Genomic DNA, 144,179 nt, shown 5'->3' with positions numbered 1-144,179 from the left:
CTACAGGCAGGAAACAACAGAGCTGTTTGACTGTGAACAGGTGTTATCTTTTTTTAAGAAAAGGAAAGAATGTCCCTACAGGGGCCAGATCCTCTCTAGTTCCAGGGGGCAGGGCCACTTTCTCTGTTCCAGAGCCTGATACCAACGCAGCGGGCCAGGAGGATAGAGAGCATCCACCCCAAAAGGATTATGTTCTCAAGTTGCAAAATCTAATGGACTTCACTTGCTAGGTTTCCTACTTGCTTGGGACCTGGGCCCTTTTTTTTTCTTTCCCACTTTCTCCCTTTTTAAATAATTAAAAAGTATTTTTTATCGTTGAAATTACCAAATATATTCAAAAGAGAATCATATAATGAAGCCCCATGTATCCATCACCTAGCTTCTGCAATTGTCAACACAGGGCCAGTCTTAGGTGGTATTGTTTTGTGTGTATATATTTACGAGTGTGTGTATGTGTGTATGGCAGGAACGGGGGGTAGTGGTAATAGCACTGAATTTCATGATGCTATATCCTTCCAAAGGGATCCAGGAATTAGAAAATAATGAGCATTTGTATGTGGACAACGGGAGAGCCAAACCTAGGATTGAGGGAGCTTGCTATGTAAAATATTTGGTGAGATAGAGGACATGGGTGATATTTTCCAAACATAAATTGAAATATAGGCAAAGATATTGTTAAATATAACTTATCAAATTCTTCTTTTCTGCATGGGTATGTCTATTGTATGTCTGGTTTCCTAGGTTCGCAGAATTGTTTCCAGGAGAATCATACCCTGAGTCTCACCCATACCTGATTTAGATGATATTTTGGACTTAGAGTTGATGCTAGAATGGGTTAAGACTTTGGGAAATGTTGGAATGGAGTGACTGAATTTTGCATGTGAGAAGGACATGAGTTTTGGGAGATCAGGGGGCAAACTGATACAAGTTGGGTTGTATCCACCACCCTCATTCATATACTGAAGTACTAACCTTCCATTACCTCAAAATGTGACCTTATTTGGAAATATGATAAATTAAAGTCAGGTCATGCTGAGAAGGGTGGGCCTCTAATCTGACTAGAATCTTTATAAAAGAATGCAATGTAGAGAAACATAATGTGTACACGGGGAGAACGCCATCTGAACGCGAAGGCAGGAATTGAGATGTGTGTACAAGCCAAGAAACACTGATTTGCAGACACCTCCAGAAGCTAGGGGAGAAGCGTGGGACAGATTCTCCTGTCTGATGGAACTAATTCTGCCAAAATCTTGATCTCAGACTTCTATTCTCCAGAACTATGAGGCGACATATTTGTATTATTTAAACCACCAGGTCGTGGTACTTGGTAACAGCAATCCCAGCAAACTAATATAGTTTAGTAATCATGTACTACTTTTCTCCTATGTAGTTAGGAACCCCATTATTGTAATGTTGGTTTTATCCCCCCATTGCCCACCAGAATAATGTGAGCTGCGATATCCTTTAACAACCGGTCAGCTACCTGCGTCACTCAAAAAGTTTTGGATTGAACCTGTTGCAAAGATTCCGTTGAATTTTTGGTCTTATGAAGTCTTAGGTAGGATATGGAGTGGCCAATATTTCCCATAGTTCTAGATGATTTATGTACGTGAGGTGGCTTTGTTTCTTTCTAAAAGGCCAGTGGCCAGAACAACTTGTAAAAGAGAGCAGTGGAAATGATTAACTCTAACCAACACTCACCTACCTTTGACTCTGTTGATGAGACTGAGCTTAGTTGATTGAAGGCTTGACCCAAGGCAAACCATCTAGGGCCAACCAGAGTGAGGGTCTTTTCAAAGGGGGCCAGCTAGCATGCAGTACCCACTGTGTGCCAGAAGGTGTCGCTCCACCTCAGCCATCAGGATCCTCATCGAATCCATTTAAAACTACAGTCACGTAATTACCAGGCTGTGCCCAAGAGCATATTTTCACCATATTATTGGAGATTGATCAGGTTTTTAGATTTACTTCTTGAAGTACTTTTAAAATTAATTTCTTTTAAAGTCAGGTATTTTAAGATCCTAAGTAAATGATTTGTTATACGCCACTAAGAGCTTTCTCAAAAAAGGAGGAATGTATGCCTTGTTTTCTTTCAGGATAAAGCCATTGTAGGAAATTTAGTCTCAACGAATAATTCCGTCTAAATGCTAAGAATTACTTCCTACGCCTGGCATTAAAGGAACTGTTTTGGAGACTGGAGTCACGTGATCTGACCTCCTTTGCCAGGTGGTCTGAAGTGGTGAAAGCAACAGTACATGGAGGTGGGCGGGAAACAGGTTCTAAAGGCATGTTTGACTACTATCTAGTTGCCTGGGAATATTTTCTTCCCCTGAGAGGAAAAATTTCACAGTGAATGGCCTTCATAAACTACATAGAGGCTGCACACACAGAGGAAAGAATACACCTCTCAACCCAGCCCCTCTTGTGTGCTCTAGACAGAAGGAAAGAATTCTGTAAATTTGTTTACATTGCTCATCCACTAATAGAGGCTAGAGTCCAAGGACTTGGTTTGGTCCTAGGTAAAGACAATCAGTGCTTCTATTTGGACTTTGTACTGCTAAAGGGTAGTCACCAGGGTTATACTCTTGCTGAAAAGACACTATCGAGGGTCTGATTTTTTTAAACATGAAAATATTAATAGGTTCCTTGGCAAGGTCTGGAAGCTGAGAATGCACGAAGAGGAGCCCACCCGGTTGCTCGGCACAGTGAAACCTTGTCCACCTAAGGGAGGGGATTTTCTCATGAGGTCGTATGTAGGGAAATGGTTCTCGCCCTTCATGCGGATTTAGACTCCACTACTTCCGATTTTTTATCCCTGAAGGGTCTGTATGTGGGAGAGGAAAAGAGATCCATTAGGAGCCTGCAGGAAGAGTGAAGAGGTGCAGCCTCATTTCACGCCTGTAAAGAATTCTCAGCGAACAGAAGAAAGTCAAAGCCCACGTGAGGCCAACCTGATAGAGCTTCTCCCCTCACCCTATGTTAAGATTTGGACAATTGTTCTATGGCAAATTGTCTGCAAGATGCTGTTGGGGAGGAGATGGGGAATCAAACTTTAGCTCTGTTGAGGGTTTTTCCTGAAGGATGAAATATGATTTGTATTGCGAAACTCTTAAGGTGTGGACACCAAGACAGGAAAATATTGTGTCCAGGGAAGGGCTTAACTAATTTTTAGAAATCTGTAATAATGTGGGAACAGTTATAATTACATATAATTTTATGTTTTCTCCTACAAGAAATTTTGCTCTAGTCACTCATGGCTCTTCAGTAAAGTCAGTTACAGGAGCGCAGTCTTTTGTCAATTATATTACCTTTGTCTCTAAAATTCAGAACACCTGAGGAATAAAGCACTAGAAAAAAATAAGTGGATATCAACTATCAGCTCTATTACTAAAACTGACCTGAAGATGGGACTGTGCAGAAGATTCTAGTCAAACCACAGAATCATAAGAAATAATGACGTGTTATATTAAGCCACCAGCTGTAGGTTAGTTTGTTATGCAGCAAAAAAGTAACTGAGCAGTTTGGGGTGGAGGGGGTGGGGGAAATGAAGAGCCAGCTCTTAAGCTACATAAGCTAGTTTTGAAAAGAAATGAGCCTGGGCTGAATCCTGCTCCAATTTTTTTTGAACTGTCTCCTTTAACAGGCAGGACAATGAAGACTGGTGGCATTGTTGGTTAGAGTTGGTCCTGGGCCTAGTAAGTCATCCAGTAAGAGGATCATGGGAATTTACAACCTTCCTTGTTATTATTCCCCACAAGACTGGTGACGAATGTCCTTTTTATAAATGAAGTCTCCTTAGTCTTCTGTGCTCATTTGCTTTCACTCTCATTGTATGTGGTCACAAATAAGCTTTGAAGCACAATCCAGAACTTCAGGTTCTAAGTCAGTCTCTGCTGCTTTTAACAGCCAGATATAGATATTGGGAAATGTAGGTTCTCATTGGCTTAGTATGTAGGCAGTCAGCGAGGCAACTGCTGTGCTGATGTTGGTGTGAAATGAATACTGATTCTAATAATTATTCCAACATCTTCAAAAATATACCATGCACATCACTACAACCTACCAGTAAGTATTATCATTTCTAATTCACAGAACAGTGAATTTAAGTAAAGGGCTCCATATTTTCCATAATTCTACACTTTTTTCCACTCATAAGCTCATTTATGAGCTCTTTTAAAATATCACTTCTATAACAGATCCCTATCTCTGGTTTCTGAAAATGCATCAAATTTGGGGTTGAAATATTTTAGAGAAGGTTTTTTACTGGATAACAACCTGGGTTTAAGAAGACAAATTGATAGCTCTCTCCCAACCACAGTATCACTGAAATGACAAATATTTATAATTTTATGTAACCATTTCCTCAATGGGAAGTCCACCTGCTGGCCCTGCTTGCCCAATTGCTTTTCCCAGGGTAAACTCTTCCTCTTGAAGATCACTTTAGGTTCCACCCATCACTGCCACTCCCCAGAAAATAAACATCGCTCCCAACTTCAACTGCTGTTATCACTTATCAGTCTATTGCATAGAAATCACCTGGAGATCTTGTGAAAATGTATATTCTGATTCAGTAGTTTTGGAGTGAGGCCTGAGAGTATACTGAACTTCCAGGTGTCACTAGTGCTACTGGTTTCTGGACCACATTTTGAGTAGTAAGGACTTACACCAGCATTTCCTATAATTCATTCCCTGATACTTTTGAATTAGAAAAAAACAACAGCCAACATACATAAGCTGAAAAACTTATTCCTAAACCCTTCTGCAAAATACACTTAAAATTCGAGGAAGTTTTATGTTAATATCAGTAATTATCTGTGAACACTCCCTTCATGGCTTTCTTATGATTAAAAGTTTTGAACTTCTTATATAAGAGGGTGAATCTAATTACATCCCTTTACTCTTAATACGATGTTTACGATTTATTTCCTAATTTGTCAAGGACTTAGGTCCTTAGGTCCTCCTGGAGTCCTTGGCATGACAAGTTTCATCTTGCACTCTAATTGCCAAAGAGTTACAATAGCTTCAGAACTTGCTCGAAAGGGATTGTATTTGTTCACTGAGGAAAAATCTGAATAATAAGACTCTATTCATTCATCCTGGGCCCCACTAGCGACACAGAGCCTTTCGCAAAGAGTGGGGCACTTTGGAAACTGGTGAGAGAGGTGGGGATTGTTTTGGCTCAGGTAACCTTTTTAGAAGTAGGGGCTGCAAGACTAGGTGGAGAGACACTCATTTAAATCCCTGACTTTCCTTATGCTTCCGCTGAAGCTGGACTAGCTGCCAGAAGCAGCAGCCACTGCCTCTAGGTTTAGTTTCCTGGCAGTTGGGGACAGTAGACAAAGCTATACGTCATGGGATTTGGGGCAAAGCAAACTAGGGAATAATTTTGTTTCTGATGGCTGATTTTGGGCAAGTTACCTCCTTAAGCTTGTACAATGATGATATCTTCTGCCCAGGAGTGTTAAGAGTATTATACAAGATGATAAAGTAAAATATCAGCAATGCAAGGCACAAAGTAGCTGCTGGTTGTATTAGTCTTAATACTATCAGATATTAATGAGTGGCAGCTCCTCTTCCTTTTTGTATTCATACCATCAAACTCTGCTGGGTCTGTCTCAGCAGCCAGCAGCCGGCAAGCCCAGTACTGGGGTCTATAATTTACCCCCCTCTTCCCTCCTCATCAGGAAATGGGTAGAGTGGCCCTCCAGGCATTGAGAGCAGGTGGACAGTGGGCTAGATGTAGGATCTTGGTGTAGACACAGTGACATGTCTGGAAGACATGCAGGTCTTATCAAATTCAAAAAACAAACAAAAACAAAGTTGAGTGTAGACTTGGTCCTTCCAGGGGGAGGAGATTTGTGCTTGCATTGGAGTCAGCCCGATAGGTGCTGGCAGGTAGCCTCCATGGTTAGTGCCCAGCAGCAGCTAGTCCCTCTCCAGGCCTGCAAATTTTACACCCCATCACTTCCCTCTTGGTCTCTCTATATTCCCAAGGAACTCTGTACATACTTATTTTAGGTCCTCAAAGGACAGTGAAAGAGAGGAAGAAGGAAAGGTGACAAGCTAGAAAAAGTATTGTAGAGGAGGTTAAATTTGATCTGGCTTTAAAGCACAAGTAGGACTTTGTCAGACTTAGAAGACAGCACAGAGCATAAGGCAGAGTGGTGGCAGATGAGTGAAAGCAGATAAGGGCTACTATAAAGCCTGAACATTATTTTAGAATCACTAGAGAATCATTTATCTTTCCCCTTCCCTCCAAGGTGATCGGATTTGAGTTTTAGACAGATAGTTCCAACAATGGTTGGACAGAAGTTGTGGTGCAGGGGAGGGATGAGGAAGGGGCACAAAACAGGTGAAGGGCTTGGACCAGGTCCATGGCAGTGAATGGAGAGGAGTGGACATTACAGATGTTGACTAACGGGAATTTGTGAGTGGTTGACTATGAAGATGGAGAGAGAAGGGTCAAGAGTTCTTTAAAATGGCTCTGAAATGAGACTGTTCAATGGGAGAGGAAGAACAGAGGAGAAAGTGGCATCATGGAAGTCCAGGCGGAAAGATTGGAGGAAAGATGGTGAACAGTGTCACATACTGCAGAGGTACAGAAAGATGAAGACTGAGAAGGGAAAGGGGTCACTGAAGTCCACTGACCTTGGCACCTATGATAGAGGTCAGTAGTGGCATTTGCATGGACAGTTTAGAAACAGTGGAGTACGTGGGAGGCACATAGGAGAGAAATGAAGATAGTTTACTCTTTAACAATTTTTTTCAGGTGAAAATAGAAATAACTTGAGAAGTATTTCTCATTTACATTTGTGAAGTCTGCTGAAGCAACCCTTCCGAATAAAATGTAGAATGAAATTTTGCTCTCACATGATTCACCAGGTTACCAATGGTAACTCCTTTAAGTTCTGTTCTAAAACTAAACCATGAAGGCAGCTCAGTTTTGTATTCATGTGAACATTTTCCCTGTTTTTTTAGAATAAAATTTACTTCAAGACTATTTTTTATAGGTTCACCTTAGATTAAATGCTATCGATCGTTTAAGAGTAATCATTAAGTTAGGATTGTCCTTTAGTATATTGGTATACATTTAGGTTTAAAACTCTGTTTCAATAGAAATAGGATTTCTATATTCTTTTAGAAACACCTTTGGAAAAATGGCTTGACTGCACTTTCCCCTCTTTTTTTGTAGCTTGGAATAATTTAGTCTTGTCTCAATGTTCTACAGATTGACGGATTGGATAGGAAATTCTTGTTTAAATTCTAAGAAGTTCAGTCAGACATCAGCTGAGGCTACAGTCATCTGTAGGCTCAATTGGGCTGAATGTCAAGTTGGTTCATTCAAATAACTGGCAGAGGATACTGGCTATTTTCTTATTTGGGGCTGCCAGTTGAAGGGTTTGTATGTGGCCTCTCCCTGTGGACTGACTTTATTTTTAGCTTCTTTTTGGAATGAAAATTTGTTCCAATATGAATTCTAAAGGTTCAGCAAAACTGTTTGTGAATGACCAATTTTATTTATTTATTTCCAACTTTATTGAAATATAATTACATATATTTAGGGTATACCATGTGACAAATAAAAATTATATATAGTTAGGGTGTACAATGTGATGATTCAATATTAGTATACATTGTGAATCATTATCAGAACCAAGTTAATTGAAATATCCATCACCTCACAATTACCTCTTGTGTGTGTGTGTGTGTGTGTCTGTGTCTGTGTCTGTGTCTGTGTCTGTGTGTGTGATAGGGACACTTAAAATCTATCCTCACAGCAAATTTCAAGTTTAAGATACAGTATTATTAACTGAAGTCACCATGCTGTACATGAGGTCCCCCAAAACTTTTTTATCTTATAACTGAAAGTTTGACTGAAAGAAATGAAAGAAGACATAAATAAATGGAAAGGCACCCAATGTTCATGGATTGGGAGGCTTAATATTGTTAAGATGTCAATACTGCCAAAAGTGGTCTATAGTTTTAATGCAATTCCTATCAAAATTCCAATGACATTTTTTCAGAAGTAGAAAAACTCATCCTCAAATTCACATGGAATCTCAAGGGACTCTGGATACCAAAATAGTCAGAAAAAAAAAAAAAACCCAATAAATTTGGAGGACTCACAGTTCCAGATTTCAAAACTTACTACAAAGCTACATTAATGAAAACAGTGTGGTACTAGCATAAAGAGACATATACCAATAGAATAGAATGGAGAACCCAGAAATAAACCAGAAATAAATTTGGACAAGGGGAGCCAAGACTACTCAATGTGGAAAAATAGTCTTTTGGGCAAAACTGAATATTGACAAGAAAAAAAATTAAGTATAACCTTTATCTTACATGATATACAAAAATTAACTCAAAATGGACATCTGGGTCCTGAGATTTTCACACTTACTGTGATTTTCATTTGCCTGAAGAGTAGGAAAGGACTGTCTTGCTAAAGAGGCAGATTCCTGTCTCCAACTCAGAAAGTTTGGGGCAAGGCTGGGAGTCTACATCTTGAACAAGCATCCCAAGTATTCTGATGAAAACTGTAGCCCATCCTTTGAGCAATAGTGAGAGGGTTTAAATGAATGAGCTTCAGGGGTCTGTGAACCTCCAGAAAATTTTTACAACATTTTGTTTCTATATGTGTATTTTCTAAGGAGAGGTTTCATAACCTTTAACATATTACTAAAGGCGCCTGTGATAGATCTGGTCAAGATGGCAGAGTAGATAAACATTGTGTTTGCCTCCTCTCATGACCACATCAACATGACAACTATAGAACAACTGTCATGGAAATCTCCTGAAGTCTAGCTTACCAGAAGTCCTACAACTAAGGACATACAGAAGGGGCATGTCAAGACTGTTAGGAGGGATAGAGATGCGGAATGGGAAGGTCCCACATCCATGTGTGGCAACTGAAAATTGGAAGGGATATCTTGGCTGCAGAGGTCCCCCCAGAAGAACAAGGGGGCCTGACCCCGTGTCGGGCTCCCCAGCCCAGAGTTCCAGTGATGGTAAGAGGAGTCTCCACAAAATTTGGATGTGAAAATAGACAGATATAGTTGCTGACTGGGGCAGAGGGTTATCGGGGTCTGATGTACAGACTTACTTGCTGACAGACTCACTCACTCTGGGCTCTGGCACTTGGGAAGCAGCTCAAAGGATGCCAGAAACATATTGGGAGGAACTGAATTGTTTGGCTTCAGGGCGAGGGCTGGAGGGGCAGCTTTCTCTCAGACAGAAGTACTGGCAGAGGCTACTGTTCCTTTATTGGGCCCCACAGGACATCTACTACATAAGACCACTTTACTAAGACCAGGAGACAGCAGCTCTACCTGATACATAGAAACAAACATAGAGAGGCAATCAAAATGGGAAGACAAAGAAACATGTCCCAAATGAAAGAGCAGAACAAAGCTTCAGAAAAAGAACTAAACGAAATGGAGACAAGCAATCTACCAGATGCAGAGTTCAAAACACTGGGTACAGGGATGATCAATGAACTTAAGGGAAGAGTAGATGAGCTCAGTGAGAACTTTAACGAAGAGCTAAAAATATAAAAATGGAGATAAAAAACCGTAAGAAATCAGTCAGAAATGAAGAATACAATAACTGAAATGAAGAATACCTTAGGAGGAATCAGCAGTAGATTAAATGAAGCAGATGAATCAGTTATTTAGAAAAGTAGCAGAAAACACTCTACAACAGCAACAAGAAAAAAAAAATCTAAAAAATGAGGATACTTTAAGGGGCCTCTGAGACAACGTTAAGTATACCAACATTTGCATTATAGGGATACCAGAAAGAGAAGAGTGAGAGCAAGGAAATGAAAATCTATTGGAAGAAATAATGATGAAAAACTTTAGTAACCCGGTGAAGGAAATAGACGTGCAAGCCTAGGAAGCTCAGAAAGTCCCAAACAAGATGAACCTAAAGAAGCCCACACCAAGACATATCATACTTAAAATATCGAAGCTTAAAGACAAAGAATATATTAAAAGCAGCAAGAGAAAAGCAATTAGTTACCTACAAGGGAGCACCGCTAAGACTGTCAGCTGATTTCTCAACAAAAACTTTGCAGGCCAGAGGGATTGGCATGAAATATTCAAAGTGATGAAAAGCAAGGACCTATAACCAAGATTACTCCACTCAGCAAAGCTATTATTTAGAATCAAAGGACAGACAAGAAAAAGTTAAAGGAGTTCATCACCATCAAACCAGTATTACAAGAAATGTTAAAGGGACTTCTTTAAGAAGAAGAAAAAAAATTAAAATATGAATAATGAAATGGCAATAACTACATACCTAGCAACAATTACTTTAAATGTAAATGGATTAAATGCTCCAGTCAAAAGACATAGGGTGGCTAAGTGGATAAGAAAACAAGACCCTTACATATGCTGCCTACGAGAGACTCACTTCAAAAGACACGCAGAGACTGAAAGTAAAGGGATGGAAAAAGATATTTCATGTAAATGAAAACAAATAAACAAAAATCTGGGGTGGCAATACTTATACCAGACAAAATTGACTTTAAAACAATGGCTATAACAAGAGAAAAAGAAGGACCCAGTAATTCTGGGAATTTGTCAGAAGAAATCCAAAACACTAATTCAGAAAGACATATGCATCCCTATGTTCGCTGCAGCATTATTTACAATAGTCAAGATATGGGTGTCCATCAATGAATGAATGGATAAAGAAGAGGTGGTACATATATACAATGGGATATTACTCCACCATAAAAAAAAAAAAAAATGAAATCTTGCCACCTGCAACAACATGGATGGACCCAAAGGGTATTTTGCTGAGTGGAGTGAGTCAGATAGAGAAAGAGAAATTCCATATGACTTCACTTATATGTGGAATCTAATGAATACAGAAAACATTTTAGTGGTTGCCAGACAGGAGTGGGGTTAAGGGAGTGAAAAAGGGGAAGAAATTAAGAAGTACAAATTGGTTGTTACAAAATAGTCATAGGGATATAAAGTATAACATAAGGAATATAGTCCATAATATGATAACTATGTATGGTGTCAGATGGGTATTAGATTTATCAGGGTGATCACTTTGTAAGTTATATAAATGTTTCATCACTATGTTGTACAGCTGAAACTAATATAATATTATGTCAACCGTAATTGAAAAAATAAAAATTATCAAAAAAAGATGTCTGTGTTAGAAAAAAATTTCAAGCAACAAATTATAATGTTAAATATTTACCATGAATATATATTTATCTTATTTAAATTAAATTTCCTCTCTGAGAAATAAAAAATGAACTCAAGAATATTAATCTCCTTTGTTAAATACAGAAATTAGTTTCAATTAATGGTAAACTATGAAATAGTCATAGGAAATAAGAAAAACACAAAAATGTAAATGAGAAGAAAAACATTAACCTATAATTCAGAGTCAATCATTGTTAATGTTTTGTTCTATTTTTAAAGTATTATTATTGAGTGTTATACATGCATTTTATTGTGTAAGATACTCTTAGATATAAGAAAGACAGACCTTTTCCAATTGATTAAGGACTGTAGACATACACACAAAAACTTGGGTAGCATATTTCTTTTTTAAGTTCTGAAATAACCAGAGATTTAACATAAAGTAAGAAACACACACACACACACACACACACACACGAACACATATACACACATACACACACTGCTGGGGGAAAGCACACTTCCATCTGTCATGTTATTTTAATAGGAAAAATACAAAACTAGTAGTTAGAAAAATCTTAGTTCTGATTCCTCCTGCATCATTTCCTACTTGTATAATTCTAGATTATATTATTTAGTATTAACTTACTATTTCTGGGCTTCTGATGATTGACCTCATATAAGGATAATAGCACATAATCTTTCTGAAGGTAGAATACAGGACTATATGATATCCTGAAGTTCATATATGTATGTGGATATAGATATACACAAAAATACATGTATATGTTTATATGCATATACATGTGTAAACATATATATACATATATTTATATACATATAAAATTACTTATGTTAGGCCATCTGGAAAATGCAGAAGACCGTAAAGAAATAAAAATAATCTAAATTCTCACAATTCAGAGATAACAGCTTTTATCCAGGTTTTTTTTTTTTTTTTTTACACATAAAAATTCAAGCAGCATCCACTTTGGCTTGGCATGGTGTTACAGACATGCAGAGTGTCTAATAAAATGATATATGCCCTATGCTGAATTTTTATTTAAAAGCAAATATTAAGGCAAAGAATAGCACTAAGTCCAGAAGAATTGTATAAGTAATGAAAAGATACAAAATACTTACATTTAGAAAAGCAGAATGTCAAATGCATTTTTTGTATAAGTTACACATTTGGCAGCCTATGATTATTTTTCACAATACACATGCTTCACCATAAAATAAACAAAGAATGCTAGTGAAAACAAAAAACTGGAAAATACAGAACTGACATGTTGATTTGTATCTGTATTGAACATAACACTGGGTATGGAGCAGTGCTTCAATAAATATTTATATAGCCTTTACCTCTTCAGCTAATCACATGTCAATTTTTATGAAACAAGCAAATGAAACAAACTTTATGTACTCTAAAGTTCAAAGTACTTGAAATGCTAACAAGAAAGTTACAGTAGAAGGCCGCCAGTATTAACAAGTGTATCAAATTGCTCAATCACACCAACTGTCCCAGGTAACCAACTTCAGCAGCATAGGCTTTCAGGGTGAAATTGTAGCTGAGAATGGTCTATAGTGATTAAAACAAGAGCAGTGGGAAAGATCTATGAGAAATCAGCCTGGGCTGCTGGTGAAGAGATGAGAACAAGAAGGGGAACACTAAGAAGGGTTTCCTACAGGAGTTTGTGTGTAAGAAAAGAAGGAATAGCAGCCCCAAGAGATGGTGAGATCCATTTTGTTTTGGAAGGAATAATACAAGTTTCATGTGGTGGATTGTATGTAAATCATATACACCATGACCACTCCAACTTCCCATGGGATTTCTGCCCAGCAAGGATCTGGTTACAATGAGCCTTGTTTTGAGACACCTTGCAAAGCTTATTGGAAGTTACTCAGAACTACAAAGTAGGTAGAGACCATGGAGCTCAGAGAGCAACCATTTTATTTCCCAGAGAATCCTGGGGCTTACCTAGGGTTTAAATGATTAGCCTGAGAACATGTCTGTTAGCAGAAGTAGATTTCACAAGTGCTCTGACTATATTGCTTGGCCTCATCCCACATTATCTGATTTGCAATGGTCCTACTATGGAATCCTGAGGTTCTCCAAGGTTATTCTGAAATCTATTTATAAAGGTTCATTGTTTATTCAAGAATATTATAGTCTCATCTGCAAAATTCTATCTGGAAAAATGATATCCCTAAAGTTTCGTGTACCAAGATAAGTCTCAAAACCCAGAAGAGACACAGGAAACACCTCAGGCATTCTCAGTACTTTATATGAAATGTAGTTTCTTCAGCAAAGCAAGAATAAAATGTTAAATAAAAGTTGATACATTTGTAAACATTAATATGATAGCATATCTTTAATCTTAGTGCTTCAAACTATTTTATTTTTATTCACCTGAGAGTAGGTCATTTGAAATTTTGCCATAAAAACTTCAAGTTGTCAAGTTTCTATTTCTCAGCTGAAAAGCTGTCATTGAGGAAGAGCCCTTATTTTCTTCTGGTGCCTGATTAGATTGCATGTTTCTTCAAAAATATTTTGTATCAAGTAGTAACATAAGCATTAAATTCATAGTATTCAAACTCATTCATAAAACTCATTTTCCAAAATGTGAGAAAAGGCATTTTCAGTGTCTTTTATTTTCCTAAAAAGTGGTGAGGATATAGAATTGCATATTCCATACATTGGAAACATTGCTACTTAAGAGAATCTTCTACTAAATATATCGGAGGTTGAGGTTGAGGTTGCTCCCAAGAATACCTTTACTTTACCTTTGTGTAAAACTATATTATTAATATCTAATTTGCCTGACTTCTGAATATGAAGTAATCAAGCAATCGAAACCAGGTCAGGTGAGACAGCTCAAAGGACACAGATGTAGCTGAAATGGAACATTCATAACATTCCTAGAAAGAGCCCAGTCCTGATAAATAGGGACTTCAGTATTTTGACCTTGCCATTTACAATGCAGAAACTATAGCAATAACTTCAGCAGGGTACTCAGAGAGCTTCCTGAGCAGCAAATTCTTTTCTTTTCCTTCAGTAATGAATTCCTGCTTGAAAATTAAAGACTCTTCTTTGGTTCTATCTCTTCACAGCTTATCCTACACTCTGCTACACTTTCTAAAACACTCTCTAGCTTATAAACCTACAATGGCTTTCTCTTGCCAAGAGAAATCTTGGAAGGCAACGTGGTGCAGCCGAAAGAGCCAAGAGTAAGGAAATTTGCCTTCTAGACCCCCCTGGAAGTGGGGGAAATGAACCCCTTGGTTCCTCTGTCTCTTATTTTCAAAATGGGAGGTTCTATTTGATTTCCAGCTTTAAAATTGTGTGTGTGTTCTGCAGCAGTCTGGTATGTTTATGAACTATACAACATTCCCTAGCACTCAATTTTTAAAAGACACATCATATTCTCCAGTTATTTTTGCATGTACATTTGTTTCTGTACTCTTTAATTGCATACACTTTTCTCTACTTCTTGGTTCTGCCTCCTTTCCCACCCTTCCCTCTTATTAGACAGGATTTGAAATTGATTTTGACAACAACAACAACAATAAAATAAATAAATAAAGGTAGGACAAAAGACACTGTTCGTGTGATTAAAATTTCGCGGCAGCTGTAGCTTAAAGGAAATCCAACAAGTCGTTAAGTCTTATTATCAGTAAAGAAGAGCCATTCCCAAACTTTCCCTGAACTTAACTCTAAAAGAAAGTTTTAATGTGGGACATTATAGGAGACATTGTAAGTGATGCAATGAACTAATCCTTAACATTCATACAGCATACTTCAAATTTCATGTGGTTGCTTCCTGAGAGGGCCTCCAATATAAGCTGAAGGCAAAATGTTAATATAAAACTAATGAAGATGATACTTTTAAAAAATCCTCTATAGTTCTTTGCAGAATATTAGAAATTCAGTAGGTGCTAAATATTTGTTAATGATCTCTGTAAGGGAACGTTTACATTATTGATATTTAAAAACTAGTGATGGAAGTCTGCAATGTTTTTCTCTTAGGGGCACCTAAGTTATCAAATAGAGAATGCCACCTAAGTTAATCAAATTTAATCATTTATTAGGTATTTGGTTTGTTTTCTCTGCACAGAACATTATTTGAGTTGGAATTCTCAATAGGAAAAATGAATGGTTTCATAGAATTAGAATAGATTTTTAAGATTATGATCCTGGTCTTTTTTTCTCCTTTTATTATTTATTATTATTTATGCCTACAGCACCTGGTCTTCCTAGGTCATCTCCCATCCAAGTATTAACCAGGCCTGACCCTGCTTAGCTTCTGAGATCAGACATTGGGCTCTTTCAGGGTGGCATGGCCAAAGGCCATGGACCAAAGCTCCACTGGGGGTGAGCCCAGCACCTCTGCATCTAAAGCAGACATGCTAACTGCTACACTATGGAACCACGTCCTGATCCTGGACTCTAATAGAGCTCCAAGTATGTAACAGCACCAAGCAAAATATCTTTGGGCTAGAAGGCCAAAGAGCATGGTTGCACCTCATTCTTCTCACACATCTACTTAGACCAGGGTTTCTCAGCCTCAGCACTATTGACATTTTGGGCAGGATAGTTCTTTTTATAGGGAGCTGTCCTGTGGGGGAAGTTTAGGAGGACCTTTGGTTTCTGCTCAACAAATGTCAATAACATCCCCACTTCCAGCTGTGATCATCAAAAATGCTTCCAGACATTGCCAACTGTCCCATGGTGTGCTAAATCATCTCTTGAGAATTACTGCTTTAGACTGCTGAGACAGGTACCCAACAACACCAGTTAAGCCGATTTATGGCTAGATTTTAGTTGTCAGGATGTTTGTATTCTACATTACCACTTCTACACATTTTGTCTTCAAATTTCTAATTTTTTTTTTCTTTTGAAAATTTAAGTTTGTCCCAGTTAAACTAAAAGAAAAAGGAATTTTCCTCGCCTTAGTTTATGTGAAGAATTCAAGACTCCAGGAGACAGAAATGAGTTACTGTGGGGAAGAACCCAAGAACCAGGTAGGGAGATGCAGGGAGAGCTGTGGATACTGGCGTTCTCTAAAAAACTCATTACTCTTTATTCCCTGGAATTTCATTGGATAACTGTATATTCTTTTGCAGCCTCATATAAACTTTGTGTTGGGATCCAGATTTGTAAACACAAAATATTTATGGAACATGTCCGCTGAATGCTTCAAGACCACTCAACGTCAACTTAGTGTTTCTGAGACATGTTAGAAGAGCCTCGCTGCACCCCAATGTGTATCCTAAGTGCTTTAGGCTCCCGTGAGTTGATATGCCCAGAAGTAAACAAAACAAAGAAATAAAAACCAACCAACCAAACAACAACAACAAAAAAATCCACAGACGGTTTTAGAGGTCCTGTGAATTAAGAAAGAGAGAAAGCTTAAAAGACACTACAAACATGCTAGACGAGATGAGACGTTTTAAATATATAACTAAAGTAAAGCTAGGCAGGGAATATTGATTTAGGGGAAATCAATGGTTGTTAAGTTTCAACAAGGAATAAATGGTTCCACCAGGCTGTAATAAAAAAAAAAAAATACCTCTTCAAAGAAGCATAGTAACGTTATGAGTTTGTGTTAGAAAAGTAAATAGTGACTGAAAGGAGAATGAAAGGGATTTGTGTTTAATTAACTTCACTACAATTGAGATCTTACTGCAATGTGTATCCCAAATCCCTTATATTTTAATTATATGTTTAGAGGAACTTGATATGGTAGAAAAAGTATGCTATTATAAGGGAGAAAAAGACAAGTGTAGTCTTTGGAGCTGAAATGAAAATCCTCCTTCAGCGTCTTGATATTAAGGATGGCAGTACAAACAACAAACCATCCTTTGTGTGCTGCTGCTTTATAAGGATTGTCAAGAATAAAACCACGATAAGTGATGCTTGATTCTAAGACTACGTAGAACATAATTTTGTATTTCTACATTATAGAGGGTATTCAGACCATGTGACTTTTCAGATCTTTATAATTATCAATTCTCTTGGTATATACTAAAGGTAAATTCGAATTATTTGTGCTTCCCGTTTTTTTAAGTTCCATAATCACAAGAATGTGTGACATAAGGGGTGACTTCATCTGATCTCATGGCAGATATAAAAACCCTTAAAAAGTACTTGGAAATTTTAAGTGTTAGAATTTAATTTAAGCCACAAGCATGATAGGCAAAAACCAAAACAAAACAAAAACCTGGAGCTCAGAAGAGTTGCAAATTGTTAAATGCACCATGATGAAATAACACTGAATAACATAACACTTTCCCTTTTGTATAAACCCATAATATTTTCTGTTTGATTTGTGATATCTTTTCTGATATCTAAAGATTAAAAAAAAAGCAGAATAATGTTTAAGTACTCAGAAATATTTTAAATAATGAACACCGATATACTTAAAACGTACATGTATTTTTAATAGGTAAAGTACATTATAAGATGTGTATCAGAATATGAGGCATAAACTAATATGAAATGTAAATTTTAAAAAGACAAAATATTCAGTGTGTTACAAAGGTAACAAATTATAAGTCACCTTCAAAATCTAATATTTTTCCCTTAGCACAGAATGCTGATGGATAAATTGAAAATTTTTATATTGTTAATGGTACATTTCATTGTTAATTATCTAACACAATTAAAAATTGAAAAATATTCCTAAAATTAAAAAGGTCAGGTTAAATGCCAGGTTGATCACCCAGAACTCCTTGGTTGACTATTTTCTCTGATGATTTTTCAAAGTTAGATTTTTGATAATTTGCCTAGGAACATATGGCCTGTTGATTAGCTCCCACTGATGTTTCACCAGAAACATCATAGCTTTTTTGTAAACTATAGAGTAGTTATTTTAAATAAAACTGAATAATACTGGTTTCCTTTTGAGGCTACATGTACATCATTTATTTTCTTGGATGCCACATTTTGGAAAAATCTCCAGATACACATTCACTTAAGTATTATGCAATGTGAAGATTATAAACCTAATGTTATTAATAAATATTCATATTGAACTTTACATTTGTAAATACTTTTTTTCCTCGTCATAACTGTGTAATTGAAGATGTAGCTTCATGATAATGAAAAGACCTAAGAACATATACTTCCAGTTCACTAACTAGATTAGGTTGGTTTCTCAGAATCATGTGTATGAAAAGTCAATATTTATGAACTAAATGAAACACTGTACTCTGCTGTTTCTAGCTATGTTGCAAAGTGTTGTGTTCTTTGAAATGCAAGAGATCCAAAATAACCAAAAGGATCTTGAAAAAGTAAAACACAGTTGGAGGACTCAGACGTCCAGATGGCAAAAAACAAAAACAAAACAAAAACCAAACAGTAATCAAGACCGCATGGAACTGGCTAGGACAGACATAAGGATGAATCAAATAGAATTGAGAGTGCAGAAATAAGCCTTTTCATTTACAGTCCACTGACTTTTAACAAAGGGGCCCAGTCAGTTCAAGGGGGAAAGAATAGTCTTTTCAACAAATGGCACTTGCAACACTGGATTTCCACAAGCAAAAGAATGAATTTGGACCTCCGACTTCACGCCACATATAAAATATAAGTTAAAGTGGCTCATAGGCATAAGTATAAGAGCAAAAACTATAAAACTCTTAGAGGAAAACACAAGAGTAAGTCTTTATGATCTTAGCTTAGGAAATGATTTTAGGCACATCAAAATCACATGATAGAAGACAAGATTGATTAGTAGGCCATCATTAAAATGAAAAACATTAGTACTTCGAAGGATATTATCAAGAAAGTGAAAAGACAACTCATAGGAAGGGAAAAAAATATTTGCAAAGCATATATTTGATAAGGAATTTGTATGCAGAATATATAAAGAACTCCTACAACTCAATAACAAAAAGAAAATTAACCCAATTAGAAAAGGTGTAAAGAATCTGAACAGACATTTCTCCAAAGAAGATATACAAGTGGCCAATTAGCATAGGAAAGATGCTCAACGTCATTGTCTTCACAGTTATGCAAGTAAGACCACAATGAGCTAACATTTCCTATCTATTAGGATGGCTATAATAAAAAAGATGGACAAAAATAACAAGTGTTATTGTTATATTGTTATCGCTATTAGGCTGTGAAGAAATCGGAACCCTATGAAGGTTTCGAATGTATAACATTGCTGGTGGGAATATAAAATGGGAAGCCACTTGGGAAGTAGTTCGGCAGTTTTTAAAAATGTTAAACGTAGAGTTACCGTATATCCCAACAATTCTATTCTTAGGTATATACCCAAGATAATTAAAAACATGTTCACACAAAAACTTGTACATGAATGTTTATAGCAGTGTAATTTATAAAAAATAGAAACAGTCCAAATGTCCATCAACTCATGAATAAACAAAATGTATATCCATATAATGTGATAATATTCAGCCATAAAAAGGAATAAAATACTGATATATGCTACAACATGGGTGAATCTTAAAAATATTATGCTAAGTGAAAGAAGCCAGTCACAAAAGACCACATATTGAATAATTCTATTGTATGAAGTGTCCAGAATTGGCAAATCTACAGACAAAAAGTAGATTAATGACTGCATAGGTCTGGGAGGTAGGGGTAGGGGTGGGTGAGGAGTGATTGCTAATGGGTATGGTGTTTCTTTTGGGGATGATTAAAATATTCTAAAATTATGTTATGGTGACTGTATAACCCTGTGAATACAGTAAAAGCCATTGATACTTTAAATGGGTCAACCTGATGGCAGGTAAGTTGTATCTCGATAACGCTGTTAAATTTTTTAAAAAATGCTTTGTTCTGTGTAGTAATAAAATATTTTTCTGAAATATAAAAACATAGTTGTCTTAATTCTTCCCTAGGATATCGGGGATAAATTTTTATGTATTGTATATATCATCGAAGGCAAATAAATGATTAGTGCTGAAAAGTCACCCTTTGTATATTCATCTGCTGTTGGTAGTGGAGCTCATTTTTAATGTCAGGTTGTACCTGGCATACTTTAATTTGCTTTGGCTGCTTCCTAAAATGACCACCCCTCTACTGCCCACTTTCTGCCATTAAAAATAAGAGATCACATAATTATTTCTTCAGTATGTTCATTTTACACATCAGAATGAAAGTAGGTTAAAGATCTGTCCCGTAGATTATATTCCACCTCCTTATTTCTTAGTTACAAGTCTTAGTCGTAAACTAGCTATGCAAATCAAAATGTAAACCTCTAGTATTTTTATATTGTTCATGGTGGAACTTGTCCAGATCCACCTACAAGAGCTTTTTCTATTCGTGGTATACTGAGAAAGAGCTACATTGGACTAAAAATGAAAGAGCTTTTATGGCAACTTAAAAAAACTTACTATCACTTGCAGTACTTACAACTTATTCTCAAGAAAAATATTTTGACTCACAATTTTTAATCTTGGGACTTCTTGTTATCAATATACCTTATGTGCCTGAAACATCTTCACTAGCCAGAATCTCACACCTCACTCTAAGAAATGCAGACTAGTTCAAATTTAACCTGAAAAGAACATAATTTGGAATCTGCCATTAAAAAATATATTATGCATTTTGAATAAAAACAAATCACTGATAAATATGTTTCTTGGGATTATTGGTACATTTCTGTATTAGTATATTTTAAAAGATTATCTTTTCTCCCCTCAAGTCTCTGTTCCACTCATTTTCATTCAGTTCCACAATTTTTTCTTTTTCCAAGAAACCAGAAATCTTTACAAAAATATCTTACTTCCCTTTAAATATCAAGACAAGGAGAAAGGGAAGCTCAGTGACCCTAAATTATATGCTACCAACAGGCATTAAACATGCATAAACTTTTTAAGGGGTGCCAGAATTCACCAGGATGGAGAAAAAAGAACAATGAAGGTTTCTGAGTAGCTCTTCATTATTCTGTTTAAGAATACTAAGCAATTTTAACATTATCCACAACACATCGCTTATATACTGAGAGAAAAGTTCTTTATCACTTCAGATGTTACTAATCCAAGTTTACAATCCCTTATCTGAAACACTTTTGGCCTGATATTTTTAAGAATTCAGAACTTTTACTAGAAAGGTGTGTTTGCCATATATTATGCAACACCTCCAGCAAGGGCTGGAGCTGCACTGTAATCAAAATATTAATATTTCTGTAGAAAACTTATGAATGTTCATGTCAGGTGACTATTCAGTTATATATAGCCTCAGTTCCATTCAGGTCAAATTTTACTACTAAGGAAGTTAGGAAAAGACAGATAAAGGATTAGGACCTATAATGACAAGTTAATTTGAAATCCAGTTCTTTATATTTGACATCTAATTCAGAGCCACTGTAAATTATCGGTATTTTCTTTCACACACACAAAAATAGTGCATTTACAGTGAAACAGTACATTTAATTTCAGGAGGTAAATGTAAAATAGATTAACCTGTGAAACTAAATTAACTACATTATGATCTACCTCTAGAACTTGCCTAGCTCCACTCTGGTTAAAAACTCCATTTCTTGGCGTTGTAGTAAAACATCAGAACAACCCCAAACTGGCAGTGCGAACATCCCGACAGGCTTCAAGGACCTTGTACAGCTTGAAGACTTGTAGAAGGGTAGTAAGGCCTGGGATGGTGCAGAATGAATGCCGCAGCATGTATACGCTGGGCAAACCTCAGCCTCTGGATGAAGTAAAAGAGAGGTCAAGTCGGTGTCAGTGTGATCAGTTTTATTGCCAGGACATAGGGTGAACAAGATTTCTTTAAAAGCCATTGGAATAACTCCTTGATTCCGGGCTGCGAAAAAGATCGCACCGGGAGGGGAGGAGCGGCTGGTAAACCAGAAGTGGGGCTAGAAGAGGAAGGGAAATAGGGCGTCCAGGCTTGCATAAGTTGGGTGAAAATGGGTCTGTGCCATCGTTCCTGCAACCATCCGGGAGGGTTAGTACCCGAGTGTGCGGAGGGCAGCCGCGTCCCGGGCCTGGGCGCTGTGCCTACCTGCAGCAAATACTTAACTGCTGCCCTGCACATTTCCGACCTTTGATCTGGCGTCCCGCGAGCCTTTTCCAGGCCCGCAGCCTGTGCGAGGCGGGGCCAGGTCCGAACAGCGCGCAGGCCCAGCGCGCCCCCGACTTCGAGTACGGGGCGGGACCCTCGTGGCTTTCCGTCCAATTCTCGGCTCCTCGGCCGCCTTAAGAGAGTGGGCCCGCAGAACTGTCGGCTGCGGCGGTGTGGGCGCAGCGTGGGGTGAGGACCAGCTGCCGCGGAGGCTGCGCGCTCTTCTTCCCGTAACCCGCCGCGGGTGGGGGAGAGTTTAGTCTTGTAGAAAGGCGGAGACGCCAGAACTTGGGAAGGATGTCAGGTTAACAGACGTCTTGCCTACTGGGGTCGGAGAGGTACCCCTGTCGTTGGGCCGCTTGGCTGGCGGGTCGTGATGCTTGGTTGGGTTTCTTTCACTTATTGGTCTCTCGAGTGTGCAGAGCTGCCCTTGGACTGGTGCGAGGAGCCTCCGAGCTCTAGACGCCCTCGGCGCCGCCTGTTCTAGACCAAGATTTAGAACTTCTTGTTTCCCTGCGACAGGGCACCGGTATCAGATATCCGGCCACCGGGAGATTCGTTGTATCCCGTGGACTTGTCTAATGGAAGGGAGTGCGGTTGTCCGAAACTAGGATTAACTAGTTTCGGACAACCGAAATTTGTATACAGCTTTCTAGCAGATGGAGTTTTTGCACGTATTTGCTGTGATTTCCCAGAAGTTTGAGTCTTGGGGCTTCCCAACCTGTAGATTGTCCTCCACCTTTCACCAGTTTTTGTTAATCCCGCCCCGCCCCCGCCCCCGCCCCCGCCCCCAGGCAATTTTTAAGCTTGTTTCTTCCTTTCCACAGTCAGCAGCCTAGTTCAGACCCCTGTGATCTCAAAACAAATTGTTGCAACAGGCTCCCGGGAGTCCTAAACAATTCATCTTGGGACTGGTATGTTAACAATCATTTTTTTTTTTTAATTTACTGTTCCTGATTCTCTTTTGCACTCTGAGTTTACTGCTTCCAGGAAACCCACTATAATTAAACCTGGCGTCGTCATTTTCTTAACGCATATATGTATTCTTTTGGAATTGTACTTCATTTAATCTTTATGATTGAGAATTCAAAACAAATAATTCTTCATGAAAGAATTTGATAATTTCTATTTTTAATATGTAACTCTTAGTTAAGACTACAGTAGATATTGAATTGGTAAACCTGGCTTCAGTTTTCTAGAGTCTGTTAAACGGCAGGGAGGTACAACGATAATAACTTCTCTTTCCTATATATGTGTATCAGTTTCCTCTTGCTGCCATAACAATTTATCACAAACTTAACAGGTAAAAACCCACAAATTTATCACTTCACAGATCAGTAGTCCGGGTAGGTTTACCTGGGTACTCTGATTAGCATCTCAAAAAGCTGAAATAAAGGTTTCTGTAGTTCTGGGCTGTTTTCTGGAGACTCTAGGGAAGATTCTACCTCCAGGCTTATTGACGTTGTTGGCACAATTCATTTCCATGCCGTGGTAGGATGGAGGGCCCCATTTCCTTACTGGCTGTCAGTTGGGGTCTTTCTCAGTTCCATAGGACCACCTGCTCTTCAGAGCCAGACAGCACCTCCATTCTCTTTTATGCATTTAATGTCCCTGACTGTTCTGTCACCAGCTGGAGAAGGCTCAAGTGATTAGATTATGCCCACCTGGATAATCTCACTATTTTAAGGTCAGTTGTGCTGTGTATAATAACACAAAACACAATCATGGAAGTAATCTCATATCAGGTTCTGGGGATTAGAGGAGGTGGAGTCATGGGGGCTGTTCATAGAAATTGTGGTTGTCTCAACTAGATTTTTTTTTTTATAATGTGCTTTTGCAGGCATTTTTAAAAATCCTATCTGATTATATGATTATCTTCTCTACAGATGAGGAAATTCAGTTAAAGTTAGTTGCCCAGGGGCACATGGCTAGAAAGTGGTGAAGTTGGCATTTGAACCCAGATCTACAGTTCAGTTAGGTTTAAAGTGAAGTGCAGCCAAAGCGAAGTGCAGCCAAAGTCATTAGATGAGAAGAAGCTGAGGAACTATGAGCTCTTTGTTGCACCTTATTTTTCGATTATGTCTTTATATTAATAGTGTAGGCTAAGCTCTTCTACCCTGACAAAGAAAACCCAAAATACAATGATGTGATAAGATGAAAGGTTTTCTCCCCCTATATGTAGAGGGAGCAGTCTAGGGCTAATAGGGAGATTCTGACAACCTGAATACAGGCATCCCTCATTTTATTGCACTTTATTACGCTTTACAGATTTTGCATTTTTTACAAATTGAAGGTCAGACCCTCCACTGGCAAAAAGGTTACGATTCAGTTTATTGTGATACTTGCTTCATTGTGGTGGTCTGGAACCAAACCAGCAATATCTCCAAAGTAGGCTTGTACATGGCTTCCATAAATGGGTCCAGGGTGCTCATCTAGTTGGCACTACCTGCTAGGAAGTGAGAGGGAAAGAAAGCACAGGGAGAACATAATGTGATCTTTCATAGAGGCACGACGAGGAAGTAACACATACATCACAGCTGTACTGAGCTCCAAGGGAAGGTAAGAAAGATATAGCTGTATACCCCGCTAAAACTCAGGATTCTGTCAAGAGAGAAGAAGGAAAATAATATTGGCTGAAAACAGTGTCTGTCACACCCTTGTTTTTGATGATGCTTTATTCTGTAACCTATGAGTGGAATATTTTGACTGCTATTCGTTTTAAAAGGTAGTATTTGAAAGGATAGGAAATTCTTATACAATATCAATGTTCCTTGATTTCTTAATTGTTATTTTAATATAATTTATAAAGGGTTTTTTTTGAGAAATCATTTTTCATTTAGCACTTGTACACCTTATTCACATTTTGGGTTAATTTGAGTTCTCTGATGAAAATTAATACATTGTGGAAAGTGTTCAAGATTGCTTTGGGATATTTCAAACCATTCTGTGTGGGCTTCACACCATCACAGTTAGGTTACAGCAACTTGTCATGTGATTTTATGTGTTTTGTAATATATTGTATCTGCAGTTGAATGTCTCCATACCTTCAAACTTTCCTCTTCAAGGTTCTCTTTCTCAACCCATCATTCTTTTCTACACATCTGAATTCTGCCTACCCATTTAGACCTACTGCAGGTTCCCTCCCTCAGTATCACATAGCCTTGGTATAGAGGGAAGATTGTGTCAGACAGATCTGGGTTTGAGTTGTTGGTTCGATCTTACACAAAACTAAATCTCACTGAGTATTGGTTTCTTCATATGTAAAACGATGACGAATGCCACCTTTATGAAATAATAAGAAGATTAGGCAGATAACACATTTTCTTAATACCTACTGCAGTACTTGGCAAATAATAGGTGCTCAATAAATGTTAATTATACTGGCAACTGATCACTCCTTGACTTCTAGTACTTTGAGTTGCGGGGGAGGAAAAATTTTCCTTCTGCTCTTCTAAATTCTGGTTGGTCTAATAATCAAATTGACATGAGACAGATTAACAGGAGAAAATAACCAAATTTATTACATTTGTACATACAGAGGTTTTGTAAGAATATGAGATCTGAGGACAAATCTGGCAGGTAAGGTTTATATGCCATCTTGAACAAAGGAGAAGTGGGGGTTGTAGTTTGGGACTTTAGAAGGAAAGAAGGCAATTCACATGGAGATGGAAAAGCAAATGTTTGGTAAATATTTGCTGGGCCATCTTTAATAAGACATGGAGAGGTCTTTGATCAAATGCCTTACTAGATTCCTTCCTGTCTGTCACACTCAGTTCATGTTAAATTATAGTTATCTATGATAACTTCCTGGTACAGGTCCTTTATCTAAATTATTTTAGGCAGTTAAAGGGAAGGTCACAGGTTTTTCCTGAATCTTTTGTTTCTTAAAAAATAACTAGTTTAAAATAATATCACAAAAGCATATTTTGGGGTGGCAAACCCTGCTTCTCCTCAGAGTCTACAGGTTTTAAATTGGTTTTCTTTCTGACAAGTTTAGAAATTTATTAAGGACCCGGACTAAGTCCTGGATATACTGTAGCCCCTAAATATTGATTTAATGAATTGTAACTAGCATATATAAGAATATGAGATTGAAGTTGTGAGGGCTGTCTTTTTTCTTTAGTTTTTCCTATTGTGATTACATCATGGAGAATCAATTGGCTAAGTCAGTAGAAGAACGAACATTTCAGTACCAGGACTCTCTTCCATCACTGCCTGTTCCTTCACTTGAAGAATCATTAAAGAAATACCTTGAATCAGGTACATTTGTAATCTTTTAGTATAACTATTGTTATCAATTTAGAAAACTATGAAATTATTAGAAGTTGATGAGAATTTAATTCCTTTTTTCCTCTAGGCTCATGATTAAGTATCCTTAAAATATCTAAAAATTTCTTTCTCTCGTGTTAATTTTTCCATAGTTTAAAAAACCAGATATTACTGTTAGGCTTATTGTAAAAAGTAGTAGTTCTCTGCCTCTTCCCCCTACCCCTGCAAATCTCACTCACCCAAGCAAGCATTTTCAAATATTTTATCAGTTTCTTATGTTGTTTATCTCCAGGTTTAAAGTATTTAAACTTCTTGTGCTATTATTTCTTAGATTTTTTTTTTTTTTTTAGTTATTGATATTATAAATTAGTTCCTAAATATTTGTGGATTTAGCTCACTTACACCCCCCCTAACCTCCCTGCCAACATATATGCAATCCAACATACCCATATTTTCCCTCTCATTCTATAAATATAGTTGTACAAATCACCATTTGGAATTAAATTAGTATTTACTTGATTTAATTTAGAGTTTCCCCTGATTTAAATCAGTTTTTATCTGAATTAATTTACCTTACCATTAGGGTTTATGGTTTTGCAGTTGTTCACAAGAGAACCATTCAGCATTTTATTTACCTTTTTGATGCGTTTTTTTCCCTTCATTTTTCATTTGCTTAGTTTGCCTTGAATTCATAACTAATTCACTCTCAAACACTTCAATACACTGAAAATTCCTGACGGTATTTAAATATATAAGATATTCACTCAGTTTCATTTCTTTTTGGAGGCATCCCTCTGGGGGCTCTCTACTCTCTTGCTCCAGTCAGCATTCATTTTTCTCGAACCAACAGGACAGCTCTTACCCTGGGGTTTTCCTTTAGCCATCATCCTGACAATTCCCTTCACATCTCTCTTCTATGTTGGATTCCCTGGTTCCTGGATTCTCTCTTCCTCTTTTTTCCTCTTCCTCTTTCCATATTTGGGAATAAATCTTCAGTAGCCACTTGAGAAAGGGTATCCAGAAAGAAAAGAATGTAAGACCTAAAAATGTATTTATTCTGCCTTCATACTTGATTGTTTGGCTGAGTATAGAATTATGGGTTGGAAATGATATTTCTTAAGAGTTTTGAAGGCACTATTTGTTCTTCTTGAGAAGTCTGATGCTGTTCTGATGTTTAGTCCTTTACATGTGACCTGTTGTTTTTTACTCTATGGATGTGTTTGGCAACATTTTTCTTTATCCGGACCATTGTGAATTTCTCCATGATGTCTCTTAGTGTGTAGCTATTTTCATTTATTCCTCTGAACACCCAGTGAGTTCTTTTAGTTTAAAATGTCGTATTCTTCAGTTCTACGAAAATTTAAAAATACTGGTTCTTTGATACTTTTTTCCTCCCTTCTTTGTTCTGTCTTTTTGGAACTCCTATTACTTAGATCCAGGTCCTTCTGAGATAAGCTTTTAGTTTACAAATGTTTCCCTTTCTTTATTAGTGTGTTAATTTCTGTTGAGTTGGCTCTGACTCCTGGCAACACTATGAATGAGTGAGGTCAACAACGTCCTGTCCTCAACAGCCCTGCTCAGCTCCTGTAGACTCATGCTTTTGGCTTCTTTTGTGGAGTCAGTCCACCTCATGCTTGGTCTTCCTTTTTTCCTGCTGTCTTCTATTCTACTTAACATTATTGTCTTTTCCAAAGAACGCTGCCTTCTCATGATATGCCTGAGGTAGGACACCTTCAATTTTGTCCTTTTTGCCTCCAGTGATATTTTGGGCTTAACTTGCTGTAGGACCCACTTGTTAGTCTTTCTGGTGGTCCAGGGTATCCATAGAGCTCTCCTCCAACACCATGTTTCAGTTTCTTTCCTATCAGCCTTTTTCACTGCACAGCTTTTGCCATTGTACATAGTTATTGTAAGTATGAGAATGTAGATAATCTTGGCCTTGGTCTCTAATAACACATCTTTGCTCTTGGTAATCTTTCCTAATTCTTCCCTTGCTGCCTTTCTAAGTCTCAGACTTTTCTTGATTTTCTGGCTGCAGTCTATTTGAATTGATGACTGAATCAAAGTAAGCAAAATCTTCAACACTTTTGATGTCTTCATTATGTGTTAAAATTGTGTATTCTTTAGTAGTTATGATTTTTGTCTTTTTAATGTTCAGATGCAGTCCTGCTATGGCACATTCTTCTTTCACTTTCATTAGAAGTTGTGAGAGATCATTGCAACTTTCTGCCAGTAAGAAGATGTCACTCTGCATATCATAAGTTATTGATATTTCTTCCACCAGTTTTTAATCCTCCTTCCTCTGTGTGTAGCCCAGTTTTTCATATGATAAGTTCTGTGTACAGGTTAAATAAATAGGGAGATAAAATGTATCCTTGTCTGACACCTTTGTCTATAGGATACCATCTTGTCTCTCCATATTCTGTCCTGACAGTGGCTTCCTGTCCACAAAGCAGGTTACACATCAGGACAGTCAAATGCTGAGGCATGCCCATTTATTTCGGAGAAACCAGTAGCTTTTCATGAATGATGTAGTCAAAGGCTTTACTGTCGTCTATAAAACATAGACTAACCTTCCTTTGAAATTCTTTGGAGCACTGCAGTATCTAATGAATGCTTGTAATTAGGTTTCAAGTACTTCTTCCTTTTCTGACTTCAGCTTCAACACCTGACGTTTCTTGCTCCACATAATGTAGAAATCTTTGTTGCATCACCTTGAGCATCCCTTTCCTTGTGTGGAAAATTAGAATGATGGTCTTATAGTTACTACATTCCTTGGTATCTCCTTTCTTGAAGATTGGGCTGTATATTCATTATTAGTGCCTTTCTCTTTTCGGTCTTATTTACTGTTTGATATCACCAATCCTTTGTTCTGCTCTCTGGCTCTCATGTGACAGGCCGTCCTTAAAAATTTGGCACTCCTTGGACATTCGTATTTGAGTCAGATCCTAAAAAGCTGATTGAGAGCCCTGTGTGCGCGGGCAGAGCTTGGCGACTAGTGGGCCTTACAATGAGCCTTGTAGGGTAATTGGGCAGAGAACTAGCAGTCTAGTTAGAGCATGCCCAAATACCAGTACTCTTTTTCTCTTGGACTGATCAGTTTCCCTAAAGAAGAATCCTCTCATTATTTGTTTAGAAGACATAAGCCTGACCGCTAGTCTTTTGGGAACTTAGTTAGGGGAAGGAGACTGGAAGAGGCATTGTTTTAGGTGTACACTTTCATTGTAATCTCTCTTTTTTTAATATGGGCTAGAATCCAAATATTCTGCCTGTAAAGTTCATCTCCTGAGAGTAAACCTTCACTTTCTACTGGCATCGGGTGGAAGTTGTCTGGCTTTATGGAGTGGGAAAGGAGATCTAAGGGGCAAGTGTGGATGGGGTAGTTGTCTGTTGCTTCTAAAGACTTTCAAGCACTCCTCCTGTTTTTAGCCTCTTTCTGCTGCCTTTGGAAGTCCATGTGTCTTGGATTCTTGAATATTTCTGGGATTATACCGCAGGAATTGACTTGCTTCTTGGTTTGCAGCTAACTATCTCTTACTACCTTCTGATCTCCAGGCTTTAGATAGTTTCTCCATTTTACAAAGTCAATTGCCATTTTCTCATGTGTTTTCTAATTTGTAAAATGTTAGCTTAAGTTGTCTGCTGTCCCCTCTTTTTTCATTTTCTTTGTCTTTAAGGATTATGCATTTTTAATTACTTTCATTTTAGTGAGTTTCTAGAAGTAGTAGAGGTAAATGTATGTATTTCGTTTACTTTTTTAAATGGAAACACTCCAATTTTTGAAATTCTTTTTCTCTTTCCTCATCTACTTTCATCTGGGAGTTCTGGTATCTTTAAAAAAATTCACTGATTATGCACTCTTTTTAATTATTCACTTGCACTCTTTATGAATACAGATATTTAAATTGACTTTAATATAATACTTTGAAGAGGGAAAATAAAAAAGGAAAATGTAAATGTCCCTAGATTTCTAAAATTTACTTCCATTGGTAGCTTAATTTTCAGAGCACTGGCTTTGATAGACTAGGAATCCTGTATCCTTTTTCCTTATTTTATTTATTTATTTATTTACTTACTTATTTATTTATATTTTTATTTTTTCCTGAAGGAAACCATTGTTTACCACAAGACACCCAAAACTGCTGTGAGCAAACTTTACATTTACATTTACATACATATTGCATTTATATACAGAATGTTCAAGCCTCTGCTTGAACATTAGTGGAAAGAAGTTTTAATTTCTCTTATTCATAGCTAAATGGGACTTTTCTATTGCACTAATAGCTACACAGTAGTCCTGTCTTTGTCATTTTAACTCTCATCATCAAGAATGATTTTAAAAGAATTTTTAAGAATATGGTTATTTGATTGCATAATTTCAGTTTTATTTTTTACAGTATTTTGTATTGTTGCTTTTTAGCTCTTTTTATGTTGTAAATTCTAATTTATTGGACTGCTGTGAGAATTGATACATATTGCTTTATATAACTGGGTTAAGAGTTGTGTAATAATTGAGGTGAATTTGTAGTACTTCATGTCTAAGTACTTTAATGCATATTTTTTCTTTATAGTAAAGCCATTTGCAAATGAAGAAGAATATAAGAAAACTGAAGAAATTGTCCAAAAATTTCAAAATGGAATTGGAAAAAAATTGCACCAGAAATTACTTGAAAGGGCAAAAGGAAAAAGAAATTGGGTATTTATGTTATTATACTTAGAAAATTGATGATGCTTAAAGAATAAAAAAACAAAAATGTATATAGCTTTCATTTTTAAACTATTTCTGTAAAAATCCTTGCAGTCATTGTTGTCATAATCATCATCCAAAAGAATTAATGAATCACTTAACTCTGGGAGTTTTGAGTGTTGTGGGTGGGCTTCTTTTTTTATCATATGGGAAACATTAAAACGCAGATTTCCTGGGAACAGTGATTCTGATTCATCATCTCTGGAATGATTCAGTATCACATTGAATTTCCATGAGGTTCTGCTGCCGGTTCTCATGCTTGAGAAAAACATTTTGTCCATGTAATCATAGCCTAAAAAACCCTAAAATACTACTAAAATAAACATGTCACATCGGTGGCCAACAAATATTTGAACAGTGCGTAGGGAAAAAAAAAAACAGTACCTACGAGAAAGAGGGCTTTTACAAAATTGGAGTGGAGAATGGTTATGAGTATTCTGTGTTTCAGTTATATTGAGGAAATGTTGGTATAATAATTATTAAGGATTCAGTATCCACAAAGAATCTTCTTTGGCTTCTTCAGCTAAATTTCTTCTGTAGTATGAACCAGAGGATGGGTTTTTATAATTAAAAATCATTACTTTAGTCTAGAAATAATGATTGTAACTATCTTTTAGTTTTAGAAATAAAAAGCAAGCTGATCTTTTCATCAGCCATTGATACCTATATGGAATAATAAAGTTTTATGCTAACAAATTTCTTCTCAGTCTTGAGTCTTGAGTGATTTTAACTAAATTAGAGTAAAGGTAAAGAAGTTGTTCTGCCTCTATCCTTATCATTTATATCTTTTTCTGAACGACTGATTATAATGTCAGTTTCTTCAAAAAGAACTCCAGGTAATTTGATGAGATCTGCTTATGTATGAAATTCAAGTGCACGTTGTGAAAGAGGAACATAGAAAGCAGTGTCTTTGAAAAACCCATAGTTTTAAGCCTACTGAAAAATTTTTACATTCCTGATTTAGTATTTTAGTTTTGCCTGGAAAAGGAAAATTGTAAATCCCTTAATAATTGTTTTAATTAAGTGAGGATTTATTGTATATCTGTTGTATCTCGGGCACTTTGAGAAAACACACCTGAGTACTTTATTGGATACTTGTGACTTCAGTGTGATCTGTCTGAAGGTGCTTTCCTGTTTTATGTTTCTGATAATGCAGTTAAACTGAATAGTATTTAAGATTCTATAGTTACAAAGGAAAGAAAAGAGAGAATAAAAAAGAATATCCAGTAGCTTTTTTGTTGTCGTTGTTAGCTGTTACACATTCATGTATTATCAGTACCTTTAGACTGATGTTCTTTATTTTAGCTGGAAGAGTGGTGGCTGAATGTTGCCTACCTGGATGTTCGTATACCATCACAACTGAATGTCAACTTTGCGGGTCCTGCGTCCCACATGGAACACTACTGGCCTCCAAAGGAAGGCACTCAATTGGAAAGAGGAAGTATAAGTCTTTGGTATAACTTGAGCTTCTGGCAGCTGTTAAGAAAGTAAGAATACTTATGTGAATTTAGTAATAAGAGATTTTATTACTAAGTCTCAGGTGGCAAAAAATTGAGAAGCTTAATTATTTGGGGATGAATACTACAGTTGTGACTGTAGTTTATGTTATAAAATTACTTCTTGATCAGAATACTTTTTTGTTTGTCTTTTTATTAATAGAGAAAAATTGCCTGTTGATAAAGTTGGGAATATTCCTCTAGATATGAATCAATTCCGAATGCTGTTTTCCACCTGCAAGGTTCCAGGGATTACTAGAGATTCAGTTGTGAGTTATTTTAGGACTGGTAAGTAGAAAATGCAGATACTTTCTTTGGTAAAGTCACTGGGATTTGGGTAGTTTTGCTGTAGTTTCTACTCAGACTGTGGAACAGACTATTTTGAAGATATTTCTTATTGGATTTTGACTAATCAAAAGCTTTCTATGAACCTGTCTTTCAGGCATTCTGATTAATTGGATTTGATTTAGGGGAATGGATTTTCTAAACTGCATCTTATATGGTTTTATACAAACCTAATGTTTATGTCGCATCATTTGAAAATTTGAATTTTAGTTAAAGAATAGGATTATGAATCAGAGTATCAGGAAATCTAGAGCATATGATTGGAGCCTTCTATTTTCTACTTTCATTCCTTCTTATTTGAATTCTCTTTTTGAGTGTTTGCTTATATATGCTTTTTCCCCCGCTTATATGAGGTGAGAGCCTAATATCAATCTTCTTGAAGGCACTTGAGTTCAGAATGACCCATCAAAGTTTTGTTTTTCATGTCAGTTTAATGGCATTTTCTGGTAGGCATCCTTGCATATCTTGAAATGGAAAATTATTTTGTAGTAACTGCTCGTTTCATTACTTCAGAAATTTTACCTTTCTGTAAATTTAATAAATCATAATTACTATAGAATATAATTACGAATGCTTTTTACTTAAAATTTTATTTAAAAGTAAAATTTCTATAGCTAACTTTGCTTGTAGTGAGGGGTATGAGATTGTTGTCATGTAGCACCCAACTCCTCTTTGTAAACCTTTTCAGATGCTTGAAATAAATAATGTTCTCAAGCCCACACATGTTTACTTTGATACTGAAAGTGAAAGAATTAAAAGAAAGGATTAAGGAACCTGGTAATTTATAGCATAGAGTGTAATGCTCATATATGAGTGGAAAAGATGAACAGGAGAAAAGTGGTATGTGAATAGCAGTAGCAAAGAGGGACTATATGCACATCAATTAAGAACTAATATCTAGACCTGATTTCGAATTCAGTATTTATCATGTAGTTGGCATGTCCTTAGATGAGGTAACTCCTTTAAATTACAGTATGTAGATGGGGATTTATTAATTTAATAATGTATCTCTTGATTTAAGCTTTCATGGTTAGTGAATTCTTGAACTTACGGCTGTGTAATAGGTATAGATAGGAATAATGCTGAGGTAATGAGTAAACATGAAAAAATATCAAAGTTAGTGACAAATACAATATAGAGAATTCAAATAACATGAGTAACTGGGTGGCTGTTTTAGATTAGATAGTCAAGGAAAGGCCTCTCTGAGGATCTAAATGGTAAAATGATCCAGCACAGTTTTTTGGCTTTTTATTTTTGCTTTTGTTTGGTTTGGTTTGTTGTTTTGTTTTAGTGTCCAATTGAGCCATAATAATGACTTGTATTAGGGTGGTAGCATGGAGGTGGTGAAAAGTTATTAGATTTTGGATATATTTGGATTTGGGCTTAGCAGAATTAGCTTTTTGTTGTTGTTGTTAGCTGTTATACATTCGTGTATTATGAATTACTCATAGATTGGTTGTGAGCTTTAAGAGAAAAATGAATTAGAGATGGCTTCAAGATATTTGGCATGCATAGCTAACAGGGTAGACAATTGTGTTGTTGGTTCATGAGGTGGGAAAAATTAGGAGGAGATATTTAGGGAGGAAAATCAAGAGGTCTCTTAGACTATGTTAAGTTTAAGAAGCCTTTTAGACATTTAAATGAGAATGATAAGTAGGTACAAAATTTGGAGTTTGGGAAGAATTCGGGACTGCAGGTAAAGATTTAGGAGTCATTGTTAGCAGGCCTAGAAATTGTTTTTAAAGCTGTAAGAATAGTTAAGGTTACTTTTGGAACACATATAGATGAGGATGATTTGGGAACCAGTACTGATTTTTATTACCATCAAATACAGTATTTGGTGATTAGAGGAGGAGGAACCAGCAAAAGAGACCAAGGTAGGACGAAAACAAGGGCGCTGACCCCCTAGAAGCCAAGAGAACGTAGTATGTTATGTAATGCTTCAGAGAGGTCAAATAAGTAAAAAGTTAAAAGTGACCACTGGATTTGTCAACATGCTGTAGATAGAGGCTGCCCTTGACAAGAGCAGCCTTAGTGGAAGTTGGGGAAAGGAGCTCTACTGGAGGAGATAAAAGCAAACAGAAGTGGTTACAACATCTGGGAATAATACTTGTGAAAAACTTTTGTTCTGCAGTAGATTTAAAAAAAAAATTTTTTTAAAAAAAGGATGGATTATATTATATCATAGGAATGACAGGAGAAAAGGAAAAGTAGTCTTGAAGGAGAATGGGTAAGGAACTAAAGTCATTGAGAAGATAAGAGCTGAGAGGGTCAAGAGCAGACATGGTGGAGGGATTGGTCTTTGACAGGAGCAAGGATGAGAAGGAATGCAAAAGGTGTGTGTCTGGTTGCCGACAGATTGGCCAATTTTGTTGTAGGAAGTTAAGGAGGTCCTGTGTATTCTTTGTATTTTTCTTGGTGAAATAAGAACCGAGGTCATTAGCTATGGTGAAAGAGTTAAGGAGAAAGGAGAAGGTTTGAAATAGTCATTTTGGAAAGTGGGAAAAGCAAACATGCTGTGGAAATGTAGGGTGGCCGAACAGTGTTGAGTACCCATTTGGAATGTGTGTTTATGAATTTAAAGTTAGGCTAGATGAGATGTTATGGTTTTTTCTTCAGCAACAGTCAGGAGCAGGTGCAGAGGAAGAGGGTGTGAATGATTTAAGGGTTTTTTGCAAAGGGAAATTATAATGCTGGACCCTGGAATCTATCCTGAATAAGGAGAAAGTTGAAGAAATTATGTGTGTCGAGGATGGGGAACTGCATGTAAGTTGCTGTGGCTAAGAAACTAGTCTCAATAAGGAGACAATAGTGAGAACGAGGTGTTTTTTTTTTTTTTTTTAACTTATCACCTCAAAAGCATTAAGACTAATTTAGTCATGCCTTTCATCTGTTTACCTCATTTTTCCCAAGAAGTTCGGACTTCCCATGTCATCTCTTGTCATCTGGATTCATGGATTTGTGCATAGGCTGATTTGATCTGGGTTCCCTACTACTGTGACTCACTCCCAACCCTTTCTTCAAACCCCTTTGCTGTACTTTCTGGAGCTCATGGTCGGCAAAATTTATTATTTTCTCAACCTTTTCTCTGAAAGTTCCTGTTTTCTTCTGAAAGATATTGTTACTGAAACCTCATTATCCTTTGAGCTTACTACTTTCCCAATAACCACCTCAAGTGGGGATTTTTTTTTCTCTTACACTTTGTTACTAGAAGGCACGTAGGAGATCTTGATGTCCTTTTTATTTCCCACTGCCCTTTCCAATTTTCCTTCTTCCTTACAGTTTGAGCTCTTGGGGAAAAAATGCTACCAAGTTATATCACCACTGCTTGTTATTGTTCCAGTGTCTTTCCTTTTGATCATTCTTCTTCATTGTTTTAACACCAGTTTCACTGTCTTTCCATCATACTTTAGCCACATCATTCTCAATGACTTGAACTTCCAGTCATAGATGATCCATGGCCTCTTCTTTTCTTCACTTTCTTCCTCTGAGAATCTTTATCTCCATTCTCTCACTCAAAGCCACCCACTATCATGGTCATGCCTTAAACCTTGTCATTATAAAAAACTTCATCACCTCTAACATTGCGGATATAAACATCTCAGTTTAATATCCATCTTCTCTTCACAACTCGCTTAGTAGTCCACCTCAGCTGTTTCTCTGACCACTTTGTGACTTACAGTTCAGTTACCCTACAGTTCTTCATGGTTTTATCCCTCCCTCCCCCACCCCCCAATCGTCACTTCTTTCTGTGGTCCTTCACTGTAACCACTCCCTTGCATATATATTGTATTTTCTGCCCATCTGCTTCCTCCCCACCACACCCCCACCTTAACATTATTTAAATTTCAGTCTTCTGTTCTGCCTCCACATAAAAAGATACCTATTCCAGTAACTTACTTGGCCAGGGAAAACCACAAAACCTCACTTATTTTTCTCAGTTAAAACTCAAGTGGACCCATAGCACTGTCTTGCCATATTCTTTTGACAGGTTATTCTCATTTCCAGAAAAGACCGTTTCGTGTTTTTTTTTTTCTTATTCTCAGCTCAAGAACTTTTTTCTGTTCTCAACAAATACAAAGCAGTCTTTCCATCCCCAAATTTATGTCTATCTCGTAGGCAGAATATGTCCCTTCCCTCTACCCCCAGGATGTCTGTTCTAATCCTTGGAATCTGCTGAATGTGTTAGGTTACATGGTAAAGGGGAATTAAGGTTGCAGATGAAATTACAGTTGCTAATACATTGACCTTGAGATGAGGAAATTATCCTGGATTATTCAGGTAGGCCTAAAGTAATCAAAAGAGTTCTTATAAGTGGAAGAAAGAGGCAGAAGAGAGAACCAAAGAGATGGCAGCATGAAAAAGTCGTGATTCCCCTTTGATGGCTTCAAATATGGAGGAAGGGGGCCGTGAGCCCAGGAATGTGGGCAGCCTCTAGAAGCTAGAAAATCGAAGAAGACAAATTTTCCCCTAGAGCCTCCAGAATGAACACAGATCTGCTGACACCTTCATTTTTGCCCAGTAAGACACATTTTGGACTTCTGATCCACAGACCTATAAGATTATAAATTTGTGTTGTTAGTGGTAATTTACCACTGAATTAGTGGGAATTTGTTACAGAAGTCATAGAAAACCTGCTCATTTAAGTATTTGCCCATTCTCCAACCCCCTTGCAATACGTTATTCCACTGTCATATATTTTGCCTTCCCCTTTTAAAAATGGATGAACTGTTCTGACTCCTTAGGACAACCCTTCTGTGTGGTGCACTGGGCCCTTCCTCCTCTTGCCAATTCAAAGACCTTGCTTCTGGATTATCCTCTCTCACTGTGCTGCATTACCAGTTTTTCCTCTTTTACCAGTTTGTTCCAATACGTAATATCTCCCTCTTAAAGAAAAAAAAAAATGACCTCTTGTTGCCTTCAAGCGTCACACCCCAGTCAAAGCCACCTCTTAGATCATTCTCACCTGGATCACTTCAGATAATTCCTAACTGATCTTGCTGTATATTCTCTCTTATAATCTCTTCTTCATATAGCAGCTGGAATGACCTTTTTAAAGTATTAGATTGCATTATTACTCTTCTGCTTAAAATGCTCCACTGGCTTTCTTCCCATTACACTTAAAACTGAAAGCCTTTTCTAAGGCCAATATGCCTGACTCCTACCATTCTACTTTTTTGTCTGTCTGCTGCATCTGCACTGCCTTGTTTTCCTTTAAGCAAACCAGCTCTTTTTTGTCCGAATGCTTTTGTGCTTGCTGTTTCCTCTTCCTGCAGGTATTTCCATGGTTCGCTCTTTCACTTCACTGAGTCCTCTGCTCACATATCCCCTCTTGGGCTCATTTGGAGGTTTCACCCTTCTCCCAATCATTTATTATTTTGGCATCAGACTTACTTTCTTTTTTCTTTTCCAGCCTTAGATTTTGGATAGGGTGTGGTCAGTAGATGACATCGGTAAAAGGTAGTAATGGTAAATGTAAAAGGATATGGAAGTTTTTGAAGGGGAAATGGGTTGGGAGTAGCCATGAGGTACAAATAAAATACATACCTCAACTCCTAGGACTTGAGGAAATGGGATGTAAGGGAAAAAATAGTGCTATCAGGGGACGGCCCTTCATAGTTGATGAATAGATTTCATGAGATGATGTGTGTAAAGCATTTAGCACAGTTTCTTGTACATAATATCAAACAGTAAATTTATTTCCAGTGGCAATATATGTCTTCTCTAATTTTTCTTTTTCTTCTTTTTTTTCTTAGAGGGAAAGAGCAGGAGCAGGGGTCATATAGAAAGACCTTTGTCAAAGGGACTGGTATTGAAAAATAGGTCTGAATCAGAATAGTCTAAGGCTTACCATAAACAACTAGTTCTTGGGGAGTTAAGGTCTGCCAGAGGAGACAATCAACTATCAGGGGCTTACCAGGTGTTATCAGAGCCTTAAGTAAAACTAACAGATTGGGCAAAATTCTTTGTCCTTGCCACTCAGGCATACAGTGCCCTTATTCTACTGAAAACTGTTTTATTAAGAAATCAGAGCTAGATAGTACTGCAATTAAATTATCCAATGAGCAATCAAATTAAAATAATCCCAAAGAGAAACTTGTTAAATCAAATAGCTCTCCTGTAGGATTTCTCTGCTACCGTTTTCCCCTTCCCATTTCTCTCCATAAATAAAACTAGAAAGCCCTTTAGTAGTTGTATTATATGGTTCTGAAGGTGTACAAATATTTGAAACTCCCATGGATTTCTAGATGTTTCACAAGGACAGGTTTCAAGAGCATATGTTTATATCATAACTGAAATTCTATCACCTTATTAAAGTGTTTTTGTTCATATGATATATTTGAGGAATATATGATAAGTAAAATACTTTTTTTTCTATTGGTCGTAAGTATGCAGCTTTACTCTTATTTCACTTCTAGAGGTGTGAGTCTTGTGTTTTCTGTTTCTTTTTTCAGAAAGTGAAGGAAGTTCCCCAAGTCACATTGCAGTATTGTGCCGAGGCCGAGTTTTTGTCTTTGATGTAATACATGAAGGATCTTTGATCACCCCACCAGAGATTCTCAGGTTTTCAGACTACTTTCTTGAATCTCACTAGGTCTTAAGCTTTTACTTGAGTTAAAAATAAATGTTCAGAGTTGCCTATTTATATGGTGACAGAAAAATAAGAATTTTATATATGCTGATTTTTAAAAAGTATTTCTATTTTATTTTTAATTTAAATTAATTTTGAATTTTACTAGACATATATGAATATATTCTATTTGGAGAAAAGGAAAACATTACAAATACCACCAGTCTCATTCCCTGCCTCAGAATTAATCACTGTTACTAGTTTGGTGTATTCTAGCCTTCCAGATCTACTTATATACACATATAGATTTAAAAAATATGTATCTGTATATTTTATATGTAATATGTATTACACATATAATAGATTGTACACATAGTAGTATATAGTATGTATATATGGTATTATTTTGTATGTGTATATTTTTATAGTGTATAATGGAAAATTGCAAAACTTGGAGGGAATTATATAATGAAGCTCTTCCATGTACTCATCCCTTAGCTTCAAGTTATCAACTCTTAGCTTTAACAATGATAAATTCATAGTCTTGTTTCAGCTATTCCTCCATGCTGCCCCTTACTCCTCCATGGTTATTTTAAAGAAAATCTCAGACATAATATCCTTGCACAATAAGTATTTTAGTATCTCTAAATATATATCTCTAAATATTAAATATCTCTAAAATATAAGGACTCTTAAAAATATACATGCACAGTACTGTACCATCATCACACCTAATGACTTGCTGCTTCGAAAAATTAACAATAATTCTTTCATATTATTAATATATAAGCAATTATTCAAATTTCCTTGATTGTCTTATAAATGTTGAGTTGTAGGTACCTATATTTATTTTAAATTTTTTTATTAAATGTTCCAGACATGTGCAAAAACTCACACAGAAGTATACAGCTAAATACTCATGCAACCACTACCCAGGTCAAGATGGAGAACATTTCCAGCACTTCAGAAACACCCCTGGTAGCACTTCCTAGTTACATGCTTTCCCTCCTTCCCAAGAGTAATCAGTTAGGTTGCTTCCAGTTTTTATTAGCACAAAAAATGCTGCTGTGAAAATTCTTGTACAAGTCTTTTGATGCACATGTATCTGCAGTTCTGAGGAGAAGATGTGCTGAGTCATAGGATATGTGGACCTTTGGTAGGTAATGCCAGTTTTCCAGAATAGCTGTACTGATAATAAGCACTTCCACTAGTGTATGAGTGTTGTAGGAGTTCTTCATTTTCATTGGTTTAACGTGTTGAAATCTACAGAGCAGATTTTATAAATGTCCTTTCGTTCTATTAAAGGCATCTTTTCAATCAACAGAAGTTCTTAATTTGAATTTAGTCCAATTTATTAAATCTTTTATGGATTGTGCTTTTTGTGTCCTTTTTAAAAAAAATTTTCCCTAACCCTATGTTTTCTAAAATTTTATTGTTTTATCTTTTACATTTTCATTAACAGTCTGCCTAGATTTAGTTTCTGTATGTGACATGAGGAAGGGATAGTTGCACATATTTTAAAAAGTGCCATTTTAGCTATTTTCTGCAGTTTGTTTCTTTTAGTCAGTAAGTAGTAAGACTGATATTTTCATTTTGGAATAGATATATCTACCTTACTTTTTAAACTGTTGCATAGAATTCCATCACATGGACATATAGTTTGGTCATTTCTCCATTAACACATTGAGGTAGTTTCTATTTATTGCTATAACAAACACTGAACATTTTCAAGCGTGTCACTTTGCGTATTTGGAAGAAAATATCTGTGGTTTGATATTAGAAGTGAAATTTTTGGATCGCAGGATATATATATATATTAAATTAACTCAAATTGTCATCCAAAGAAGCATTGTGTTCCCTGTCAGTATTTTATGAGGCTACCCACTTCACATCATTGCTGAAATGGTGTAATTAAACTTAAAACATTTAAAGAACTGACACATGAAAAATGGTTTTTATTGTTGCTTGAATTGGCACATCATTAGTGAGGTTGAATATTTTTATATATGCTTATAGGCCATTTGTATTGTCTCTTAGTTACTTTTGCCCATTTTGTTTCTGGCTATTTTTTTTTTTTAATTCCTATTGATTTGTACCAGTTGTTTATATGTCTAGACACTAATCCTTTATAAATTATATGGGTTGCAAACATTTTCTTCCAGTTAGCTTAAAAAAAAGTTTTGGTGATTGCACAGGCATTATTAATTTTGATGTAGGCAACTTTATATATCTTTCAGGTATTTTGCTTTTGTGTCTTGGATAATATTTATGTATGTTCCAGTTATATTTTTTAATTTGGTCCAAATTTAATGTATGATTATTAGATCAGGCTTATTTTTAAAAATTTATTATTTTAATTATTTTTTAATTACAGTTGGCATACAGTATTATATTAGCTTCAGGTGTACAATGTAATGATGAGACAGTTATATAACTTACAAAGTGATCACCCTGATAAATCTAGTACCCATCTGACAGCAGACATAGTTATTACAATATTATTGACTACATTCCTTATGCTGTATTTTACATCCTCGTGATAAAGCTACTCAGTTTGTTTTGTGGGACACTATAATGATAACTTTCAGAAAAGCAGTTTCAAGATAATCACGAGGACAACACCAGATTACAAGAAATTAAAGAGTGAGTGGAAAGTAAGGAAGGCAGAAACCAGATTGTGAGGAAATATCAAGTGTAGAGTATTTTTAAAGATACATGATTCTGAAATGTAAATGTTATTATAAATCTTTGTGCTTTTAAATATGAAAAATTGCATGTATAGCTGAAAAACAGGTGCATAAATAGCCAAATTAAAGGAAAAGAAGGGTTATCCTGGTCACCAAATCTGTACCTCTTTTTTTATTTGAACAGAGAATTATTTATTTTTTTAAACCACTTTATTGATGTACGATTGACATACAAAAAACTGTACATGTTTATTGTGTAGAAGTTGTTGAGTTTGGAGATAAATATACACCTATGAAACCATCACCATAATCTATGCCGTAAACATATCCATCATCTCCAACAGTTTCCCAACTTCTTTATTGTTAATAATTTTTTTGATAAGAAACCTAAAATCTACCCTCTTAGCAAATTTTAAGTATACAATAAATACAATATTATTTATTCTAGACACTATGCTGTACAATAGATCTCTAGGATTTACTTATCTTGTATAACTGAAACTTTGTACCCTTTGACTATACCTCTCAGTTTCCTCCTTACCCCAGCCCCGGGCAACCACCATTACATTATGCTTCTAGGAGTTCGACCGCTTTGACACCTCATATAAGTGGAGTCATGTAGTATTTGTCCTTCTGTGTCTGGCTTATTTCACTTTGCGAAATGTCCCCCAAGTTCATCCATGTTGTTGAAAATGGCAGGATTTTTTTCCTTTTTTAAGTTGAATAATATTCTATTATATGTACATATATTTATTTATCCATTCATCCATCGATGGATATTTAAGTTGCTTCTCCTCCTTCGCTATTGTGAATAATGCTGCAATGAACATGGGAGTGCAGATGTCTCTTAAAGATCCTGATTTCAATTCTTTTGCATAAATACTCAGAATTTGGATTGCTAGATCATATAGTAGTCCTATTTTCAATTTCTTGATGAACCTCCATACAGTTTTTCATAGTGGCTGCACCAATTGACATTCCCACCAACAGTCCACAAGGATTCCTTTTTCTCCACTTCCTTACCAACACTTTTAAGCTCTTTCCTTTTGATAATAAAGCATCCTAACAGATGTGAGGTGATATATTATGAGGTTGGTTTACATTTCTTGATGATTGGTGATATTGAGCACCTTTTCACATACCTATTGGCTATTTGTATATCTTCTTTGGAGAAGTGTCTATTCAGTTCCTTTGACATTTTTAAAATCTGATTTTTGGGGGTATTTTACTGTTGAGTTGTAGGGGTTCCTTATATATTTCGGATATTAACCTTTTCAGATATATGGTTTGCAGATATTTTCTCATATTGTGTAGGTTGCCTTTTCATTTTGTTTCCTTTATTGTGCAGAAGCATTTAGTTTGGTATAATTCCGCTCATTTATTTTTACTTTTGTTGCTTGTGCTTTTGGTGTCATATCTAATAAATACTTGCCAAGGCCAATGTAGGAAGCTTTTCCCCCATGTTCTCTTTTAGGAGTTTTATTGTTTGAGGTCTTACATTTAAGCCTTTAATTAATTTTGAGTTGATTTTTGTCTGTGGTATAAGATAGAGGTCCAGTTTCATTCTTTTTTATGTGGCAATCCAGTTTTCTCAATACCATTTTTAAAGAGACTATCCTTTTCCCATTGTGTATTCTTGGTACCCTTAGCACCCTCAGTTGACCGTATATAAGTGGATTTATTTTGGTGTTCTCTATTCCATTGGTCTGTGTGTCCATTTTTATGCCAATACTATACTGTTTTGATTACTGTAGCTTTGTAATATATTTATTTTGAAATTAGGAAGTGTGATGCCTCCAGTTTTGTTCTTTGTACTCAAATTGCTTTGGCTATTCAGATTTTTTTGTGAATTTTATTATTTATTTTCTATTTCTGTGAAAAAAAAATGCCATTGGAATTTATAGGGATTGCATTGAATCTGTAGATTGCTTTGGGTAGTATGGACTTCTTAATGATTAAGATTTGGGCAATTATTATCTAATCTTTTATTATCAAATTTAAAATGTCATTTCAGATTTAACACATTTTCCTAAGTAATTTCTCTCTGAAGATGACTACCTTTTTTGAAGTGGTCGTTACCCACTGTATGTGAAAATGGTCATATCAGAGAACAGCAAAATATTTCACAGCCAAAGCTGGTGCTTTGAGATGGTAAAGGAAAAGCAGCAACTGGAGATAGAGTGAGGTAGATTTTGTTACTTTAGCATTCAGAATTTATGCTAGTTACTATGCCCACCATATAACCATAAGCCCACCATATAACCATAAACTGTAGAAACTTTATTTGTAATCGAAGCATAATCAGAGTTAGCAAAGATAAGTAAGCAGGAAGAGGCAAGGCAAGTTGCTCCCACCATAGATGCAGATTGTTTGGTGAAGAAGCTGTCATGTGCTCCACAGGACACCATTATTGTTCAAATAAAGAGAGAGGAATTTTGCAGCAAGGACTTTATTTCTTCATCAGTATTATAGAAGTAGTTAAGGAACAAAAGAAATTATGCATATCAACCATTGTATTTTCCAGTTTTGAATGAAAAAGCCACAAATGAGTATGGCTGCCAGTGGTACCTTTAGACCATTTGTGAAACTATTTTAGTTCACTTTCTAAGAAACCCTTGGAAGCTTTTAATTGAAGTAATATCCTAGCATGTGCCATGAGGAAGTAAGGCTGAAACTAAGCCTCTGTGGATTTTTAACTGATGAAAATTTCTTTATGGAAGAACCCTGTTAAGTACTTGCCATATTTTTAAAGATATATGAAACTCATCGGACTGGGAGTATAATGCGATGGGAAATAATTTATCCTTAGCTAACAGAGTCTTTAAAATATAATGGTTATAAATATCAACAGCACATGTGAAAACATTTAAAACTGACTCTGCGATACTTATGTTTGTTGGGTTGAACACAAACATTAATTGGATAGAGAGTAAATCCTCTATTAAATATATATGCATATAGGTTTTAGTTAGATAAGATGTGCATGATATTTGTGAGATTATTTACCAGAATATATTCAAGTTCTCCATTGTTTAAGGGGTATTTACTTGGAGCCCAGAAGTGCATGTAAATTTTGAAAGTATATATTATATCAACCAAACACCAAATTTATTTACTTAAGTTATTTTCAAATACACTTTTAATGTTAATAGGCCACATAATCACGTTAAAAAAAATGTGGTGTGGAAAATAATTGCTATCGAGATCATAATCCTTTTCTTTGGATAATATATAAAAACATTGGAAAACATTATGACCTATTAAAGGCCAAAGTAGCTAGTGATTTTGCCTTGCTCTTTTTGAATCCTCTTTCTTTATCTCCCTTAAGACAATTGACATACATCTACAAGAAGTGCCATAATGAACCTGATGGAACTGGAATAGCAGCATTAACTAGTGAGGAGCGAACTCGATGGGCTAAGGTTATAATTTACACTTTGATTTTTTTTTACTGAGGTATAATTGACATATAACATTATAATGTTTTCAGGTATACAATGTAACAATTCATTATTTCTATACATTGTAAAATCATTACCACAATAAGTCTAGCTAACTCTGTCACCATGGTTACAGATTTTTTTCTTGTGATGAGAACTTTTAAGATCTATTCTCAGCAGCTTTCAAATATCCAGTACATTATTATTAACTGTAATTTACATTTTTCTAATGAAGTTTTCTCTATTTTGAGATTTTCTTGGATATTTTATATTTAATTTATAACATTTAAGCATTATGCTTTTGTCCTTTAGGCACGAGAATATTTGATTAGTCTTGATCCAGAGAACTTGACTCTGCTAGAAAAAATTCAGAACAGTTTACTGGTATATTCTATAGAGGATGGCAGTCCACATGTAACACCAGAAGATTATTCTCAGGTACTTAACTATCTTGTTATGTTATTTCTTCCTACCAAATTTTCTGGAGGACTCTTGTATATATTGAACATGAGAAAATTTTTTTATTATATGCAGGCTCTTGAAACTTTTCATACCTGTGATATATACATGTACCAAATTGAAGCTTACACATAGATAAATTATGCTTGGTAAATTCTTTCCACATTGTTTCCACATTTAGATATACCTTGTATGTTGTATAAAGAAGTGTTACTATTGTTTGTGTATGACATGTCAATGTTTTACACCCTTTTTATTGAATGCATATACAGAAAATTTGCACAGGTCACTGGGCTAAATGAGCTTCTCGTGCCAAAGGTGACATGAGAACCTACCTATAACTCACACTAGTGTGCCTTGACACCTTAGCTGGTGAGATCTAAGAATTATATTACTCTACAATTATAAGTAATTTTATTATTTGGTTTTATTGAACACACTGTAGTGAGTTTAAGGATGAATGTTACCTTACTTTGTTTTTGTTTTTTTTTACCGTCTGTGATAATATTATCATTTCCTGGGAAATAATAAGAGATAGTAGTCATACTTGTAGAAGTCTCGTAGTCTTTTGAAAACACTTAAATTATTTTAGAATGCAATGTTAAATGACAGGAATAAAATAATATAGGACTGAAAAACCTTGTAGCTAAAACTAACTTTTCTTCTTCTTTAGCTGTATTTTTTTAATACAAGTATCACCAAACTTCTTGAGGAAAAATATGTTTTAATGCGGTGTTCAAACTTTTTTTACTGCAGTCTACAGTTAAACATACATTTAGATTGTATCCCGGTACACACACATATGTAATAGAAGTTTCACAAAACTAATTACTTTTACTATCTGTGACATACTCTGATATTTATTTTATTCTTTCTTTTTGTAAAGAATGTTTACTGTGATGCATTAAATAATTTCATGACTCACTATTGGGCCACAACCTACCGTTTGATAAATAGGTTTAGTGGGATATGAATTCTCAAAATATTTTCCTCAAAACTAGACTTTAATAACTAAACTTATCAAGGCCTCTTACACTGTTCAACTTGCAACATGCTGTCTTTTCAATTGTATCTTCTCTAAACATCCATGAATATTCTACCAGCATTCTCTTTTATGGTAGTGTTTTCTGAGATTTTAAGAAATATCTAAAGTCAGGGCCAGAATTATTTTTACCTCTTGAGTATAACTATTATCATTTATTAAATTTGGCTAACCTGAAGAGGAAAAATGAGACTATACACACACACACACACACACACACACACACATACATATGTATACACACATATATATATACACATATGTGTTTAAGATGTAAATACTTATAAACCAATATTAAAATCTTTTAATTTGGAAATATTAAATTTATTTTAGTTAACTGCAATGACCCTTACTGGAGATCCAACAGTACGCTGGGGTGACAAATCCTATAACTTGATATCCTTTTCTAATGGAGTATTTGGCTGTAATTGTGATGTAAGTAAACTACTGAAATTATTTTTGCCTTTCAATCTTTTAGGTTAATTTAATGACTGTAAACTACAATACTTATGCGGTGCTGTGGTAGTATGAATAAATACTTCTTTTGTTTTATGGCATTATAATAAAAGGTTTAGTTATGAATTCTCAGTGAAAGTATTGGACAAATTATTTTCATCTGTAGTAAGGCTAATAGGTGTGTATCTGCAAAGTGGAATTTGCATATATTTTTATGTAGTATAAGCTCTTTAAAATCTACTGTTATCTGTTGGTTGAGAGTTACACCCTATTTTAAAAGAGATTGGATAACATATGTTCTATGCACAGAGACATGTATTTGGACATATTTCTAGATTTACCTAGTAATTTTATAACTATTTTCCTAAAATGACACATGATATTTGGAACATTATTTATTTACACCATGGATACTAAAATGTTTGATACTTAATACCTTCTTTTACCTTCATTAAAAAAAAACTTGTTTCTATTCTGTTCTCCTGTGGTCTTCCTCATTAGCTCTACCCTGCCATTTTCTGGTGGACATTCAGGAGGTCTATGAACCAAGAAAATTTAAAAATCAACCTAAGTGAGAGTTGCAATACATACTTGTAATCTTGTTGTAACACTTTTCATAAAGTATATAATTGGCGTAAAGCAGTATCAGGTAGATTTTTTGTTTGTTTTTGGTAGCTTTTCTCTAAAAGCATTTAGTGACTAAAATACTAAAAAGACCTGTTACATTGATCTGGGTTCAATAGTTGTATTAATTAGTATTATTCAGTTTTAGGTAATAGAAATCCAAGTCAAACTGCCATTAGCTTAAAAAGGTATTTGTTGGTATAGGGGTGCAACTAACTTTGAGTAAGGCTGACTTCTGGTATCCAAATGCTTTTCATTAGAAATTACTCTTTCCATTTTGGGGTACTACCTTTTTATGTTTGGCTTTATCTTTAGGTAGACTACCCCATAGATTAGCGTTCTCCATGGAAATAACCAGCTTCCTTCCCACATCACCCACTGCTACACACAGACAGGGTTCCAGCAAAAGTCCTGGGAATAATGCTCATTGGTTGTGATTGGCATATGTGAATCATGTGCCCATTCCAGGGTATCAGGTGCTCTGATTCACCTGGTCTGGGTTACATGCCAAACCTTGGGATCTATGGGGTAGAATCACTCTTTCAAACCACCACAGAGATATGTGGTAGTTTCCATAGTTATTATCACAGAAGAAGCCAGAGTGAAAGGCTCCCATGAGTCATTTTGAAGATTTGTTGTCTTTGCTCTTCCTTAGAGTGCACTGTTGACAAAATATTTCTTGTTAATTACTTCAGTTTTCTTCAGTGCCTTATTTGATTTATTTTACTTCCTCAAACTGGTTTATGTCCTCACTGTTCCTTAGAAACTATCTTTTGCAAAGTAGCTGACTGCCTTTTGGCTTTTGCCCTCACTTTTTCTTTGACCTGTCAGCTGCAGTTCATTACCCTCTTACTAATCTGACACTGTCTCTATCCTCTTAACAGTCTTTCCCTAGCTAAACTGACCTTAATATTCATCATACTTTCCCCCGTGCCTACTCTCTTTCCTGGTTTAGTAGTTTCATTGGCCATTTTTATATAGGTAGTTTGCAGTTATACTTTTCTATTTTTTACCTATTATTCTCATTTTGAGAGTTTTGTTTCACTATTTATTAAATTGTTCAAACTGGATATTATATTGTTACATGAGGGTAAGTTGCTCTCATTGAGAACTCATCGTCTTGCTTTTCTTCCTCACTCCTAACCCCCCAAAAACCTCACACTACTTTGATTTTTACTAATACCACTAACATCCTGCTGTTTGCTCAAATTCAAGATGAAAATAACTAATGATCTTTTCTATCTCTGAATAAAGAATATAGGTCCCATAATAAGCATATATCTCAAGCACAGCTGAGTTGCTTTTCTGTAGTAAGTGTATGGACATACTTTATGTGCATGCATTAACACCTATATATTTTAAAAATCAATTTGATTATCTCTACTTGATATTTGATTATCTCCCCGTGATATGCTTTTAATTCAATGTAGGTTTCCCTTGTAACCTAAGATGATTACAGAAAATGCAATTTAACCTATAAAACATCATTAGTAAAGTATATATACTATAAAGCTGTTCTTAATTCAGTGCCATGTTGCTACTCTCTTCCATTGGTGCTTGAATATTTACTTTTGTGATTATATTAACTGCATTTCCCTCTTGGGATTTAAAATCCTGGAGTCAACTAGTTTGCTGTATATAGGCCTTACTATAGAGCTTCATGAAGGGAAGCATAATAAACAGCTGTTAGTAGTAACAGCAGTTACTAATTATTGCTGTGTGCCAGGTTCTTTAGCAAGCACTTATAAGCATTGTTAAAATCATTTTTCACAGCAACTGTATGAGAATAGGTATTATTATCCATACTAACAGATGAGGTAGTTTACTTGAATTAAGTAACTTTCTCATAGTTGCACAGTTGGTAAGTGGTGGGTTTGGACTCAGAACCCAAAGTCCACATTTTAAAACAGTATGTTACACATATTATCTCCATATAAATGAAAAAGAAACATAAAAATTATGTGAACAAATAAAGCATCAGGAAGCATTTGAAATTTTTATATTTCCTAACTTTTTTTTTGAAACTGATTATTAGCTTTCCACCAGGAGATGGGTGGGAGAAGAGACATATTCTTCAGTCTTGCTCCTTCTTAGTGGTTCCAGTAAAATAGTTCAAGATTAATACTGTTGTCTTAAATGAAATAATGTATGTGATATCTGAAAATTCTTTGTAAAGCTAAAATGTACTATATAGTTGTGAGATGCAGTTAGAAAAGGGGTTTGTTAGTGACCTGTGAGTCGTGTTATGTTGTGCCGTTCCTGACAAGTGGGATGAGCTGCTCATGCCTCTTGTACTGACCCCTCTCATGAGCCTTTCCTGATGTTGTGGCTACCACCTACTTGATAACAGTATACACTGTGCTTCTAGGCTCTATTGGGCCATGATATAGAGCAGCAGAGCTGTGTAATGTTAGGGTGATATTTAAGACACCTAATTATTCCCTCTGAACCAGGTGGGCTGGGTTTATATCTTAACTCTCTCTTCTTTCTCCCCAAAGCTAGCAGTGTCATATTCAGTTCATAAATGGTAACTGTGTTTAATGTAAAGTGGTAGCAGTAACAGGAGAAAACCATCTGATGTAATTATCATCAAAGGAACATGGAGAAAATACGGCAAAAAGTTTGTCCTTCAAAATAAATGATGGAAAAATGTACTAGCTGCACTTCCTTTCTCTAAATATAGCTGTCAAACCTATAACACCCTGTATCTCAGCCTGTCTTTCCCACATTCCTTAAGCATTGAGAATTATTTTTGCCACATCTGCACACTTGTAGATACATACACAAAATCGTTATGCTTTTTAATACTCATCTAGTGGCCTATTGTCTTTATCTAAAGAAGTTCATACTCATCCTCAGTTTAGCCTTCAGATAGTCTGCCCTCCCTGTCCACTTTTCCACAATTCCAGAACATCTTAGCACTGCATACATACATATCCCTGTTTTGACTACCAGTACAAATAGCAATTATTTTCTCCAGATGGTACATGGTTTATTTTACACCTCTCCTCATTTACCTCAAGAGCCCTAATTAGGTGCTTCCAACTTTAAATATTTGTTTTTTTCTCAGAAAATAAAATATAGCAGTTACTTACTGTTCTGTAGAATATCCATATCTTTATCATTAGGAGGTAAGGCATTTGAGAATGCTGCACTTTATTACACATTGAGACTGGCGGAAAAGTGAAAATAAAATATTAGATAAAGTTCAAATTTGATAAAAAGTATTCAGAATCTTGTGTATTTTCATTTTAGCACGCTCCTTTCGATGCAATGGTTATGGTAAAAATCAGCTATTATGTTGATGAGAAGATTTTTGAGAATGAAGGAAGGTGGAAGGTATGTTAAAACAAATATTTTATCCCTTTTCTCCTCATGTTTTTATAGATATAATATTTTAAATTCTTCCCTACTTTTAGGGTTCAGAGAAAGTACGAGATATACCACTTCCTGAGGAGCTTGTTTTCACTGTGGATGAGAAAATATTAAACAACGTCAACCAAGCTAAAGCCCAGTATCTCAAGCAGGTAGATTTTCACTTTTCTCTTAGATAGTAATGCTTTCTCTTAACTACTATACATAAAAATTTGGCTATCATCTAAGCATGACAGCATGAAACATTTTAAAATTATAGCTTTAATACCTTTATTTATGTCTGATAATTACTTTAATGCAAATGATAATTGGTTACCTTTAGAGTATTCTCCTTAGGTCATATTTCACTGTTCCCATTTAATTCTTTTTGTTAGGCATCTGATCTACAGATTGTGGTGCATCCCTTTACATCTTTTGGCAAAAAGCTAACCAAGAAGATGAAGCTTCACCCTGATACATTTATTCAGCTTGCACTTCAGCTGGCCTATTACAGACTTCATGGACGGTGAGGACCATTTAATTTCCACTTTCAGAATCTTGAACTCCAAGGATATATCTTTATCATAGCTATTTCATCCTAACTCACAGTGTTTTTCCCTACTTTTTTTCCCAATTGGCACCATGTCCGAATTTGTACTTCCATCAACAATAATTCCAAAGAATGGCAGATTTCAATTTGTGACACTTTCATAGTCATTCTTTGTTTTTCATTACCTTAATACTTTTGAAGTGTCTGCTATCTTCTAAGAGGGGTTTTCACATTCTTTGGAATTCAGATCACTTGGTTTTCTTGCAGCTTAGTTTTCAGATGGAGTCATGAAAAGGTATGATTTTGTAGATTATCTAGTCTTTACTCATTTTTAGGATAGATAGTATATTGTGACTTTCTACATCCTAAGCAGAAATGGAAGCTTCATGATCTTGCTTGTTTTAATACAATCTGAGACTATCTGTCTTTAAATGGGATGTTTAAATCATTTACATTTAATATAATTATTAGTAAGTTGTGTGTAAGTCTACCATCTTGCTGTTTATTTTCTCTTTATCTTATCTGTTTTTGTTCCTTTTTACCTTCTTTTGAATTCATAATTTTTTAATTGTTCCATTTTATCTTTATTAGCAGCTATGTGGGGTTTTTTCTTAAATAAAACTTGCCATTTTAACCATTTTTAAGTATATAATCCAGTGGCATTCACTAATATTCACAGCGTTGTACAAACATCACCACTATCTTTTTCTAAATTTTTTTCATCATCCCAAACAGAAACTATATGCATTAAGCAATAACTTCCCATTCCGCTTCTGCCCCAGCCCCTGGTAACCTCTAATCTACTTTTGTCTATCTGAATTTGCCTGTTCTAGATTTTTCCTATAAATAGAATTATATAATATTTGTCCTTTTGTGTCTGACTTATTTCACTTAAGTATGTTTTGAAATCTGGAAGTCGGAGTCCTTCACCTTTGGTCTTTTCAAGATTGTTTTGGCTATTCTGAGTCCCTTGAAATTTCATATGAATTTTAGGATGGGTTTTTCATTTTTACAAAAACATCATTAGGACTTTGATAGAGATTACATTGATTCTGTAGATCACTTTGTGTACTATTGTCATCTTAACAATACTGCCAGTTAGGATTCCAATCCATGAACATGGGGTCCCTTTCCATTTATTTATGTCTTTTAAATGTTCTTTTAGCAATGTTTTGTAGTTTTCGGTATATGAGTCTTTTCACCTCCTTGGTTAAATTTAATCCTGAGTATTCTTTTTGATACTATTGGAAATGGAAATGTTTTCTTAATTTTCTTTTCAGATTGTTCATTGCTAATGTATAGAAATTGATTTTTATGTATCGATTTTGTATTTTGATACTTTACCCAATTTATTAGTTCTCACAATTTTTTTGTAGACTCTTCAGGGTTCTTTAAAGATCAAGTGTCGGTGAATAGAGGTAGTTTTGCTTTTTCTTTTCCAATTTGGATGTCTTTTATTTTTTTGCCCCCTGGCTAGAACTAGTACCATGTTGAACAGAAGTGGCAAAAGCAGGCATCCTTTCTTCTTCTTCATTTAGGTGGAAAATTTTCAGTGTTTTGTGTTAGCTATGGGTTTTTCATAAATGCCCTTTATCATGTTGAGGAAATTCCCTTTTCTTTGTAGTTTGAGTGTTTTTATTGTAGAACAGTGTTGGATTTTGTGAAATGCCTTTTCTGTATCAGTTGAGATTATCATGTAGGTCTTTTTCTGCATTCTATTAGTGTGATTGATTTGTTGAACTACTCTTGCATTGCTGGGATAAATCCCGCTTGATGATGCTGTATCCTTTAAACTGCTGAATTCAGTTTGCTGGTAATTTGTAGAGGATTTTTACATCTGTTTCATAAGGGATATTGGTCTATAGCATCTTTTGTTGTAGTATCTTTGACTGGTTTTGATATCAGGGTTATGCTGACATCATTATGAGTGAGGAAGTGTTCCCTCTTCGTTTTTTTTTTTTTGGAAGAGTTTGAGAAGATTTGGTGTTAATTCATCAATGAAGCCATCTGGTCCAGGACTTTTCTTTATTGGGAGGTTTTTGAATACTGATTAATCTCCTTGTTATTGGCCCAGTCAGATTTCTGTTCTTGAGTCATATTTGATAGTTTGTATTTCTCAGAGTATGTCCATTTCATCTACGGTATCCAATTTATTAGTATACAGTTGTTCATAGTATTATAATACTTTGTATTTCTGTAAAGTCAGGAATAATGCTCTCTTTCATAGCTAATTTTAGTCATTGGAGTCTTATCCTTTTTTTTCTTAATGTAGCTAAAAGTTTGTCAGTTTTGTTGATCTTTTCAAAGAACCAACTTTTGGTTCAGTTAACTTTCTCTATTTTTTATTTCTGTATTTTGTTTATCTCCACTCTATTTTCTTCCCTTTGCTAGCTTGGGGTCTAATTTGTCCTTTTTTCTAATTCTTTAAGGTGTGTAGTTAGTTTATTGATTTGATATCTTTCTCCTTTTTAATGTAGGTGTTTACAACTATAAATTTTCCTCTGAACATTGCTTTCGCTTAATCCAATAAGTTTTGGTGTGTTGTGTTTTCCTTTTCATTCATCTCAAACTATTTTCTAATTTCCCTTGTGATTTCTCCCTGACCAATTAGTTTTTTAAGAATATGTTTTAATTTCTTTATATTTGTGAATTTTCCAGTTTTCCTTCTATTATTGACTTCTGGCTTTATTCCATTGTCATTGAAGAAGATACTTTGTATGATTTCAGTCTTTTAAAATTTATTGAGGCTTATGTGGCCTAATATATATTGACTTTTCCATGTGCATTTGAGAACTTTTATTTTGCTATTATTGAGTGGCATATTCTATATATGTCTCTTTGATCTGGTTATTTATAGTGTTCAGGTCCTGTTTCCTTATTGATCTTCTGTCTACATGTTCTATCCATTATCGAAAATTGGGTATTGAAGTCTCTAGCTAGTATAGTAGAACTGTCTAGTTCTCTTTTCAATTTTGTCAATGTTTGCTTCATATATTTTAGGGTTCTGTTGTTTGGTGCATATATTTTTATAATTGTTATATCTTCTTAATTAAACCTTTTCAATATATACTGTCTTGTTTTCCTCTTTTAATCTTTTAACTTAAAATCTACTTTGTCTGATAATAATATAGCCACTCCAACTCTTTTCATTACTATTTTCATGAAATATCTTTTCATCCTTTTACTTCTAACCTCTTAATATCTTTGTATCTAAAGTTAATTTCTTGTAGACAGCATATAGATAGACCATGCTTTTATAATCCATTCTGCTAACCTCTGCCTTTGATTAAAGAGTTCAGTCTATTTATATTTAAAATAATTATTGCTAAGGAGAGATTTGCTTCTGCCTTATAGTTATATTTTCTGTAGGTCTTACATGTTTGTTTCTTCCTCAATTTCTCCATTACTGCCCTTTTTTGTACTTAGTTGATTTTTTGCACTGTATCATTTTGATTCCCTTCTTTATCTCTATATTCTTTAGCTATTTTCTTTGTGGTTACCTTGGAGATTACAGTTAACATCTTAAATTTATAACAACTTGGTTCGAATAATACCAGCTTAGTTTCAATAGTATACACTCTGCTTCTATACAATATGAACTACCCTCTTTATTTTGTTATTGTCACAGGTCATATCTTTTTACATTATGTCCCCATTAACATAAATTTATGTCAGTGTTTTGTTCACTTGCTTTTAAGTTAAAAAATACTGTTAAATATGTTGCTGTCTCCTGTTTTCCTTATAAACTGGTGTTTAGGTCTAGAGACTTGAGAACAATAATCAGTTATTTTTATTATTTTTTACAACAAAAAATCAAATAGTCAATGTTACTAATTTTCTGTTTTATCCTTTAAGAATGAGATTGGGTTCAGTTGTTAGCCAACATCCATTATAAAGTTTACTCTCTGAGTTTTTTACCTAATATCTTAGTAACCATTGAGGATTATTATCAAGATCTGTTATTTCGTTAGAGGTTGCAGAGTAGTGATATTTTGTCATTCATTTTTATTGCTTTTATTTTTAATGTTTTTTAAAGAATGTTATTTTAGCTCTGTTTTATGTTTTTATTTGCACTTTCTTCTTCACATTTTAAAAGGATACTATTTTATTTCAGGAAGAAAGCCTTATAGAAACATGGAACAGAAGAGGCTCAATTACTCTGTTAGAGTCCTCTTAGATCCCACATTCCAACCTTTTACTCTCACTCCATTTAATCTCTTTAACTCAATTCCAACTACCAAGAAAGTAAGAGAGCTTTGTATCTAAAATTGTTATGTCATTCTCCAGCCCAGGAAAACAGTTATCACTCTAGGGAACTTCTTAAATCATGCTTTTATTTAGTTCTACAGTCATTCATGTTTTATATAAAGGAACGAAAGGCTAAGGACTCTGTATTACCTATTGCTGTGTGACAGTTTACCCCAAAACTTAGTGGCTTAAAACAATAAACATTTAGCATCTCACATTTTCTGTTGGTCAGGAATCCATTTGCAACTTAGTTGGGTGCCTCTAACTTCAGGACTTTTGTAAGGTTGTTGTCAGGGTGTCAGCCAGGACTATGTTCTCATCTGAAGGTACTGCTCAGAGAGGAACCACTTCCATCCTCACTCTCTAATAGTTATTAGTAGGATTCAGTTCCTCTCAAGCTATTGTCCAGAAGCCTCCTTCAGTTTCTTGCCATCTGAGCCTCTCCATAGGGCAGCTTTCATCATGGCAGCTGGCTTTCCTCAGAGTATCAGGGTAAGAAAGTGAGAGCAAGACAGAGTTCTCTTTGTAACCTAATTTCAGAAGTGACATCCCATCACTTTGGTCATATTCTTTTTATTAGAAGTTAGTCACTAAGTTCATCTCCAACTCAAAAGTGAGGGATTATACCAGGGCATAAAATAGCAGGAGGTAGAGATCACTGGGGGAGATTTTAGAGACCATCTACCACAGACTACAGTTTACTATATAAACTGACAGCAGCTAAGCCTTTGAAATGTTCCATATTATACCAGGCCCTGTGCACCAGAGTAATTTTTGCTCCTTGATTTTGAAAATGGCCTCTTTGTTATTGAAAGTCTCAACTGTAGTTAATATTGTAGAACTTAGTCTCTGACCCAACCAGCTTTATTAAGCAGACTCTCTTTGTAATAACATTAGAGCATTTTCTTTCTTATGATAAATTCTCTTATTCTGTAGCCCTGGTTGCTGCTATGAAACAGCTATGACAAGATATTTTTATCATGGTCGTACAGAGACTGTGCGATCATGTACAGTAGAAGCAGTCAGGTGGTGCCAGTCCATGCAAGATCCTTCTACCAGTGTGAGTATTTGAAAAGAAAAAATTTACAGCATTTTTTTAATTGTTCTAAAGAACCTTGGCCCTTGAATAACTAATTCTTTATCTCAATTCCCCTGGATCAGTAAAATACTTTCAGACATTCTTCCTTAAGTTTTCAAAAAATTTGTTCATTTTCCAGTTGACTATATAGTTGGAAGGATAGGAAATTAGAAGCCCATTTGTATCATTTTCTAGGCAAAATATCTTCTTCAATACCTTGAGAATTTTGCTACTATTGATCTATATTTAGAATAACACCAGTAAAATACAGACTCTCCCAAAATTCCTTTTAAAGAAATCTTTTCTTAATGTGGTTGAACATTTTTGAAATCACAGATTCTTGTTTTCATGTATTAGTATCAGAACAGTTTTATATGTTTTATTTGTTTTATTTATATGTTTTATTTATTATATTTGTTTATATGTTTTATTTACTGTTCTTTCGGAAGCATTTAGAAAACAGGGTAGTTCTTTCCCAGTGCTATTTTGGCATTGCATTTATTTCTTTAGTTTTGATAGACATAGTTAGGTACATGTCAATTTGTTTTCGTTTCATGGAACTGCTTCAGTATCATTTTTGTACAACTGTTCTCTAGTTTGAAATCATAGTTGCTTCTTTCTTTACACTTGTTAATGTCACTTCAGTGCTGCCCACAAGTTTATGTTTTCTTGTACCGGGAAAGAAATAATCAAGGTACAGGGCATATAGGGAAAAAAAAGGTAGTGGAAGCAGTGAGGAAAAGACACAGAAGTATGTGTCTCAGAGGTCTTCCTAAAAACTTTTTCATTCCCAAATTACCCAAGTCCTAATTACTTTGAGATCAGGTTTTTTATTTATTTGGTTTCTGTACAGCTTGTTATTGAAGCATCTCTTGATTTTTAACAGCTTTTTGAGCGGCAGCAAAAGATGTTGCAAGCTTTTGCAAAACATAATAAAATGATGAAAGATTGTTCAACTGGAAAAGGTACTTGTATTGGAATTATTTTGACTTAAAAAAATTCTCAGGTTGAAAAATTTTTTCTAACTGCAGATTTGGGGTTTCATTGCAGGATTTGACCGTCATCTTTTAGGTCTTTCACTCATAGCAAAAGAGGAAGGTCTTCCTGTTCCAGAACTCTTTACAGATCCACTTTTCTCCAGAAGGTAATATATTGTAGTGCTTTATAACTTTACCAGTTTCTTTCTACCTGAATGTTAAAAGCTCTTCAGAAACAATGTAAACATCTGTAAGCCTGGTATAATATCTTTTATTTGTGTTACACAGTGGAGGAGGTGGAAACTTTGTTCTCTCAACAAGTCTGATTGGTTATTTAAGAGTCCAAGGAATGGTGGTTCCCATGGTACACAATGGCTATGGATTCTTCTATCATATCAGAGAGGACAGGTGAGGCTGCTCTTTTTATTCTTAGTGTGCTACAGAGTAAGAAAGCTATCACTTTTGTTGTTCGAATATTTCCTACACTGTGATTCTGATTGTATTGTTAGCTGTCACTTGCTAATGGGTAATTATTTTTACCACTAGATGTTTAATGTGTATTTGTTTCTCTGTCCTGCTTTTGAGACATTTGTCAAATCAGTCCTTTAGGTGTTTTGTGCAGAACACCATTTAAGGTTGAATCAGCGATCATATCATCATCCTCCTCAAAAAACCAGTGTACATATTAGCATATTTGTTCTATCCAAGGTATTTTATGGTAAGTTCAGGTGAAGTTAGCGTGCAAATATGTAATGGTTCATGGAGTTATAGACAACGCTAATGAGACCAAGACAAGAGACTGGTTGTATGTTTTTTAAAAGGTTTTACCAATTCAGATGCTTTTCATTTGGGTTGTATGAAGTTTGATTTAAGTTTGTGGCAAGAGTAAGAAAGAAAATATTAACCTGGTAGGGGAAAAAGAGAGTACAAGGTAATGTGGGATTGATAGGCATGAAAAAAGGTCCTTGTTCACGCAGTCTGGCAGTGTCTTCAGGGGTCTTTCAAAGCATGGAAGGTTTTATTATAAGAAAATAATAAAAAAAATAATAAAATGTTAAAAAATAAATAAATTTTAAAAATGTGGCTACATTGAGCACTGAATAAGAAGAGTGCAGGATTAGAAGCACTTCCAAAGGAATGTGAAAAATTGGAATGATAATATATGTATGAAGTATTTCAGTTTCTAATATATTGTTTTTATACTTTTCCCTTTTTAAAGAGTTTATAGTGTTATTTTTTCAAAATTTTATCATCTGCTTTCATGTCAAGTGTGACAGTCTGTTATACCAGTGATGCGTGAATTTGTTGGCATCTAAATCCTTGGATTATATATTCCCATGATATTCAGTTTGTGTATATTAATATACAAATTAAAGGTTGAATGATAAAGATTAAACATTGATCTTATTAATATTTCTCATAATAAAGGGTCAGAGGTCTAAAATTATTACCAAATACAGAGAATAAGTAAGCATTCTAATAGAGTCCCTGACAAGTAGTCATAATAAAGGGTCAGAGGTCTAAAATTATTACCAAATACAGAGAATAAGTAAGCATTCTAATAGAGTCCCTGACAAGTAGTGGATCCCATATTGCATGCAATGATAAATACCTTGGCTCTGATTTTTTTAAAAATACATTTTTAATGATCCTGGGGCAGAAGTTACATTCACTCATTCAGAAAGTATTTAATGAGAATATATAGTGTGCCAAGGATTTAGGTACTAAGGACATAAGACAGATAAGATCCCCCCCTCTTATGGAGTTTTATATTCTTTTTGAGAAAAAGGGACAAAAGCAAACACATAAGCAGGATAATTTCAAATACTGATGAATGCTGTGAAGGAAATAAGCAAGTTGATGTGGTAATAGAGACTAACTGGTGGGGAGATGGAACACTGCTTTATATAGTGTGGTCAGGGAAGGTGTCTTAGGAGTGACAAGGAAGATAAGATGTTAAGGATGAGAAGGACTTAGTCAAATGAATATCCAAGAAAACAGCTCTCCAGAATCTGATCACTGCTTACTATGCCCAATGCTGCCACCCAAGCTGAGCCACTGTCTTCTCCCACTTAGGTTATTGCAACAGGTTCCTATGTGATCTTTTTCCACCTTTCCTTCCCTACAGTCTATTCTCTACACAACAGTCCTAATGATCCTTTTAAAAATGTAACTCAAGTTATATCATTCTTCTAGTCAAAACCCTCCAAGGACTTTTTTTTTTCACTCACAGTAAAATTCAGAGTTCTCCTGTGAGATCCCACATGCTCTAGCTCTCACCTCACTGACCTTATCTCCTACAGTTCTCCTATTTCACTTTACCCCAGCCACACTGGACTTCTTGTACCTTGAACAGACCAAGCAAGTTCTCTCCTCAAGGCATTCACAGTCATGATTTTCTTGGCCTACTATTCTCTTCCTTGAGACATATGTAAGAATCACTCCCTTCATTACAGATGTTTGCTGTCACCTGACCGTTTAAAATAGCACATACCTGCGAGGAAGGGGGAAGTGCTATTTTAACACTTGAAACTACCCACTGCATCTGTGTGTGTGTGTGTGTGTACATTGTGTGTCATTTATCTCCCTCCCTAGATTATAAGCCCACAAGCTCTGTAACTCCCTCATAAATGCGGTACACTCAGTAAATGTTTTCACAGTGATATTGTTGTGGGACATAAGTTTACAAGTCCTGGTGGAGGGAGGAGCTTGGCATTAGCAATTGAGTAGGAGGGTGGTAGAAGCAGTTGAAGAGAGATAGACAAGAACTAAATCCCGTAGGGCAGTGTTTTCAACTCGAGTGCCCATTAGAATCATCTGGAGAGCTTTAAAAGTAACGCTCCTTGAGATACTGATTTGTTGGGGTGGTCAGTTGTTGTAGGACCTTGTAACATGATAGGGAGTTTGGATTTTCTCCTAAGAATAATAGGAAACTTTTAACAGTTTTAAGCATGAATGTTACCTGTTTTATTTACATGTAAAAAGGACCATAGGCTGCTATACAGAATATAAATTAGGTGGACAGTAATATGGGCAAGAATGAGATGAGAGAAATCAGGAAGCGCGGATGATAAGTCGAACAAGGCAGTTGTAATAAAGCGGAGATAAGTGGAGGGATTTGAAATATATTTTGGAGGTAGAACCAATAGTACTTACTGACAGCTTGCTAATTTTGTTGGTGGCATTTACTGGGATGGAGAAAATTAGGGAAGAAATTGGTTTGGAGACACGGTAGGGTGTAACTAAGAATTCTGTTTTGTACATGTTGACTTAGAGATTTCTGCTAATTCAGGAATTTATTATTTATATTTATATATAAGATGATTTGTCAGTAGGCAGTTGTATATATGAGCATGGAGCTCAGAAAAGAGGTCAGGGCTAGAGGTGTACATTTACGAGTCATTACTGTGAATATACCCAAAATAATTTTCCAATGAAATGCACAGAAATGGTTTGGAAGGGATTTTTTCATTCATTGTTAATTGTGAAAGTTGTATAACTTAAGAGATATTGGTTTATTTTTGAAATAGCATTTTATTTTAAACATACTACATGCTCATAAAAATTTTGTAAAATATTGAAAAAATTTAGATCATATTATAAATATTTTAGTGTTCTTTTTGTGAATTCATTCTCATTTATTATTTCAAGCAATTCCCAGTGCTATTAAATACGCTTTGAGATATCTTAATGGTTGAATAATGTCTAAAGGATTTGCATAATTTAACTTCTTACCTACTATTTCCAGTTTTTCATTATTACAAATAATGATAATATATACTTTTTTATTTCATCACATCATTTCCAACTCTAAACATTATAAAACATTCTTTACCAATTTATAGGCAAAAATAACAATTTCTTATGAAATAAAACTTTTGTTACTGGCATCTGTGTATATTCTTTTGTGAAAGTACTTATTTCCTTCTATAATTTAGAAAGATAACTGATTTTTTTAAATTAACACTTAAATAGCAATTGTTCATCTTTGCAAAGAAGTATATTTAGATGTTGCTAAGTATTTGATACTTATATGCATAGTGTAGCTAGAAAATAACTAGTGACATGAATCACTAAGTGTAAAGAAGGCAGGACTTTTGTAGGTCCCTGTATATCTTTCAGCACATATGATCGACTCAAACATTAGTTTCATCATTGTATAATGAGACAGAGCATGGTCATCTACAAGCTTTATATCACACAACATTTTGGTTTTAACTTGAGCTTAATGCATGTTTTGCTATAGAAAATTTGAATGTCTGGAAAGGAGAAGGCTAGGGCCCAGTTTCTGCTCTGAGCCCACTGGAAGCCAGGTTTCTTTCCTATTTCCTTCAGTTTCCGGGGCCACTTTTATCACCCGCCAGACAGGGGATTTCTTCATCAGGACCTAGAAGGAGATAGTTCCAAGAGAGTTTCTCTCTGGATTTCTAGAAATAGCTTTTTCTCCACATATACTTCTCTATTTTATTATTATTTTTTACTCTTCAATTACCATATTCTTCTTTAACCCATTTCTCATTTAGAAGAAGAAAGTACAGCTTGCTGCCAGCGTTAATTTTACATAAACACACTCTTTGAGGCTGACCCAAATCTGTCTGGTTTTCAATGTGAAAATAAAATATAAAAACTATTCTTAGAGTTATTTCTAAACAGAACCTGTCTCTAATCCTAATGTAATAGAAATGTATACATAAATTGGATTCATCAAATGAATATTTGGCTAACAACTGTTTGAAAACAAAGTTAACATCACGTGTAGGAATGCTGCCTTTTCTAGGATTTGACATCTTCAGCGATCGAGAATTACTATATTTTGTAAATGGAAATACCACTACTAAAATCAGAATGCTATAATAGAATGATGTCATTTATTTCCAAAGACTATAGATATACTAGAGCGAATTGAAAATAATAAAAGTGAGAGAGTTCATGGCAAATTTGGGGAGTAAGGTTAGGACTGTAATCTGTGAGTTATCTTGGGGTAAATGCTGCAGCCACAAGCGCCACCAGCGAGTATACTCGGCAAATGGGAAATGGGTTAAAAGTAGTTCCAATTTTCATTGCAAACAGTGACATGAATTTATATTCCACCTCATTCCATTCAGAGCACCTTAGGAAGGTGTTTTTTAGAAAGAGGTGGGTTTAATACAATAAAACCTTATTCCAAAGCACTCTTGAGCTCTGGCTAGTTTTTATTGTTCTCTTTTGTCCTTAGTCTCTAGTCATAGTAAATTAGGTGTTCCTAGCATTATGTATAAATATGGCTTTACTTTCCATTGTGTCAGGTTACATTTATCTAATGTCAGCAAGAATTCATATTTCATATATGAACAGCCAAATAGAATAAAAGTCTTGGCTGTAGTCACCATCACCATCTGGAGTCTTTTTGCGTTGTGATTTTTGCATAGTACTTAATCACTTATTATTTGTGCTTCACAGGTTTGTCGTATCCTGTTCAGCCTGGAAATCGTGTCCGGAGACTGATGCAAAAAAGCTAGTTCAGCTGACTTTCCATGCTTTCCATGACATGATGCAGCTGATGAACACCTCTTATCTTTAGAGATTATACATTAAGCACTTAACCAAAATATATCATTTAAACTGGGTGCTGGGAGTAGGGTGGTGAGGTGAGATAGGAAGGAGTATTGACTTGAAGGAAACATGTTAAATGTAGAGATTAGTAGAATCATGCTCTAAATTTACTGTGACATAGAAAGTAGAAATATTTTTAAGCTTCCTTTGATGCAGCAGCAATGCAAATTATGACATAGTGAATATAAAACAGTGCAAAGTTTAAGATAAGCCTCAACAATGCAGATCCACAACTTTTAACAACACAGGTCTTACTCTAACTTTTCAATACAGGTTGGTACCTGTATAGTTTATAAATTCTCTCTCAACACCATTGTAGAGTCTATCTTTCAAGCACTTTAACATTTTCTAGTTGCCAAAGGGTATGAAGTACATGATTGGATATGAATTACATGATTGGATGCTAATTTCCCTGAAATTAATGTCTTCCACTTTCTCTACAGGCATACAAGCCTACTATGTTTAGAAAAGACTACTACAATTTAATAGTTATCTTAAAAAAAAAAAAAAAAAAAAAATAGAGCCTATCAGAAGAATTAGATTGTAGTAGAGAGGTTTATACCGGTACTTTGACACATGGGAAAAAAAAACCCCTAACAAAATGCATCATAGTATATTGTAATTAGTTTTGTGAACATAAAATGAAAGCACTTATATTTAAAATTAGTTGTCGATGACTTCGAAATGATTAAATATTGACTATCAGATTCTCAGGGTTTTACAGTTCTTTTTCTTCTCTGTTCGATTTTGTAGTTTTCTACTACAACTCAAAATCATATAGTTTATCGTGTTTAAATAAGTGATTCATTCCTGTTTGACCTTATACTTTCTGATCTAACTTATGTATTGTTATATAATAAACTGCCCCAAACTTACTGTCTTTGAACAATTTATTTTTTCTCATGATTGTGTCTGTCGACTTCCCATTTGGATGGTTCCACTGCTGTCTTGCTTGAGTTGTTTAAGCAGCTAGACTGAGACTGGTAAGTTCAGGTGGCTTCACATACTGCCTGGGGACTTGGTGGCTGGGACTCTCCACGTGTATCTGATCATTCGGTATTTTAGCCTGGACTTCTTCTGTACTTGGCAGAGGGAGTGTTCTAAGAGGGAAAGGTACACATAGCAAGGCCCCTTGAGGCCGAGGCTCTGAAGTCACATTGAAGTCACATGATGTCACTTTTGCTTTCTGTTGGTTAAAACAAGTTACAAGGGCAGTGCAGATTTAAGAGATGTTGGGGGGGGGAAGTCATCTTTTGATAAGAGCAGCAGAGTCATTTTGTAAATAACTGTAAATGTAAATGAGTGGGCATAAGAGGGAAAATGAATAACTGGGGGCCATTTTTGTAGCAATCTACCACATAAAGATTACAATATATTTAGTGTGCTGGTTATAGATGTTCTTTCTGTTGTTCTACATTTTCATATGTTCTGAATTTGATAAGACTGGTTTTTTTTTTGGTGAAAAGAGTTGGCTTTTGATATGTCCTTAACAGTTACTATAGAATAGGAAGATGAAATCTGAACTACGGACCCTTTTCCTCACTAGTACAATTTTGTAGAGTAAATTGCTAGGCCCTTTGGAATCATTTAGTTGTTTTTAAATAATATCTAAAGACTTGGGTATTTTTGGAAACTGATCACCTCCTACAGAAAAGCATCTTTTTGCTCATGCTTTAACACGCTTCCTTGCATTGCCTAAAGTTAAAAAATCACCTGCAAAGCTTTTTACAGAGAAATAGCTGGGCCTCAGTCCAGACCTACTGAGTCAGACTTTCCAGGGGCAGATGCCTCACGATCCTCATCAGGTAAGTTTGGGAATAACTACAGAAGAGTAAGGTGAACTCACCTTTGGTCACTGTGCTAATGTACCCCTTGCCCCATTCTCTTGGTTAATCTGAAATTTAGTCTGATAGACCTGGTCACATTTGAAACATTTTTTGGTAATACAATATGTGGTTTATTATAGATTGAAGAACTTGGTTTGAATAGTTTACTGACCTAAACAAGATGTCACTGCAATGAGAATTGATATTGCTGCAGTAAATTATGGAAAAAATGCTTCAGTGTGATTAGTTTCCAAGTGTTGCTTAGAATATTTTTTTTTCTTCATCTAAACATATTTCTTCCTTGTTAGAAGTGGACTCATATTCTGAAAACAATTGGAATTATTTGTTAAAAAAAAAATGCAGTTGCTATGTAAATAGCATTTTATTGTTGATATTTCCAACATTACAAATTGCACTGAGATAATATGTGTAATTTTTGTGTTTTAAACATTTTTTAAAGAAATATGTCTCTTGCTTTTTGGAACGAATGTATGCCTGCAAAGTTGCCTTGTATAAGGAAAATTTCATTTTCTCTTGGACTTTGATGATAAAGCTGGGGATAGTCACTTTTAAAAACCTTAATTCCCCCCAATAGAATAATTTGGAAACCTACCAAGGGAGACAATAGACTTTTTAACAATTTATTTTCCCTTTGTACTTGGGAAAATTGTTCCCAAAATATCCTGTCATCTACAACTATTCAGGACCATAAGAATTTTCCCTATGTCTGTAACTTCTGTACTACAGCTTTATATACTTGAACTTTGCTCTTCTTTCTCTGGATATTTCTGATAACTCAGGAAGAGCTAGGTTATTTTCATATTTCATCAAGAAAGATGTCATTTTTAACTCTGAAATTTTAAATGCTGTAGTATCAAACCCCAAACTGGATGTTCTAAATTGGTCTGGTGTAAGATGTACTTTTATTTTTCGATGTCTTAAACATTTTTTTTTTTTACAAGTCTGCAAAAGCTGTAGAATGATTTGAGTTTCTTTTTAAGGCATACTATAACAAGAGTTCATAAGTTCTGTGTGCCAGCCTGGACAGTGACCATGGAAAAATAGATGCCTTTCTGCGCCAGCAGCTGTTGATGTGTGCCGTGCTCCTTGATTTTGCCATTCTGAAACACCACTATTAAGTCTGCATTCTGGATGGTGGACAGGCGGTGAGCGATCACAATGCAGGTGCGGCCTTCTCTGGCTTTGTCCAGGGCTTCTTGGACAATCTGTTGATAAATCAGAACAGAAGCCTTATCTTAAAAAATTGTACATATAAGTTTTAACATGAAGGGAAATTAAGCATTTTTATCATCTAAGCAAGAAAATTTATTTTTTGTTTATCTCTGAATCTTTGGCTCTATGCATATGTATTTATATAATTTGACATGTAGTTTTGTTTTTATAATAAAAATGGATTCTCACTGTAAATAATCACAAATATTTAAAATTTCTAAAAGTAATAGGTGATCATTTTAGAAAAGTTGAAAAATACTGAAAGAGATAAAATATTCTACCTCAAAATAACCACTGTCTAAATTTCTATTTACTTTTTTCTATGCTTACATTTTTTTTTTCATGGTTAACAGCACAAAAACTTCTATTTTACAAATTAAATGGAACATGAGATGGGAGGCCATACTTTTTCGCTTTCAGTATCCAGAGCTGATGTAGCTTCATCCAAGAGCAGGATTCGAGGTTGTCTGATGAGGGCTCGGGCAATAGCAATCCTCTGTTTCTGACCTCCTGAGAGCTGAGTTCCTTTATCTCCCACTCTTGTTTCATATTTCTGCAAGTTGCCATTAATAAAATTAATAAAGTTCTAACTCTGAATACTAATGCTATATCAAATAAACTTGTACTTCTTAACATTTGATAGTTCTATGTATAAGGAAAAAATATTTGGAATCAGAAAGTTCTATAACACCTACATAGGTGTCCATTTAACGTGTTTTCCATTTAACAGAATGTTCATTTTCAAAATCAAAATAGAAAACTAGTGATTTCAGATCTCAGTGTTATTCTGCAACAAAGTCTCAAATTCCTACCATTACCATGTCAGTTGATCTAATGTCACTGGAGTACTAAAAAGGTTAAATGTTAGTTTAAGCTTTAAATTTTTTTTTTTTAAATTTGCTATATACATATGACCCAATAGAGCCTAGTTTATTCTCTTAAATGCATTTATTCACCTAAATATTACTGAGTATCTGCTATGCTCAGAACTATGGGCTGTACAAAAATGAATTCAACTTTGTTCCTACCCTGAAGGAATTTATAATTTAAGATAAAAAACACATAGAGAGCATTCACTATAAGGTCAAGAAAGTACCAAATCAGTAGTATACACAACATTCTATGAAAGATAAGAGGGAAATAGAAATTGTGGAGATAAGGTGGGAGAAAGAAGAAAGAGGAGATAAATTAGATACCTTTGTAGAGAAGTTGGGAAGCTGGATATTGAGAGAACATTCTAAGCCAAAACATGGAATGTATAAAAGTACAAATTGAGTCAGTTCAGTTTAGAGTGAACTGAATTCAGTGTATATCATGTGAATTAACGTCCTAAAGTCCAATGTCAAAGCTTCAGTTCAAGCTGAAGCTTTAAAGTTTTTTCCATTCACAGTTAAGTCCAATACTTGACTGAAGTCAATAACTATATGTTAATGATCGATAAGGCTAACCAAAATGGAGGGTTTTAAATTTTGTGAATGTGATTTCTAATCATAGCACAATATATCAGTAAAAATTCAAGCTGTATTTCAGTTTAATCCAGTGGAACTGTAGATACTAGATAAGTGCCACAAAATGAATGATCTCTACCCTCAGTTTTAGGGATCTCAAGTCATTGTTCCAGGACCACTCATATGTACCAGTTACTGAAGAAAATTGTTTCATTGAACCCTTACCTTAGATATTTTTCAAATCCATATTGACTTCACGGCACTTTGGCTACAGGCATAGCAGCTACAATGAGGTGATAGGGAGTGTTGGGGACCATGGAAAGGAGAGTACGTGTCCTCTCCAAAGGAATACAATGAATCATTCAAGAAAAACAACCTTATACCAAAATTAACTCAAAATGGAGCACGGACATACATATAAAGTGTAAAACCATAAAACTTTTAGCAAAAAAAAAAAAAAAAGAAATCTTAAGACCTGGCACTAGACAAGAAATTCCTAGACTTGACACCAAAAGCCAATCTATAAAAAGAAAATTGATGAATTGTACTTCATCAAAATTAAAAATTTTGGCTCTGCAAAACACCCTGTTAAAGGATGAAAAAAGGCAACAGACTAGGAGAAAATATTTGCAAACTATATATCTGACAGAGGACTAGTAACTAGAGTATATAGAAATCTGTCAAAACAACAGCAAAAACAATTCAAACAGAAAATTGGCACAAGACATGAAGAGACATCTAACCAAAGAGGAAATATAGATGGCAAATAAATATATAAAAAGATGTTCAACATCACTTATCAATTGGAAGTGCAAATTAAAACTACAATGAGATATTAATATATGCCTATCACAATGGCAAAAAAAAAAAAAAAAAAGACACTGGAAAAACTGGCAAAGATACAGAGAGACTATCACTCATACTTGCTGGTGAAAATGTAAAATGGCACAGCCACTCTAGAAAACAGTTAAGCAGCTTCTTACATGAAATTAAACATGCAATCACCATATAGCCCAACAACTGCACCCTGGGCATGTATCCCAGAGAAATAAAAACTTAGGTTCACACTAAAACTGGTACATAAAAATTTATAGCAGTTTTATTCTTAGTAGCCCAAAACTGGAAACAACCTAGGTATACTTCAACAGGTCAATGGTTAAAACAAACTGGCACATTTATACTATGGAATACTTACTACTCAGCAATAAAAAGGAATCAACTATAGATACAATAACTTCAGGGGATTAGTTAGGAAAGCTAATTTCAAAAAGTCATGTACTGTATGTTTATATAACGTTTTTAAAATAGAAAATTACAGAAATGGAGAATAGTGGTTGCCTGAGGTTGGGGGGCGTGAAGGCAGGGAGGGGCGTGTGGCTTTAAAAGGGCAACATGAGGGATCTTTGTGCGGACAGAAATGTTTTGTACCTTGACTGCAATAGTGAATACATGACTCTACACATGCAATAAAATCGCATAGCACTAAATACACTCATATACAAATGCATACAAGTAAAACAGGAAATCTGACATCAGTGGATTGTGTCCACGTCAATATCATGGCGGTAGTTTTGCAAGATGTCATTGGAGGAAACCAGGTAAATGGTACATAAAATTTCTATTCTTTACAACTGCATGTGAATCTATAATTATCTCAAAATAAAGTGTTTAATTAAAAAGTACCATAAACCAAACATGGCCACAGTCTGAATGCAACCCCAAAATCACCAGTTTGCAACCTGAGATACGCTGCATTGACTTAGTATCACCTTATTTGCTTCTCACTACATTTGTATGAGATAGGACATAAGAAAAGTTGGTATCATGGAGTTCAGGGTCTTATCCAAGGTCACAGTGCTAGTAAATAGACACATTCCATTACAAGACTTTGTTGGAGTATAACTTCAGGAACTGCTTTGGGGAGAAAAAGTGTATAGTTGATTCTGATTTCATCCTAAAAAATTATCAGTTAACTTACATGGGGTAAGGTCTCGATGAAAGGATCTATGTTGGCTGCTTTGGCTGCATTCACAATTTCATCCTGTGATACAAACCGGCTATTGTCTCCATAAGCAATATTCTCAGCAATGCTGCAGTCAAACAGGACAGGCTCCTGGGACACAATTCCGAGCTGGGCTCTGAGCCACTGGACGTTGAGTTTCTTTGCTTCTTGACCATCTAAGAGCTGAAAACCAAAGTCCACAAACTATAAGAAGGGCTTAAGAAGAAAACAAAAAAGAAAAACTAAGCAGTAAGTTACTAGATTAACCATTTGGAGGATTTTGTTGCATTTGGGCATCAGTAGTTGGTGAAATAGCAAGCCTCACAGCCTGTAAGCACTTACACTGTTGGAGGGCAAAAAAGCCAATAAAATGATTTTTATGTTGATTAGGCTATCCCCTTCTTGGTCTAACTGGCACAAAATGGTAGCATATTTGGCACTGTCTTTCCACATTCCTTTCTGTCCTTACCTGCCCCTTGCCAGGCAAGTATACCACCTCTGCCTTTCTGCAATTAGTTATCCTACTCACATCTGCTGTCCTCGGAACTAATTTTTCATCTTGACTTTATCCCCCTCCTCCAGGCACATCAGAACAAAAGGCAGATCGGTAGCACAGCCCAGATTTTGAAAGTTGGTTATTTCATATCCACCTCTACCTCTTCCCTGAGAACTACCAGCCTAAACTTTTCTCTTTTTCACAGCACTAAGGACAAAAATTCAATGGAAAGTTAACACGCTCAAAGGGCAGTGTCTTTGGGAGAATGGTTTTGTTGGTGATAGTTTTATTTTTTATTTGCTATGTGCAGGAGGCATGATGCTTCTACAGGAGCCTTGTGATGTGGTGACTGAGAATGCAGCTTCCTGAAAGGTTAAGTTCACCAATTAAGGACTAGACATAAGTCTAACTAGTCTTGACCTCTCAATTAAGGAAGAAATTCCCACTGTAGTGTTAGCACAGCATACCTACAGACTGTTGAGCTGGTTTGCCTGCATTTATACCTGCAGAGCAATTGTAACAGTGGAAGCATAAGATTTCCCGAGAAGAAACAACTAAACAAGATTTAACACTTTGGTGACTCTCTAACTGGGGGTGGGCTCCCAGAGCTAGGTCAGTGGTAATTATCAATAAGAGCCAAGCCTTCACTTATGGAAGAGAGCCAGGGGCTAGATACTAGAAAATCATTGATGAAAGCCAAATATGAAAGGGCTGGAGGTGAGGATAAGAGTCAAAGCCAGAGAGCCTGGAGTTCAAGGTTAGAGAGAGAAGGCGAAGCAGAAGGAGGTGAGGAGGGAATAGCAGGCCTTTCCTGGGAGCCTGCTTAGAAATCTGGCAGGAGTTTGTGGCTTACCTTTATAAAACAAGAATTGAGAGTTCACTTAGGAGAATCAGGCTGGCTCAAAAGGCCCGTGACAGGGTAGAGGTCAACTTTATATTCAGCATTTTCTGAGCTACAATAAATTCCAGATGTTCTACCCGATTATCTCCATATATTTGTCTGACTATGGGAGACAGTTCAGGGTTTCTACAGTGTGGTCACTGTATCAAGGAGGATTACGATCTTTACTTGTCCAAAGTTTTCCATTATGGGAATATTGGTTTAGCCACTTAATTACTAATTTAAGAAAGTGTGCTCACCACTGTTCCAGCCAAGGGGTCGTAGAACCGCTCGAGGAGCTGGACCACCGTGCTCTTCCCACAGCCGCTGCTGCCCACCAGGGCCAGCGTCTGGCCCTTCTTCACCTGCAGGCTCAGCCCCTGAAGCACTGGCACGTTTGGCCGGGTGGGATAGTTGAACATGACTTCATTAAATGTCACATTTCCTTCAAACTTATCCTAAAAAAATTTTTTAATGTTGCTATTATGATGGATCTAATAATTATTGTAATAAAAACGATTATTTCAAGGAAACCTTACCAAAAACTAGGAGAGAAACATAAAACTCATAGTCATTACAAATGCTGGTACCAGTTTTAGTGATAGGAAGTTGTTATAGAAAATGGAAGATGGGAGATACAGATAGGGGTTAGTTTAGGTAGTCATATTACAGAGAGTTGTTATCTAACCTCAGTTTCTGGGTCATTTAAGATAAATATTTAGCTTTCTTAAAAGATGATTTTGAGGCTGGAGCCAAATCAGTGGCCAAAGGCTCAGAAGCTTGGGAAATTAGAACAGTTGCTACCTGCAGTCTCAGTGGACAGCCCTTGTCTCAAGCCCTGGCAGACTCTTTCTGTCTCCTTCACTGGGCATAGCAATTTTCTTATATGAAATACCTGGCAAAGTCCCGGAAAGATTGTGTAAGCCCCCATCTCTTCACCCACAGTGGTTTTTTTGGTGCATTAAAATGTGCCGCAGCTTGTGTCATGCTAAGAACACTTAGATCTAAGTTTGGGTTAACTTTGGAGATAGTAGAGTATAGGATTAGTACTCTTACTGTGAATAAAGTGGCCTCCTTACTAATTATAACCCAGTCACTATAAAATGTGATTAAAGCCAAATTGCTAGTTGCATTTGCATACAGAATTATATACACAGAGCTTCATGCAGAAATGACTAACAGTTTTCATGAAAATTATCCAGTTCCACTATATCTGGATTTTTTTTTTACTTTTGATGTGCTGAACTTCAAAATCCTTGAAACATCCTATAAAATTTTAAAATGCCAGGAAAGTTGGTCAAATATTAGCCCTATAAATATCATAAAGACAAATCAATGTCAGTGGAATCTCTTCATATTTATCCTGTGGTTACAATCTAGCAGATAGCAAACCTTTAGGAAAAAATTAACCGAGTACTACTCAGGCAGCAGAGAACTCACAGGCCGCAGACCTTCTTCACTATAGCTGTCAATCAAAGGCTGTCTTTCAAACAGCATGAATAAGTGGGCTGCAGAGAGTTTGGCTTTAGCATAGTCTGGAGCAAAGGAACTAGCATGTCCAAGAGCCACTGCACCAAACACAATTGCTGAAAACACCCTAGACCGGAAGAAGAAGAATTAAAAAATTAGCTTAGATAATCAGCTCCATGACGTTTGAAAGTCTAAAGGCATACCGCTAACCAGTATTGATTTTTTTTACCCCCACCCCACACAACACTCCCATGGAATTCTAGTAACAAAGGAAAGTTAGAGGAGAGGCAGATCATTGCTGAGAGTTGCTGTTTTCCTCTATGGGCTTCTGGCTTCCCTTATGAGCCTCTAATTTCCTAGAGTTAATGTAACTTTGGAAAGTTCTTCTCATTTATAAAGTGGCTTATGAGTGAATCTGACTTGTGATCTCGAGTAATTTTAATAGCTAGTTGTACCCTTTTGAGAGCTGAGGGAACTAAAGCACAGAGTGCCCCAGGGCCTTGATCAGCACCAGACAAGGAATGATATTTCCTTTTGATTTGTGGCCTTGACTTCCAGTTCGTGGTTTCCACAATCCTACACAAATGACAATTATCAATGTAGTAAAGAATTTTTGTTAGGGAAAATGAGCATTTACTAGAAATAGCTTTTCTCTTACAATTAAAATAATTATTGACACTGCCCTGAAAAAACAATTGTCCTAAGCTATTTTCAGTTATATATTCTTTAAAGAATGAATATAGGTTATAACAGCTTTTAGGAAGGGTTAAAGATTCTGAGGATATACATTTCCACAAAGTTATTTACTTCTGACATCAGAGCTCCCCCAGAGAAAGGGGAGGGGAGGAAAATTTCTATCTAATAATAATGGAGAACTTAAATATTTTATCTCCCAAACTTCTAAATCTAAGGTATTAACATGTGTTTTAAATACATGGGGACAAGAATGGTAGGTATAGTAAGTCTCTCCTCTAAGTACTTGGTAAAGTTGGTTACCAAAAATTAAATTTTAAAATAGTGATGAACAACTGACATACAGCTGCCTAGCTTTTCTGTACAGCCTGTCATCGAGCTTTAGCATGGAAGATTAAAAACACTGTCGTCCAATTATCCAGAATTTAATATTTTAATGGTAAAAACAAAACAACAAAAAAGCAGGACCAATTTTCTCAGTGATATTTTTCTAGACAATAAAAAAAGACTCCAACGTGTAATTCCCAGAGCCGGATATTTCTGTTTGACCCTCCAAAACCACTTTCTACTCTCTACCCATCTCTATTTTGTACCATCACAGTCTGTCAAGAAGCTGACCTTCATGGAATGCATCAAAAGATTTTCTTGTCCTCTGGCTTCTGATGGGGTTTGGCAATGCAAGGCACCAGCAGAGGATGGGAAGGCTAGAGGAGGGTGAGTCCAGGGTATTTGGTCGGCTTCTTTCTTGTCAGATTGTTGTGTTGTTGGTGTCCCTCCACTGTAGACCACAGAAGGCCTCTACACTGAGTTATGAAAACCTTTCTCTTCTCTTGCCCTTTAGGTTTAGGATCTTAGCAGTTCCTAGCTGGGAACCAATGAGGTGTTAACAGCCCCGCTGGGTGCTTCTGTCCTTAACACTTCTCACACCTTTGTAAATACATCCTCTAATAAACTTTCCCCTGTTATCCCATTTGCAGTGCCATTTGTTTCCTTTTGAGATCCTGACTGATACAAAGATTTTATGTAACTTTTTCATGGTTATTTTAATTTTGGATGCAAATAAAAGCCCTTAAACATTTTTACTTTCTTTGTCTTGACCCTGTTCAAAAAAGTTCACTAGTGCTTTAAAATCATCCCATTGGAATAGAAATATGCCAAGTGATCTTAAAAAGAATGGCTTTCCTTTCTCAAGACTAGACTGCAAGCTAATTGAATGTATTTAGCATATTTTGAAAGGAGGAATGCATCATTTCGTAAAGACCAGAGGTTAGTCTTGAGAACCAATAAAATAAGAAAGGCTGATAGCAAATGTTGGCAGAGTCATCCCAAGCCTGGTTACCAGAGAGACTTTGCCAGACTTCGGTCAAGCATTCCCATCCCATTGTCAAGGCCAGCTGTGGGTGCAGATAAATAGCAAGCGATTTAACCCTCAGTTTTGAGTCTATGGTCACCAGCAACTTTCTAATTATGATTTATTTCTGCCCACATTCTACAATAAGAAAATTTGGTGTCCTCTTGACTAGAGTTCTATGTACTACTAAAATTCTGGTTTATGATAGTTTTCATAAGCTGAGTTAATTTTAGCCCACTCAAATGATTAAACTGTACTTGGAGAATTGACAATATCAGATTTCTGTGGTTGATTCAACTCTGACCTCATCTTAGAACAAAAGAGGTTTTTTGCTGCTCTAAACTTTTGCATAGACCTATTGAAACCCTATTATAGAATAATCTTAATATTTTTAAAGTTACTTACAGAATAACATCTCTGAAGAGCATATGTCCATTCACAATGAGATAGGCACCAAATCGAAAACAACCAGCATAGGAAAAATACATAAATGCTTGTGAAATACTAAAAGTAATTCCATAGATGTGTGCCTTTCGCACAGAATTCCTGAAAAGCAAATTAGTGTATTCATTAACCATTTCTTCGACCACTCTTAGCACTGTGGTGTGGAAAGAGCACAGCTTTTAAGTCTAGTTGACCTGGGCTTAAATTCTGCCTCCAGTTATAGTTGAGTAAGTGACTTAACCTTTCTATATATCTCTTCTTATTTGTACAATTGTGATAACCAGTATGATGTGGAATTGTTTTGAGAACTAAATAAACAATATAAATGTCTAGCATAGTACCTAGCTCATAGTGGTTATTCAACTGATAGTTGCTATTATGACATGTTGATATCTGATAACCCAGAAATTCAAACTCTATGATGTAAACATGATTATTGTGTCAAAAATATCAAGGATGTCAAAGTTAGGATTAAAGTTTGAATTGTCTGAATGTGATTTCTTTAATATTACCTTGTCTTCTGTGACTAGTTATAGTCTCTTACGTCAAAATTCATGTTTCAGATTCAGAAAAGTAGGGTGACTGAGGTTTCAACAGACACATATCAGAAGTTCTTCCCTGAGCTAGATCCGACCAGGTCCAATATAAATTTTTTGTACCATTTATAATTAGACCTTATGCTCTACTCTATTAGTATAGCTACTTTATTATTATAAATCCTCGAAAATAACAATTTATTTACTCTCAGATTAGAAGGAAGGCATTTGCCAAGAGGGAAAATTCAAAGTATTACTGATTTAGATGGTTTAATTTATGTGCTGTAAGCGTGGCATTAAAATATTTAATATTACTGAAAATTTACACTGCTACTGAATCTTTAAATTATAATCAAATTAGAAACTAGTTCCAGCTTTCTATTATCCCCTAATTCTCATTAAGTTTAAAACAAACCATAAGGTCACAGATAATAATACATATATATTTATATGTCAAACATCAAATGGACAGAAAAATATAGCTGCATGAAGTATATACATACATAAGGAGATGAAATAAATTGAGAATTTCAACTATCCTTTTACAAATTTGTAAATGCTCAAACTATTGTACTAGTCTACAGGGTTATAATCTAACTTGTATTTAATTTTGTTGGTGTTAAAATATATTCATTTATAAAAACAGGCCCTGGTTGGAAACAAGTGGCAAATAGTACCACTGGAAGTTTCTTGAATTGCTCAAGTATAAACCAGTAAAATAGGCTATGTGTCTTTGCTTTCAGAGCAGGTTGGATCTGGTCCTCATCCAGAGAACAAATGGAATACAGTAGTCCCCCTTATTCATGGAGTTATGTTCCAAGACTTCTAGTGGATGCCTGAAATCACAGACAGTACTGAACCCTACATATTTTATGTTTTTTCCCTATACATACATATTTATGATAAAGTTTAATTTATAAATTAGGCATTGTAAGATATTAACAACTAATAATAAAATAGAACAATTATAAAATATACTGTAAGAAAAATTATGTAAATGTGGTCTCTCTCTCAATATATCTTATTGTGCTGTATTTCTCCTTCTTATAATGTTGTGATGTGATAAAAATGCCTCTTTAAGAAACTGGACCACCTTCTTATACCATATACAAGAATAGACTCGAAATGGATTAAAGACTTAAATGTAAGACCTGAAATCATAAAACTTCTAGAAGGAAACATAGACAGTAAACTCTCTGATATTGCTAACAGTAATTTATTTTCGGACATATCTCCTCAGACAAGGGAAACAAAAGAAAAAATAAACAAATGGGACTACATGAAACCAAAAAGGTTTTGTACAGTAAAGGAAACTATCAACAAAACAAGAAGACAATTGACTGAATGAAAGATAATCACTTATGATACATCTGATAAGAGATGAATATCCAAAATATATAAAGAACTCATACAACTCAACAACAAAACAAACAATCCAATTAAAAAATGGGCAGAAGAGCTGAACAGATATTTCTCCAACGAGTAAATACAGATGGCCAATAGACATATGAAAAGATGCTCAAGATCACTAATCATCAGAGAAATGCAAATTAAAACCACAATGAGATATCACCTGACACCTATCATCAATAAATCAAAGAACAAGTATTGGCGAGGATGTGGAGAAAAGAGAACTCTCATACACTGTTGGTGGGATTGCAAATTGGTACAGCCACTATAGAAAGCAGTCTGGAGGTTTATCAAAAAATTAAAAATGGATATACCTTTTGACCCACCAATTGCACTTCTGGGTATTTATCCAAAGAAAACCAAAACAATAATTCATAAAGATCTATGCACCTGTATGTTCATGGTGGCACAATTTACAATAGCTAAGGTATGGAAGCAACCTAAATACTCATTAACAGACAATTGGATAAAGAAGTTATGGTTCATATATACAATGAATATTACTGAATTATTAAAAAAAAATGAAATCCTACCATTTACAACAACATGGATGGACCTAGAGTTTATTATGCTGAATGAAATAAATCAGACAGAGAAAGATAAATACCATATGATTTCACTAATATGTGGAATCTATGAAACGAAAAGAACAAACTACTCAAAAAACAGACTCACAAATATAGAGGACAATCCGATGATGGCCAGGGGGGTTGAGGGGCTGGAGGCTGGGAGAATGGGGTGAAGGGTTAAAAAAGTACAAATTAGTAGTTGACAGATGGTCACAGGCATGGGGAGCATGATATAGGGAATGCAGTTAGCATTAATGTAATGGCTAGGTGGAGAGCCAGAGGAGAGACAGAGCAGAGCAATTAGGGAGTTCGTTTTATAAACTATATGAACATCTAACCAATGTACTGTATACTTGAAACTAAAAATAAAATTAAATCTAAAAAAATTTTAGCAGCTTCTAAATGCAAAAAAAAAAAATGCCTCATTAAGTCAAAAACTTTTACCTTTCCACTTAAAGTAAGCACTTTCCAGCTTCTCTTTGGCATATTAAAATTGCCAGCATCATTACTCTTGAGCTGTGTGGCTACTATTAAATAAAATAAGAGTTACATGAACACAAGCACTGCAATAGCACAACAGTCTATCTGATAACCAAGACGGCTACTAAGTGATAATGGGTAGGTAGTGTATACAGCATGGATATTCTAGAAAAGGGATGATTCATGTTCTGGATTCCTGGGTGGGGCAGAGCAGGATGGTGTGAGATTTCATCACACTACCCAGAATGGAGCTCAATTTAAAACTTATGAAATAGGTGAAGTCCGAGATGGTGGCACAGGAAGATTCTGAACTCACTTCCTACCACAGATAACACACCAAACTTACAACTACACATGGACCATTTCCCTTGGAAAATTATCTGAAAACTAGTTAAACTGCTGCTTTCCACAACAAAGGATAAAAGGACCACATCGAGACAGAAGAGGCAGAGACACGCTCTCACAAAAACCCACCCCTGGTGTGGTAGCAATAGGGAGCAACCTCACCAGACAGATACTTCTAGAAGAACAAAGAGTTGGTGCTCCACATCTGGCATACTAACCCTAAGAGGTCCACTGGAGAAATGAGCCCTTAAAACATCTGGCTTAGAAAACCAATGGAGCCAATGTTGACATCAAGGGGACCTGACATGCTATGGGAAACAGACTCCCCTCTTAAAGGGCTCACACCTAGACAAAAAACAAAAAAACAAAACAAAAAAAAAACAACAACTAACAAAAAATTATCAGTTGAAAAAGTGTCCAGACTACATGAAAAAGAGTCACTTGTAAACCTAAAACCATTGGCTGGAAAGGAGGGGTACAGTTGAAAAGCTCCCCAGAGACAGAGGAGCTGGTGGATGCCATTATTGCACTCTCTACCTAACCTGCTAACTCAGGTGGATGAGCAGTGGAGACACTATCCCACTGCCTTGTTGAAACCAGAGAAGAGTACAAGTGGTTACAACACCTTCCCACTCTCTGGAAGCGGTAGGTGACTGGGAACACTGGGCATTCTCCCACGCCTTAGCTAAAGTCTGCCAGTGCCAGTGGTTGCAAACTTCCCATCCCCACCTGCTGGGGCTGGGAAACAGTTGTGGCATTCTCCCATCCCCAGCCTAAAGCCTGAATGCACACAAACAAAGCACTCTCTAGCTGCACTGCTGAAGCCCATGGACATAGGCAGTGGAGATGTTTACCCAAGGTCTTCCTGAAAGCAGCAAGTGAGTCCCACCCCCTACACTATACAGCTACCTTGCTAAAGCCAGAGGGTGGGTGCAATCCACACAAGCGATACCCAGTGATGCCTGACACTGGTGGCTAAGAGGGCTGGCATAACTGAGCTCCACTGGACTGTAAAAATCCAAAAGACAGTTGTTGGCTGGTTGCCACCCCCAGGGCACTGCATAAACAGCAAACTAAAACCCAAATCCAGTCTTCCTGTGAAAAGGCCTATTAGCCTGGAGCTTCAGCTTGAAAAATAGGCTTCAGGTTTCCCACATACCCAGAAGCTAAGGGAGGTGCTTTCAGGGAATGAAAACAAGACACCCTCTTGACCTCATTACAGCTCAATGAGACTTCTGAAAGCTTAACACTTGTCTGGGGTCCCAATTTGGGCAACTGTCACCCAGGGGACACCTCCAGGTCTCCTGATCTGAAGGCCAGCAGAGACAAAGATTGTAGCCCAACAGGACTATGTAAGTTTCTATACTATAAAAGCTGCTGCCTGAGGGTCTGGCTTCCAATCAGCATGAAACAAGGTGCAAAATGAGATTTCTTTTCTTGGAACACTGACAGATCTTGGTACACTCTCAACATTGGAGGCGTATAAAGAATAACTCAGGAAGACTAGATAATCACAAAGGTTCGAGAGACAACCAAGAGCTAGGGCAAAGGTGAATGAGAAAGATCATTGCTCACACAAAGCCACTTCGTCAACACTGAGAAAGGTAGCTATTTTACCTAATACATAGAAACAAACACAGAGAGTCAAGCAAAATGAGAAAACAGAGGAATGTGTTACAAATTAGAGAACAAAACAAAAACCTAGAAAAAGACTTTAAGGATATGTAGAAAAGTTATCTACCTGATAAAGAATTCAAAGTAATAGTCATAAAGATGCTCACTGATGTTAGACAAAGAACAGATGAACACAGAAAAAACTTCAATGAAGAGATAGAAATGTAATCAAGTACCAAACAGAATTTATAACTAAACTGAAGAATACATTAGAGAGATTCGAAAGCAGAATGGGTGAAATAGAAACATGAATCAGAGAACAGGAAAATAAAGCATTGAAAATCACTCAGAGTAAACAGTAAAATGAAAAAAATAATTTTAAAATGTGAAAATCATTAAGGGATCTCTAGGACAACATTGAGCAGAATAATAGCATTATTGGGGTTGAAGAAGAAGAAGAAAGAAGAAAGAGAGGAAGAAGAAAGAGAGGAAGAAGAAGAAGAAGAGGAGGAGGAGGAGGAGGAGGAGAAGAAGGAGGAGAGGAGGAAGGAGGAGGAGGAAGGAGGAGGAGGGAGGGGGTAAAAATGTAAAGTGTTGGAATGTGCTTAAATTTGAGTTACTATCAACTTAAAAGATCCTGTTATATACATAAGATGTTATATGTAAACCTCACAGTAACCATGAAGAAAAAAACTTATAGTAAATACACAAAACAAGAAAAGTATCTAAACACAAGTTAAAGAAAGCCATCAAGCCACAAAGAGAGATAAAGAGAAGATGGAAGGAACTGAGAGGAACTCCCAAAATGGCTAGATAACAATTACAAAATGGCAATGAGCATATGCCTATCAATAATTACTTTAACTGTAAATGTACTAAATTCTCCAATCAGAAGATATAGGGTGGATGAATGGATAAAAAAACAAGACCTATCTACATGCTGCTGAGAGAGACTTACCTCAAAACCAAAAACACACACAGACTGAAAGTGGAGAAATGGAAAAAGATATTCCTTGCTAATGGAAATGAAAAGGAAGCTGGGGTAGCAATAGTTATATCAGACAAAATAGACTTTAAAACAAAGAATGTAACAAAGACAAAAAAGAGCATTATATAATGAATGGTAAAGGAGTTGATCCAATAAGAAGATATAACATCTGTAAATATTTATGTACCAACATAGAAACATCTAAATATGTAAAGCAAATATTAACAGAAATAAAAGGAGAAATTGACAACAACACAATAATAGTAGGGAACTTTAATATCTCACTTATGTCAATAGATAGATTTTCCAGACAGATAATCATTAACAGAAAATCATGAAACATTGGCCTTAAAGAACACAGTAGAGCAGGTGAATTTAATTGACATATACAGACCATTCCATCCAAAAGCCACAGAATACACACTCTTCAAGTACACATGGAACATTCTTCAGGATAGATCACATTAGGCCACAAATAAGTCTCAATAAATTTAAGAAGATGAAATCATATCAAGCATCTTTTCCAACCATAACAAATGGTTGTGAAATTAGAAATCAATTACAAGAAGGAAACTAGAAGAAACACAAACATGTGGAAACTAAACCACATGCTATTAAACAACCAATGGTTCAATGAAGAAATTAGAGAAAATTTAAAAAGTACCTTGAGACAAATAAAAGTGTAAATACAATTTTCCAAAATCTTCGGGATGCAGCAAAAGCAGTTCTAAGAGGGTAGGTAATAGTGATACAGGTTTATTTCAAGAAACAAGAGAAATCTCAGTTTAAAGTTACATCTAAAGGAACTAGAAAAAGAAGAACAAACAAAGCCCAAAGTCAGTAGAAAGAAGGAAATTGTAAAGATCAGAGCAGAAGTAAATGAAATAGAGACTAAAAAAATAAGAAAAAATCAATAAAACTAGGAGCCGATTCTTTGAAAAAACATTTTATAAACCCTTAGACAGTCTCATCAAGAAAAACGAGAAAGGGCCCAAATAAATAATTCAGAAATGAAAGAGGAGAAGTTACAACTGGCACAGAAATAGAACGGATCATAAGAAAATATTATCAACAATTATATGGCAACAAATTGGACAAATAGATAAATTCCTAGATACATATAATCTTCTAAGACTGAATCATGAAGAAATAGTAAATCTGAATAGACCAATTACCAGTAATAAAATCGAATCAGTAATCAAAACCTCTCAACAAACAAAAGTTCAGGTCCACATGGCTTTACATGTGAATTCTACCAAACATTTAAAGAAGAGTTAAGACCTAGCCTTCTCAAATTATTCCCAAATATTGAAGAGAAACGAAATTTTCCAAACTCATTTTAAGAGGCCAGCATTACCCTGATACCAAAACCAAACAAAGACACTACTAAATAAATAAATAAATATATTAACTAATTAAATTACAGGCCAATATCTTTGATGAACATAGATGCAAAAATCGTCACAAAATATTAGCAAATCTAATTCAAAAATACATGAAAAGTATCATTTGCCATGATCAAGTAGGATTTATTCCAGGGATGTAAGGATGGTTTAACATCTTCAAATCAATCAATGTGATACATCGTGTTAACAAAATGAAGGATAAAAATTATATGATTATTTTAATAGATGCAGAAAAAGCGTTTGACAAAATTCAACATCCATTAGTGATAAAACTCTCAACAAAGTGTGTACTGAGGAAACACACCTCAACATAGTAAAGGCTATATATGATAAACCCACAGCTTTAATCATACTCAATGGTGAAAAGCTGAAGTCTTTTTCCCCTAAGATCAAGGATAAGATAAGTATGTCCACTCTTTCCACTTTTATTCAACATAGTATTTGAAGTCTTAGCCACAGAAATTAGGCAAGAAGAAGAAATAAAAAGCATTCGAAGTGGAAAGGAAGAAGTGAAACTGTCATTATTTGCAGATGACATGATACTATATAGAAAACCTTAATGACTTCACTGAAATATCACTAGAACTAATAAATGAATTCAGTAAAGTTACAGGATACAAAATTAATATGCATTTTTAAAGAAATTTGTTGCATTTCTATATGATAATAACAAACGATCAGAAAGAGAAATTAAGAAAACAATCCCATTTACAATTGCATCAAAAAGAATAAAATGCCTAGGAATAAATTTAACTAAGGATGTGAAAGACCTATACTCTGATAAAACATTAAAGAAAAAAATTGAAAATGACACAAATAAATGCAAGGATATTCTATGCTTATAGATTGTAAGAATTAATATTGTCAAAGTGACTATACTCCCCAAAGTAAGTTCAATGCAATCCCTATCAAAACACCAATGGCATTTTTTTTTTTTTTTACAGAACTGGAACAAATAATTCTAAAATTTGTAGGACCCACAAAAGATCCCGAATAGCAAAGTGATATTAAGAAAGAACAAAGCTGGAGTTATCATATCCCCTTAACTTCAAAATATACTACAAAGCCATAGTAATCTAAACAGTATGATACTGGCAAAAAAGCAGACACATATATCAATGGAACAGAATAGAAAGTCCAGAAATAAAACCACCTACATATGGTGATTTAATCTACTACAAAGAAGGAAAGATTACACCATGGGGAAAAGATAGTCTCTTCACAAATGATGTTGTGAAATTTAGACATGCAAAAGAATAAAACTGGACCACTATCTTACATCATATAGAAAAATAAACCCAAAATGCATCAAAGACTTAAATACAAGACCCGAAACCATAAGAAAACGCAGAAAGTAAACTTCTGGCATCAGTCTTAGCAATATTATTTTGGATGTCTCTTCAGGCAAGGGCAAGAAAAGCAAAAATAAACAAATGGGACTACATCAAACTAAAGAAGCTTTTGCACAGCAAAGAAAACCACCAACAAAATGAAAAGGTAACCTACCAAATGATTTATCCAATATATGGTTAGTATCCAAATATAAAAGAATTCATACAACTAAATATCAGGAAGACAAACAATCCTATTTAAAAGTGGACAGATGACCTGAATAGACATTTTTCCAAAGGAAACATACAGATGGCCAACAGGCTCATGAAAAGATGCTCAACATCACTAATCATCAGGGAAATGCAAATCAAAACCACAACGAGGTAGTCAAATCTCTCAGAATGGCTGTTGTTAAAAAGACACCTCCCCTCAAAACAAAAATAAAAACAAAAAAACAAACAAAAAACAAATGCTGGTGAGGATATGGAGAAAAAGGAACCCATCCATACACTGATGGTAGGAATATAAACTGGTGCAGTCACTATGGAAAACAGTATATTTTTGAGGCGGTTCCACTTCTGGTTATTTATCCAAAGAAAATGAAAACATTAATTCAAAAAGACAGATGCACCCCTATGTTAACTGAAGCATTATTTACCAAGATATAGAAGCATCTAGATGTCCATTAATAGATGAATGGATAAGGAAGGTGTATATACACATACAACATGGAATATTACTGAGCTATGAAAAGTATAAAATATTGACATTTATAACAACATAGACGGACTTTGAGGTTATTATGTTAAGTGAAATAAGTCTGACAGAGAAAAAAATACCATATGATTTCACTTCTATGTGGAATCTAAAAAACAAAACAAATAAAACAGAAACAAATTCATAGATACAGAGAACAAAGTGGTAGTTGCCAGAGGGACATGGAGGTGGGTGGGGAGCTGGGTGAAGGGCATTAAGGGCATTGCTGTTATAAAATAAAAAGTCCTAGGGATATAACAAACAGCATATGGAATAGAAGGTAACTAGACTTCATAATATAAATAAATATCGAATCACTATGTTGTACACCTGAAACTAATATAATATTGTAAGTCAATTATACTTCAATGAAAAATACAATAAAATTTGTGAATTGTTTATTTCTTTAATTTGCCATTTACTATTTCAGACCATGGTTGACTGTGGGTAACTGAAATTGTGGAAGGCAAAACTGTGGATAAGAGGGGACTACTGTACTTTAATTAACCAAATAACAAGTCTCATCTTTGGTTCAGTCTATACAATCCAAAGAAAATAAAGATTTGAGCTATTCCCTAAAACAATGTTTATCCTGAATCATCCAGATGGTTTTTTTTTTTATATTGCCTGCACTGATGAACAAACACTTGCATAGAACTGTACCTTTCAGTTCTTGGAGACCCAATCTCTTGTTTTCACAGGATATGTAATAATCCAATCTTATGGCCTAGTCACATCAAAAAGCTACTATTTTCAATGAGACAATTATTGAAAAATGTCCTCCTCATAGTCATATCATTGGAACAGCAGAGTTTCGTTATCTTTTGGGGACAGTAATTCAGCCTCAGGAAAGCACTAGGTACTTAATAACAATCATATGCCCATTACCTGTAAGCTCCATACAATTTTTCAACATACATTGATTCAAATTTTCTTTCTTGGGTCAAGGACACAACTGTCCTAATATTTTCTATTGCCTCTGTTGCAATCTGTAATGTAAAGTAGATCTGGATTAGAAATGGGGATTTTATTTCTGAAATAATGAAAAATATAAACCTTAGGGCTCTGTCAAATCCTGAAAGTTATGTTGATGGTTTTAAAAATTCCTCCAATTTTTAAAGTAAAGGTATAATGCATTCTTTAAGATCAACTCTGACAAAACTGTCAATCTTAAAAGCACCTCTGGTGGTGCCGAGTGTGGTGGGCAAGTTCTTGTAGCCCCAAGGAGACTGACCAGCTTAGGGCAAGAATGGCTGGAGCACCAGAAACCTGATTCTATTCCCAGCCCTGTCACCAAGCGGTTACTTAATATAAGTATTAAGTATAATATAACTTAACTGGCTTTAGTCACATCCCTATGTGGCTTTGCTTTCTTCATAGAGTAGGTTCCTAGAGAATTAGACTAAGTGATTTCTAAGGGTACGCTGGAGGTGTCAATCATTTCCTTTGTGAGTATATCCCTCCCTAGAGAAATTGTTTGCCCATAATTAGAAAGATGATTCAAATTGTAAATAACATGACCCTGCCTTAAATCCCTGATTGAACCAGGGACAGACACCTGACTGATCTAGGCCAATCAGATTCTGTTTCCTGGACTTAAGGCAACTGCTTGGACAAAGAAGTCCTGTAGATTCAAAGGGTAAGGTCACCAGAGTACATTTGAATATATAGCAAGACAGAGCTACTATGGAAAACAGTATGGAGGTCCCTCAAAATTTAAAATAGAACTACCATATGACCCAGCAATCTGTGTAGAGAGCCCCAGAGACAATAGAGCTTATAGCTCTAAAATAGGAGATGCTATTGACTTTCCGGTAACATAAACAAACCATGGATATTCCCTGTACTTCTATGTGTCCTTACATCATATCCCTTTTATCCAAACCAGCCAGAGCAGTTTTCTGATTCAGACAGCCAAACCAACCTGGAGTAATGTTAATTGTCTGTGACAGCTAGTTAGTCTAAATCATAGACTGACAGTTGTCATCTAAACCATTAGCACAAGAAACTTAAGATTTTAATTTTAGGTTTTTGTTTTATTAACTTTACAACTTTTACCTCACTTCTCAGCTTCTGTAACTAGATGAAAGCAAGATATTTGCTACTTTAGATATTTGGCTGAATAATCTTATATCTTTATTATAAATGAAAAATCTGACAGTAATAATAGAGAATACTTATTGAGCTTTTACTATATGTCCAGTATTACCTCATTTAACCCAGATGATCTCATTTAGTCTCACAACAACCTTGTGAAGTAAATATTATCATTCCTGTTCCCACGGATAAGGAGCAGATACACAGAAAAGTTAAATGACTTGACTAAAGCTCTTGAGTTAATAAGTAGGCAAGCGAGGATTCTTTATCAGTTTATCTGATGCCAAGTACATGCTCTTAACCCATTATTTTTTGCTACTCTCCCTGCTTTGTAATTTTACACGAGGAAAAACTAGTTATTAATGACTTTACACTCAACTCTTGATTAACTGTTTTAAGGGTTAGTTCTGGTTCTGCAGGTCCCTAAACGCAGTAATCAGGCAGGGCCTGTGTCAAGAAGGTTGCTATGCAGCCTACCCCGCCCCCTTCCCAGGCTAGCCAACAACACCCTCGTTACACAGCCCTTTTTGAAAAATGAAAATGGAGAGACACCCCACATCCTAATGTACTTAACCATGATTACTCTGCACTCACATAAATGACAACTTTTCATTTTGAAAAAACAGTGATGTAGAGAGTTTTCCAAGACTTCTTTCTAACCATTATTCTGTGTTAATCAAGAGTTGACTAAGTAAACAATATTGAACTATGATTAAATTGCTGATAATGAACATTTACTGGATTTCGTTAACCAATGTCACAATAATAATAATAATAATAATAATAAATATATATAATTAAAAAATATTTAAAATTTCCAACTGCTCATATATATTTTTTAAAAAACACCTTATTAGGTTCAAGTAGCTACTAAAAATAATTTCAGGCTGACCAATCTGAGTTAGTCATTCTCTGATCCCTGGAATGACAAAGTATTCATTAGCTGAAAAGAACTTGGGACATTACCTGGTACAATTTCTTATTTCATAAAAGTGGAAAGTGAGGACTAGAGAAATTGGGGCCTTCTTCAATATCACACATGGTGAGTAGCAAGGCCAAGACTAATAACCCAACGTGTTTTTTATTTGATATATTGCTCAATTCTAACTGCCCTACTCCTGCTAAAATGCTGGCAACTTTTAGTGTTATTAGCCATTTTTAATAGCATTAAGACTCTTTTATCTCAACTAGATTCAATATGCTTTCTTTCATGTAACTAGTCTAACAAAAATTTATCTTCATTCTAACTACTGACAATTTTCCCTTCTGAAAAGTGAAAAGAAGCAGGGTTCAGAAGGAGAAAGGAAACCAAATGAAAGGCTGTTTTTCGGCAGTTGTGACAAACGGAAGCCAAGGAAATAACGCCCTAAAATACCCACAGCCAGTAGCCAGCAGGATCTTCAAGAACTTTGGACATCCAAGACTTCTTAAGTCTGGGAACCATACACTGTCCTGGAGATCTCTGCCTCCAGGAGAGGATACAGGGTGAACACGAGAAGGAAGCATTCTGATGGAAACCGAGGTTGAGACTGACACAGCATTGAACTCAGCTGATGCTGGTTAAGAGAGAAGGGGCAAGGATTTCATCGGATATAATTGGTTTGGTGGAAATACGCATGGTTGGAATCCTAATCTCACCCCTTACATGCCACATACCTAGAGCAGTCACTCAACCTATGAATTCTTTCTTCTCTGTGAGGTGGAGATGTTATCTGTCCCATTTACATAACTATAGCAAAGGCCAGTTGCAGAAATGTTTGTGAAAGGGCTTTGTAAAGTGTTGTGCTATAGAAACTATATCACAATTTATATTCATTAACTGCTTAACTTCCTAATATTTCAATAAAGGATAATATTTACATAAATAAGAGTTAAATTTTCCTGGCTGTAATATACATTTAAACATTTAAATGCATGTACATGTAAATAAAATGTTTACATATAGATTTATACACATCTTAACATATATAAAGGGGCTGTATAATAAAGAGCTTTGAACCTCAACCATGCCTTTAATTTGTTTCTCAAGTTCCACATTTCTAAAATTGGGGTAACATTAGTACCTGTTTTACAGGAATAATGCGAAGACGTAATGAGTTGGAGCATATAAATACTTAGAATAATTGGCACATAGTAAGGCCCAAGTGTTCGCCCAACTGCCATTATAGTTAGGACTACAAATCGAAGCATTACTACCAACTGGTGGCTGCCCACCTCAATTAGAGAAACCATAGCCAAGAAGAACACTGTCTCTTAAGTACCAGTAAATATCATCCCTTGAACAATTCACTTGCATTCTCTGCCTTAAAGACTCCTTCTGTTAAATAGGGGTAACATTTGTCCTAATGATGGCATCAGAATATAAAGTAAAAGGTAAAATGAAATTTGGAAATTCAGAAATTCTTTGTGATAACCATATGTTCAGTGCTAAAAGCTTTATATCAGGGACCCGCAACCCCTGGGTCATGGACCAATATTGGGCAGTGGCTTGTTAAGACCTGGGCCACACAGCAGGAGATGAGCGGCAGGCCAACAATTAAAGCTTCATCTGTATTTGCAGCTGCTCCCCATCAATAGCATCAGCACCCCAGCTCCACCTCAGATCATTAGGTATTAGATTCTCATAGGAGTGCAAACCCTATTGTGAACTGCGCATTCGAGGGATCTAGGTTGCATGCTCCCTATGTAAATCTAGTGCCTGACGATCTGAGATGGAGCTGAGGAGGTGATGCTAGCTGGGGAGTGGCTGCAAATACAGATTAACATTAGCAGAAAGATCTGACTGCACAGCGACCTAACAAATCAATTGCTTGCAGACTCATATCAAAATCCTATCAGTGAGTGGCAAAAGATAATCTGCATCTGGTGGCAGGCTTTATAGTGGCAAGTGAGTTAATGTACTTCGATTGTAGAGCTGCATCTGGTGGCATCTGATTCTGCATTATGGTGAGTTGTATAATTATTCCATTATATATTACAGTGTAATAATGATAGAAATAAAGTGCATAATAAATGTAATGCTCTTGAATCATCCCGAAACCATCCCCGCCCTCTAACCCCACCACAGGTCTGTGGAAAAATTGTCTTCTATGAAACCGGTCCCTGGTGCCAAAAAAGTTGGAGAATGATGCTTTACATTAGTCTATGTTCAAGTTCTAGGCATTATTAATACAGTAAACTATTTCACGCAGCGTTGACGATTATTAATTGTAGTAAGCACATTTAACTATTAAAACATGCATGTTGCAATAAACAATTCAAATGAAACACATGTCTAAAAATACTTATACTTACTGAAGCCTTATTTGACCCACCTTTCCAGCAGTTTCCAGTTCTTTTTTATCTCTTTTGGCATTTCCAGCCAACATTTTCATTTCAACAATTCCTGATACAGCCATAATTGGAACAACCGATAACAGCAAAAGGGTTAATTGCCAACCATAGATAAATGATATGATAATACCAGTTCCAAGGTTGGCTGTGTTCTGTGCAATTAAAGCCAACCTGGTCCCAGTGGCCTGGAAGAAAGAGAGGCAGTTGTGTTTTAAGTTGCAAATCCATGAGCTGCAGGCTTAGGCTTCCTGGTTAGAATGATGAGAGGGTTTTGAGCCTCCAGCTAACCTTGCTCCTTTTCATTACAATAAGTCCAAAATTCTTGTACTTAACTCATGAGGCTCTGCAGATTTTTCTTTGTTCATGCCTTTCACTTCTCATTCCTCCCCTGCCCACAGGAATTCAGCATTACAGAATTGAGTAATCAGATGCTCTGTTTTGAGGATAGGCTATAGGGTACACACGCTTTTTCATGAAGGCAAAGTTTACAGAGGAAACTAACCCCAGTGTACTCTGGTCATTTTAAAGACCATTGGCTTCAAATGTATAAGAGAGAAATTTAAATACTCCGAGACCATATGTTACAAAGTGTACATATCCTAAGAAACCATTCACTGTAAAGCATACATAAAGATGAATTACTACTTATACCTTTCAGAAAACAAGGCTGTTGTAGTGAACACTGCAGCTGACTCTCCCTGTAACAGACCACAGCTCCAGGCATAGAGGGGGCAAGCCAGGGAGAGCATGGCATTACCCAGAGAGAGCTATTGGTTCAGGGTCAGGCATATGACCCAAATTAGCCCAAAACAGCTATGGGAAGGGTGTTCGGTGGTTGAGGTACAGGTGTGTACTCTCTTTTACTGGATAGGAAATGAGGAAGCTTGGGATGCTGGTTTCTATTGGCAGCTATCCTAGGGCCATGAGGGAACAAGCCCTAGGATGAAGCCAGTGCTGAGGACTAAAAGCCACTCAGAGCAACAGAGGCAAAAGGAACCTGGGTCTTTTGTGACATATTTGAGCCAGTGGATCAATCAACCCTGAAGTCTAATCTTCCTCTTTATTGTTTAGGCAAGTTTGAGTTTTCTGTAATTTCTAGCTGAAAGCAACTTAATGGATGCAGCTATACCATACGTTTATTTAAAACCATGTTAAAGAAAAACAGTAGTAGAGTCTACCTACTCCTTGTACTTGGGAGGCATCAGTTGCAAGCCTTGTAGAAAGTGCACCAGTACTGTTTTTATAATCGTCAAACCAGCTGATGTCCTACGGTACAAAATACACCTTTAAATTAGTTCAAAATTCAAACAAGCAAAGAAAATCATGAAATTTCTCAAACCTTCAATGCTGAGGAAAAATCCACATTTAACTTGGGTACAGGCATTAGGGGAGCCCTCCCAGGCAGCATAGAGCCCTGGTCCCTGCTCTGAGCACACACCCTTGGAGTCTATTAGGATCCAAGCCCCGAGGCTGCTCCATTGTGATAGGGACAGTACCACTGATGGGGTCTGGGTAGGGCTTACCCAGACTGCAGCTGAGCTCCCTGCCAGTTTCACCTGAGGCTGTGGGTACATGTGGGCATTCTGTCACCCAATTGCCACAGCTAGGACTAGAAACATTTCCTCCCTGATATGAGGTGTCTCTTATAGAGGGTGGTGGTGCTGTGCTGGATGTGGCTCTTTCTTATAAATTCTAGGCATAAGAAAATCAGCCTTGGTTTTTCAGCAGGTTTTTGTTTTGTTTTAAACAAAATTAAGAGTGTATCTTAGATATGATTTTATTATAAGCTACTCACCTGCAGTCTTTTAGTTTCATATAAAATAATTTTCTCTACATAGCAACGGTTTAAAAGATACTAGTAAAACTTTTGTAAACTCCGATTTGCTAAACAATGATATCTGCTATGTGCCATTTTACAAATAGGAATGTAATCAATTCCTGTCAATTGGATGAATAATGTTCTGGCTCTCTCTTAAGCCTTTTCTATAAAAATAGAGAATTTGTATTTGTACATTTTCCCACATCCTGCACTAGAGGGCAGATAATGCGTTTTATAGTCCCAGCTACCAGCATACTGTCTGGGACAGAGTAGGTAACAATTATGTGAATTAACAAGTGAATTAATGTGAAAACAGAGCTTAACAAAGACAGAAACAAAACTCAGTTACCACCATTTGGGAAAACCTATAGTTAGTATGGTTGCTTGTGGTACATGAATACTACCAACCACCTTTTCCTATGTTTAAAGGTCTTCTGGAGTCTCAAATTACTCACCAGGGCCTGCATAGAATCCAGAGAAGAGATACAGGTCCTTGAAATGGTAGTACCCACGTGGATATAGTCACAAAATAAGCCAAAATGCTACCTAAATTAAGTCTATTCCCATGAGAACTCTGAGAGGTCTTTGGATATTGAAGGACCAGGACAAGTTGGAGGGCCCCGACCAGTCCATGCATGAACACTCTGGGGTGGGGGTGTGGGAAACAACAGGAACTACAGCACACGAACAAAAACGGAGAGGCACACACCTACCTGTCTTAGCATTGCTTTAAAAGCCATTGACCGAAGCCTTGTGGTGAGGATCTCGCCAGCTTTCCCAAACGTGAAGCCCTAGTTGAAAAAAAAACTCTTGTCCTTTTTGATCACCACTAGTATTCTGACACAGTGAGTATATTCACACTGACGTTGCATTACTTATGTATTAATCAACTATTCAAATAACAAAAGTCTATGACCAAATACTAATTAAAAGACCCCATTTAAAATTCATATACTGCAAAATCATTAGTATATAATCAAATCGTAAGACCAAAACCCTTAAAAGTGTCCAGTTCTGGCTTCTGAACCATTCTAAATAGGTTTCCTTTTCAAAACTTTCAGTGACAACATCTCAGTGAGAACAATCCTGTATTTAATTACAACTTTCAGTGTGTTCCTGATATTTTAAACAAAACAGTCAAAATAGAAGTTAATATTCTATGCAGGAATATATTTTGGTTCATGTAATGTGGCAGGAGAGAGGAAGTCTGTAGTAAGAAGCTTCAAATGAGTTGGCTGGTTCTCTGCCACAGCTTCACCTGCTCTCAGATTGGAGAACAATTAGGCCACTCTTCCTCCCCAATTTCCCACTTTCTAATTTTATCACGTTCATACTGGAGAGTAGCCCAGATGTCCACAGCTGGGTTTTCTTTCAGGGCACCTGGGATGGATGGGAGGACACACCAGAAGTGTTTACTAAGCCAGGAAGATGCGTGATCAGTGCCCAGGGTGAGTGAGCCCCTGGTGTCCAGGACTAGATTGGCCCAGTCTTCTACTTCCTTCGCCGGCAGATTGCTCAAGGCCAGTGTGGGTACCACAGTTCTCTCCATCAGCCCCCTGTTCATGCAGTCTCCAAAATATATTTGTGTAACTAGCTCCATTTCCAAACACACTGGGACTTGGGGTTGGATGGGATCATTGAGTTGCTACTAGCAAGGCAATGATTTCTAAATAAAAAAGCTTGGCTTACTTTTACCATTGGTTCAGTAATGGTAACAGAGAAGCATGCTGGGCCTGACTATGAAAAATTTTGCTGACTTAATGAATTGCATTGGAAATGCCTGTGCAGTGCTCACTGAGATAGACAAAAGATATTCGGTAAAAATCTAGGTAGAAAAGTACAATCAGAGCAAGGTTTGCTAGTTCATTTTGGCCAGTTCAGTGGCCATCAGCACATGAAAACCTCCACCAGGAGAGGCCATGAATGTGACCAACGCCTAAGAGCCAGGCTCCTGTGCCACCTGCCAGCCTCATAGAGGACGTGTCAGGCTGCTGAAGGGCAGGCAGAGAGAGCCCAGAGCAGAGTTTTCAGCCACCTGCCAGGCCACCAATAAGTCACGCTCAAGGCAGATAAATAAATTAAATAAATAAATAAGTGCAAAATAATGTATGTTCTTTCGAAGAGTTTTTCAATTAAGGGGGAAAAAATCAGAGAAGTTACTTGATATTGTGTTAAGAGTTAACAACAAAAAAGAGCATGCTACTGCACTGATATTTTTCCAGTTTACAACTAGTTGCGTTTAACTGGTTCTTACATTCTCCCATGAACTCCAATCTATTTCCTTGGTAATAAATGTTTGCTGAGGGCAAACCTATAACGTGATATAATTTAGCTCACAGAGAAGTTACAATTCCTTTTGCTCTGGATTCTGCCCTCTCAAAATGCCCTGTGCCAATTGTTTCTGCAAGTCATTTCAGTCTAAGATTTAAAAACTCCACTAGGTCTTGATTAATCGATAATTAATTAATCTATATTAAAAATAGCTAAATCTAATTAATAGATAATTAATTTATATTCTCTAATTGAATGTAGACTTGAGAAGACCAAATCATAGGTACCTACCTGAAGGAAGAAAGTAAAAAATGAAGTAATTCCTAGACCTAAAAACAGCAATGAGATCATGTTGCACTTCTGCTGCTTCACTTCATCATCCCTCAGTCCAAAAATCTACAAAAGAACATTTCAAATACTCAGATTATAGGGTCCTTGTTTATTCCTCCCATAAACGGTGGCTTGAGCATCATGTTTTAAAAACTAGGCTTTGAAATATGTGGTTTATTTTATTGTGATAAAATATACATAACATAAAATTATCATTTTAACCATTTTTAATTATACAAGTCAGCGGCATTAAGTACATTCACAGTTTTGTGCAACCTTCACCACAATCTGTCTCCAGAACTTTTCACCATCTCAAATGGGAACTCGTTGAACAGCAACTCACCATCACCCCTCTCCAGCCCCATCGGAACCACTATCCTATTTCTGTTTCTGTGACTTTGAGGAATACGTGTATTTAACATGGGTTGAAACCGTGCACATGGATTGTCTGTGGCTGTACATTTTGGTGTTTGTTCCTCTTTCTCTGCACTCACTGTTCCCTCAACTTGAACTCCTCCCTGCCCTGGGCCCAGGCCTCCACCCTTCATTCCGCAGGGCCTCTGCCCAGGGAGGCGTCTCCTGACCAATCTACATGAAACAGCAGCCCCATCTCCAGTCCCTCCATTGCCAGATCCTGCTTTTAAAACACTCATTATTCCTTGACACGTTATATATTTTCTTTTGTTCTCTGTGTTGTATGTCCATCCCAATAGAAAGTAAACTGAGAACAGGAATTGGTTATTTTATTTCCTGCTATGTCTCCAGGGTTTGGAGCAGTGTTTTGCACATAGTAGATACCCCAAAATATAGATATAGTCCACATAGCTCTTGAATTGCAAGAGAGCCATGAATTGCTTTATTTTTTAAATTTAAAAACATTTGAAGGATCTTTTCTAATTTATTTATTTTTGGGCTTGAGGTCTTAATTGTAGACCAATATCCAATGTCACAAGCATAACAAATTCTTAACATGATGGAAAAGAATTCATCTTTAACAAAAAAGTCTCTCCAAATAATGTTAAAGGTTGACTAAGGTTATACAATACAAATGCTGGGTTTTATGGAACCTTAGATATTTCTGACAACGTCCTATAAATATCCCCCAAAGAAATTAACAGTTGGATAATATGAGTTTTCTTTCTCAGTCTCGGACCCTCCCCGTTCCAAGCCTCGGAAAGATTGCTAAAATAATGATGAGGTGTCTATCGCTTTTTGAATATTTACTATGAGGCAGACATTCTTAAATGCTTTCCGTACGGTTATCTATATAATCTCTTTTGATCCTCAGTCATCCTATGCAGTGAGTTTATTTTATAGATGAAGAAATTGAGGTACAGTTTGACCAAGTCTGCATAGCTATTAAGTGATGAGGCTGCTCTGTGCCCAGACCCTGGCCTCTTAAACGTGTGACTTGAACTCTTCCCTCCTCCACCCCATCCCAGCCTTCCTGTGAGACGTGCATCTTCTCTCCACAAATGGGATGGAGATCACTGCCTGATACCAGTTTCACCCAAATGAACAGCTCATTAGAATGACTACACTGATTTTACAGTTTATAATTTCATTAATACCATAACTTTGAATGGTTCAAAGGCTATTTATTCTTTCACCTCACAGTTTTCCTCAAAAGAAAATTTAAAACATTGGCTTAGTTTAATTTGAGGCTACTTTACTCCCAAATGGACCCAGTAGTGAAGCTGTCATGAGGACTGATTTAAAAATGAAGTGAATTAATGCAAGCTGTTAAGTGATGTTTTCAAACTTACCTCTATCATCTCTGAGAATATGACTGAAAATGCTGGCTGAAGCGCCCCGTTGGCAATGGCACATACTGTTCCCACCACAAAGTAGGGCCACTCTGTTTTATTCAGTTTCAAGACCTTCAGAAAAGATACTGGTGGCACATTTTCATCCTAGAATATATCAGGATAGACTGGTGATAACACAACAACAGCTCCAGAGTTTGTCGACATAGAAAAGGAGCCCATCTCAATGGCATCCCCCTAAAGAAACTTGCAAACTAGGTGCAGAGAATGACCGGGCTACAGCAAACTTCATGCTAGAGAGTAGGACAGTATATTATAAAATGTCAACAATGTTCACTGATTACACAGCATATGAGCACAGAGTATGAATTGTTCACCCAAGAAGCACTCTTTATGGTGTGATCAGTCTAGTTCTATTCCAGCCTCAGCAGAGTGAGGAGAAGCAAGATCTGGTTACAAAATCTACTGGAATTCAAGTCCCAACTCAATACAGGCATGATGTTGGGGTCAAAAGAGGCGATACCCATGAATAGACAGGTAAGTGTCCTTACAATGTAGATTATGAATCTGAGGACATGGACCTAGTCTCTTCACCCCCAGAACCCTGCTCAGTGCTGCCTTTTCTGTGACATGTTCAACTCACAAAACCAAATTAATTATGCCGCTTTTCTCTTACCACTGTTCCTTGTACAGACTTATCTTGTAGCTTAGCTCGTTTTTTTTCTTTTGTTTATTTACATGTCTCCTTTTCTAATGTGTGAGCTTTTTAAAGGTGAGGGCAACGTCTTTATATCCCTAGAAACCAGTCCAATGCCTAGCACATCTCAGATTCTCAGGAAATGTTGAACTCAATGTCTGGTCAGACATGAAAGAAATAGGTTACATAAAGGAGAATATCCTGACTATAGAGGTAGTTTAACATTAAACTGGATACAAAAGCTGCCTAAGAAATCTCATAGCCATATGGTCATTTAAATAGGTCGTTTTTGTGTCTCTGTGAAAAAGAACATAGTAGTAGGTTGTACTTAGCCCTCTTTTTTCAAATCACCAATTTTCTCAGTATTTTGATGTGCTTTTCTCTTCCCAGTTAACAATGTCTTTAAGTCCTGGTCTCCAGCCTGATAAATGAGCCTTTTCCTCAGGCTGCTGTTCACCACACACGAACAGGTTTCCCCAGGTCCCTCTAATCAGACTTAATTTCTCCCTCCCCTTAGCACATTGTTTATCCCACTGTGATGGTACTTAAGACAGCCTTAATTGATTGTGGCATTTTCTGTCTCTGCCTCTTCTCTCTGCTTTTAGCCAAGAGAAGTGCTCATCTGAAATACCAGACTAATGATTTCGCAGCATAACTCTCAAGATAAATGAGGAATTGAAAAGTGGATACTTTCATAGCCAAAAAAGGAGGAAAGTGTTTATCTTCTTGTGATAATTCAGCTCCACAATAGTACAATTGTTGTTCTTCTTTCTATAAATATATCAAGATTAAAACCTCTAAGAGAGCCCTTATAATATTTGCAGTAAATAATATTATAGTCAGAGCAAACCAGATTAGATGAATTCTCAGTAGGATTAGTTTCTTCAGGCTAACACAAAAGTAAAAATAAACTCAGCCTTTATTAATAAATAACATCAAAACATATTTTCAAACCATTTCTTGAAATAAGAAAATATCTTTTCTAGGAATTGATTCCTCTCTATTATAAAAGTTTCTATTAATTTGAATTACTATCTCAAGTCTTCAGGTGAGAAATGTTAAAGAATGCACAATTTTGTTATTTCTGGCCATTCTCCTCTCCCTTTTTTTTAGTAAGAGAAATCCAATCTAATTCAGAGGGGCAATACATATAGCAAAAGGTTTGATTTTCTACCCTCCCCTGTAGCTAGGTATGGCCATGTAATTGAGTTATTGCCAATCACATGTATATAAATGTATGGTGTGGGGCTTTAAGAAACTCTCTTTGTTTCTTTTGTTTGTTTACATGTCTCCTTTTCTAATGTGTGAGCTTTTGGGGTGGGGGGCTTTGTATATATTTATATTTTTACGGTGTCAGTAAAAAGGTGAAGACTACATCTTCATATCTTTAGAAACTAGTCCAATGCCCGGCACATATCAGATTCTCAGCATGTGTTGAACTCAATGTCTGATCAGGCATAGAAGATTTAGGTCACATAACGGAGACCTTGGAATATGAATGTGATGACTGGAGCTTCAGGAGCCATTTTATATCACTGAAGATGGAAGCCACATGCCAGATAGTGAGGACAAAGATGAAAGGAGCCCACATCCTTGGTAACAGCAGAGCTACCATTCTAGTCCTGGGTTTCTCACCCCTAAGATTTTTTTCATGTGAAAGAGAAATAAAAACTTTTAATTTCTTAAATTGGTGTTATTCTGGGTTTCCTAGCATAGGCAATCAAATGTAATTCTACCTGATAGAGTATGCCAATACAAGGGCATCTTACTTTAGACTAGCCTTACAGTCATACCTCATTTCATTGCACTTTGCTTTATTGTGCTTCATAGATGTTGTATTGTTCACAAATTGAAGGCAGGACCTCTACCCTAAAAGGATTACAACTCACTTTATTGCAGTGGTATGGAATCAAATCTACAATATCTCAGAAGTATGTCTGTGTTTATCTCTAGATCTCAAAGATGAATGGAATATCTAATTTTAATTTTAAACATCTAACACAAAGACTAAGTTTTTGGATTTTTTTTATTGGAAATCCATTTTAATTGGAATTGATTTCAATTCATTGTCAAATACATTTAAAATTTGAAATTTCCTTTTTTCAAGAAGAGTATGGCTCACAATAGGAATCACCTATGCCTGCAACATATTTGTAAGGCTAAAAATTTCAGCAGTAAAACTACACAATAAAAGATTTAATCTATGTGAAAACAACTTACAAGTTCGTTGGTTTCCACATCATGGCCATTCTGATACCTTCGTGAATTCCTAAGGCTTTTATGAGTAGAATTCCTAAATAGGCGAGATTTCCAGCCATTTGGGGCCATACCCATGGCAGCCTTTTCATCATTTAGTCCAACTTCAAATTCTTCCGACTGGATCTGGTTTCCTGATGTCTGAAAGAAGAAAATGTTAAAGTGTGTGTGTGTGTGTGTGTGTGTGTGTGTGTGTGTGTGTGTGTTTCCAAATCTGTCTAACTTCCAAGCTTAGAACCATAAAGTTATTTCCAATATTACTTGTGTCAAGACTTTTAGATTCCATAACACCATCTTAATCAAGATTAGCTGAAAAACTGTAAAGAAGTGTATCAACACATGGAAGTTTAAAAAAGTTAAAAACGATAGAAAAGTTAAATTCAATTTGAATAATATAAAAATTAGAGTATAAAAGTGTTTTCTAAAACTAAAAGGCAAATTTTCATCATCCAGTAGGTATGTAGGAATTTCCTCAATATGTAAGAATCCAGAGAACAAGGCATGACCACCAGGAAAGGGAGAAAGAATAAGGAGAAATATTATCAAAGGCTCACTTTTGAAGCTACAAATAAGAAAAATCTAGTCACTCCCAATAGGAGGCAATTAAACTGATTTCCTTGATTGGCTGAGTGCAATCATCATCTCTCTTCCTCATAGTCCTTCTCAGAACCACACTTCGACCTGTAGGCTCAGTCTCAATGCCGGCTTTGGAATCAATTCTCTTCTTAAAGGAGAGGAAAGGGGGAATTTAAGGACCCCTAGCTAGTTTAATGCCAGGCGAGAACATCAAGCCAACCTTGGTAGAGTCTAATTTTGAGTCTGGTTCCCTGTTTGCTCTTCCATGTCCAAGTACACATCTTAATGGGTTGTCCAGGACCTCAGTCCTTGTAGTACTGTCTTGTTCTTGCTCCTCCCCTTCAGATCATGTCATCCAACTCAATCAGCAGCCTATCTTGATCTCTGCATATTATCTGATCCTAGCTTTCCATTTGCACTTTCAACACCTAACAGAATGTTGCCTGTGTACCTTGAACCACACTACAAGGATATGTTCTGTTTGGTGGACTTCTTTACTTGCTTATGACTGAAACTGTTTTATATCATATCCCAACCAAACCCAACCTAGACTAAAGACTTAATCTTGTAACGGATCCCTGCAACCTCACTTCCATCCACTACCACACTGCTACCAGTGATCATTTCTGTTTAGAAACAAAAACAAGACAAGGTTGTATTAATACTAGTTTGGTCTCTGTAGTTTGAAAAAAAGGAAGCAGCATTAGCTTGAGCATTTGTAAACAATCGAGATCGCTACAGCCCTTTCCTTCATCTCCACCAACAAGTACAAGTTAAGGAAAACCCCAAACGAGAAGTGGGAAAGGTGTGGGCATCAAAGTGGAGAGGTTCAAAGGGCCTAAGAATCATAGAATACCAGAGCTGGTAGAAACATCAGTGATCAGTGCAGTCTCTGCTCATTTAACAAGTGAGGACAACAAAACCCAATGATTTGCCCAAAGCCATTGCTTAATTGGTGGCAGGCCTTTTCTATCACATCAGGCTACTTGTTCAGTCTCTAATTGTACAATTTTTCCTCGGGAAGAAAGCTTAGGGAATATGATATAGAAAGGTCAGAGCTGTCCTTTTACCCTTTGGCAGTCCCCCAGCCTAAGTCCCGAGGGGAGTGGAAGGTCACTTTTTTCAGGGGCACAGAAATAGGCCAGCTAGGGGCGAAAGTGGTTACTTCATTTGAAGACCCAACATATCATCACAGGCAAAACCACAGATACATATATATAGTGTAACTAGTGAAATGATAGAGACCATGTGATAGCTAGGCCATATAAAAGCAATTAGCAAAGACATTGTGATTAATCTCTTCCTGCTGGAGAACATTCTCTGGAAAGTTGAAGCAAGAATTATAAAACTTTCTACCATTTCATTTGATATTTTCACTTTGGAGACTTTGCAAATTTCAATAATAATCATTTCTCATGCATCTATTTTTGTTCAGGTGCTTTTTAAAAATGAAACAGTCTTTTAAGACATAACTCTCATACCATAAAATTCACCCTTTTAAAGTATGTGTGTTTTTTTTGTTGTTGCTTTTTTAGTATATTCAGTGCTTATTTTTTAATCTTATAACACGGTAGGTTATAAGAAATTGTGGAAATTGAGGCTCAGAGGAGTTATTTGTCAGAAAATGAAGCAAATTTTTGTCAACTTTTTTTTTTTTTACCTATGTGTGCTCCAAAATCACACATATTTACAGTAGAGAAATACTGATAACAAACTAAGTATTCAACTTTAGAGAAATGATTAAGCAATTTATTACACATTAATTTAATGGACTGCTAAGAACTCATTAAAATGATCATTTTAAATGATGTATATCTAAAAGGTTAAGGAAAAAGAACAACAAAAAAGTATGTGTATACTAGTTACAGTTATATATCAAAGCAAATATATATATTTTTATAAATATAAGAATCATGTTTATAAGATAAAATGTATTCGGTGTATTTGTTTTGAAAAGTTGCTCAAGCAAATAAGCACAATAAAATGTCTTTTTCAGTAAGACAAATCAATTATTACCAATATCACCTTTTTTAGGAATTAGAGTGAATAACTGTTCTCTTTTTTTTTTTTTTTTAAGGAAAACAAACTATGGGCATATCTTGCATATCTTGTTTTATCACATTTCACTTTATTGTGCTTCACAGATAGTACATTTTTACAAATTGAAGGAAAGACCCTCCACCAGCAAAAAGATTATGACTTGTTTCACTGGGATACTTGCTTTATTGTGGTCTGGAATTGAACCCACAATATCTCTGAGGTGTGCTTGTATTCATTTCCTATAGCCATGAATCTTGCTATTGGTTTTATTAGGATCATCATGGGAAGCATTTTAAAATCACACAGAATGTCCCCCAACCACTAGAGATCCTGGCATTGCCCTCTTCCCCCTACCACTGCCCCAATCCACCCTAATCCTACAGTGGAAAGGACTTGTTTGAACACATTCCCCGGACAATTAAGAATCTCTGTCCTAAGGAATAAGTTCAAAATGTTTTTGACATTTTCCTTTATTTTCCTCCTCCCTCACCTTCCTCTCAGGATTCTTACACTGATTCTGAATTAAAGTCCCAAATGTATACTTTTAGGCATCTTCCTGAATATTTCTTATTCCTCAGTATGACATTAGCTGCATAATATTTTAATTATGTAAAGAATACTACATTGAGGATCAAACAGCAGAAACCATTCCTGGGAAGCAGATACCTACCTGCATGTTGACAAGCTTGAAGTACAGCCCTTCCTTCTTCATCAGTTCACTGTGGCTTCCTTGTTCCACAATGACACCATCCTCATACCCGGCGATGACATCTGCATTTCTGATTGTAGACAATCGGTGTGCGATCACAATGGTGGTCCTGCCTTCTCTAGCCTAAAGGGGAAAAGGACAAATGTGGAGCAGCGGGTTTACAGTGTCAACGCACTGCCGATTAACATGCACACACAATCAAGCACTTGGATGGGAGTGTTTGTGGTTGATGAGACAGTAGCCAACTCTCCCCATGCGATTAGAGCACAAAAGCATCATTCAACTATGGAAGGTTAAAGCGAGATGAGCTCTGGACCAGACAAGAGGCCAATCCCTTCAATATGAGAATTAATAACTCTGGAAGCTTAAGTAGTGTCAGTCTTTACTCAAGAAACACAAGAAAAGATTTGACCCTTTTCAAGTGTTTTCATACTAGTTCTGAGTTATATGGCATACTAGTGACTTTAGCAGAACCATGTTAGAGGAGCTGTTGATACATACAGCACTTCTGTAGGTTTCTTTTGAAGTGCCTGATTATACCTGTAATTCTAATAGATAATATGAAAGCAATTTAGGTAAAAATGTACCTTGGGATCTGGAATGGTTCGAAATGTGCTTCAAAGACCATCTGAATAACAATCTCTGGAGTGGGGCCAGTAACTCCGATTTTTAAAAAGTGCCCCAGGTGATTTTTCTATGCATGCTAAAATCTACAAATCACCCCTCTACATAGTTCAGTGAACTCACATGTTGGCTTGGTAGGTTCCTGAACTAGCATTTAAACACTGGAAAATGCTCATCAAATTATTCATGTTATGTCATTAATTATGGTTACTGTTCTTGATAGTTATTAGCCCTATTAGGCCAATAGCTTCTTAAGACTATTTCTACTTTGAGGCAATAAAACCTCATTGTTAAGATAGTTATTAGAGTAAAACCTAATTCACCTAAGTAGTTAAACATATAAATTAAAAACAAGAGGCTAGATTCAAAATCAGCAAAAAGTGGGAACAATTCAAATGTTCATCAGTTGATCAAAGGATGAACAAAATGTGTAAATTTACAATGGAATATTATTGCACCATAAAAATGAATTCTGATGCATGTTTCAGCATGGATAACCTTAATAATATCATCCTAAGTGAAAAAAGCCAATCACAAAAGACTACATATTGTATGATTCGATTTATATGAAATGTCCAGAATAGGCCACAGCCATCATCAACTGCCAGGCACTTGAGTGAGGCCATCTTAAATGTTCCAGCCCAGCTAACCCTGAGCTGAAAGTAGCTCTCTGAGGGGGACCAGGTGAAACCAACAGAGGAACCGCAGCAGCCAACGCACTTAGTTCTGGCTTAAAGAAACTGATATGGAAATTGGTAATTAGATTGGGATGCCTCTGTAACAAAAACCTAAAACATGTAACATTGGCTTTAGGATTGAGATCTGAGTCAGTGGCTGAAGGGAGGTGTTGATATTGTTAGTGGAAACTGGAAGAAAAGTAAGGAAATTGCTATTCGGAGGCTAGAAAGAGGGTGACCTTGGAATAACTGGAAAAATTACGTAACCTTGGAATAACTGGAAAAATGTTTTCCTGCAGTAACTTGGTAGAAAGATATTTTATCTAATGAACTTGTACATTTAGTTAAGGAGATTCCAGATAGCTCTAAATAGAATGTTGGAAATGCCAATTGGATTCCAATGGCTATATATGATAAGGTATGGTATGAGAAGATCTAAAGAAGAAGCTATTTGTTTTTCAAGGTAAATTTAGAGGCAACACAGAAGATCAGTACTTGCTGGGTTGGAAAATGAAGTCTTAGTCATCCAGTGAAACGAGGCCAAAGATCAAATCAGGATATGAGTATAAGATTTTTTTTGGTTAAAATCTCTGTAAGATTTAAGCAGATTCTAGTACACGCACTCAGCTACATAAAAAGGCTTCTAAGATTCTTAAGTAAGGGTTTTCTCATGGCAGTTTCACATGCAGCCCAAAGTAGAGGTTTGTCTTAAAAAAAAATAATGGGTGTAGCTTTGGAGACTTGAATAAACCACAGTCAGATTCCAAGCAAACAAAGTCTTTAAGAGAGCCCATTAGCTTTGACTAAAAGAGATTGAGAAGAAAAAGAAAAAAATTTTAAAAAAGAGAGATTGAAAAATTCAAAATGTAAAGTGGCCTCTGGGTCCCAAATTCCTATGGGCACAAAGCATGCTGAGAAAGCTAGTTAGCTGCAGACGCAAGCCATTTCTTTTGTAAAAGGAAAGACCTCTCAGAAGGCGGATCCAGGAGCCCAGAGGATAGAGCCCAAAACCAAGGAGAACAATAGACTTAGAGAACCCACTATTAGGGGGCAAAATTGGGCCTCGATCAGGGAACATTACCTTTTCCCGGAGCAGTGGGTAATTGGCAACATGTATCTGACTGCATTTTAGAATTGCTATGAACCAGTAACTGCTGTGTGCTTCCCATTCTTCTCTTTTTTGAACAAGAGTGTCTATTACTATTATCCTGTCCCTGAATCACCATTATGTGTTGGGTGTATGTGTGGAAGATAACTTGTCTCTTTAGTTCATAGTCTCTGGATCAAAATGAGCTTAATGTGAAGAATCTCATCCATATCTGGACCACATACAGATCTTCAAAAATGGGACTTTGATTTTGATGTCATAATTGTGAGCCTGAGGTCAAAATATATGAAGCTTTTGAGGGTCATGGGAAGAGGTGAATTTATTTTGCATGTGGGAGAAATGTAAACAATTGTGGCAGAGGGTGTGCTGTGGAAGATTAAATATGGTCACAGATACTTTACAGCTCACTCATCAAGAGGTGGAATCTATTTCCTCTCTCCTTCTATCTGGGCTAGCCTTGTGACTTGCTGTGACCAACAGAATGTGGTGAAAGTGACATGGTATAAATTCTGGAGTCTAAGCCTCTAGATATCTTATAGCTCCTGCCTCTGGGTACACTGGTCTGAGACTTCCACATAAAGAAACCGGGTTAGCTTATTACATAAGTATGATCATGAGAAGCCACATGAGATGCCCAGCCAACAACCAATATGTGAATGAGACCATCTTGGACCATTCTAGCTAAATCAACCCTCCAGGTAAATGTAGCCATATGCTCAGGTGAAAATAGTAGCAGATCTACCCAGCCAAGCTACAGAATTATTGTTTTACATCTGAATTTGGGAAAGTTTGTTATGCAGCAACAGGTAACTGATTCGTCAGTCAATTAAGTCAATAGTAATCATAGTAATGGTAATCAACATAATAATAGTAATAGCTAACAATATCAAGTGTTTCCCATGTGCAAGGCATGTACTAATAATTTTACATGCAATATCTCATTTAATCTTTTCAATATCCTATAACGTTATATTTCCCTCTCTCCCCAATTACTTCTGCAGTACCTCAGGCTTAGAGGGGCTAGTTAATATGCCCAAGGTCACACCGCTAGAGAGAGACAGAGCCAGGACTCCAACCTCAGCTGGTCTAGCACCAAAGCCTATGCTTTTAACCATGACCTCAAGCTTCTAATGGCTTTTCTTGGGGATTCTAAAAAATTATGAGAGATTTATCAGCTATTTTAAAAGCCATTATGTGTTGGGTGTATGTGTGGAAGATTATCAACTGATTGCTGGGCCATAATTCTACAGAACACAAATTGCTAAAACTGAGTGGTGTAACTTGTGCAAATAAGAATTAAAACTTCCAAGGCCACATGCAGGATCCATATCATGAAAAACAATATCTCTAATAATCCTGTTCTTTTAGCACAGTAAGGGCTAATATATCGAATATTTGTATCCTAGAAAGTATTGGGCCCTGGGCCCTAGGATTGAATGGGACTTTTTGCCCCCATAACTAGCTCTCTTATCCTACTGACTTTATACTAAAAAGTCTATGTTGACACATGAATACCCATTTATAAGTTTTAAGTTAAAACTAATTGTTTAATTTATAAAATTTTTATGATTTATTGCTTTAAGTCACTTCTAATTAACCAACCAAATACCTGTCTCCTATATTTTATACATGTGGTTACTTAATATTGAGACTTTAAATACACAAAAGCAATATAATTCAGTACAAGAATTTTTGAGAAATAATTATTATCTCATTAATCATCATAAAATGATTTAAGATAAGCCAAAATAGCAATCTGATAAACCAGGAAGCATTCATTAACTATAGTTTACAGCACACAAGCAGTTGTAATTATTTAAGATTCAGGTATAAATTTTCCTGAGAAAATAAGATTTATACAGCTTGTTCCTAAAATTGCAACAGGTAGTTTGGATAGAACCTGTTAAGGAATTTGCACATTTTATTACTAAACTTTCTCAAATCAAATATATTTTATATTTATGTATTTGAAATCCATTTATATGGTGTCATTTGACTCTAGTTTTTATACTGTGTTATTACAGATGACATCATCACTAACTGCAGAAGTGTCCCAAGATTAAAGGACTTCTTGTGAAGCTTCAGCTTGAAGAGATAGTGAGAGATTTAGAAACACTTGACCCAGGTACATGAGGTCAGCATCCTTAAAAGGTGTTGCTTATGTATATGTTTAGACAAACACACAAGTTTAAACTTTATTTCCAGAAAGGCATCCATTCACCTTTGTGAATAGATAAAAATGATGTTACTGCCTACAAAATAAGGCAAGTATTTTAACTGTTTTTCAGTTGGACCAGTATTTAAGTAACTAGGTTTTATAAAAAATATTTTTACACAACTATTTTGGATCAAAGCAATAGCCTATGTGCAAGAAAAAATCAAAGATAGGTGGCTCATTGCACAGGCCTGGATTTGAGCTCTCTTCACCTTAGTCAAAGCAAGCCAGTTAATGGGTCATCCACCTCTCTGCAATATGACCAGAAAGGAGAAATCAATAAAGTCTAATGAGAGAGTTTTATTTGCTCTTATGTTTATGCTTTTCAATGTAGACTCGCAGAACACTGGCAAGAATTTTCAAAAAGTTTCAATCCGCTGGTCCTTCAGGTGTTTAGCATCTACTGACCTTATCCAGAGCTGCCTGTACTTCAGCTTCACTTTCAGTGTCCAAGGCTGAAGTGGCCTCGTCTAGCAGGAGGATCTTGGGGTTGCGAACCAGGGCCCTAGCAATGGCGATTCTCTGTTTCTGTCCGCCACTCAGCTGAGCCCCTCTTTCTCCAACCAGGGTGTCAAATTTCTACAGCAGAAAACATGGAGGAGCTCTTGAAATATTTTAAATAGAAAAGAATATGGAGTCTAGAAATCCAGTAAGACAACATGGAGCTTCATTTTTACTGACACAATGAGTCAGAAATTATAATAAAATAAATGAATACTGAATTCTAATAAACTACTAACACATACTCTGCATAAAATTTTATATGATTTATGTACCAGGCTATACTCTTTAAATCTCCGACTGAATAATTAATTCAAGGGACTTACGTAGCAAAGTTGTGCAATCTTGCATCTCCAACATTATTAGCTTAACCTTTGCAGAAAGAACTTGATCGCATGAGGCAAAATTCTAATTTTGAGGGTAACTACATTCACAAAGTGTGTACCTGTGGTAATTTCATGATAAACTCATAGGCATTGGCTTCTTTGACAGCTTTCTTTATCTCATCCATGGTTACATTTCCACGGCCATAACGAATATTTTCAGCAATTGTGGTAGAAAATAGCACCGGCTCCTGACTCACCACTCCAATTATTTCTCTCAGATACCTTACATTAAAGGTCCTAATATCCTGCCCATCAATGTTAATCTGAAAAAAAAATTGTTTTCATTAAATATTTTAAACCATTTGATGTCTAAAGCATCAAGACCCTTTCATTTGTTTTGAAAAAGTCTTAGCTAATATTTAACTTATTTCAGTGGTTAGAAATGAGAATTAGAAATAAATGGCAATGTACAAGAATAAAAACAAAAAAGTATATGCTCTCTTTTGATATTTATCGCCATACATATACGGTTTTTTCATGGATGGATCATTCTCCATAAACGATATTGAGTTATATATTTTTAGCATGCTATTATTTTTGCTTACCATTATTAAGGTTGAATAAAAATGTCCATTTACCTACCTAGTCTACTTATCGCTTCGATGGCATTATGATGTTTTACTATATGTATTACATCACAATTTACTTTCGCATTTCCCACCTGCTGGACATTTGGCTTCCTTTAAGCAACACTGAAGGACAATCATTGTAGAAGGAGAGAATTACCACGTTGGAGAGTACCATTTCTTTTTCCTTTTCTAATAACAATTGCTTACCTATACAATGACTGGTGTATGTTGGGCATTTATTATTTGCTGAATAAAGGTTGAAAAAGCAACCTTCTAAAAAGATTTTAATAATTTACATTATCAGTAGGAATATATAAATACATCTGCTTCACTATAATTTACCAGCTCTGGGTTTTATCATTTAAAATTTTTTTTAATTAGTAGGTATGAGGCGGTAGCTTTGTTTTAATTTGTATATGTTTATATGTGAGGCCGAACATTTCTTGAAACTTTTTACAAATCTATATTTATTCTAGAAAGATTTGCATATTCATATGCTATTTCAGATTCTTATTACAATTGACCCTTGAACAACTTGGGGATTAGGGGTACCAAACCCCAACGCAGTCAAAAATCCACCAATAACTTTTGACTCCCGTAAACCTTAACTACTAATAGCCTACTGTTAACCAGAAGTTTTGCCAATAAGATAAACGGTCTATTAACACATATTTTGAATGCTACGTGTATTATATATTGTATTTGTACAATAAAGTAAGCTACAGAAAAGAAAATATTAGGAAAATCATAAGGAAGAGAAAACACATTTACAGTATTTATTGAAAAAGTCTATATACATAGTTCAAACCTATGTTGTTCAAGGGTAAGCTGTAATTTCTCAAATATTAAATATAATAGTTTTCCCATATATATCATAAATCATTTGTTCCAATTTACTGCTTTCTTTTATTGTAGTTTTACCATTTTTTATTGGATAGAACTTTAAGGAAAAATTGAATTAATCAACCATACCACTGGCATTTCTTCTATTGTTTTAGTAGTAGAAAATTGTTAAATCATGATGTGAACCCTGAATATCTCCAAGTTAAAGAATTTCTAAAGGTTTTTTTTCCTACTGACATGTATATTTTTTAAAAAATATGTATTGCTCCAGTAATAATTTTAAAAATAAGATATTTTTAAATGCGTATCTTCAATGGTTAGTATTTTGCTAAGTTTTATAGAAAAAAATGTTCACACTTTAACCAACTTAGAGTTTACTTTAGTAAATGAGAATGGGCCTATGTTCCTCCTTAGTAATATTAGATTTTTCCAAGAACGGTTATTAATTTTATTAAATAAATAAATAATTCATGTACCCAAAAGACTTTGTATTTATTCCTGTAATCTCTGTTATAGCTCAATGCCTTTTTATGTTTTTTTGTTTTGTTTTGTTTTTCTTTGTAACTTGTGATCTTCTGATTTCATAACAATACATTTTAATGTCAGGTAAACTCAATGTCTCAAAATTGGTACAGGTGAGAAAATTTGAATATGTACTGTGGGCTAGTATTGTATCAATATTAAATTACTGACTTCGATAATTGTTTTGTAGCTATATAAAAGAATATCATTCTTAGAAAACATATTTTTAAGTATTAGGATTCAAAAAATCATGTCTTTAACTTACTCTCAAAGGTTCAGAAAAAAAATTCGTGTATGTATGTGTGTGTGTGTTCCCTGCACATACACATGAGGAGACAGAGATAAGACGATAAAGCATGTGGGTCAAAATATAAATAATTAGTAAATCTAGATGAAGGGTATATGTGAGTTCCCTGCTTGCAACCTCTCTGTAAGTCTGAATTTATAACAAAATTTTTAAGCGGCAAAAATATATACCCTCCTAGGCTATTACTTTCCCCATGTCCCCAGAAGTTCCTTAAGAAACTATCCCACTTTCCCCTTCAGCTATTCTAACATTTAAGAAAACTGAACTAATCTTTGATGAATTTAATTACTGTCCTAAGGTTTCTTGTGACCCTGATGACCAGGTTGTCAACAATTTCCACAGGGACTATTTTTGACCAAACAAAATATCTCATTGCAAATAATCCTCTCAGTGGTTTGGATGACTGTTTTCCAGTCATTTAGTGATTATGAAAAGCTTAGTTGGAACACAAAAAAATGTTGTCTAGTTTCTTTGGCTTTTATCATCTTGTATGCTTTTGTTAAATTAGCCCAAGGGTTTGAATGCATTATCCAAAGGCATTGCAATTCCACAGCCCTTTTACCAAAATTGCATTCAGATACAAATTTGTTACTAAAAAACAATTTCAAAGGGCTAATTGGTACTTCCGCTTTGGAGAACTTGGTTCTTCCCACTTACCATACCCTCAGCAGGGTCATAGAGCCTCTGTATCAGCTGAACTGTTGTACTTTTCCCACAGCCGCTGTTCCCAACCAGGGCTACTGTCTGCCCACTCTGAATCTGCAGGTTGAGGCCCTTCAAGATCTGTGAGAGCAAAGAGAGAAAAATAACAGACTTTACAACGAAACCCTAAAAGGGGAATAATTTAATTCAATTTTAAATTTGAAAAAAGTATCAAATAAGGGAATATAACCCAGAAAGGAAAAAGCACATAAATATCAAAAGATCAGAGACTTCGGATTCTTTAAGATGATAAACAATCAGTCTGAGTTAGGAATCCCTATAAATACTGCTGACAGTACCTTGACATTAGGTCGAGCTGGGTAAGAAAAATGGACATCACTGAACTCCAAATTCCCTTTGATGTTGTCTGGTTTATGTCCTCTCTCTGAAAAACTGTCAATTTTAGGATTCTAAATAAAACAAAATTCAATAACTATTCCATCATAGAACAAATAATTGCAATTTTAAGGAATACGATTCGGCAAATTCCAAAAATAAGACTTGGAATGGCACAATCTCCCTCATATGAGACAGAACCCAAAGTAAACATTGTGTGTGTGTATGTGTGTGTTTAAGGAAATATTCATTCTCAGAAAACAGGTATCTCCTCAAAAAACCATAAGGGATATACTCATTTCATTTTATACAATATTTTGCTTTAAGGTTTTGGCACAGCCTTATAAATTTTCTAACTGGTCAGAAATGCATGTTTATACAACTGTAATAACAAAAACATGCCATGATTGATATAGCTGGTATTTCGGCATTCAGTGAAAATTAGCTTATTCCTAAATAATAAATGTAATGGATTGGGTTGAGAAGGCTGAATGAACAATTCGTTAGAGCCAAGTTATTTAGGAATAATGTAAACTTTCAGCATATTGGGAAGCTGAGCAATTTTCCCATGACTCAGATCAATGAAACAGGAGGAACTGTTTGGATTAAATGATCAAACTTAGTTTATATGTCAAAACTATTTATTTCACTGCAGTCAATACAACTTATTTAATATAGTTGATTCAAAATCATATCGAACATGCAATGATCACTTTTTTTTTGAGGAAGGCAACCCACAGCAAAACATACTGTCAATTTTGGTCCCACCAATAATTTTCCATCCACTCATCCTATATAGAAATCATAATTGTCTCAGTCTGGCTACAACATGAAAGAGAAAGGGGGGAAAACTAAGAAGATAAACATCTTTGCTCTGAACTCTAATAATAACACTAGTGCAGATGTACTTTTCCAAAATGAGATCAATGTTATTATATTACTTAAAAGTAAACTTTTAGAAATATTAATGAAGCATTTTGTTTCATTCATTACTAAGAAGAGGTTGTTGATTTCACATAATTAATTTCCACATGATATTTAACCTAAAGCCAGATTTAATTATCCAAGCCTCAAAGAATTTTTCAGCATTAAAATAATAAAGAACTCACGTTATCTATAATATCAAAGATCACATATGCTGCTCCTCTTGCATTGGCAAAAGCGTCAATACATGGAGCAGCCTGTCCAACGTTGAAAGCTCCGATCAGGATTGAAAAAAAGACCTGAGCAAAAGAATATGAGAAAAAATTATAAGTCCCATTCTGGCATCCATTATTATCTCAAATATGATTCGTTTGAGAACACATTATACAAAGGGTTGAGTTTAGGTTTATCTGGGGTTTTTTTGGGGTTTTTTTTTTTTTGGTTTTTTTTTTTTTTTTTAGCAAAAGAGCAAAATTTACAAGGTTACTATAGCATTTCATTTCACAAATTTGTTTCTTCAACCTCAAAAATATTTTTTTTGTCTAGCCTGCCAAACTATCTGTTGCTCTTCTCCTGAACTTAGAACAGAGTTAGAAAGGTTTTCAAACCTATACTCTTGACTCTGAAGCTAATGCCACTAGAAGGAAGCATTTTCCATCAGTATTATTATTCAGTTCTATATGATTTTCTTTAACGATTTATTGAATTACACAGAATGTTCAAGATGAAATGTGATAGATTTTGACCCCATGGAATTGTCCTTAAAAAGTACCATTTTACATACATATTTTGATAAAATTTTTAATATAAAGACTAACAATTCACACTATAAAACCTTAAATCACTCCTGTGTGCACTGATTAATAATTCTTTTACACAATTATTCTGTATTATAGCACAAAAAGCTTAACACATTTCCCTTCATATACTTTTTCACTAGGAAAATAAGTTGATATAGAAAAGCCAAGACTATAGCTTCAAGAATCTAGATTATTGTGTAACTCAACTGAAGAAAACAAAAATGAATTGTAACTACTCCTTCCTCTCCAGGCATGGTGAAACTCTACACATAGTCTGGCTTTTCTCAGAAGATAGTAACAACAACATTTCATGTACCCAGAACTCAAATATCCCTCATGTATCTATTCACTATCTGCAATACAGGTAAGAACCAGTAAGAAAGCAAGAAAGTCTCTATCCAAATATATGTTATAAAGTTAATGCACTAGAGTACTTGATGCAGAGGGCGTTGATGGGCTCCCTATGCACCACAGGAATCACTCTCCAGCCCCACTGGGGAGATGTCACTGTCCACACACCACAAGTGAGGAGACTATGCCACAGGGGACACACTCATCACAAAAAGTGAATGGCAAAGTCAGGATTCAATGTCCTTTCTTCATAAAATTTAGCAAGTAAGGAAGTGAAGAAAGGTAGAGAGTTTCCAAGTTGATAACCAGAGTAGACCAAAATAAGAGGGGGAAAAAACAACACAGCAATTGTTAAAGTTCATCCAGCCAGACAGCTCTCAACTCCTCAATGGAGTATGCAGATACCACTCTAGAAAATATTTTGAAGTCATTCATTTTCTCAATGGCCCTAAGTCATCAGCAAAGGGCCAAATTGTTTCAACATCTTCTGTTTAGAAAGATACTTCTGTTCAGAAAGATAGGGAAGAACAGGTTTTAAAAGACTGCTATTTGAATGGTTACATGTTGTTCTGACAGTCACTGATATGGGCAGACAGTCACAAAATATTGCTAGTTTATAAAAATGGTTACAAAATAGAATCCATAATACAATTCCAGTTTTGAAATAAAAAAAATGGGTGTATATATAGAAAATGATCTTGAAGATAGATATACCAAAAGTTATCACTAAATATAAGTCAATTATTAGATTATAAGTAATTCTAAGTAACTCCTAATTTTTAAATGATGTATTCTAAATCTTTTTATAACTAGTATACATTATTTTTATAATTACAAAATAAAACTATCTTCATTTTCAAAAAGAAAAACAAACTAAAATAACTTCATCTTGTATTTTAGATAGGTGATGTTCTATAGTTTGTAAATTTAACAATTTCTTACACTATGACTTATCTATAATAATGTTTACTTTCTTATATAATGAAACTCAAGGGCAGAATGATGAGTCCAATCTATATTTCTTCATTCATAAATTCATTCAATTTTCATTTTCTTTCATTTATTGTATATGTTTCTTAATTGGTCTTACTACATGCTATTTTCTTGGCCCCACTCATAATTACGCCTTGTGTATTCTAGAAGGCCAGCTCTGCCCACAGGACAGAGCAAAGATTCACCAAAAGAAAAAAATCCTATAATCATGGCTCATCCTTCAAAAAAGAAGGAATATGAACGTAAAGAAAAGTTAGATGAATAAACAATATTTATAGGTTCTTCATAAATATTAGGAAAAGTACTCACAGTCATTGCATTTCCAAGAGTATATTCTTTTGATATAATTAGAGTGGATCCATACCAGAAGGCCAGAGCATATGATGCATATATTAATAGGAAGGCAATGCCCATGGAAATGTTTGCTGAAATAGCTTTTTTAATTCCAATCTCTTTGGCATTTTCTAGATGTTTCTGATACCTACCAGAAAAAGAGGGGAGAAACGTTATCATAAGAAATCAATCCGTAATCTGAGCCATATTTACCTCCTATGTAGTTGGATGTTTAAGGAACAAAGTCATCAAAGTAAGAAACCCCTGGTGAGACCCAGCTTCCTGGGAACTGAACCAATTCAGGATCGGCCCCGACTGGAGCCAATCTGAGCCTTCTTTTACTGGCCTGGACCCATCTCCCTCGGTCATCACCAGTACAACCACTGTCCCTGTAGCTGTTCCAAAACTGAACTCTCACTCCTGGGATAGGGAAGAACATCATTATCACCTTCCTGGTCAGCATCACAAATCAAAGTTAAGGTGGGAGAGAAAACCAAGGCAACCAAGAATGGCACCAAAATGTAAATACTATTCAGGACTCTTAAAATAGATTTCTTAATACAACTCAATTTCTCTTCTCTAGAGAAAATAAAATACTTCCTCTATTGCCCTATTGGGTGAGGGACAGAAATTTTACATGTCCTTGTACTTAAACTTGGGCCTTTGCTATTTTGTTTTGTTTTGCTTTATAGTGTTTTGTTTTGTTTTTGATCAGGTTGACCTTCAACTGTCAAGCCAAGATACAAGGTTATAAAGTAGTCACTACTTGTGGGATATGGGTTCTTACTCAATGTTTGTAGATTTTAGTTTCATCATTTGTAAAATGAAGTGAATAATGCCTCCCTTGCAAGATAATTGTGAGGCTGACAGATTCTTAAAAGTAGTTAGTACAGTGCTGGCATATAGTTGGCAAAACCTGATAATTCCTATTTCTATTATCATTACTATTATTGTTTTAGAATTGATCTCTTTCTGAACATTGCTCATTCTGTTATTAAATTTTTGAATAGAATTAAAATTAATGTTACTAGCATTTAATACAAAGGCACAAATGTCTAGAATGGTTCTGTTAAATTACAATTCTGTTAAATTACAAATGTCTAGAATGGTTTGGTTAAATTACAATGTTTTTTACATCAATTTAAATTAAATCTGCCTTTCCACACTAGACACAGAGAGGGTGTAATATTTAATTTGGCTCCCTAAATTTGGGGAAAAATCCAATGATATACAATGAGACTTTGGAAAAATATCATATAAAATAAGGTATTTCTGTTTATAACAAAAAACAAACAACATATTTTTTAGTTTAACCAAAAGAGATGTTGAGAATTTATTAATTTGTAAAGAATGTACGCAGCCACCAAAAGTATGTCTTTTTAATTACTGAAGCACCCAACTCTTCAGTGTAGTTTCCTCAGTGTTGGGTATTGCACTCACTTAGCAGAGCTGCGTCCCTGGGGAGACAAACAGCATGCCAGGCCCAACACTAGGATGAGTCCTGGGCTGGGCCTCAAGGCCTGTGCAGGGAGATTTACATTGTCCCCAATGTGACGCAAAGCTCCATGACAGTGGTGGACATGCTGTAATTACCTTCACTTAGGCGGCTTGCTTATTGCAGCTAATGGAGCGGCACTGATTACACTCACATCCTGAGGTCCAACTGAGGGTTAGTGTGGTCTGTGTGGACTATTGTGTACAGGAAGCAGCGGTAAGAGAGAAAAAGGGAGAGGTTAGAGAACCAAGAACACGGTGGTTTTGAAGAGGGCTTGAGGAATAGAAAATAGAAAATGAAATGGTGGAAATTAGAGAAACTTTGCTTTTAATGCTGGAGAATTTTCAAGAATTTCTATGTTAAAGAGTTCTGGGTACCAGGAGCCCCATAGAATGGCAAAAGAAAATACACAGAATTATACTTTGACCATATATTAGGAGATTTAAAGAAAACTGGTTGGGGACATTTAAGTAAAGTGCAGGGAGGAGCCTTTGGCAGTGGGCGTTGTTCTGGCATTTAGGTTTTTGTATATCAAGTTCCTTTAGAGCAGGAGTACTTGACCTGGGATCCAAGATCAAGGAACTTGAATAGAGGGAAAATTACTTATTTATTTTCATTAACTTCTAATTGAAATTTAGCATTTTCTTTCATTATCAATACAGGCAACAAACTGCTTTATTAGCAGTAATTGTGACTTTATTGCCAGTAGAAATCCCAGATCATTTTTATGTCATATTACGATTGATGCAATTATCTTGAAATATCTTTTACCCACATCTCTACTTTGGAATTATAGTAGCTGTGAGACCTATAGTTAGCTCTTATCATTTACTGTGTTAACAAAAAATATACATATTTGCTCTATCACGATTTAAAAGTATTTCGATAACTGAACTTCAATATAATTGGTTTCCTTTGTAATCCTATGTATTTTGTTTTATGCATTTAAAATAATTATTCTAAGAAGGGAGTCCACAGGCCTCATCAGACTGCCAAAGGAGTCCATGGAACATAAAGGGTAAGAACTCTGCTTTAGAGTCTGACATCAAACACTAGCCATCGATAAAGGGTGCCTATATTTTGTGGGGCAGATAGTAATATTAGGAAAAGGAAAGTAGTGAACGTATACCACAAAAGAATGAGCAACAAAATGTAAAAGTGGGTTTTTTGAACCACTGGACAAAGAACTTTCCTGACCTTTCCTGCTCTTTGTTCTGGCCCCCAAAAGCTATCACGGTCCGGATGGCCCCCAGAGCCTCTTCTGCCACAGCACCTGCTTTCGCATATGCAGCTAGTTCTTTGTCACTATATGCCGAGAGTATCTGTGCAGAAGAGAAACATTCATAATTTTGTATGGGGAGAAAAGTTAAAAGACAGTCTGACCAACTCTTAAAGTTACTTTTTCTTCCCAAATCCTATCTTTTACCAAACATTGAAATCATGAAGCTAACAACACTCAGTATACCAGGTCCAAAGGCTTCTTCCACCCCTACACAGGCCAGATCTGATCTACCCTTGTGATATACTCCTCCAGGAGTAGTCAGGAAAAGGAAATAAACACATAACTCTCTACAAAAAGTTTTTGGGAACAGTTCAAGTTCCACAACTACTGTTTTTTCCTTTGCTAATTGCAAAATAACCTAAAATAAAATCATATTGTTTTGAAAGGATTCCCCATCTTTTCCTTCACTGCGTCACAATTTTTAATTACTATGAAAACAATACTTTCAGATCTACTCACGAACATTCTACTGAATAATAAGATGGCTATGCACGATGTTGCAAGAGAAAGGTAAAAAAAGGAATCCAAACAAAAGAGATCCAATAGTTTATAAAGTAAAAACATCAACTCCGGAATGAGCAAAAATTGCCAGTAAAATTTCTCAACTTTCCATATTGGCTGAAGCAGAACAGGTTATGTGTATTTTATTGTAAGGCAAAATTGGCAGAGTGCCACTTAACTATCCATTAAAAATAAATCAAACAAATCCAAACTTTATTTAAATTGTTTATATTCACACAGGAGTTTGAAGAAATGTATATTTTAAAATTGTTTTTCCTTAAATAAGGATATAACCATAGATGTAATTTAAACTACTACACCAGAGGATTTACTCGAAGAAATAATAGCAGTGCAAAAAAAAAAAAAAATTATAATTGAGGTAATAACTGTAACATTTTGAATCACATTAAAAATAAATTTAATGTGATTCAAAACTGCAACTTAAAAATAACTTTGCGTGTATGTGTGGGTCAACACACACAAAAATGCCCAAGTTTCACATACCTTTGCCCAGACAGCTGCAGACAGTCCCAGGACAGGGCTGATGGCCATTATCACAAGGGTGAGCTTCCATCCTCTGATGAACCCCACTATGAATCCTGCAAAAAACGTGGCTACTGCTTGAAAGAACATTCCAACCTTGTCACCAATTCCTTCACTGATTTTGGAGATGTCACTAAAAAAGATCACACTTAAGTGGTTACAGGCAGGAGGTCTTTAGTTAGAAAGGTGAAGCAGACATCTAACAAATAAACAGATAAAACTTATTCACACTACTGCAAGCCTCTTTCAGAGTCTTAGCCTCTTGAATGATATTTTTTTCCCACCTAATTACTGTACAAAGGGAGAGATCCTGGATTAGTTCCTTAATTTCTAAGAAATCAATGTAATTAAAGTTGATACTATTAAATTCGTTAATCCTATTAGAGGAGCATTAACATTTTGAACAGGAGTCAATTTGTTTAAAAGCGGAAGTTAGAAAGAGCTCCTTGCTTTTATCCTTAGCCATATTCTCAACACTGTCTATTCTCAATACAGCAGCTAGTGTGATCCTTTGAAAACTGAAGTCTGCACAGGTTACTCTTCAATCAAAAATGTGCAGTGGCTGCTCATTTCACTGAGTCAATGCTGAAGGCCAACCAGGTCCTAAATTCCTTGATCTTCCCTCCTTTTTGAACTCACTACACTCTTACCAGGACCTCCAATAAGAAAAAGTTTATTATCTACCTCCCTCTGCTGGAAAGTAAGCAACTTGAGGACAAAATCTTTGTCTTACTGGTATATCACAAACATCCAAAACAGTGCTCAACACATAATGGGCCCTCAATATTTGTTGAATAAGGGAAGAGTCAATAATTACTAAGACAAGTCTCTTTGTGAAGTCATTCAATCATTCATTTATTCAATCATCTTAATTGAGTACATAACATCTGTAAGGCCTTGTGGTAAGCTCCATGAGAGAAAAACAAATATTTAAGGTGAGCTCAGCTCTCAAATAAACCTACTAACTGAGGAGAAAAACTAACAGAAAAGGAAAATACACTGTGGCATAGGCTGTAAGTGCTATAAACAGCCGTCACATGTTCTACTTCCAGTAAATAGCAAACACCTAATCTATTAACTTTTTTTTTTTCATTTAAAACCTTCACACAATTAGTGGTTAATTTCTTTATGAAAGTATGACATTAGTAATATACTTACTCTGTTAGCCGTGTATTGAGTTCAGTGATGTCATTGGTGTCAAACCAACCTATTTCTTGTCGCAGAATAGCATGAAAAAATTCTTTCCTAATTTTCCTAATCTGTCGGTTAGCTGCCAAAGTCCAGAATGACACTTGTATATAGGCGGCAATGAAAACTCCAGCACCTAATCCTGAGTAATAATATGCATATCTGGAAAATAATTAGAAAGTTGCTTTTAAGTATTGTCCTTTACTCATTTCTTTCAGGAGTAATCTTCAGAATTGGGAATTAATAAGTTTACTGAACTGACCACAAGGATTATGTAGGACATTATAACAAATACACATTAAATTTTTTACTTTTCTTAAATTATAAGAGGAGAATAGCACATTTATTTGAATTATCAGCTAAAGAAAAATAAATTTCTGCGGTTATACAAGAAAAAAATAGCAGTGTTAGCGAAACACTTTTAAACCGATATTGACAATTTGTACATACAATTTGATATTTCTTTCATAATTAATGTTCTAGACTTGCGTATCTCATACTAAACATTTTCACTACTATTCACATATTGCAAATGTAGGAATAAACAGATTGAGCATAGGTAATGGTTCTTAGTCTAAGGTTTCTCATATTGTTTACACATAGAACCCAAAAACACCTCTTCCTATTTGGCAGAATTTGAAAAAAATTTTTAAATAGTATGCTAAAATGTCATGAATTCAAACATGACATTTGGAGTGAAGGCTTAACTATAGTAGAGGAAAGTTAGTATCTCCAAAAATAATAAATTTTGTTTCCGTACTTTCAAATATATTTTTAATATAATTTAAAAAACTTTTTCCGGACGGAATCCTTTCAGGCCTGCTATAGCATACAGATAGTACTCATTTATATCAGCAACATTAACTGATATGTAAACATACAAACATTATGTTCCAAGCTTAATAGACATTAGCCTGTCTATTAAGAAGGCTAATGATGGGGGTGGGGAATGCCATAAATGACATTATTGGATCAGCTGACAAAATTGGAATACAGATGATAGATCAGATCAAAGTATTGTTATCGATATTAAATTTACTGAAGTTGTCAACTTTACTGTGGTTATGAAGGGCATATCCTGTTCTTAGGAACCACACTGAAGTACTTATTAGTAAAGGGCCATGATATATTCGACTTACTTTAAATGGCAGGGTCAGGAGTGGTGTAAATGATAAAAATAGGTTAAAGAGTATAACAAAAAGTAAAGAGTATATATTAGCCAATTACCTAGTCATTTCTTCTTCCAGAATTCTGCCTGGATTTAACATTGACAATGAAAAATTCACTAAATAAAAACAAAATGAAACAAAAATAAGACATTTTTGAAAGGTTAAACTATTAATAGATATTGCCAGGTTTAAAAAAATCTTTTCACTTTTCTCTTTTCATTTTCAAATGCATTCTTTTCACTTTACAAATAAAAAGCCCAAGGGTTTAGGCGCAGGACATCTAAGGTCTAGATGGGGGAAGATAAGACCTCTCAGGTTCTTCCCTCATCTTGGTGGTTTGGGGCCTTCAGCAAAGCCGCTTCCTAAGGAGCCACAAAAGGCAGAGGAGGAAAAAATAAATGGTCCAAATAGAAAATACAGGATTTAAGCGGCACTCTTTTTCTTAGTGGTTCAAGTACTTTACAGATACTTGTGAGTGTAAATTTATTTTAATATGTGCTTCCTTATGACCTAAGTAATAGAAAGATTGAATTACATCCATTGTAAAGGAAGAAAAATTAAAGACAAGGAAGATAACTGAGTTGCTCAGAGACAAATCAGTGGATCAAATAGTCATCATTGTCACGTATTCCATGTCTTGTTTACTAGCAAAACTGTATTCTGGTATTTTTAAAGCATTATTAATTAGAAAGAAATACATTGTCCATTAATTTGGGCTAATATGATAAAAATGTCAGTGTGTCTTTCCTGGTTTTCATAACAGCTGGCATTTATTATTTATTTTATGACAGGCTCTGTTCTGAACACTTTACACATATTAATTCATTTACTTTTCATACAACCTATGAGTAAGACTATTTTAGAGATCCCCATTTTACATATGAGGAAGGAAATTGAGGCACAGAGATAAATTAACTTACCCAAAGTCATACCGCTAGCAAATAGTCTGCGTGTCCTAACACTATGCTATACAGCTCCTAACACTATACCATACTGATTAATTCGTGTGGTAATGACTTATTTTAACTTTTGAAAACACAAAGTGAAAAATAAAAAGAAATAGCTCATCTCTACTGTATTCACAAAATAATAGGATAAAATATCAACACAGCATTGCTAAGAAAACATACTAATGTAGGTAGTTCTCGTTTACCATGATGCTGGGAGAGAAACTAGTCTTTGTTCCTTTATCATGTGTAAATAACCCAGAGGTCATGTTTTCTGGGTGCTGTGTATCTTTCTTATCTTCTTTCAAAGAAAGATAAGGTTGACATTTATTTAAAACTTAAACTACTGTCAGGGTCAATTACCAAGCATAATTTCCCCCTCAGGACTGAACTTCTACTGATGTTCACAGCAAAGTTTTTCTTCTTATTACTCTTGCTCTTTGTCAGCTATCAGATCCTTGAGAAATCATACCATTTTATTTCTGTTCTTATCAGTTCAGTTCTGCAGGCTGATTTCCTTCCTTAGTTCTTCTTAAATATGTACCTTTGATATGCCAAATCAGAACTGAGTTTGGAATTAGAGGCGGACAAGCTATCCTAAAGATATGGTATTTGTAGAAATCATTGTTCAAAATCCTTGGAAAACCTCCAGATATATGTGTTCAGGGTTGGTTGTTTCCTTGAACTTAGAAATCAGGTGAAATCTTAAATGAGTTTAACTCTCCTCCTACACCTACCTCAAACTTTTAAATTCTCTCAATAAGGATATAAAATTCAGATTGATCTTCCCTACTAGAAAATAAGAATTTATGGGCATTCCGAACTGGAACCCCTCCTTTCTCAGAGTCCCAGGCCAAGAATGGCAGTCTAGTACTAGGTTAGTAACCCTAGGAGCCCCAGAAATCCCAGGAAACCAGGATGAAGGTGAGGCAACTATATGTTGATGTGTTCCCTAAAGAGTCATGGGACTCTAGATCTGGAGTTCTAGAGCTGGAAATCTCATGAGATTTTAGATCTAAAAAGGGCATAAACCTGGTCTTCTCAGGTGCTACCCATTATGCTTCAATCTCATAAAAAATTTCCAAATAGTTTTCTGGTTCAAGGTTTCTCAGTGCTATCTGCCTGTTAGAATCACATTAGGAGCTTGAAAAATACAGAAGCCCAGGCTCCACCCAAGAGCATAAATCAAAACTTTTGACTGAATCTAGAGATCATATTTCTAAAAATACCCCAACCTCCACTTGATTCTAATATGGAGGAGAAAATGCCCACTCTCACTCACCTGGATGCCTCCCAAAACAAGGAAATGGAGAATTCTTGAAGCTGCCTATTCATTTTATAGAGCGCCCATAGAATTAATTCACTTTATAGATGAGTCAACATAAATTTATAATAGTTGTTTCATTTCTAAGTTCGTACAGCTAGTTTTCCCCAATATTCATTGATCATTTACTAAGTTCTAGACACTTTACATAAATCATCTTATTTAATTCTATCAGTAAGTCTATGATTACTTTTCAAAGATGAGATCAGTAAATATAGAAGTTAAGTAACTTTCCCAAGGTCATACATCTTGTGCATGAAGGGCCTAAATAACTGTACAACTTAAGGCTTACTTAAGGAGACACTACATAGGGAGTACTGATGATGATCACTTTTGAGTCTCAAATTAAGTCAATGTCTCCCTTCCTGAATTTTGCCTAAAACTTCCTTTGTCATATAGAAATATTCAGTACAAAACAAAGAGGTGGTGTTTGTCCATGGGGCTTATGCAGTATGGGCAGTTAATTAAGGTAACAAGGGGCTCAAAAGTGCCTTTTTTCTCTTAACTCCAAAGCCATGCGAGGACATGTAGGATATATCAATTTCCTCACAGAATTTCCTAGATTATTACAGTCACATAGACTTGGGACAAAATATATCAGGTTCTTGGTACTCTGCAGAAAAACTGTTTCCTATGACTCTGTCCTTAAGGTTTGGATGCAGAATGTTCTACGCATAGTTTCTGCACAACTGAGTCATTGTGAGGGAACAACCTTGTCACGTAGTGGCTTTATTCTGTTGACAAGGATGGGCTGTGTTCCCAATCAATCATTGTCAGACGCTCTTGTAATTTAAGCCATTTTCGTCTAACATTCTCTTCTCACTTGGCTCCCATTAAGTCTAGCTGTCCAAGAACGCAACAATTCTAAAGACTAGACTCTAAATAAACATCATGTCTATGAGACGAGCTAGTAAGCTCAGCTCTATCTTTCATATTCTATCTTCTTTCAACCTCCATGATTGTTGCTAAACTATGACTCTAAACATATCAATGAGCTCTTTGGATTTAGAGTGAGTATGAAATTTAAAGATTGCATTTCTCCAAGGAGGAATGAGAATATTACTTTTAAAAATTACCAAAGAGTAGACATTGGATATTAATAACATTAGAGGGACTTCCCATTCTAATCCTCCGAGATAGTCAATAAGGCCTAATGATAAATGTGGCTAAAAATGTCGTAACGTTTGGAGGCTACTGAAACTAAGCTGGCAACTCTAGAGGGTTTAGCGTTCCAGCAAGCACAGGTCTGTCAGTGACGAGTTCGTGCCATTCCTCAGAAAGACCTTGAGTTTGGCCCTAGGCACAGCACATGGCACCTGCCTGCCTGTCCAACTTCACAGTAATTAGGTTGCATAATTAGAAGCAAGTAAAAAACAAGCAAACTGCTCCAAATAAGAAAACTGTGGAATTATTCTGGTGTTCTAAAAACAAGACTAGTAAAAGTAGTACAAATGCTAACTTATTTGTGATAAGTGTGTTGCATTGTTTTAATCTGATTTTTTAAAAAAAATTTAAGTGTGATAAAATACACATAACATAACATTTACCATCTTAACCATTTTAAGTGTATGGTTCAGCAATGTTAAGTATATTCACATTGTTGTACAACCAATCTCCAGAACTTTTTTTACGTTGCAAAACTGAAACTTTATGCATTAAACAACTCCTTATTTCCTCCTACCCCCAATCCCTGGTAACCATTATTCTACTTTCTGTTTCTATGAATTTGACTACTCTAGATACCTCATAGAAGTGGAATCATACAGTGTTTATCTTTTTGTATTCGACTGGCTTGTTTCACTTAGCATAATGTCCTCAAGGGTCATCCATGTTGCTGCATGTGTCAGGATTTCCTTTCTTTTTAAGGCTGAATATTGTTCCATTGTACAATATATCGTATTTTGTTTATCCATTCATCCATTAATCTGACTCTTTTTAATCCTGAATTGAAACCAGTTTTTGACTGATGTGTCTGAATATGAGCATCACCCTGCTTTATATATGTATAAAGCATAATAATCTATAGAGCTTCTAAAAAGTCAAAAGAAAACAAATAGAAAATTCCCACCCCTCATTTCCTTAAAGGCTTTCTAAATGTCTTATATTACTCCAACTTTACCTTTATGGTGTTTATGTTAAAGTTTTGGTCACTGGTTAAACACAGTAATCCATTTAAAAGTTTCTCAAACATATTTTTTTAAAAAGAGAAAGCATAATTATTTACATTGGCAGTATCATGTATTTATATGGTAATGAGCATGGTTTAGATAATAAGAAAACCTGGATTTGATTTCTGTCCTAACCCTCACCAGCTATGTAACTTTGGACAAGTTATTTATCCTCTCCGAGCTTCAGTTTCCTCATATGTTAAGAAGAACAGTATTACCTACTATGTAAGACTGTTTTTATGAGGGTTAAGTGAAATAGGACCTAGCAGATAAGAAATACAATGAAAGATTACTATTATTGTTGTTACTTTTATTATAAAGAGGGTCTTCTCAGAAACAATAGTAATTGAGAATACATAAACTGTGTTTTTGTAGGAGCTTTTTTTTTCTATTCAAAGGATGCTTTTACTAGTTTTCTAAAAGGTATTAATGTTTATCAATATTTATGTATACAGGTCCTAGTGTATAAATCAAGCAATCATATTCTCTTAGGTAATTACACATAAGCCCTATGCTGCTAACCAAATATACAGTTCTTAATCTGTGAACACTGAAAACTCTTACTGAATATTATCTAAATTATAGGGTCCACTTTTTCTCAGGCATCTTTGCTATGAAAGCTGTCTTTTCTTTATGGGTATTTTTTCCTTATATTCCACCATCTGTGGACCAATAAATCTCCACTCAATCTTCTCTAATCTAGTGCCCAAAAGGTTGTTTGGAAGGAACTGAGCCTCAAGCCTGGTAGAAAGTTGAAACTGCCTTTCTTTCTATGTGTAATAAAAAAAAGACGGGAGGAAAAGAAAAGGAAACCAGAAACAGATCTACAAGCTGGACACAGCTAAGAAGTACTGCCATGTTAACTGGTATCTTTTGAAATTTACCAGTAATCACTAATGGGATGAATATTGAATAGGTATACTGTTACAGTTCCACTGTCTTCATGTACAGTGACTTCTCTACTTTCTATATATTTCCTTATCCTGTCAAACAGCATACACCCAGTTCTTGAAATTTGAGTATTCAAGGAATTTTCTGAGAATTTCACAATTTCTTCTGTAATACCTAGAGTCTAAATCAGATATCTAAATCATTAAACAAGTACATGATGAATAGCAAAATCAATTTCTAATCTTTCACCTAGTTAAAGGAGTACGATGCATTAAAAAAACAAGTAGAGAAATGCTTACCTGGAAAGGATAAGTTTCCTGAAGTAATAACAAATCTGTCAGTCATGTCTCCAAATACTATCATCATTAGAGGGAGGCCTGATCCATGAGCAATGGCCATGATTGTGCCCAGGGACATAAATAATTTATCCTGCCAATCAGAGTATCGAAACTGAAAAAAAAAAAACTTATCTTACCTTGTGGTATAGAATTTATCTTTTCCACAATTATATGTTCTTTGGATTTTTATTTAAGGTCAGTACATTTGTAATAGTTGCAAATAAATGTATTAGGTAAGAAGGAGAATTTCAACCCAGATCATTGACAGACTAATTTCATGATTCTATTTATTTTATATTCTGTGAAGAAATCAATCTGATTCTGTTTAATCAGTATCTTATTTGCTTGAATGACTGTAATATAATCAGAAGGGATAAAGGTTTGGTTCTAAGAAGAAATGTTGTTTGATCTTCCAGAACTCCTGATGTAGTGAATTAAGGACAACTAGGAGTACACACACACACACATACACACACACCCTAACAAACACATGCACATATGCACATGCACACGCGCATCACATCCTTTAAAATGACATTCAGAATATTTCAGAGGGAGAATTACAAGTAGGGGAAACAGGACTTCTGAGTTTTGAGAATAAGATCCTTTTAAAAGGTTTAAGTTCGCTTTTGAAAGGCAGCTCAGTAGTGAAGTGAAACAAACATTATGGAGTACCTATCTGTGTACGTTAGAGCAGTGGTCCCTAACATTTTGGCACCAGGGACCAGTACTCCTACGAGAATCTAATGCCTGATCATCTGAGGTGGAGCTGAGGTGGTGATGCTAGCACTGGGAAGTGGCTGCAAATACAGATGAAGCTTCACTTGTTTGCCCACCACTCACCTGCTGTGCGGCCTGGTTCCTAACAGGCCAGACCTGTAAGGATCCGAGGCCTGGGGTGTTGGGAACCCCTGCTTTAGAGAATTCTTGCTCATGGGGAGGATGCTCATTACAGAATCTTAAAGAGTAGGAGGAGTTAGTTAAAGAATTGGGGAATGCACAGGAAATAGGGAATGTTTAGGCTTAGAAGAGCAAGGTGACTAGAAACTGCATAGAGTTTTCAGGCAGCTCCACATGGTGGAATTCCTGAAGTGGACAGTACAGAGTGTGGAGACGATATTAGAGAGAGGTAGAAAAGGCCTCAAGGGCCATACCAGGGATCTTGGTCTTATCTTAGTATCATCCATGTACAATGTACTTAGTACTATCACTTAGAGGGGGGACACTAGTTGTCACAGTGAAGTACGCAACACCCACAAATGAAAATAGCTGATCAATGTCACAATACTCCAAAGACTTTTCCTTCACTGTTTTTCAGTCTTCTCCAATTTCTCACTTTTTCTTCTCATTTTTGATTAACTGTTCTTTGGCTCTCTTTGTTCTCCTTTCCTCCTCTTTCAGACTACATCGTTGTCTTATTTTTCCATTTCTATACCTTCTCCTCTGTCCCTTGCATCTCTCCCCTCTTTTAAACTTTTTCCCTCTATCCATTTTCCTCACTCCACCCCACCTGCTTTTTGGGGACAAGGGACAGTCATCAGGAGAATGGATGAGTCAGACTTGGCAGAGTGGGGTTTTTAAGAGCCGAAGCTGAGTCAGATAGGGTCAATACCCCAGGGCAGGATGAGGTCAGACACACATGGTGAGGTGGGGAGGGGGAGTGTGTGTGCAAACTTTCCTCAGAGAGTTCCAGAAGTTCAGTAAGGGAAGGCCAAATTCTATCATCAAACACACAGGGCAAGCAAGAGTGCCAAAAGAGACAAAGGGTCAGAAGCCAAGTGAAATTTGGAACAAAAAAAGGGGAGCAAGTGAAGTCAAGAGCAAATGGGGAAGGGTCCCTGAAATTGCTATAAAAGAGACTAGTGTCCCCAGGGTTCAATTCTGTGGTTCCTAGGGAAGGGAGTTAGAACGCTTGGGTCTGTCCACTACAGTTTCAAGCACAGGATCAGGTCGTCATGTAATGTTTTCTTTACTGAATATTTACATGAAATTGAGGAATATTTTAAATGCTTTTCAAACTACTTAAATAAAATTTCCTTGTTTCTAAGCAAGGTACTAAGTATAGCTAGATTGTTTTCAGTGATTTTTCAACAAAACAATACATTTCTAATTTCTGATGAAGTAGTTTTGTAAATGTCTAGTCACTATGCAATACACCTGAAACTAATATAATATTGTAAGTTAATTGTAATTGAACGATGAGAGAGGGAAGTTTTTTTAAAAAGTACAGTATTTTTCCTGAATCTCTTTTGAGACAAAAAAAAATCTATTCAGAGTCTGAAAAAGATTACATTTATATTTAATTTAAATTTTAGCTTTTATATTCAAGAAAATTTCCACATTTCTACTTTAGGTTCATGGTATTTTATTTTATGTAGGAGGCAGATTGAAAACCTATGCAACAAAACCAGATTTAGTTTTACAGTTTATCCTCTAAAGCACTAAATTAAAAAAAATACTGTTATTGATACTTTTAAACAAAAACATCACGAGAATAAGGAAGAAGAGAATAAACAGGGGCTTTGTGGTGACTTGAGAAATCTGCAGCAATGTTCAAGACCTAGGATGTTTTGGTGTCTTTTCAGCCATTTACTTATTAAGTTGGAAATTTCAGCTGACATGCTACTTAATATCAACTTTTTTTACTACTGAATAATGGCTATCATAGTTTGAAACACATCATATTTACCACAAGTGGGCAAACACTTTCTTGGGCCGCCTCTCTGAGACAAATGAAAAACAGATTAGACTTCTTGCAAAAATATGTTGGCTTGCCTCGTGCCAGCAGAAAGCCACTGAGAATTGTGCTGAACATAATCTAAATCTCTAATAGTTACTCTACATTTAATCAATTATCTTGGAAGCCAAATGTGAACACAGACTTCTTAATTGTCTTAAAATTTCTATAGTTAACAATCACTTTACATGCAAGCTTATTTTAAGTTAAATGTGTGGGGGTTTTGTGAAACAAATGTAGAGATTCATTTTTCTGAAATTGGTTAGTTTGTCTGGTGCTACAAACACAAATCCTATTTTCAATTTCACTGTAAACCAGTTAGCTCTGTTCTGTTTCATAGCCAACCTACCCCTACCTCTTTTATCATCCATCTTGGGCCATGACTACAATGAGCCAACCTCAGCCAGCACAGGTGTAGCAGGGAAAAATCTGTCACTGCCTGTAGACAATCTTAAAGTGCTGGCTCTATAACTATTGATTCTACACCAGATTTGAATGAAGGAAAGAATTATTCACATTTATTATTTTACAACTTACCAGTGTTAATGGTCCAATCAAATTCACTTTCTTTTTCCTGTCTTGTTTGCTGTAAAGAATATAATTGTTTGAATTCGAAACTATTACAAAATGTTTCATAGTCAACTGAATATAAATTTGAGATGTTATCACATTCAACTATTATAATATTTTCAAATATAAAACAGTGATGTCCACAAATTGTCAAAATTATCCAGTTCAACAAATATTGCAAGGCAATCACCAAGTAACTGAAGTAACTGTCCAAGGTACTACAAGGATATCTGGATAAACAAGAAATGGTCACTTTCCTTACCGAGCTCACATACAGGGGCAAGATGAATGTATTAATAATGTCTGCCAAATCAATTACACTCCCCCCTTACCTGCAGTTTTGCTTTCCCCAGTTTCAGTTACCCATAGTCAACTATAGTCTGAAAATATTAAGTGGAAAATTCTAGAAATAAACACTTCAAAAGTTTTAAATTGTACACCATTCTGAGTATTGTAATGAAATCTCTCTCTGTACCGCTGAGGACATAAATCATCCCTTTGTCTAGTGTATCTATGCTGTAGATGCTACTCACCTCTTAGAAGCGATCTCAGTTATCAGATCGACCATGACAGTATCACTGTGCTTGTATTCAAATAACTCTCATTTTACTTAATGGCTTCAAAGCGCAAGAGCGGTGATGGCAAAAATTTGCACATGCCAAAGAGAAGCCTTAAAGTGCTTCCTTTAAGTGAAAAGGTAAAAGTTCTCAACTTAATAAGGCATTTTATCATCTCACATCATCACGAGATAAGGAAAGGTGAATATAGTACAATAAGATATTTTGACAGAGAGAAAGAGAGGGAGAGAGAAAACATTCACATAACTTTTATTATAGCATATTGTTATAACTATTCTATTTTACTATTAGTTATGGTTGTTAATCTCTTACTGTGTCAATTTTTATAAATTAAACTTTATCACAGGTATGCATGCATAGGGAAAAACAGAATATATGTAGGGTTCTATACTATCTGAGGTTTCAGGCTTCCACAGGGGGGTCTCGGAGTGCATTCCCCATGGATAAGGGGGAACCAGTATAAATTCTTCCTTTGCTGAAAAAAATACATGTTGATCTAAATATAGTAAGGGTCACTCTTCTGAAGTTTTATGGTGAGTGGTGTCAGGAAGTCTTGTTTGCTCTACATTCAAAATACATCCTGAATTCAACCACTGCTCACCAATTTTACTGCTACCCCAGTAGCTCAGGAGAACTCCTGTTAGTCTCCCCACTTCCACTTATGCCCCTTTTAGTCTATTCTCAACACAACAGCCAGAGTAATCATTTAAAAACTCGAATCATATCACACTACTATTCTCACTTTTCTCAGAGTAAAAACCAAATCTTACATTGGCTTCTAGAGCCCTACATGATCTGTTTCCTCGTAACCTCTCTGACTACCTTGCCCACTTCCATGGCTGCTTGCTCTGTTCCAGCCACCATGGCCCCTCTGCTGTTCTGTGAACACACCAAACATTTTCCCATTGCAGAGTCTTTACATTTTCAGTCACCTCCACCAGGAATGCCCTCTCTTCAGACACCCACAGAGCTCTCTTCTCTCATTTCTTCCATATCCGTGCTCAAATATTGCCTTCTCAATAAGACCTGCTGCCTTATTTAAAATTGTAAACTACTTCCTCCTTGTACTCCTGATTTCCTTGGCCTCAATTAATGTTTTTCTATAGCATTCATTACCTTCTAACATTTGTTGTAGTTTACTTATTTAGCATGTGTATTATTTATGTCTGCCTGTCATACAATAAACTCCATGAGGGCAAAGGTTTTATTTTATTTTTGCCTAAAATGCATTTATTTAGCTTAAATTTCCAGATAGGTGATAAAGTTTTAATCATAAAACTTGATCCCAAATTATTTAGAACATTTGCTAAAATCAAAGGACAGACATCTGCCACTAAGTATCTTCAAAGGAATGTGCCACAGGCAATAGCAGCATGATTAGAATAATCATATAACTAACTCTTAATTTGCCCTAAATAACTAAAGTGAGTTTAACTTCCTTTGAATGTATAAGCTTTGGTCTGCTTTTTATAAAAATTAGTCCCATTTCATTTAATTTCATAATCTTACAGTCTTAATGTATTCTTAACTTTTCATATTCCTCTTTTGAACTGTTTTCTTCTTTCCAGCAGAAGGCTGTGAGCTCCACTTCTGCGACCTTCCTTAGGTTTTGGAGTGTTACTGCATTTTTCACAGGGATAGCTCCTTTGTACACTCATCAAATGTTCAGCCAGGGCAAGACATAAATAGCCTTCCTTGTGAAAATGCCATCTATTTATAGATTCACAGTCAATCCCTAAATTGGCAGTTGATGAACACCACATCTTTCTGGTAGAAATACTACCATCCATCGGTTTTCCAATTCTATATGGCAAACTAAATTTTCTGTGAATGAGCACCATAGTACTTAGAAGGAATAGAGCAATATCACTGTATGAAGAAGTTAACAGTCTAAAATAATGCTTCTGTTTAAACATCAGATAGGCGTATTGCAGTTGGCTAATCAGTTCCCTTGCAGCTTGAGGATAGACACACTTGATAAATTTGTCCCTCTGGGTGATTACTCGATGACACAGGTCAATTAGTTCTGGATGGCCTGGTGTGAACTCAGAGACCATAACAACTTCATAAACTATTTGAAGCTAAAGGAGAAAATGATTCACTATTCCCACAGTGAAAGAGGAAACAGAGACAACACACCATTGAATAGTTGCTTCTGCTCCTACTAGGGCCAGTGAAGTGCTCTTAACAAGGGCCCCTGGGAATCAAGAAGCCAGCGCCGGGAGAAAGACGCGCACGCAAAGGAAACACTGAGGTTTCCGCCTTACATTTGAACAACATCTGATTTGGAAGCGCAGGTTACAGAAGAGTAGGCTGCCTGAGGACCTCCTCCCTATCTCACTGCCCAGAACGAAGAAATACGGAACCCGGCTGGCGCTGGGAGGAGGGGGAAGGGGTAAGAAAAAGAGGAACAGGAATGAGGGAGAGGAGGGAGTTTTTGCTTCACGACCTCTGTTCTAAAAAGCACAACCATCAACAGCAGATGTCTGGTGCTCTATAAGCATGAAAAATCAGATGATGTTTATGAAAGTTATTTGTAAAAGTTTTGAGTTATATAATGCAAGGGATGTTATACAACGCAGATATTCATCGAATCACCCTGCACAAAGGGAAGCGGGCACTTTTAAAGACAGCCTCTTCTTCCTGAGCCTGTTGCAAAAGAGGCATCTGTAACATTCCTTAAGAAAGGTCAGAACCTCAGACAAGACTCTCCAAAGAACCTCCAAAACAAAGGCCAAAGGCATCAAACAGATTTTTCTCAACTTCTTTACGAGGCCGAATTTGGCCCCGCTGATTCCCGGGTAACGGAAAAACGGTGCCGGATGATGTACCTGCTGCTGCTCAGTTCAAAGTCACCTTCTGCTCTCACCCGGCGCCGGGCAGTTCCGTTCCTTCCCGCCTCGGGATCCATCTCAGCCTGGGGAGAAACCACAGCTTCAGGTCCAAATGCACTCACCCCAGCTCGGGGAGGACAGCCAGCCTCCTCGCAGCCCCCGCCCGAGGGGTGCGAGCTGGGCGCGGGGGTCGGGCCCAGGGGCGCCGGGTGGAGGTCCCGCTGTCCCTGCCTCGCGCCCACCGTCCCGGGGGTTCCCGGCGCTCCCGGGCCTCGCTCACCTCAGACCTAGCGCGTCTCCCACCGAGCCGCTGGGCGCGCCGGGCGCTGCGATCGAGGGGCCTGGACTTTGCTCGCGCGGCTTCGCCCCCGCCCCCCGCGCGCGTCGGGCCCCAGCGACGCCTGCCGCCGCCGCCGGGGCGAGAGCCCCGGGCCGCAGGAGCAGCTCCCGCCGCCCGCCGCGCTAGCTCCGCAGGCCAGGCGCGGTGAGGGGCCCAGCGTGCTGCCCTCGCCGCCCACCCGGGCGAGCAGCCAGCCCCGGCCGGGCCGCGCCAGCTGCCGGCGATAAGCCGGCGATCAGCCTGGTGCCGCCCGCTGCTCGGAGAGCCTCTTCTGCAGGCTCCCCCCCGCCCCCCCCCAAGTGACTGTCACACTTACTTGGCGCTCAGTTTTCTTTTCGAACACATGCAAGAACTGTTTCTGTAGGCTCAACAATCAAGGGGCTGTCGAGGACCAAGAGAGAGCACTAGACTCGCTTCCTGTTTCTGCATATCCAGGTCTGGTACAGGTGGCACCGAACCCAGCCATCTCCAGGGATGGCAGGGACTAACCGGGGTCAGGAATCACATTATACTCTTTGGAGAAGAGGAACGCTGTCAGTGCCTTTTTAATACTTAGAACTCTAGGGCTAGAGGGGGCTTTAGAGATCCCCTGATTCAAAACCTGCGGGTTTTTGTTTTGTTTTGTTTTGTTTTGTTTTGTTTTGTTTTGTTTTGTTTTGATTACAAGAAACTAATGCCCAGAGAGCTTAAGTCCTGCCTGAGGCAGCATCAGTGGGATCAGAGTCCTGCCCTACCCCGGCTCCTTGCACTTCTTCCTATATTAAATTGTCTCTACACCTAGTGCCCACCTAAATCCCCGGTACAGTTTTCTTGATCCTTCTGATGAATTTCTCTGCACTCATCGAAAAGGAAAGAGCTAAAACAAGGAGCAATAAGTCATCAGCGAAGGGAGGGCACTGTGTTAGAGGAGATGTTGTTGGGCCGACCCTCGCATGAATCTCGCCTCCGCCATTCACTAGCTTTCCAGCCTTGGTCATTTTATTGAATTCTTGATTCAGTTTTTGAATCTGTAAAAAAAAGGGGGGGGATTATTAGGATTAGATATAATATGGGCAAAATGCCCAGCACATAGGAGGCACCTAACAAATGATAACTAGAATTATAGTTAAAAGATCTGAAGAGGCCGTTGAAGAATAGGAGCCAGGAGCTCTGCCACTCACTCTTAAACGGGCCAATTATCTCCATCTGCTCCGCCTATTACCTTGAGCTAAGCAGAACTTGACAGCTAGGCAGAACTTGACTTGAAGAATATGCTGAGAGTTGATTGAAACTATTGCATGTTCTGGAATTATGTGATAGAAATGAATTTACTTAAGTATTTTACCTCAAAATGTTTTTCTGCTTATCCAATCTACCATAACCGTAAGGATTCTCTTCTTTGATCCACCAGAATTCCTCCTCATCGGGAGTCTAATAGTGGTCAGATCACTATTTTAAGACACTCTAGGAATAAAGCACTTAGAATTGTTTAGTTTGACAAAAGGATCAGTTGTGACTGGAGGACATTATAAAACTCAGGCGCTATAAGGAGATGACAGCCTCTGCATTTTCTACAAAAAATCTTGCTGGAGTTAAAAGGCAGGTACTCGAGGAAGTAGGAAGCTGAGTTCAAAACCAAAAACAAACAAAAAGTAGCCAGTATGAGATGTGTCTGCCTGTCTCAGTCAGTTCACAAAGTTGTCCTGTCAGAATTGCTCAGGGCAGAAGCAAGAATGTCGTCCAAGTGGGTACTTATGGAAAGAGGAGCTAGGCCTACATGATGTTCTCGTGTTTGCTTGTGTTAGAGCCAGTCCCAAGGGCTCCTTTTATATGTTTGACAGCAGAGAAACAACCCACTTGGTGCATCCATCTGGTTATTAATTTATTCAAAAACAATATTTAAGCTACTATGATAAACTGGGTTTCTCAATGACACTCATGTAAGAAATCTTAACTTTTTCTTTGTGGTAGGAATATTCAGATACTTCTGTTTCGTTCTCATGGATATATAATAGAGTTAAGGCTCTTCCGCCGCTCTGTTACCTTACTTTTTTCTATTTGTTCCATTAGTTCTATTTCTCTTTTTTAATTTTAACTTTTCCCTTCTTTTGGATCAATTGAATATTTTTATTATTTAGGTTTCCTTTCTTTAAACTTATTAAGTAGACATTCTTTTATTAACTATTTCATTGATAATGCCTTCCTAGAGATTATGACATGTATCTCTGACTAGTCATTGGTACTTCTTCCTCCTCCAGGACAATGCAAGGATTTTAGAAGTCTCAAATCTCATTTATCCACCTCTGATTTGTATACTATTGTTGTCATGGACAGTACTTTCATTTTCTCTATTTATGACCCTTATGGTATTATTACTTTATACAGTCAATATTCATTTAGATTTATCTATATATATATCCTTTTCTTATTCTTTTTTCTTCCTACAGCTCAGAGCCACTATCTTGAATCATTTTTCTTTCACATGAAGAACACTCTTTTCTGTTTCCTATAGTTGGTGATAAATTTTCTCAGCTTTTATTTTCCTTAAAATTTATTTCACCTTTATTTTGAAAAATTATTTGGGAATTTGCCTTACTAGATAGCAAGACTTTTATTATGAAATTATAGGAATTAAGGCAATGTGTTTTGGACAGGGATAAAGAAAATTAAAGTGGAACAGAACAGATTTTATAATTGACAGAGCTAGAATCCTACTTTGGGCAATTTTCTTAGCCATCACCTCAACTAGGGCAGGAAGTGGGGATGGAGAAGATGGGTTAAAATATCAGATGGTTAAACATATTCATCCCCAATCCATTGATCTTACCACATTTTACTGTTCTTCGCCCCCTCGATCTGTTTCTTCCTTCATAACCCATCTTGCAAACATTTGCAAACCCCTTGCCCTCTCTCCTTATCAGTCTCCCTTGGTAAAACCACAACCCTGGCTAATTTAAATTATCCAACTACTGCAAGTCTCCACTATGTAGCAAAACATGGCTGAAGAAAAACATGAAACCATCTATCTGGTCTCACCAGTAAATGGCTCTTGACTATATACTTAATGTAAAAGGCATGCTTATTATTTATTAATATTTGTTATTTATTATCTACTCTGTGGATTGCAATATTCATAAGGACAATGATTTTTTCCTGGTATATCTCAACATTTGCTATCATAAATATTTCCTTAGTTCATTCACTCTTCCACTTTCCTAGATAATTAATTTATACCTGTTCTTTCTTCCAACTTTGATCATTCTTTCCCTATCTTCACATTTGCTGAAGTATTGTGCTTCTTATTTCACTGATAAAATTGAAGTGTCCAGAAGGAAACTGCCATAATTTCCCGCCATGACATTTGCCCCCTTACCAGCATCTGTACCCAACACTCTGCATTCCCACCTTTTTCTATAAATGAATTATCTATGCCTCTATTTGTAGCTGGTTCTTCTGTTTGTACTTTTATACTATCGATCCCATCCACTTGAGAATGACTTCTTAAGGAGCTGTTATTCCCTCCCTCTTCTGCATCATCAACTTTTCCGTCCTTGCTGAATCATTCCTGTCAGTATACATACAGGGTGTTATTTCTTCCATCTTAAAAAAAAAAAAATTCTCCCTTACCCCACTTCCCCTGCCAACTACCATCTCATTTCTTTCCTCTTCTCAGCTAACCTTAACTCTTCTTTATAGCGTTATCACTGTTACTTTCTCCATTTCCTGTCCTCTTGTTCTCCCTTAAACACGGTCTAATCAGGAGTGTGACTTTTTCACACCAACGAAACTGTTCTTATAAGGGTCATTGATAACCTCTACATCACTAAATCTAAAGGTCTATTCTTTGTCCTTATCTTATGTGACAAAATCAAGCCATTGGCAAATTTATCTTTCTCTTTTCTTTAATATACTTTCCTTGCTTGGATTCCAGGGCACCACATATTTCTTGGATTTTCTTGTGCTTTACTGGTTATTCTTTCTCAGTTTCCTTTGATATTCTTTCTCTTCTTTCAACTTCTTAACTAACATTTGAATGCACCAAAGCTCACTTATTGGATTTCTCTGCCTATTCTCACTCCCTCTGTAATCTCAGCCAGTCTCACAGCTTGAAATAGCATTTGTATCCAACAATTTCTAAATTTTTATTTCTAGCCTAGACCTCCCTCCTTAATTCCCAACTCATATATGCAACTGCATCTTTGACATCTTTATTTGGATATTTAATATGCCTGACCTTGACTCCTGATCTTTTCCCCAAGATCACCTCTCTACAGGCTTCCCATTCTCAGTTGGCAGCTTCAGCCTTCCAGTTGTTCAGCAAAAATATCAGAGTTGTCTCTATTATTCCCTGTCTTCCATACCCCATGCTCAGTCTGTCAGGAAATCCTATTTGCTCTACCTTCAAAATGTATCCAGAATCTGACCACTTCTTTTTCTCCAGTCCTACCACTGTAGTGCAAGGTGCTATCATCTCACCCGAATTACTGCAACAACTTCCTTACGGTCTCTCTACTTCTGTCTTTGCCCCTCTTCTGCTGTTGTCCGTTCTCAAAGCATCCGCGAGGGTGGTTCTTCAGAAACGTGAGTCAGATCATGACACTCCTCTCCTCACAATTCCCCAGTGGGAGCTGTGTTTTACAATGGTCAGCCCTCTCTACCACCTCTCTGACCTGGTTTTCTGCTTCTCTCCCTGCCTCACTCCATACCAGCCACACTAGCTTCTTGGATGTTCCTCAAACAAGAGAGGCAGAGCTAGTTGTCCCTCTGCCCTCAATTCTCTTTCCCCAAATATTCACATGGCTAAAATGCTCATCGCCTACAGGTCTCTTCTCAATGACCATCTTTTCAATGAGACCAACCTTGATTTCCCTTTTAAAATTTGCATCTCATTCCTCCAGGTCTTTCAGTTTCTCTTACTCCATTTTGACTTTTCTTCCCACAACATTTATCACTTTATAGGATACTATATAATTTATGAATTTATTATGCTTGTTGTTTATTGTCACCCCCACCTTTGACCTCTTTTCTTCTAAAAAATCATTTCCTTTTGGTCCCACTCTTTATTTGCTTGGCATGAAATTCATCTAACTAATTTGGCCCCAGTACATTGGAAGGCATTTATAGTATGTAAGACCCATGAAAGCAAATATATTTTCAGTTTTATTTACTGAGATATCCAACATTTGCTGCCTTTACTTGCTATGTGCCAGACTCTGTGTTAGGGTTTGAGAATATAAAGAAAACAGGGCATAGTTCCTTTCTCACAATGGACTGAGAATACACCAGTACAAAAATCATTCAGAAATATATCGTGCTTTATAAAATCACAGAACCCATCACACACATATTTTCCCATTTGATTTTCAAAACAATAAGCATGTTTAAGGTGAGGAGCTATTATTCCTAGTTAAAAAAAATGAAAACGTGGAAACTGAGATTCCTGAAGAGCAAGTGAATTTCCACATGGCTAAGATACAATAGATTTAGGGCCCAACGCTGGCCATGTGACTCCAGCTGCTCCTTCCATATCCCTGGGGAAGACTACTGCCATGCAGAGACCATGCCTATCTATATTTCTAGTCCCCACAGCACTAGATGGCTCATTAAATGTGTGTTGAATAGATCAATATTATAAATCGATACCATAAAAAATTCATATTATAAAAAAGTTTAATATAAGTAAATGTTAAAGGAAAGAACATACACCATCGACCAAAGTATTTAAAAATATAGTATATTTTAAATATATATAATTTAATAATATTGTTAAATTTAATATATTACATTTAAATATAAATTAATTTGCAACAATTTTCCCTGAAGAGAGTTTTATGGACTCAATTTTCTCCCCAGTTGATCTTTAGCTTGATAATGTGCTTTGTGATCTTTTCCCCGTTATATTTTATTTGCGGCTATCTAACAATTTTCTGACTTTCCATCTCTGAAGATAGACAGTTAGATCCAATCTTTGACTATCATATTTGAGTGTGGCCACACTGAACTACATTCTGTTTCCAAATTTTCTGCTACTGATACTTTCAACCTTTGCCTAAATCTTCCATCTTCTTCTCAGTTTATAGATCTTGCTTTCTCCTATCTTCTTTTCCTTCAAACCATGTTAACTCTTAAACTTTTCTCTCAAAATTCTTTTAAAAATATTTCTCACTGCTTGAAAAACAAAACAAAAATCCCTCTCCACCTTTTACCTTTTTCCTCCTAAAACATCATTTCCTTTTGGTCTCACTCTTCTTTTGCTTGTTATAAAATTCACATAACTAATTTGGCCCCAGCACCTTGGAAGGTATTCATAAATGTTGTAAATGAGGGTAGTGTTGATTCGGCACCCTCTTTTCCAATGAATTCTTCCTCACACTCTCTTAAACAAAGGTGGACTTACAAAGGTATCATTAAAAAATTTAAAGAAGCAGTTTGCTATCAATTACGATGTCATATCTTTTCTGCCAGCATAGAGTAATGACATATTGAGAGTTCCAAGGTCATATTGCCTAATGGAATTCTTGTGTTCTATGGGAACTGTTGAGTGGACAGGGAAGTCTGCAGGGTGCCAAGGTCAGAGATTAAATGAATAAACTCAAGCTAGGGTCACTATGCTTTAGGTCACTTATGTTGACTTATTTTCAAGGTTATTATAAAACCATACCTTTTCAAAACATTGTACTTTACTTTGCTATGAATTAAAATATTTGCTAATGTCATACCAAAGTATCTATAAGTCATACCACAAAAAAGAACAGTAACATCAGGTTTGCGTTTGATGCAAGTTTTTAGTTACTCATAGTACTATTTCCTAGCCCTAAAATTGTGGCATCTTAAGGAGTCTTCAACAACTTTAAAGCATATTATGAAATGTTCCAAAATCTACTGAAGCAAAATTAATTCAAATTTGCAATCATCTGTGTAATAGCTTTGGGACTCTACTAATATTAGATAGAATCAATGATTCTCTTTATCCCTCTCTTTACTGTTTTTTTCTTTTTTTAAACTAAACATTTTAGTTTAAGACACACAATTCACGTGTGGTTGTAAGGATAATGCAGAGAGATTCCCTTACTTAGACTTTACTTAGATTCCCCAAGGGTAACATGTTATATTTGTGTCTAAATTCATAAGGGATATTGGTCTGCAGTTTTCTTTTCTCTTTTTCTTTTCTTTCTTTCTTTCTTTTTTTTTAACCATCTTGGATTTTAGTATCAGGGAAAAACTAGCTTCACAAAATGAATCAGAAGCATTCTCTCTACTTCTATTTGCTGGAGGAGATTGTGGGTTATTTGAACTTTTTTTTAAAACTTGCATTTTAATTTGCCTGTATTGTTCATTGCTATGACTCTTTGTAGTGCCTTTTTAGTGGTTCTGAGTATTACTTTATATATACATAACTTCTCATAGTCTACTATTGTCATTGTAAGGTCTAGAAATCTCATTTCCTTTACATCCATTTACCCTCTCCCATGCAATAAACTGATTGTCTTATATACTTTCTCTATATATGTTTAGAACCACATCAGACAGTGTGGTTAATTTTTTTAATACATTTTTGCTTCAAACCATCAAAAATATCTAAAAAACACAACAGGAGAAAGAAAGTTTATTGCACTCACCAGTATTTTTGCTCGCCATATTCTTCTTTCCTGATATTCCAAGGTTCCTTCTTTTATCATTTCTTTTCTGTTTAGATAATTTCCCTTAGCCACTCCTTTGGTGTAAGTAATTAGTTTTCCTTCATTTGAGAATGTTTTCATTTTATCTTTATTCCTAAAGGATAATTTTATTGTATATAGGATATAGGATTCTAGGATTCGCTGGACGTAGGAGTTCTTTTATTTCAGCACTTGATCAATGATGTGCCAGTCCTTCTTGCCCCCACAGATTCTGATGAGAAATCCATTGTAATTTAAATAATTTTTCCTTGTAGCAATGTGTCATTTCTCCATTGATATTTTCAACACTTTTTCTTTATATTTAGTTTTTTTTTAGAGAAGCTTTAGGTTCACAGCAAAATTAAGCAGAAGGTAAGAGGTTTCCCATATACCTCCTGCACCCCCACCCCTTGCATAGCCTCCCCCATTATCAACATCCTCCGCCTGAGTGGTACATTTGTTGTAATTAATGAACCTGCATTAACACATCTGAATCACCCAAAGTCCATAGTTTACATAAGGGTTCACTCTTGGTGTTGTACATTCTATGGGTTTGGACAAAGGTATAATAACATATTTTCATTATTATAGTATCATGCAGAGTATTTTCACTGCCTTAGAGTCCTCTGTGTTCCACCTATTCATTCCTGCCCACCTTATTACCCCAGTCCACGCTCAACCCTTGGCAACTACTGATCTTTTCACTGTCTCCAAAGTTTTGCCTTTCCAAAAATGTCATATAGTCTGAATCAGACAGTATACAGTCTTTTCAAATTGGCTTCTTTCACTTACTAACATGCATTTAAAGTTCCTCTTTTCATTTCTTGATAATCTTTTTTTTTTTTTCTTTCTTTCTTCTTTTTTTTTTTAACACTAAATAACATTCCATTGTTTGGATGCACCACAGCTTATTTATTGATTCATTTACTAAAGAACATCTTGGTTGCTTCCAAGTTTGGGCAACTATGAATAAAGCTGCTATCCACATCTGTGTGCAGGGTTTTGTGTGGATGTGCATTTTCCACTCCTTTGGGTAAATACCAACGTGTGACTGCTGGATTGTATGGTAAGAGTATGTTTAGTTTTGTAAGAAATTACTAAACTGTCTTTTAAAGTGGCTGTACTATTTTGCATTTCCACCAGCAAAGAATGAAAGTTTTTGTTGTTCCACATCCTCACCAGCATTAGGTTGTTAGTGTTTTAGGTTTTAGCCATTTTAATAGGTGTGTAGTGGTAACTCGTTGTTTTAATTTGCACTTACCTGATGACGTATGGTGTGGAATATGCTTATTTGCCATCTGTGTAACTTCTTCAGTGAAATGTCTGATAAGGTCTTTTTTGATCAGGTTGTTTGTTTTCTTATTGTTGAGTTGTCAAAGTTCTTTGCATATTTTATCACATATGTCTTTTGCAAATATTTTCTCCCAGTCTGTGGCTTGTTTTCTCATTCTCTTGACATTGTCTTCCACAAAGCAGAAGTTTTTAATTTTAATAAAGTCCAGCTTATTAATTATTTCTTTTGTGGATCATGTTTCTGGTGTTGTATCTAAAAAGTCATTGCCATATTCAAGGTCATCCTATGTTACCTGCTAGGAGTTTTATAGTTTGGCATTTTATTTTTAGCTCTATGATCTATTTTGAGTTATTTTTGTGAAAGATGTAAGGTCTATGTTTAGAATCATTTTGGGAGGGTGGCGTGGAATGTGGATGTCTAGTTGTTCCAGCATCATTTGTTGAAGAGACTTTTTGCTTCACCGTATTGTCTTTGCCCTTTTGTCAAAAATTAATTGACTATATTTATGTAGGTCTACTTCTGGGCTCCCTATTCTGTTCCATTGATCTATTTGTCTATTCTTTTGGCAATTCCACACTGTCTTAATGTTGCTTTATAGTAAGTCTTGGAGTCGAGTAGTGTTAGTCCTCCACTTTGTTCTTCTCCTTCAATATTGTGTTAGCTATTCTGTGTCCTTTGCATTTCTATATAAAATTTACAACCAGTTTGTCTACATCTACAAAATAATTTGCTGGGATTTTGATTAGAAATGCATTGAATCTATAAATCAAGTTAGAAAAAACTGACATCTTGACAATGTTAAGTATTGGACTATCTCTCCACA

The 144,179-nt window shown here is 36.0% G+C and overlaps 2 protein-coding genes across 8 annotated transcripts; one reads left to right on the top strand and one right to left on the bottom strand.

The window, feature by feature from the left end:
• Window positions 1-22,282: 22,282 nt before the first annotated feature.
• Window positions 22,283-64,518, top strand: CROT (carnitine O-octanoyltransferase). Of its 4 annotated transcripts, none has more exons than XM_039878218.1 (18): window positions 22,283-22,301; window positions 23,049-23,135; window positions 26,345-26,481; window positions 31,062-31,186; window positions 32,543-32,724; window positions 32,897-33,021; window positions 39,534-39,642; window positions 45,665-45,758; window positions 46,089-46,214; window positions 47,611-47,712; window positions 51,613-51,696; window positions 51,777-51,884; window positions 52,107-52,237; window positions 57,446-57,569; window positions 58,474-58,552; window positions 58,638-58,731; window positions 58,853-58,972; window positions 64,004-64,518. In XM_039878218.1, the coding sequence occupies exons 3-18, from the start codon at window positions 26,367-26,369 to the stop codon at window positions 64,122-64,124; spliced, it is 1,839 nt and encodes a 612-aa protein (XP_039734152.1). In that variant the 5' UTR covers window positions 22,283-22,301; window positions 23,049-23,135; window positions 26,345-26,366; the 3' UTR covers window positions 64,125-64,518. The 4 variants fall into 4 exon arrangements, with proteins under 4 accessions (XP_039734152.1, XP_039734150.1, XP_039734151.1 ...); XM_039878216.1 differs by lacking the exon at window positions 22,283-22,301 and adding an exon at window positions 22,313-22,410; XM_039878217.1 differs by lacking the exon at window positions 22,283-22,301 and adding an exon at window positions 22,421-22,525.
• A 2,319-nt stretch (window positions 64,519-66,837) lies between these two features.
• Window positions 66,838-134,804, bottom strand: ABCB4 (ATP binding cassette subfamily B member 4). Of its 4 annotated transcripts, none has more exons than XM_039878212.1 (28): window positions 134,742-134,804; window positions 134,083-134,168; window positions 130,641-130,689; window positions 127,328-127,478; window positions 121,757-121,814; window positions 120,500-120,691; window positions 119,303-119,474; window positions 118,213-118,337; window positions 115,497-115,668; window positions 113,229-113,342; window positions 112,083-112,193; window positions 111,739-111,864; window positions 108,900-109,103; window positions 108,362-108,532; window positions 103,291-103,452; window positions 99,969-100,145; window positions 97,052-97,198; window positions 95,247-95,351; window positions 93,398-93,475; window positions 92,048-92,131; window positions 90,847-91,050; window positions 86,324-86,424; window positions 75,961-76,101; window positions 73,482-73,638; window positions 72,302-72,499; window positions 70,642-70,848; window positions 67,622-67,768; window positions 66,838-67,208 (listed from the first exon to the last, which is right to left on the bottom strand). In XM_039878212.1, the coding sequence occupies exons 2-28, from the start codon at window positions 134,160-134,162 to the stop codon at window positions 67,002-67,004; spliced, it is 3,840 nt and encodes a 1,279-aa protein (XP_039734146.1). In that variant the 5' UTR covers window positions 134,163-134,168; window positions 134,742-134,804; the 3' UTR covers window positions 66,838-67,001. The 4 variants fall into 4 exon arrangements, with proteins under 4 accessions (XP_039734146.1, XP_039734145.1, XP_039734148.1 ...); XM_039878211.1 differs by lacking the exon at window positions 134,742-134,804 and adding an exon at window positions 134,366-134,491; XM_039878214.1 differs by lacking the exons at window positions 72,302-72,499; window positions 134,742-134,804 and adding an exon at window positions 134,366-134,491.
• Window positions 134,805-144,179: the final 9,375 nt, after the last annotated feature.

The sequence above is a fragment of the Pteropus medius genome, unplaced genomic scaffold, assembly GCF_902729225.1.
Source record: "Pteropus medius unplaced genomic scaffold, Ma_sr-lr_union100, whole genome shotgun sequence".
Lineage (NCBI taxonomy): Eukaryota > Metazoa > Chordata > Mammalia > Chiroptera > Pteropodidae > Pteropus > Pteropus medius.
Note: the sequence above shows the minus strand (reverse complement) of the source record. Positions and strands in the feature narration are given on the sequence as shown.

Bases quoted from the DNA above. Each gene is read 5' to 3' on its own strand.
- ABCB4 (XM_039878212.1), bottom strand. From the start codon at position 134,162: ATGGATCCCGAGGCGGGAAGGAACGGAACTGCCCGGCGCCGGGTGAGA. The intron at 121,815-127,327 runs GTAAGCATTTCT...GTTTTTATTTAG, and splicing joins AGGAAACTTATCCTTTCCAG to TGAATTTTTCATTGTCAATG. The intron at 97,199-99,968 runs GTAAGTTGTTTT...GATATATTCTAG, and splicing joins ATGTGGAAACCAACGAACTT to GATGAAAATGTGCCACCAGT.
- CROT (XM_039878218.1), top strand. From the start codon at position 26,367: ATGGAGAATCAATTGGCTAAGTCAGTAGAAGAACGAACATTTCAGTAC. The intron at 45,759-46,088 runs GTTATAATTTAC...TTTGTCCTTTAG, and splicing joins AGCGAACTCGATGGGCTAAG to GCACGAGAATATTTGATTAG. The intron at 52,238-57,445 runs GTGAGGACCATT...CTTATTCTGTAG, and splicing joins TATTACAGACTTCATGGACG to CCCTGGTTGCTGCTATGAAA.